General features: G+C 38.4%; 1 protein-coding gene and 2 long non-coding RNA genes across 5 annotated transcripts; 2 read left to right on the forward strand and 1 right to left on the reverse strand.

Annotated features, from left to right (window-relative positions):
• Positions 1–53,262: 53,262 nt before the first annotated feature.
• On the reverse strand, positions 53,263–99,018 carry LOC149209194 (uncharacterized). The gene is made up of 8 exons (XM_089398538.1): positions 98,466–99,018; positions 98,174–98,364; positions 73,584–73,693; positions 61,479–62,258; positions 60,825–61,414; positions 57,201–57,215; positions 53,825–55,471; positions 53,263–53,723 (listed from the first exon to the last, which is right to left on the reverse strand). Exons 1-8 carry the CDS (start codon positions 99,016–99,018, stop codon positions 53,263–53,265), a joined length of 4,347 nt encoding a protein of 1,448 aa, XP_089254664.1.
• LOC149209195 (uncharacterized) lies at positions 55,560–56,840 on the forward strand. The gene is made up of 3 exons (XR_016252834.1): positions 55,560–55,955; positions 56,041–56,102; positions 56,284–56,840. It is a non-coding gene; the product is annotated as an uncharacterized LOC149209195 (long non-coding RNA).
• A 1,137-nt stretch (positions 99,019–100,155) lies between the features above and the next one.
• On the forward strand, positions 100,156–104,073 carry LOC149209196 (uncharacterized). 3 transcript variants are annotated; one of them, XR_016252836.1, is made up of 5 exons: positions 100,156–100,595; positions 100,698–100,742; positions 100,924–101,060; positions 103,021–103,107; positions 103,822–104,073. It is a non-coding gene; the product is annotated as an uncharacterized LOC149209196 (long non-coding RNA). The 3 variants fall into 3 exon arrangements; XR_016252835.1 differs by having other exon boundaries at positions 100,175–100,595; positions 100,681–100,742; XR_016252837.1 differs by lacking the exon at positions 103,021–103,107 and having other exon boundaries at positions 100,179–100,595; positions 100,681–100,742.
• The last annotated feature ends 40,106 nt before the right edge of the window (positions 104,074–144,179 follow it).

Here is a 144,179-nt window from a genome sequence, read left to right on the forward strand (position 1 = left end):
GTTTTTGGACGCGATGGTTTTCGGTCCATGGTATTGGATGCTTCGGCATGTATAAATATGTATTATAACATTGAACGGAACATAATGAAAAATCAAGCTGGTAGTCTCAGTTTTGGGATCCAGGGGAAAATCTTTGTGTATATGTGTTTTATGTGTTATGCTCTCGCATTGTTTATTTTATGTGTTTTAGAATTCGTATGCAGGTAATTTTTGTACGGGGTTAAAACCTACAACTCGATGATGTTGCCACACAAAATAGGCCCGGTGGGGACCATGAAAACATGAGAAAATGATGGTTGCTCATGACGAAAATCAAAATGTGAGACAACAAGCACCAAGGGAAGGTGGTCCCCAAAGTACAAGTGTCAAATATGAACAAATTTGATTTTGAGAGGCGACGAAGTGACCCTTCTTGGAAAAATGGCTTCCGGGTGAAGTGTAAAATCATAAAAAATGAAGAGAGACCCATTATAGTGCTCGATGAGAGATTTCTAATGGTACTAATGGTTCATCGAACTGAGATACGGTTTGTTCATAATGGGAAACAAAAAAAAATATGGGATATTTTTAGAAAAGGGATTTTTCCCTCTAATTTAATTCATTTGCTAAGTAAGATGTGGTGAATTTGGAGAGGAGGAGAAGGCCCTAAATCATGTGAAGATCGTAGCCGACAAACCTGTTACCTTTGCTATGCAAATGGATTAAAAATAGATTCAAAAAGCTCTCAAAGGCTGCAAATATGCTTATAGTCATGCCCAAAATCCATGTTTGTTGTTCAAATCATCAAGACATGACAAAAGCTACCCACCGATCAAAGAGGTTGCAAGAGGGAAGCCCTTTGGAGGGCAGAATTACACTATCGGAAGGTGAAAATACCCAAAAAATCACATAAAAACCAAAGTTACAGGCTTAAGGGTCCGAAATCATATCAGCCGTTGGATCTGGCCGGTCAACGGTCCAGATCGCATCGGCATTTCGCTATCGGCGATTACGAGGGGCAGGCTTTAACATAAGTTATGCGCCGATGCAATGGGCTGGACCCGATGGCCCTTCAACACTCCATTTTATAAAATATCGGGTCCGCGGCAATATCGGCGATCGGCGGGTCGGCGGTATCGGCAATGGCATTGCGATTGCGGTCTAGCGATTTGATCAGGGCCGTTAATCGCGTGCACATATCAACGGCTCGCATCACGTCAGCATTTCGCTATCGGGGCTGCCAAAGAGTACAGGGCCTTCACATATGTTATGCGCCGAAGCGATGGGCCAGACCTGATGGCCCTTCAACACTCCATTTTATAAAATATCGGGTCCGCGGCAATATCGCTGATCGGCGGGTCGGCGGTATCGGCAGTGGCATTGCGATTGCGGTCTAGCGATTTGATCAGGGCCGTTAATCGCGTGCACAGATCAACGGCTCGCATCACGTCAGCATTTCACTATCGGGGCTGCCAAAGAGTACAGGGCCTTTCACATATGTTATGCGCCGATGCGATGGGCCGGACCCGATGACCCTTCAACACTCCATTTTATAAAATATCGGGTCCGCGGTGATCGCCGATATCGCATCGGCACTTTCAAAGGGGTGGGGCTTTAACACAAATGATGGTGCAGGCCGATGGGCCGGACCCGATATATGCACAACACTCCATTTCATATTTTTTAAAGTCCGCGCCCATATCGTTTTCAATGTATTTGGTGTATTTTCTTTGTATAAAGAAAATATAAAGGGAAGCCCTGGGCAGATGCCGATTATGATGGGTTTTGGATCCGATGGGATTCGAAAGTAAAATATATATATTCTTCAAATCCGCCAGAGCCATTTTTCATGATTTTGCAGCTGTTTTATGTATATTGTTCAAATATTAAAAAAACAAGGGACTGGTGCAGGGATTTCATAAGAACGGCAGCCACTCCATTGCAGGTTCAAGCGGCAAGCCATCCTTGAAGGAACCGTGCAGTTATGTTATATACTAGAAGAAGGATTCGGCGGAGGGACAGCAGCCGGCAAATAGAACCCAGAAAGGGAAGGGGAAGGGCCACTACACGCCTCAACCCAAATCAAATAAAATCATGGAGCATTAACGGCCCTGCCAGTGCAGCAGTCATCCTAACGAACTTAATGGGGCATCTTTGGCACGAGGGAGCTCCTATGCATCATAGCAGACCACCCAAAATATCTGAGTATGGTTATTTCTCTGTCAAAAGAGGAAAACCGCCGAGCCATGCCTACCTATTGAGGGAATCAATCAGTTAAACAAGACAGAAGGATAGATTAAGACACCTGAAGCCTCAAAAGGCTGAGGACCATTGTAAACAAGCTATAAATAGCTGAAAACAAGATGTAACAAGGGTTCAACTTTTGGAGATTATTCCTCCCCTGTTTTCTCAAGCTTCTCATATGTAGTCTTTAGTAATACAAGCTTCTTTTGCTGCTACATGTTTAATGTCCATTTCTCTTATGTTCTATGCTTGCACATGAACAGTTTGTTCAGGTTTTCTGTGTGTTCGAGGCCAGATAACTGTTATCTTATCTCTGCTTTGATATATTAGATTTTCAAGCTTCTTTGCTGCCTATGGCTAGCCATTTATATGTGTAATTATATACGCATCTGCCGGTATAGTCAGTAAGTTCATTTGCTGCCTGTAGCTAGCCATTCGTATAGGTCCATGTATGCAACCTGCTGGCATAGTCAGTGTTCTCCATCTATCCATTAAATCTACAAACTATTGAGCATTAGCAGTCTAAAGCCTTGTGTTATTGGGGGTGTTCATGCATGCCTTGAGTGTGAATAGAGCTGAAATGGTTATCCGACTTGATCCAAACCATCTTTCATTCCAATATTTCAGAGAACAATATTAAAATTTATATGTTACCAGGCATCTCTGATTTACAACCTCAGAGAGTTTCCTGGAGTGATAACATAATTGGCGCCGTTGCCGGGGAGAAGAGAATTGAAGCTCAGCTTCCCTGGGAGATGACACGGCTTCAAGCTTTGATGACAGACAACGTTTGAACATAGACGTTGGTTGTAATCATCTGTCTGGCGACTCCACTGGAGGAAGGCCATCCTTTGGCGACTCCACTTTGAAGTTCTGGCTCAGTTTGTGAGGCATACTAGAAGAAATCCGCAGAAGTCTCCAGCTGTCCCAGTGCCGGACCCTGAGAAGATTGTTAACCCGAAGAAAACATCACAGAAGGGAGCATCAAAATCAGGTAAGCCAAGTTCTTAGTTGAGGATACGCAGTTTGAAGATTTAAAGCCTAGTATTGCTAATGAAGAAGTACCTGCAGAGATTCATAAAGCTCCTTGTCCATTTAGTTCCCCTTTGAATCTCAGTCCAAAGAAAGCTTCCCATACTGTCCAAAACATCCCAATATCTCTGCCATCCATTACATTATTTCCTACTGCCCCATCTGCTAGTGTCCTTCCACAAATTCCAAACATGGCAGGACCACAAGCACCCACCAAAATGGAAAGAACCATAACCGCCAGGTATGGACCTTTAATACTGCCCACTCCCTTGAATGCTATGCCCACTGGAGAATATCAGAAGTATATGCCCAAGTTCACTGGGACTGAAGGTGTCACTGCTGAAGAACACCTTGAGTCATTTTATAGCTATGCTGATAATCTGGATATTAGTGAAGATGATGTGTGGATGAGAGTCTTTGTCCAAAGTCTAGATGGGGAGGCTAGGAAATGGTTTAGAGAACAAGCCCCAAGATCTATAGCAGATATCGAAGCTTTAGATGATACGTTCCTAAAACACTGGGGAGATAAAAAGGACTTGCTATACTATCATACGGAGTTTGGAAACCTAAAGAGGGAAAATGGGGAATCCTTGTCTGATTTTAATAAAAGATTCAACCGTATGTATAGTAAGATACCAGCTGAGGTAAAGCCTACCCCCACCTCTGCCAAACTTGCCTACACCAGTGCCTTTGACTCTGAGTTCTGTTTGCTGTTGAGAGAAAGAAGATGTGCCACCCTAGCTGAAATGCAGGATGCGGCACTAGAAGTCGAATCTAACATTATGGCTGCAGAAAAGCTCAAAAGTCACGCTGATAGAAGGAGGCCGAGAGGCGAGGCTTCTTCTGCTTCATCCTCAGATACCAAACTTGATAAAATGACTAGAATGATCGAGTCACTGTCTGCTAAAATTTCTAAGCTGGAGATTGAGCAGAACCCTGGGAAGACAAGGCTCCCAGGCACATTTGCACCAAGAAATCCGAATCCATTCAGAAGAGCCAACGAATAATCACAAACCATTCAGAGGGGTAAAGAAACTAACGAAGATCAAAAGGTTAAGGCTCCTTTCCAGAATGTGGTCATGGAGGAGGAACAGATTGAAGATGAGGATGAAATTCTCTGTATGGAAGATAAAGGCAGTGATGCCTTTTTGACATTGGCTGCATACGAAGAGTCTTTACTGCAGGAGCAAGACAGTCAAAGGTGGGACAGAGGGGCTGTTCTGCAAACGGGGGAGCAGAAAAGATATAATCTAAGGTCAAATGCAAATAATATCAAGGAGAATCCTGCCCAAAAAGCTGACATCCAAACAGAGACCCAGAATAGCATACAAAGAAGACCAGCAGCGGTTCTAGTCACCCTCAAAGCACCAGTTCAAGAGGTAAAAAGTCCTGACAAGCTACCTCTCTCTTTTAGCTTCGAATCAGAAGTTCAGAAGTTAAAAATAACCGTGCCTCTGACAGAACTGGTAAAGAGTGAGATGTTTAGAAAGCCTATCCTTGAGGCTCTCGAGCTGAAGATCACACGAACCTCCACTGACTTTGTCAATTTGCAAGACGATAGGCCTGCAGTTGTGCTAAGCCCAATGACTGAACCTGCCAAGGATAATTCCCCATATTTTTATGTCTCCTTGACCATTCATGACAAAATTCTCCACAACTGCCTCCTAGATACAGGTGCCAGTCACAATCTGATGCCTAAAACCGTCATGGAAGAGTTAGGCCTTGACATCACCAGACCATATCATGACCTATTCTCGTTTGATTCAAGGAAGGTGAAATGTCTGGGATTGATTAAAGATTTAGCCATTTCCCTAACCCATTTGCCCATGAAGAGCATGATAATGGATATTGTGGTGGCAGATGTCCCTCCTAAGTTTGGCATGTTGTTGTCCAGAGGGTGGATTAAGAGACTAGGTGGAACATTGCAGAACGATTTATCTTATGCAACTGTCCCAGTGTTCGGAGGAGAGAGCAGGAGGTTATATAGAGAAGCACAGCTGGCATATATCATTAGCGATGAGAAGAATCCTACAAACCATCCCATATATGCAGTGGACACTGATTTTGGAGCTTGTATTCTCCAAATAGAAGAATCTCATAAGGCTGCATTGCAGATCAGGAAACCAACAGCTCAGGCTGAGCATAATACAGGAGGTCAGATTTGGGAGATGTTCTTTGATGGAGCATGTACCAAGGAGACTGCAGGAGCAGGGGTGGTGCTAGTGTTTCCACAACAAGAAACAGTTCAATTGTCTCTAAAGCTGGTTTTTCAGGTGACAAACAACATAGTAGAATATGAAGCACTGCTGTTGGGCCTTCATGCCACCAAAGACAGAGGAATAAAGAAGCTGAAGGTATTCGGAGATGCTGATCTGATAATTCAGCAAGTGAACAAAACATTCCAAGCAAAGCACCCAAGGCTAAAAGCGTACAGAGATGAGGTATGGAGAACCAAAGAGTTCTTTGAATTTTTCTGCATTTCATATATTCCTAGAGCCCAAAATCAGCTTGCCGACTCCCTTGCTGTCTCAACTAGTTTGTTTATACCTCCATCACCTCCCAAACTAGTTTATGAGGTACAAATGAAGTATAGACCCTCCGTGCCTGATAATGTCCACCATTGGAGGGTTTTTGATGATGATGATGAGCTAAATAGGTTTCTTCAAGTCATTAATGAGTTTTCTGAAATGCAAATTGACCAAAATAATGATGCTTTGTTAGAAGATCCCAAGTCCAAGCTTAGAAATAAGATTGGCAAGAATAGCATAGTCCAACTCCCTAGCAACCATATTCCTAAGGGTCTAATTCCTCTTGAGAGATTGTTTGATCACAATGATGTGCCTTACAAAGCTGCCCAAAAAGAAGATCAAACTGCAGTTTGCAAACATGATATAGGAGGTCCAGGCCACCCCAAATTCATAAATCTGTCCACCAATCTATCTGCTGACCAGAGTGCTGAATACTGCAAATTAATGAGGCAATTTGCTAATGTGTTCGCTTGGGAGTACAGCGATCTGAAGACATATGATGAAAATATAATTCAGCATAAAATTTCGCTTGAGAAAGACACTATTCCTTTCAAACAGAAGCTGAGACCAATGAATCCTATGCTCCTTCCTCTGGTTGAGAAAGAAATTAAAAAGTTGCTGGCTGCTAAGATCATAGTGCCTCTCAGATATTCTAAATGGGTGGCCAATCTAGTTGTTGTGAGGAAGAAGAGTGGAGAAATCAGACTATGTGTTGATTTCAGGAATCTAAATAAATGTTCCAAAAAGGATAATTATCCTCTACCAAAAATGGAGCATTTGTTGCAGCAAGTCTCAGGTGCCAAAGTAATGTCTTTTATAGATGGTTTTTCAGGTTATAATTAGGTTGTTGTGCATCCGGATGATCAGGAGAAGACTGCATTCACCACTCCTTGGGGTACCTTTATGTATTCCAAGATGCCTTTTGGGTTGATGAATGCTGGAGCCACCTTTCAGAGAGCTATGGATATAGCATTTGTGGGAGAAAAGGATAAATTTGTCCTTATCTACCTGGATGATATAACAATATACTCCAGTAGCCATCAAGACCATGTGCAACATTTGAAGAAAGTGTTTTTGAAGTGCAGAAGGTTTGGGATTTCAGTAAATCCTAAGAAGTCACAGTTTGCGTTAGAAGAAGGCAAGTTGTTGGGACATATTGTTTCTGCTGCAGGTGTCCGAATTGACCCAGAAAGAGTAAAAGCGATACAGACCTTGTCTGTCCCGAGATCGAAGAAGGACATCCAGTCTTTTCTAGGCAAGATTAATTTTGTAAGGAGATTTATCCCAAATTTTGCAGAACTTGTGAAGCATATTACCTCTATGTTGAAGAAGGGGTCAGAGATCAAGTGGAATGGTGTAGCGAGAAAGTCATTTGAGTCCATTAAAAGGGCAATTATGGAGGCCCCCACTTTAATTAGTCCAGATTATAGCAAGGAGTTCCGCATATTTTCTTTTGCCTCTGACGACACCCTTGTAGCAGTCTTATTGCAAGCAGATGAAGAAGGCTCAGAGCATCCGGTGGCATTTTTCAGTAAAACCTTAAGGGATGCTGAGCTGAGGTATGATATTATTGAGAAACAAGCATACGCTCTTATCAAATCTTTGAAAGCTTTCAGAGTATACATCTTGCATTCCAAAATAGTTGCATATGTGCCTTCGGCTGCAATAAAGGATGTCTTAACGCAACCTGATGCTGATGGAAAAAGAGCGAAATGGATTGCAAAAATGATAGAATTCAACATAGAGCTGAAGCCTACCAAGCTGGTAAGAGGTCAGGGGCTTGCCAAACTGTTGGCTAAAGAAAATTGCAAATCTTTGGACGTCGATTTCTTGTTCAATGTAGAAGGAAATGGTCTAATGAAAGAGCATGAAACAGCTGAATCGCAGAGAGGGCAGTCGGTGGCCGAGAACCTAGCTTCATGTAATTGGTATGCTGCAATAATTAAATTCCTTTTAGAGTTAGAAGTTCCTTCAGAATTTTCTCAAAGTCAAGCAAGAACGTTAAAGCTCAAGGTGATGAAATATTGCATCAATGATAGCTCGCTTTATTGGAAGGATTCATCTAGAGTGCTTTTAAGATGTCTGGACAAAGAACAGTCAATAGAAGTTATGCAGCAGTTCCATAACAGCATGTGTGGAGGACATCATTATTGGAGAACTACAGCCCAAAAGATTCTCAGAGCTGGGTACTATTGGCCATCTTTATTTTCTGATGCATTTGCTTTTGTTAAATCTTGTGACAGGTGCCAAAGATTTGAAGGAAAGCAGCAGTTAAAATCCCTGCCCCTAAAGCCAATAATTGCAAAAGGACCTTTTTAGCAGTGGGGCTTGGATTTCATTGGTGAAATCAACCCGCACTCCAGTGGCCAGCACAGGTGGATATTAGTTGCCACTGATTATTTTACAAAATGGATTGAAGCAATCCCAACAAGGAAGGTTGATCATAATGTGGTAATGAAATTTTTATCAGAAAACATTTTCAGCAGATTTGGTTGCCCACATAAGCTTATAACAGATAATGCAGCAGCCTTCAAGGCAAAAGAGTTGGTGGAAATGTGTGATTCAATGGGCATTAAGCTTGTTCATTCCACCTCCTATTACCCCCAAGGGAATGGTCTAGCAGAATCCTCTAACAAAAGTCTGATCAGGATTATTAAGAAGTTGTTAGAAGATAATAAGAAGAATTGGGATGCAAAGCTCAAATATGCACTATGGGCAGACAGAGTGACCATCAAAAGATCTACAGGCTGCTCTCCTTTCAAGCTGGTATATGGTACTGATGCTATTTTTCCAATTCAGCTTACTCTTCCTGTGGCAAATTTGCTCCAAACAGCGCAGAATGAAGAAGATGTTATGGCCAATAGAATCACTGATTTAACAGAATTATATCATATCAGAGAGCAGCTGATTGAAAAAGCTACAGCACATCAGCAGAGGATCAAGGAAGTCTTTGACAAGAAGGCAAAGAGAGACAACTTGCAGGTTGGGGATTTGGTTATGAAATGGGATGCATTTAAAGAAAAGAAAGGCAATCATGGGAAATTTGATGCTCTCTGGACGGGCCCTTTCATCATTTCACAGATTCAAGGGAACAATACCTTCATACTAAAAAGTATGGAGGGAGAACCAGTTTTTGATGGCCCAATTAATGGGCGGTTTTTGAAAAGCTATGTGATTTAAGGTCTTTAGGCCTTAAAACTGTAAATATTTTATTTTTTCAGTTTTAGTATAAGCAAAGTAGACTCCATGCCCAATGGAACACTAGGAAATTTTGGCTAATTTGTTTTCTACAGGAAAGGCATTGATCTGCAGTTCTTGAGACCTCACAAGGAGGATCTCATCCCTAGAAGGAGCCAGTGTTAGCTTTGCTATGCAAATGGATTCAAAATAGATTCAAAAAGCTCTCAAAGGCTGCAAATATGCTTATAGTCATGCCCAAAATCCATGTTTGTTGTTCAAATCATCAAGACATGACAAAAGCTACCCACCGATCAAAGAGGTTGCAAGAGGGAAGCCCTTTGGAGGGCAGACTTACACTATCGGAAGGTGAAAATACCCAAAAAATCACATAAAAACCAAAGTTGCAAGCTTAAGGGTCCGAAATCATATCAGCCGTTGGATCTGGTCGGTCAACGATCCAGATCGCGTCGGCATTTCGCTATCGGTGATTACGAGGGGCAGGCTTTAACATAAGTTATGCGCCGATGCGATGGGCCGGACCCGATGGCCCTTCAACACTCCATTTTATAAAATATCGGGTCCGCGGCAATATCGGCGATCGACGGGTCGGCGGTATCGGCAGTGGCATTGCGATTGCGGTCTAGCGATTTGATCAGGGCCGTTAATCGCGTGCACAGATCAACGGCTCGCATCACGTCGGCATTTCGCTATCGGGGCTGCCAAAGAGTACAGGGCCTTCACATATGTTATGCGCCGATGCGATGGGCTGGACCCGATGGCCCTTCAACACTCCATTTTATAAAATATCGGGTCCGCGGCAATATCGGTGATCGGCGGGTCAGCGGTATCGGCAGTGGCATTGCGATTGCGGTCTAGCGATTTGATCAGGGCCGTTAATCGCGTGCACAGATCAACAGCTCGCATCACGTCGGCATTTCGCTATCGGGGCTGCCAAAGAGTACAGGGCCTTTCACATATGTTATGCGCCGATGCGATGGGCCGGACCCGATGACCCTTCAACACTCCATTTTATAAAATATCGGGTCCGCGGTGATCGTCGATATCGCATCGGCACTTTCAAAGGGGCGGGGCTTTAACACAAATGATGGTGCAGGCCGATGGGCTGGACCCGATATATGCACAACACTCCATTTCATATTTTTTAAAGTCCGCGCCCATATCGTTTTCAATGTATTTGGTGTATTTTCTTTGTATAAAGAAAATATAAAGGGAAGCCCTGGGCAAATGCTGATTATGATTGGTTTTGGATCCGATGGGATTCGAAAGTAAAATATATATATTCTTCAAATCCGCCAGAGCCATTTTTCATGATTTTGCAGCTGTTTTATGTATATTGTTCAAATATTAAAAAAACAAGGGACCGGTGCAGGGATTTCATAAGAACGGCAGCCACTCCATTGCAGGTTCAAGCGGCAAGCCATCCTTGAAGGAACCGTGCAGTTATGTTATATACCAGAAGAAGGATTCGGCGGAGGGACAGTGGCCGGCAAACAGAACCCAGAAAGGGAAGGGGAAGGGCCACTACACGCCTCAACCTAAATCAAATAAAATCATGGAGCATTAACGGCCCTGCCAATGCAGCAGTCATCCTAACGAACTTAATGGGGAATCTTTGGCACGAGGGAGCTCCTATGCATCACATCATGCCACCCAAAATATCTGAGTATGGTTATTTCTCTGTCAGAAGAGGAAAACCGCCGAGCCATGCCTACCTATTGAGGGAATCAATCAGTTAAACAAGACAGAAGGATAGATTACGACACCTGAAGCCTCAAAAGGCTGAGGACCATTGTAAACAAGCTATAAATAGCTGAAAACAAGATGTAACAAGGGTTCAACTTTTGGAGATTATTCCTCCCCTGTTTTCTCAAGCTTCTCATCTGTAGTCTTTAGTAATACAAGCTTCTTTTGCTACTACATGTTTAATGTCCATTTCTCTTCTGTTCTATGCTTGCACCTGAACAGTTTTTTCAGGTTTTTTGTGTGTTCGAGGCCAGATAACTGTCATCTTATCTATGCTTTGATATATTAGATTTGCAAGCTTCTTTGTTGCCTATGGCTAGCCATTTATATGGGTAATTATATACGCATCTGCCGGTATAGTCAGTAAGTTCATTTGCTGCCTGTAGCTAGCCATTCGTATAGGTCCATGTATGCAACCTGCTGGCATAGTCAGTGTTCTCCATCTATCCATTAAATCTACAAACTATTGAGCATTAGCAGTCTAAAGCCTTGTGTTATTGGGGGTGTTCATGCATGCCTTGAGTGTGAATAGAGCTGAAATGGTTACTCCGACTTGATCCAAACCATCTTTCATTCCAATATTTCAGAGAACAATATTAAAATTTATATGTTACCAGGCATCTCTGATTTACAACCTCGGAGAGTTTCCTGGAGTGATAACAAAACCGACTGTCAGAATCAGGATCTGTGACTTTTAAGTAGGTGGCCTTACTCATCTTTTCAATTTTAGTGGTTTACTTGTTGATTTTGGTGCCCCACAGCTCCCTAGGAGACCCTTATTGCTCCTCACAGCTAGCTAACACTTTTTTGGGCATGAAGTATGATTTGGCTCGCATGAATTGGTCAGAAACCTACAAGCTCACACTTTTCTAGCTGAAAGCTGCGAGCTAGACCTAAGATTAAGGGTGATATGTTGGTTTGGTGGGGGCTGTAGGTTGAACAGTCAAGACTAGTGTTTTCATCTTTGAACTAAAAATACATGTGGTGTTTGGCAATATGGTAGAGTTAAAAATCAACTAGCACAAACGAGATTTGGACACCCTTCGATCCAAGATTCATGGGGATCAAGTGGTTCGTGGGGCGCTAGCTCGCTACGGGGTTCTCAAATTGTTATAGAACCCATTGATGAGGGAAGGCTAGCCCTTTTTATTGAGGATCATGAGCTATTGGGATCCTAACCAGGAGGTCTTTATGGTGCAGGGTCATAGGATCGAGTTCACTTTCCAGGACATTTATTTCTTGACTGGACTCCCCACCTTAGGGGTGGTGGGGGATATACATCTAGTGTTGCCTCATGGGAGAAACATTACAGACTTTGTGGATCAACATTCTCCACGGGGTGTTCGTATGAAGGACACGACCATCCCGATCAGTCATCTACATAGGCTAGAGACATGGGTTGTCGCTGCAACAGTGCTACGGATTCTAGGCAGCCAAGCATTCCACCACATCATTGGTGGGAAGATGATGCTTGTTGAGAGTGTATTGGGAGGGACCTACTATAGGTGGGCCCAAATGATGTTGTCATCAATGAAATGATAGCTGAGTCTATGCAAGAGACAAGTGAACCATGACTATGCATTTGGTACTGTTAGTCAGATAAATCCCTCTTGCGGACAAGAGTGATCTCCCTAGATCCTAAAAGGAAACTAGAAACAAACAAACAATCAAGTTAATTCCTTCCCTGAATCTATCTTTTCTTGAATCATAAGCTAACAAGGTGAGAAATGGAAATTCATACCTTATTATGACATGCTTGATGAAGATCCCTCTTTGTGCTTCAGTGCAACTCCTCCATGCTTAAATCTAGTTATGCACATATGGAAACAACAAAGGATCAAAGGCATATGCAGCATAAATGATTCAATAATTCAAACTAGTGATCAAGGAGACTAGTAACAAACATCATTCCAATGGACAAATATAAATAACATAAACCATCCATGAAATTGATCAATTAATCCATTAAACAATGAAGTGAGAATAAATGCTTGTTTGTATTAATTTCATAAACATAAAGGAGCTACAAAACATGTGCCTTGATGTTGTGAAGCTCCTCCCATTGATCTCAATCCTCTCCAAGAATTATAAGCTCTCCAATTTGTTCCCCCCAACATAAACTTACTCTCAGCGACCTCTCTCAATTCCCCCACCTATGGCTTTATTAATAGGCCAAAAGGAAGTAGTTTGAGATCCTTAGTCCAAGGATGAAATCCACTAAAAGACGGATGAGGGCTCCTTGAAGAATGGGAATTAGTTCCATAAAAAATGAGGTTAGGCTTGTATAAAAATGAGTTCAAGGATTTCTGTTGGGAATGATTTTCCCAACAATGCTTCTATATCTCACTTTTTATTGATTGACTTACGCAGTTTTTGTTCAGAAACAGAGCGCAGTTCTGTGCAGTTTTACAGAGGAAGAAACTACACGTGCGGTTTTTGTTCAGAAAAACCACGCAGATGCTCAAAAGCATGGTTTTATACAAAGAGATCCATAAATTCCACTTTATTCAAGGTATATAAGTTTGTTGACTTGCAAGGGAGTGCTTCATGGCACTTGGATGGATGGTGAGAGATCCAATTTTGATGATTATTTTCCATGGAGACAAAATGAAGTGTAACAGATTGCCCCTTAAAGTGCGAAGTCAGAAAGGTTTTGAGGACTGAAGTACTTTATCATTTCAAGAATTGGATCAGAAATCATGGTTGGAAACCTGCAACAATAAATCAAGGATTACAATGCAATATAATAATCATCACTGAGGTAGAAATTCCCATACTCAAAACATAAAATTCTTATAGCACCGTATGTAAATACATCATGTCAAAGTAGATATAGGATGGATGCAGCCATCAAGCATAAAATGCTTTGTATAATCATTAATACAAAACTCCTCGCAACCTGGATGGATTAAACTAGATCCAGGGTCTTGATCTCCATCTCTCAATCCATCATACGAATCTAGCCATGCGAGTAAATGTCTTGAAGTCGAACATGGTAGAAACCACTTGATTATTGGTCAATGATGTGAAACGTTAACAAGTGCGAGAGAAACCACCAATAATGAAAATGGTTCTTAAGGTACAACCAATACAATCTATGAAGTGCGAATTGGTGATCTGAAGTCGAACACTCATAGAATCGTTCAATCAAAATCCAATGATGAGAACCTGTCGGCAAAAGCGATAAACCTACCATTAAGGCATGCAAGCCTCAAGGTATTGAATGTTTCTAGATCAACTTCCTAGATAATGAGTTGAAGTCGATAGGAAGCGACCCGTCGTAGGAAATCCTATGACATGAAACACAATGTCAAGTTTTGAAAATAGTTTGCAAGGGTTGACTCAGGGATGGCTGATGCGCTTGAAGGCTACAAATTGCAAGGTAATTTGAACTAAGGTTTATACTTCTCTTGAACATATTTGTGACACGAGAAAATGACTTGGAAGCATTTGAATCAACGATAATACCCAAAACCAACTGAATACTTTCAATAAGGTTCGATTGACAGTGAGACAAATGGACTCCCCAACCCGAACAGATATGTGATGGAGTATCATGTTCAAGAGCGACATACTAACTGAAATACAAGAAACAAAAATTTTTTCTTAATTTTCCCCCACCATTACTGCCAAGTACCTCTTTGGTTTTTACAACCTTGAGGAGGATAACATATGCTTGGATTGTAAGATCATCCTTCAGATGAGTCCATCGAAGTATTTTTAATGAACCCTAAGAAGGAATGGTTCGGTCACATTATGTTTAATGGGTCCTACAATGTTTAGTTTTTACAAGTCCAGTAAAGGAGTAACTTGATGTTGTTTTCTTTTAAGAGTTTGAAAAAGACACAAAAAGGAAACTCATTCAGTTCTTTTACCATAAAATTTTAACGAGCCTGAAGAAAGTAAAGCTCAGTGTTCTTCAATTTTAGAGAGTTAGAAGAAAAACATAAGTAGACTCCATTGCGTTATTTTTCGTAAGTTTTAATCTCTCAGGTCTGAAAAAGGATAAAATAATACAATAGAGAACTCTATTGACCATGTTTGATCAACGTATACCTTTTTCGTAAAATGTCTTGACTCAGTCCGTAAAAGGGGTAAACTTATACTAGGTGGACGGTCATTCATTTACTTTTACAAGATCGAAGAAGCAAGTACTCGATAATATTTTCATTTTGAAAGAGTCTGAAAAGGGCTTAAAAGAGGACCCCATGATTTCTCTTTTTTGTAAGTTTTAACGAGTTCGAAAAAGTGATAAAAATATACTCATTTTACCGATTTTCAATTTAATTAATGAGCAGGAAAAGAGAAAGAACTCGACATTTTCATGTACGTTTTACAAGCATGAAAATATAGCAAAAGGAGCTCGGGATTTTCATGAGTTTAATGAGTATTGAAAATAATAACCGAAATAGACTCAACATAAGTTTCATTTTTACACAAGCTTGAAACAAAGCAAAATTGTGCTTGAGGGTGGTTTCATTTTTACACAAGCTTGAAACAGAGAAAATTGTGCTTGAGATGATTTTTCATGCCCCCATCATAATGACTACAAGGGCACATGCCCCCCAAAATTCATTTCATTCACCTGAGTAGACTACAAGTTACTAATAGGAGGGTGAAACGAAGGCTTGTTTACGAGATCATAAAGACTCGACTTAACATTTATGAGATCTAGTTAAAGAATCAACTCAAATAGGGGAGGATTTGTTTCATTTTTTAACAAGCTTGAAACAAGAAAGAAACTATGCTCATGAGACCTATTTCATTTTTTAATAAGGTTTACATAGGAAAAGAACCAACCTCATGGAACTTGTTTCATTTTTTAACGAGGTTGACACAGTAAAAGAACTATCCTCATGAGACCTATTTCCTTTTTTAATGAGGTTGAAATAGGAAAAGAACAACCTCATGGAACCTGTTTCATTTTTTAACGAGGTTGACATAGTAAAAGAACTATCCGCGTGGAACTTGTTCATGGCTTCCATATGGAAGAAACACATGACAAGGGACACCCCTTGATCATGGCTTCCAAAAGGTCTTCATCAGATGGAAGAACAATACTATGGAAGGAACACATATGAAGGGGATCAATAGGGATAAGAAAATCATATTGAAATGCCCTCATTGATGTTTTGACCATGTCACCTGCCAGATCTGAGTCAAAAGAAGTCGAGCGGACAGTGAGAGGCTTGCTTGCATCGGTAACTGGAAACATGGGATAGGTTGCCACATAATTAACCATGCCTGGGTAGGTACCACTTCCATATAAGGAACATTCAGGGGTGTTGTATGACTAGTAGTCAAAGCAAGATCAACGTATGAAAGCTGATCCACCGTCACAATGTTTCCATTGTGAGGGAAGGACATCACACGAAAGAGTGTCAATACGACAACTTTCATGGCATAGACATAGTCTCGCCCAAGGAGAAAATTGAAATCTAAGGGACCTTGGACTACCATAAGATCAATACAAACAGTTTTACCTTCCAAGGTAATAGGTAACTTAGGAAGGATCCCTAAAGGTTCACTAACGGTTCTGTTAAAAGCTAACAGATTATGTGTAACATGCACAAGCTGAGGGGAACCCAAATCTTTCCAAGCAGTCGAGGATAAAATACTGACATAAGCATCTTCATCTACATTTGTGCGACGTGCATTTTTACCATAATTGTAACAGCCCTGGTGAAAATTCCATGTAAAAATATATAAATACCATGGATGATGGGACACATATTCCAAGCTGAATGGTGAGCAAGACATCCTAGGGGGTGTTCATTTGGTTGTTAATGGCTAAGGAAATTGGCAAAGGAAATGGCTAAGGCATTAAAAGGACGTTCTGGCACATTTATTTATTAAAATAATGGAAATTAGGAGAAAAGGAAGGTAAAAGGTCATAGGTTGCATGTTGGGAAAATGAAGGAAAATAATGGAAATTAGGAGAAAAAGGAGGTGAAAGGTCATAGGTTTCATGTGAGGAGGAAACTAATGGAAAATGAAGAAAATAGAGGCCTCATTAATAAAAAGGCTTCTGAGGATCAGTGGGCAAGACTTGGTCAGTTTAGTTTTGGAGCTCTCTCATTATTCTCTCTCTCTCTCTCTCATACTCTTGGTTACTTAGAGTTTTCTTGGAGCACTTTGGCATTGGAGCAAGAAAGGAAAAGAAGGCAAGAGGAAGCAAAGATCAAGTAGGGAAAGGCAGGATCAAGCAGCTACAACAGGCTTCATTGCAGGTATCAACTTGCATGTGTATTTTCCTTGCTAGATTTGGCATGCATGGGATTGCATGTGTTTATTTTTCTACCATGGCATGGGTTTTGTCAAGGGTGATAGTATTTCCAGCCTAGCCTTTCCATTTCCTACTAACTTTGATGAGATGGGTTCTCTCATGCGTTTTGTGGGGGATGGCCAGATTGGATTCGAAGTTGAGTGGGGTGGATCTCCGAATTGACAAACACATGGTGGTGGTGGTCCCTGAACTGAAATGAGGATGCATGAATCCATTGGCCTAGTAACCCTTGAACCGGAATGGGGGTTGCGGTAAAGCCAGATTGTGTGCCTCGGTGGGCCTAGGAATCCTTGTCGGTGAATGGCGGGATATATGGTAAAGCCAAGAGGTGGATTTTCTCTCCGTTGGGCCTAGTGATTCTGGGATGGAATGCACGGTAAAGCCTGGAGAGTATGTCTCAATGTAGGGCCTAGTGATCCCTGGATCAAACTGCGGATGCACGGTAAAGCCTAAGAGACTAGGAGGCACTCAAATTCCTCACGATGTAGGCAGAGAACTTCGGTGGCATCCACATTGATTGGTGTTTTTTTATGTGTTCTATGAGTCCCACATTTGTGCTTGGAATATGGCACAGGGGTGATTGGCTTAAGAGAGACTTGGCTCAGCCAATCTATGGTCAGGTGGAACGTGGTAGTCCCATCACCGGTTGGTTCATTGCATTTATTAATGAAAAAATCATTCCCTTGATTTTCATGTTAAAATGTAGTGATATATATATGGTTTTTGATGGCTAATATGTTTATTGTATTTATGTTCCTATTATGTTGTTTATATGCACATTTACCCCGAAGGTTGTTACAGAGTGGTATCAGAGCATGGTTCAAACACTTGGACTGGATGGGCTCTATCATAGGTAAAATGAAGAACAAAGGTTAAATTTTAGACCTTTATGTCATATCTGTTATAACTTTTCTTCTATGGAATATTAGAAGTCAAAAATTTGTCCATACTGAAGGTAAATCCCACTAATAATGTGGTAAAAATTTCAGATATTGGTTCACAATACTTTAGGAATTATGATCTAAGGAAGATGACCTTCCTGAATGCACCTTTAAACAGGTCACGTTGGCATTTATGCAATAACTTTTCTTTTGTAGGCTTTCAGAAGCTGAAAAATCGTGCACATTGAGGGGAAATACCAATGGTTATGTGGCAGAAATTTTAGATATTGGGTCGCAATAGTTTTGGATATATGAGCAGATGGAGTTGAGCCTTCTGAATGCTCCTAAAATCAAGCCTCAAACAGGTCACGCTGACATTTTTGTTATAACTTTTATTTTGGGCACTCTCAGAAGCTAAAAAATTTTCCACATGAGGGGAAATCCCATGATATTGTGATAAAAATTTTAGACATTTATTTGCTATATTTTAGGAGATATGACCAGTGTAAATTGAGCTTTCTGGATACTCCTAGAATTGTGCACCAAATAGGATTGTGTTGGTATTTTGTTATAACTTTTCATCTATGAAATCTCAAAAGTTGAAACTTGAACCATAGTCAGGAATAATTCCACTGATCATATGGTTCAGTTTCCATAACTTGTACTACTACAGTTTAGGATATATGCATTGAATCATTCACTATATTAGTTTGCATGCAAAGTGTTTGATGAAATGCTTAAATGGTTCAATGATTAATTGCATACAAACTGTTTGATAAAATGCCCCAATGAGTATGTTGTTTGTGGTTGGGGATAGTATTGATGTGTAATAGTATTTCTGTAGTTGATATATTCTTACTTGTATGCAAATAGTTTTCTATATTAGTTTGCATGTAAAGTGTTTGAATAAATGCTTACATGCAAATGTAATAGTATAGTAGTTGTTTGTGGAAAATGTAAAAGTATGGTAATTGTTTGAAGAAAATGTTATTTTTTCTTGGATGGGATAGTATTATAATATGATAATATGGATGTAGCTGATCTATGCCTATTTTCATGCAAAGAATTTGAAGAGTTGCATGTAAGGAATTTGAAAGGTTGCATGCAAGGAATTTGAAAAGTTGCATGTAAGGAAATGGAAAAGTGGCATGTTTTTAGTTATTATGTTACAAATGGAGTAAGTGCAATGTTTTGACTTAATATCATACAAAATGTATGAGAAATAAAAATAAATTTCTTTTCAAGTGTGGTCAAATTTAGTAGAGCTTTGGAGATCCCATTTCCATAATTGGACATTGGAGATCGAACCATTACAAGTAGCTTTCTCCGTCGACTTTAGTGTGGACCATAGATAGTAAGGGGGTATGCTTATAAGTTGTTAGTATTGGTGAATATTGATTTCAAATTAATAGACATGATGTCTTGATTTTTGGAACATGTGACTGACTGTGTATGGATTATATGTCGCTTACATGTTGATTTCATGATACCTGCTCACATCCTTTTATGTTAGGTTACATTTTTGAATATTTTGATTACATGTATTAGTCTTGTAGGTTGATTACAAGAATTGATCACTTATGTTCGACTACATGCATTTATGCGTAGGTGTATTTGATTTTACATTGCTTATGCATATTGTTGATTGCACGTGGCAATGTTTAAAATGGAGTAATGGTTGTTGTCATGCATGAGGTCATCATTTGTGTACTTGATATGGTCATGAATTGATGACTAGACTCTAGCTAAAATGATGTGTATATGGTTTTGTATTCATTTTTTATGAGTGTATATGCAGTTGTTATGCATGTATGGTCATGGCTATGATTATGAATGTATAGTCGGTCAAGCATACTTTGTGAAGTCATTGTATGCAATTTAGGTCATCATGATGCTATTGGTTGTTATGATGCTAATGTGTTGGCTGAGATAGAACAGGAGATGCATATCATCATAATGAGGTTGCAACATTGGACTTTGGGGTAAGAGCAGATTGTCATACATGTATTGTATGTTCGGCATGCAGGTATGTAAGTTAAGGATTTTTATATGCATTAGGTTTATATACATTAGGTTTGTGTACATGTCTTTTGATGTTATGGTTACATTCATGATAGATGTTGGTTGATTAGTGTAGTTATATGCACATGTATCAGATAGTCAAGAATGATAGTAACTTGTAGTTGTATGCATTTCTATTGTTGTTTTATATTAGATAACATAATGATTATGCTATATGTTGCTGATGAGTATGTTATAGGTTACCTTGTTGATTGTTATATGGCAATTAGCTTGATGATTCAGTTTTATGTTGTTGATGAGCATGATATATAGCTTATTGTTGTTATATGCTATTAACTTGATGATTAGGGTTATTTCATTGAGACATTGATGTTATAATTTGGATTGGTCATATGTGTGATGGTTATGTTCAATGCCTTGAATATCTTGATGTTATACGTGTTGTGTTAACCTGGTTTGACCTATGCAGATGGTTATGGTTGCGATACTCAGGTATGAGCTGACATATTTTTGATATGGTGTCGTACTAATCTAGACTGATCATACATATGTGATCATTATGAATGAATAACAAATGCTTATGAGCTTGTAATATGAACATGTTAGTTAGTTACTATTATGGATATCATGATTTATGTTAACATGTTGTAAATTTATATCTCGCTAACTAGATTGATTATGCAGACAAGATAGCCTCCCCTCAAGTACACTAAGGTATGAATTTGCTTATGTATTATACTTGGTTTTTCATAGTTGATTATGTTCTCTATTTGGTATTTGAGTGTTTGGTGCCTATTATGTCATCTAATTTATTTATATAACATGGTATGTTTGCAAGTGGTTGAATGATTGATGAATTGCTTAATATGAGTATGTGTTCAAATTATTTGTTTTAAGATTATTGTACTAACATATATGTCAAAGAGTCTGAAGGAGAGGACCAATACAAGATAATGGTTCTTTATCTTATTAGAAACAACATTTGATTCTTCATACCTAGGGTTTCTTGCTTTCTTTGAAGAGTCAGTTGTTTTCTTGATGGCCTGCATTACCTGTCATTCCTCTGATCATTGAAGATGTCCCTGGAGTGATTGTTTTCATCTTCAAGTGATGTGTCCCTGCACAATGGCCGAACTTATTACAACCAAGGCATCTGCCTTTCCTTCCACCCTTAGATCCAGACTTCCCATTGAACTGATCTTTTGGTAGGCCATCAGAAGCTTCCGCTGTGCCATTCTGATAATATTCTCTGCTTCGACTTCACCCTTGGTGAATTTGAAAAGGGATGAGGAATCCACTGATCCTATTGTCCTTTCCCAACTGTCTTCGGTGATTTCTCTTTCACTCTTGCTTGGGCTTTTTCTTCACCTCAACTCTAATACCATGTTAATTTTAGGTATGTTCTATGCTTAGAGCAATTTATTTCTATTTTCACAATTAGCTCAATATCTTTTCCAGATTAGCAATCACATCAGCATTAAAGTAAATTGTAGATAGAACATAAACGTAGATCGCAGAAGACAAGCCCAGACAAGACGACACAAGATGTGGTGCTTGCCAGGGACAAACCCCAATTTTGGGAAACCCTTGATCAATTCTTCTTATATGTTCTTCAATAGTTTAGCAAAGAGAGAGAGATAGTACATTTACAACAGAAGTCAACACTTTGACTTATCTAAATAAGAGCATAAATCATCTCTAAGTAGATGATACATGAGGTAGATGAACCCGGTTGAAGACATGTTGCTTCAGCTAATTCTCCCAGTTGACTCCATCACCATGTGGCACCTATCATTGTGTTGCTCCTCATCATCATGTTGCACCTCACTATGCTACACCATGTTGCACCCATCATTACTATGTTGCATCTCATCATGCTTTACCAATCATGACTGTACCCATCACTGTACTGCATCATCTACCATTGTTTTCCCAATGTTCTTGTCGCACCTTGTTTACCATAATGTTGTCCCAATGTGCTTACTGCACCATGCTTGCCATGTTGTCCCATTGTGTTTGCAGCATCGTGCTTGCTATTGTCCCATTGTAGCATTGTTGTACCATGTTGTTGTCCCAATGTATTTGCAGCACCATGTACTTGCTACACCAAGTACCATTGCTGCTATCATGTTTCCCATGCATCTTGTTGCACTATCACTATGTATATTTGTATGCATTCAAACTTCATGGGTCACCTTGCTGTCACATCTTATTATAGACTATATTGGTTCATAGTTTAGGATCTTTGTTTGCATTGTAGGATGGAAGATGGGACAACCTTCATCATAGGCCATCAAGACAGATCTAACATCCCTCATACATAGGCAGCAACATCCATGCTTGTCCTTGTTGACTATGTGGCCTTAATCTTCTCCAAGTTGCCCCAAACAAACTTGTGGGCTTACTGAAGGTGAACACCTCCCTTACTAGGTTGTTGCCTTAGGGCTTATGACAGCTAAACAACCCACGCTATTTCTTTTTTGTGGTGGTTTTGGCCTACGGCCTACCACACAGCCTTGTTGTAGCATACGGCCTCCTCCAAATGTGCCCAAACAGCCAGCATTTTACTCTTCTTCTACTCAGCCTAGAAGCCTATCCTTTCGGCCCTTGTTTCAGCCTTAAGACTCACCAAACTCGACCTCCTGTAGCAGCACTCTTCCACGCTATTCCTTGACCCATTCTGTTTGCAGTTAGGGCTTGTATTTGGCCTCCTCCTTGACTACATCTAGGGCATTTCTTGTGGCACTTGTTGGATTGTGCTAGGGCTTGTGGAGACCTTCTCTAGACAAAGTATAGGTTTTCCTTAGACAGCCTATAGAAGGCTTCTCCTAGTAGCATAGACAAACCCTCCCTCCAGCACTCGATCACTTGGAGCTGACCTCCAACTTCCTTCAAACCCTTGCTGGCCTGTCTTCCTTGTTCTGGCTAGGGCAGCCTCCTTTCCTCCAGCGTCTAGGGTTTCCTCTCCTAGATTTTTCTTCCACTAAAACCCAATGCGAGTGGAGAGAAATCCATAGAGAAGTGTGTATGAAATGACTCTCAAGTCATCTCCTTTTATACTAAAACGTTAAGCACATGTGGGGGTTATTTAGTTGTTGGCCAACCTTGACAAATTGTCTTATAACATAAATAAATTCATAACTTCATGAATACTTATCGGAATCGGATGATCTTTAGATCAATCCTACACCTCTTGATGAGAGGGATCCAAGAAAAATATCATCTTCCATAAGTAAGATGAACCACATGGAGTTTGGCCATAGTTGCCAATTTTAACAGGTTTACATAGCTTCATCCTAGAATGTGTTCACATACACTATGAGTGAATGGTCTCGCTCTTCTTAGGCAAACAACGTATGACAAAACTGTTATAACAAATAATAACAGTAAGAACATAACAATGAGAAGAGTGGAACTATGATGGATTGTAACAGCAATGTATTGAGCTATAACAACCCAATTACATGCAAATTCCTCAGTAGCAATGGAATTGTCAATAATAAAACCCAAATAGAGAATAAGAAATATCTCTTTCATTATCAATACGATTTTCAATATTAGGTTGTCAAGCAAATTGAATGGTCATTTCTAAGACAAAGCCTCTCTTAGAAACCAAGGATTACTCTTTCAATTTTATCCTCATTATGGTTGCCAAAATATGTATATTGATGGAGCCTATAGGCTTTATCATCAAACTCTCAAATCTCTTCGAGCACATGAGATAGTGAGACTAGGGGCTTGATTTTATGGCCTCATGTTGTGATTTTTTTTCTTTAGATTGATTTACAACATAAGAGAAAAGAAAAGAAAAATAAAATGTGTTGTATTAATAAGAAAAAGAAAATATACCACCATGTAAATTTACAAAAATGAAATAAAATCATGTAGAGGACAATAAGTATAATTGACATGAACAAAATAAAATAAAAAACTAAAAACTAAAGGAAAACCATTTTGTAAACATCCACCAAAATAGTGTTCCGTAAGCCACAACGCTATTCAAAAACATAATAATTTGTTGTGTATATTTTATAAAAATTCAAAGAAATTTTCACTCCATATTGTTGATGAAATAAAGTAAAATACGAGAAAGATATGCCAAATAATAGACAACTGAAAATGGTTGATTTTTAATTAATAATGAAGAGTACAATCTACTATCTAGCTAGTTCCTGAGAGAAATAATGGTCATAATTCAATGCATATTGTTTATGATGTTACGGAATCATACAAAAACACTCGAAGAACAAACTAAAGGAAAACAACAATCATAAATTTTTATGGGGCAACCTGATATGATTAATATAACAAAGTTTTTCTGATAAAAAAAAAAAAAACAAAAAAACAAAAAAACAAAAAACAAACAAACAAACAAACAAAAAAACAAAAAACAAACAAACAAACAAACAAAAAAAAACAAACAAACAAAAAAAAAACAAAAACAAAAAAACAAACAAACAAACAAAAAATCTCAGAAGGAGAAAATGAATTTTCTTTCAACCTTGCCACTCCTTTGAAGAAGTTTTCTACCACCAAATAGGTCATCCTTCTTGTACTCATAGAAATATGACATAAGAGGGAAAATTAATGACATCTTTAAACCTTGTGCATACCTCTCCTCCTAGGTTTTTCGGATCCCCTCTTTCATGGTCTCCTTCCCCTTTTATATCTACTTGGAATAGTTATGGACACTAACTGTTTTGGTAATTGGTTTTTCTTTATTTAATTTTCTTTCAAGCATACTTTATTAACACTCGAGAAGGAGAGTTCTAAAGGACTTTAATTCTTGAAAGTTGACTAATTATGATAGAAATGATTTTTTGGTAAGTGGGGCCCCTAATTAAAGGCTCCATGTTTGTGTCAAATGGTTGAACTCTTCTAAATTGGCATCCAAGTGAATAGAAAATCAAATACTTTTGTTTTGGTTCTGCCTCCAAGTGACATTCCCACATCCGCCTTATCCTCTTATATTATTATGAGGCCCCCTGCTATTAAAGCTCATAATGTAACTCTAACAAATTTGTATGCAACTAAGTAAAAAAAAATATTATGTACAAGTTCATGTTTATGTAGAAGTAGGTGTGCGTGAAAACATATTCAAGGGGAATATAATTTTATTATAACAAATGGATGGCTCAATGCATGAAAATACAATGAAATAACTTTAACTAAATGGTATGCCAACCGATGAAGACATTAAAACAAACGGATAATACATAATATGTAATTTTGTCTTTGTAACTCATGTTATTAAATTAGAGGAAATTTCAACTCAAAAATAGCCACCTAAGAAAAAATTAAGAAATTAATAAAATAATGTCATGTAGAAAGTTTTTTAATGTATCATTTTTATTATTTTACTTTTATCAAAATTACCCAAATAAATGTCACACATATCAAAATAATTGTGTATATATTTTAGATTTAAATTAATTTATTAGCACAAGATATAATAAAACTTAAATTAAAAAGGTAAATTTAAAATTTAAATTTAAATTACCTAGATTTAAATTAAAAAGTAAATTCAAAATTTAAATTAATTGTGCGTAATTAATTTAAATTTAGTTATTTATTTTTAATTACTTATGTCTCATTAAAAAATAATTTATTAACACAAGATTTAATAAAATTTAAATTACCCAAATAAATGCACTTTTATCAAAATAGTTGTAAATATATATTTTATATTTAAATTAATTTATTTACACGAGCTTTAATAAAATTTAAATTAGTTACGTGTAATTAAAAGCACACTCAACCCTTGATTTACCCCTATTTAAAATATTCTCGATATTATAACTTTTATAGAATAAGATATTAATTTTATTTTTAATATTTAATGTAGTTTTGGGTCACTTGGGCATTATTCACGCTCAAGATAGGTAAAATATATTTTCTTTTTAAACTGTCCGTGCCTAGTCACACATGTATCTCTTTTGAATTTTAAAGGATTTTGATTGGTTTACACATTATGACATAGAAATTCAATGTCAACCTTTTAAAATCAAATTTCCTCTAATAATTGTCTTTATAACTCAACGCAAATTTTGAGCCTGTAGGTGGTGTCACCACATTGCATTTGCTCATGAAAAGGGTCAATGTTAATTGATGATATGGACACCATGGAAAGAAATCCAATGTGTTGTTATGCATGACCAATAAAATGTTAGTTGAGGAGCAAGGCTATCCTTTGCAAAGATGAGAGGACTTCAAGTTTTATTGTATTTGTTAAAGAGAAAACTTGGTTTGTATATGCAGGAAGGGGAGTGTCAAATTGGAATGAGGAGGTGAAAAGTGATAAGTATGAAGAAAGTGGAGGTGGTATTTAAAAATTCATTTTCCCTTAAATGAAAACTCCCCAAAAACTTTACAAAGCTCAAGCCAGATGCTTACAAGACTGGGAGGGACTAAATGCTTTAATTTTGGGAATGTCTCATTGTCCCAATCACAACCAATCAATGGAGTAATATTTCTAGAGAGGTCTATAGAATAAAGAATGAAGGGCTAGGCATATGTATCCCCCCTTTTTTTAAACGACTACAGGGCCATTTAAAATAGCATGTTCTTAACATGAATTAAGAATGTAGCCAAAGGAAATAGGACTCATACAAATGCATAGGGTGAGATGGAAATATTTGAGTCAACATTTCATAATGAAAACACATAATGTATGTCGACATATGTAAAAAATAGAGTATTGAAAGAGTGGTGAATAGTAGTAAAGTTAGGTAAAATATGCTCATAAAAATATTAAGCAAATGAACAAGGGAACATTAGTGTTCTTTCTAAGACCTCTACATGATACATCATGAAGGATATACACCTCAAGCCGATTGCATTCAAGCCCTAGGGATTTTAAAATTTTACATCAATAGACAATGAGAGCAAAGTAAAAGCATGAATGAGATGACAACAAAGTAAAAGTATGAATGAGTGACTAGAGGTGGAACAAAAAACCATACATTGAAATGTCCATAATATTTTTTTATCCAACACATACTACAATATTAACAATTTGGGCTGCAAAGGGCAAGGTGCCACGGTACTTCCTTTTTATGTTGCAAATAATACAAGAAAGTAAGATTGAGGATATTATGAACCTAGGACTTATATGAAAGGGAGATTGTGCATACGAAAGATGATTCTCCGTGTGCACGGGTAATGAAGGATGCAAAAATTGGCTTATTGTTTTTCCTTTCCTAGGGAGAATTAGAAGTTTAATGTTCCGACGAAGAAAGGGCTATTAAAATTTCAGAAAACTTGCACTTGTCACAAAAACATAAGACCCATTTTAAATGAAACAAAAATATATGGTTAACTATATGCCATGCATGCATTTAAGAAGGTGGTCTTCGTTGAACAAATTGATAGAGTTTACTCATAATGACAGATCTAGGTAAAATTATTTATATGATTTGAATTTAAGAGGGGCCGATGTGAGATCAACTAACATATGGGAAATATAATAAAATACAAGTTGACACTAAAAATAAAAGTTGAATAGAGACCATCTTACTTAACATGCAGAGCCAAAACAATAACACAGGAAATAACACAGGAATATGGAACAAAAAGAAAAAAACAATGAAAGGGGTTAACCCCAATGCAACCATGATAAACAAAAATGAAACATGGCTATACTAGCTACAATAACACGATAATATGGAACAAAAAGAAAAAAGCAATGAAAGGGGTTAACCCCAATGCAACCACGATAAACAAAAATGAAACATGGCTATACTAGCTGAGTGGTGGTGCAGAACTTTTCATACCTTAAAATCAAAGCTTAAATCATCATGAGATATAGTTGCATAGTTACACCATCGAACCAGGGTTCTCCCACAAGAATAAGAAGCTTTCTCGGCAATTATTGGTGTGAAAATGAAACTAGAATTTCACCTTTTCCATTTTCTCATGGAGTGACTTGAGGCCCGGCCTGAAAGTCGGTAGCAATTCATGCATTTACTCCATGAACGATCAATTTATTTACCACAATACTAGCACTTGCCACATGTAACTGTATTCAAGCCCTATTGTGTTGGAGTTCTATCAACACTTAATGTGCATGCCAACTAGATCCATTAAATGGTTGTGCAGGGCTGATGTGGAGGTTATTGCCCTCCTAAGTCAAGATTCAAAACTGACGTGGAAGCCCACACTTGAGTGCCCATCATTCGAGAAGATTTGGATTAAATGTGGTTAATGAACTTGATTTGCATGTGTACATCCAGATCTAGTAAATCATAGGATTTTCACATCCCAATACTCTCGTCAATATTCCACCTACAACCAGTGAGTGGTAGGTTGGAAAAATAAAACCAAATCCTTTTGAATCATATGCCAAATATATTACAAATTGTGTGCATTGTGAATTAGTATGTTGTGTATTATATAGTGGTTGAGTTTAGTAACATGTATGTCAAATCGATATATAATAGTTGGGGTCATGCTCACAACTATTGTTATAACATACATTCCAAGGTTGGGGTGAGGGTATAGCCTCAAACCATTTTTTATTTATTTTGAAAAAAAAGCAACCCAAAACCCTTATATTTCATTGTGAGGTAACATATAGGATTTTTTTCTTTTAAGACCAATGCAGACTGTATGCATGAAACAACTAAACACCCAAATTTAGTAGAAACACTTCAAGTTTCTTATTGATCACATCATCAACATCGTTTATGATAGAATATAAGGAAAGCAATGATGTGAATATTGCAAAATATATATATATATATATATATATATATATATTAATGAATATGTGTCCTTACCCCTTAAACATTTTTTTTATTAAGTCATGCTTTTCAACTAAAGTAGTTGTATAATTTCCATGATGTACAAAATGGTCATAAAACTCTTGTATTACAATTTCCTCTGAACTATACAAATAGAGCGAAGATGGAGCTCATTTGGAGACACACACTTGATGATTTGTGATATTAAATATCGTAGAGAGGGAAAAGAAGAAGTGGAGGGGCGGAGTTTAAAAGGAAGAAGTTCTTCTTGAGCTAGGGTTTGTAGAAGATATGCCTTGGTACATTTCTTGTTGTTGGTCTCTTGCTAATGGATATATTGGAAGCAAAGGAGCTTGATTTGGCATATAGAGGTGGAAATTTTTTGTGGTCATGGGTTTTGAATATCTCATTTCATTTGATTCTGTGTTTGGTCAATTCAATGTCCTTGAATTGGCAATCATAAATTGTCAACCAGGGTGCGTAGACTGACAAAGTATAGGTGCACAATATGTGCTTAGAAGCTATCTTAGTATGTCGTTATGTATTTGTCACAGTCTAGTTCGAGGGTGGAGGTGATGTTGTTAGTTGAACTAATGTTGTCATTCTTAAGGATAAGTTTCCTAGGAATCAATCGTTGTTCAATCAGTTTTTGGATGATGTGAGGGTGGTTTTACTTATGTTAAGTTGTTTTGAGTTTGATCTTAAACTTCTTGCTGCAGCTCCTAATCTTCTAAGTGTAGAATAGAATCTTACTTTAGCATCTATGAAGGAATTACTTTTGATCTCAATCATTTTAGGAGAAGTCTTCTCACTTGTTCAATTTTTGTTCAAGCACTGTAATCCCAGCAACATTTCTGAATTGAACACACTCAATTATGTTGGATAATAAGCAAAGAAAATAATTGTGCAGTACCAGGTATAAAGCAAAGTAAATAGCAGTCTAATCTAGGTATAAAGCAAAGTAGAATTCTTATGTAGGTAATGATTTGAAATCATTATACAGCATATTCACACAAAACAGAGTAATTGAATAATTGAAAGAAATCAGATTGCATTCGATCAAAACCTGACACTGATTGCAGGGGCCCTCCACATAGCAGTTCAGAGCTTTAAACCAGTACAATACTTGCACACAGAAACCAAATTCATTCACACGGAAATCATAAATTGTTCAGAAAACATTTCATACGGCGCGCACCCAAATACCAGTGCGGCCATTGAATTTATAACATGTCTTTTGCATAACTGTATGAGAATTCTAAGCCTAATATCTCTTAACCCTATCTAATCTTATATCGTGAAACCATCGTTTTGCTATTTTGAAAGCAAAACGATAAGGTTTCAGCTTATCTCGGCTCTGTGCTGCGTTAATTTGATGGTTGACTCGGGGTTTGACCGCGATCTCCTGTGCCACCTTTGGAAAATGGTTTCGAGTGAATAGGAAGGTATTCATGAGGGAATCACCTTCTATCCATCCGCACCTTTCGTTACTGAACTAGAGCTCTGAAACCTCGCGAACAATGAAGGCAGCTACGGAATCCTGGACTAGCTGCGGAAACACGTCAATTCGGTAGCTAATTGCAACTTTAATTAAAACAATAGGGTATTCAGCTGAATATGAACAAGAAAACATACTAATGCATACCTTCATCAAAACCTTGGAGATATGGCTTTATTAAGTGGTGCATATATATGAAAAAGAGAGGATTATTGGGAAAAAAGGATGTCATGGTAGGGAAATCTTCAGACTCTACATTCCCCTAGACTGGAGATGTTGTATGTCCTCATACACTTCCTCTTTGTCTTCTGCTTGTGTCTCTTGTTTGTTATTTCCCTTTTTCACTGCTTTCTTCTTTCTGGCAGAGATTGGAATTCTGGGCTTCCTCATTAGGATTTTGTACTTTAAACTGATTATCTCTCTCTGCATAATTCTATTCTCCTTTTTCAGCTTCTTGTTTTTCTTATACCACAGGCTTAGATGTAAGATTAAATTATCACTCTTGGCGATTTGTATTTCACTTTGTGTCTTCAGGGCTTGATTTTTGTTTTTAAGATATCGATTCAATGTTTCCAGTTCAAAGATCCCTTGCTTCAAGATGTTTGAGGCCAATTGTTCATTTACCTGGTTGCTTCCTTCTGGGCTCTGTATCGTTTCCTTTGTTGATGTCGCCTTCCTTTCCAGTGATTCTATGTAGTCATATATTTCCTTATGTGCAGGGTCAATACTTGGACTACGTATCAGGCTCCCTAGAGGTGAGATGTAAGGCTATGGTGATGATCTTGGTGACCCTTTTGGAGAATCCCCAGGGCTTCCAATTGGCTCATCCTCTATTGGTTCAATCTCTGTCGGAGTGTTTTCTGTTGGCTCTTCTTCAGTCGGCTCATTTTCCTCCAGGTTGATGTATTATGTAATTTTTGGTGTGGTTTGTTGAGTTGTGCTCAACCTTGTGCTTCTTCTTAACCTTGGGGTTTGTGTTTTCTGCACTTTTCTCCTTTTATCCCCTAATTTTCCTTTTAGAGGAGAGCTTTCACTTCGTGAGAATTCTTCCTTGCCTGGGCTAGCTTTCTTTCTTCTAAGGTTTCCCTTCTTCATTCTCTGCAAAATCTTGACTATGGGCAGCACTTCTTCTGTTACCTCTGTCTGAGTTTGAGGTGCTTGTTCTTTTGTCATTTCTATGGTTCTTTTTCTCCCCCTGAGGGTCCTGTTGCTACTTGGTTTTTCTGGGGATCTTTCCTCGAAATGATTCCTTATCAAGAAACTTTCCCAGTCATCCCCTGTACTTTGGAGGTGAAATTCGACCAATATTTTCACCAGACCATGATGGTACATGGTGTTTTCTATGCATTGAACTTTCTTTTGAACATTTGTAGCCATTTTCCTGAGGCTATTCAAGAGAAAATAGGGAAGATTCATTTGATGATCCTCCAGGAAGTGCATCATCATTCTAATATGATAAAAGTACATCTGTCCAAACCTACCCTCACAAGTGATAAACTTCTGAAGCACAAGCAATAAGTTTCTCCATTTACCTTTAAGAGCAGAGCTTGGAATACCTTTCTTGTAGACCGTCATGTCCATGCTTGGATTCTTAAGAAAAACCCTCCAGTCTTCACTATCAATCCCTTTGTTTTTAAACCATTTTTCTCCATGCCTTGGCAACTCGGTGGCCTCAGCGATCATAGACTCCGTTACTGTGAGCTTGATATCCCCAATTTCGGCCTCCATTCCATCGAAGGAACATGCGAATGTCTTGGTTACCTCTTTGTGGAAACCGCTAAACTTCTCAATGAACTGCAGCCATTGTCTTCTTTGCAGCAGCTCCCTAGTTTGTGGGTACCCTTCTAGGAATTGCTTCCCTGCTGGCTCTGTTCGAACAATTACCCCCATGCTGAAGGATGCTTCACCTTGAAGATTGGTTACCTTGACAGGAAAATGGGACTGGTGGGGTTTGCTAACTGGCAGAAAGATGGAGTGATGGTGAACGAATAGAGGAGTGTAGGAATAGGGAAGAATGGATGGATTATCAAAAGGATTATGGAAATGGATTTGACCGTTGGGCGCATTCAAACTTATGATTTGGTAATTAAGTTGGCAGATTTGGCGCAAGGTCGTGATATGACTTCTAGAGTGGTGGCATATGATATTTTGTTAAATGGCCATTACCCTTAGGTTATAATGATTGCACTTTAGTACTGTATTTTCTTATTCATACATGCCATATATCTTTCCCTATTGTTAAATTAAAGCAACACGTACCTTTAATTTTTTGTTGCTAACCTCATTTGTTGTCCTTTGATCTTCTGCAGGTGCATCGTTGTCAACTGTCCTTTAATCCAGATCACCAAACATTCTTGTAGTCTTTAAAATTATTAGGCTACAGAAATTCGTTTGGCTGCAAAAACTTGTCCAAGCTACAGAAAGTTGGACGAGCTGCGGAAAGTTGTTGTTTTTGCAGCTTAAGAGAAAGAAACTTTAGTAGATGAGCTTTATTATATATATTTTTTTTGAAAAGAAAATTTGAAGTGCCAATAAATTGGTTTTCACTTTAAATTTTCTGTATAAACATGCCAACAACATGTTGGTTTTCATGTTTATACAATTTTTTATTTTTTTTTAAATGTGTATATATATATATATGTATATATATGTACACATATAATTTATTTAGTATATTTTGTTATATATATATTTTTTCTTTTTTTTTTAAAGAAAAACAAACTGAATGAAAATTTTCTTCTTCTTTTCCATCTTTAGTTCTAAATTATCCTGAAATATTTTGACAAATTTCTCTTTTGTTAATGGTTTCTGATAAAGCTTGAGTCCATGTCCATTTACTAATAGAGGAGTTCTTTCTTCATCAATAGTTCTGATTATAACTTCACCATTATCAAATATATTCTCAACCTCATAAGGTCCAAGCCAATGTGTTTGGAATTTCCCTTGAAAAGTTTTGAATTTTGAATCAAAGAGCAATGCCCAATCTCCCAGATGAAGCTTCCTTTCTTTAATATACTTATCATGCCATCTTGACCTTTATTGTTGCACTAAGCTGGTCCTCTGAAAGGCTTCTTGTCCGATCTCATCGAGCTCATTTAATTGCATCATCCTTTGCTTCTGGGCTTCTGACAAGTCAAGATCTAACTGGCTTGCTGTCTTATAGGTCTGGATCTGTGATAGGTCCCTATAATACTGGTGATTCCCCCATTACTATTGTCATTGTATCCCTTATTGTTATTTTTGTGCCCCTATTGTCCCCATATTGTTATTATTGTGCCCATAGAATCCCACTATTTTTATTTTTGTGCCTTTATATTATTATTGTTAGGTCGGCTTGGTTATATTGTGTCCCATTAGACTCCTATATATAGAAAGAAGGTTTTGTCATTTGAATCATCCAAGAATTGTTCATTTGTGTAATGTAAAGGAGGTTGCCCCCTCGAAGAGGCTAAATTTTAAGGCATTGATCTATCTTTTTTATCTTTTTGTGAGCTGGTTTCATAACATTTGGTATCAAAGCTTTGGATTCTAGGGTTTCGCTGCTCCAAATAGGCCATCGTGGCATTTTCGCTATAACTTTTTTTCTGCGACGTTTCAGAAGCGAAAAAAAAACCCATTTGAGATGAAATCATGCTAAACCTTGGGTCCAAATTTCAGAGCTTGTCTCGCTATATTTTCGGAGATATGATCTGAGGAAGTTAGGGTTTTTGCAAGCTCCAGAATTTAAGCTAAAACAGGTCATCGTGGGATTTTTGCTATAACTCTTTCTCTACGAAGTTTCAGAAGCTAAAAAAACTCATTTGAGAAGAAATCGATCAGAACCTCGGCTCTGAATTTCAGATCCTGTCTCGCTATAATTGCAGAGATATAGTCTGAGGAAGTTAGGGTTTTTGCAGACCCCCGAATTACATTCCAAACAGGTCACCATGGGAAAATCGTCATAATCGTCTCTCTGAGCATCAGATTGAAATTTCGTGAGAAGTTGCAGAAAGAGGACGGACTGTAGTTTCTTGTGTATATTTTTTAGATCCAAAGGTCAAAACAGTGACATGTGGCACTTCATACAAGTTCGCTCTTCTGAAAAGGTATATAATCAGGTCATCTTGGGAGATTGTGCATAAATCTTTCTTAGAGAATACAATTTCGATCAAACTGGTGGCATTGGAAAGAGGACACAGAGGGCTACGATAGATTGCGATTTCAGAACTAGAAGAGCTGAAATCACAGAAATACATCAAATTCAATATCAGGCTCCTACAATGTGAAAAAAAAGGTGTGTAGTTTTCTTTTTCAATTTTTGCATAAGCTTGGTTTGAAAAATTAGTTTGAAGGAATTCAAAGGGCATAGTGACGCATTATTATTAGTAATTGATGCCCCGAAGAAAGAAAATGGAAACACCTAGTAAGCAACCTGAAAGCTCTAGCATGACTCATGAAGAAGATGAAGAAATGCAACATGATATATCAAAATTACAAGACCAAGTACAATAAATGTCACTCGCACAAAAAATAACAGAAGCTAAGATGGATGATTTAAAGAAAGACGTAGAAGCTAAGATGGATGGTTTAAAGAAAGGCATGGAAGCTAAGATGGATGGTTTAAAGAAAGGCGTAGAAGCTAAGATGAATAGAGTGGAAGCTAAGATGGACGGCGTGAAAGCTAAGAAGGATGGTGCGGAAACCAAGATGGACGATTTGAAGACAGGCATGGAAGATTGAAGACAAATTTGACAAAGTTTCTACAAGAAATGCTTACTAATGGTGAAAGGGTAGCAAAGGAAACTCATGATGAGAACAAAATAAATTTTAATCATGATTTCATAGACTCTAACATTGGATCGAAGAACCACCATGTTCCAAATATCGATATGAGGAAGTTTGATGGCAAAGATCCCAGAACATGGATACTACAGATGGAGCAATTTTTCGATCTTCATAGTGTGCAAAACACACGAAAGGTACGCAGTGCAACTTTACATTTGGAACCAAATCAGTTTGTATGGTATCGATGGCTTTGCTCTCGTAAACAAATTGTCACTTGGGCTATTTTTACGGATGAAATGATAGCACATTATGAGGATACAAAAAGCAACACTTTTGTTAGCCAATTGATGAATCTCAAACAAAAGGGTTCAATGATAGAGCACATTGAGGACTTCCAAAAATTGAATATAAGGGTAAAAGATATTCTAGAGGAGCATAGGATTGATATGTTCATAGGGACATTAAAAGATAACATCCAACATGAGGTTCACCTTTGGGAACCAGATTCATTGGAGAAGGCATTTATGTTGGCAAGAAAAATGGAAAGAAAAATTATGGCAACAAGGAAGCCTACCACTCACAATCATAAAGATGGAAGTGTTGCTGCCCCTAGCCATCCACAACCTACAAAGTTGACACCACAACAATTGGAAGAAAAAATAGCAAAAGGGTTTTGTTACAGTTGTGATAGCAAATACACTAAAGGTTATAAGTGTGCCGAGAAAAATTTATTTTACATAGATTGTGAAGAAGAGGAAGAAAATGAACAAGAAACGTCAAAATAAAAGGATATACATCAGGAAAAAAACCCTAGAAAAAGAAAAAATGAATCCGACCATATCTTGTAATGCATTGGCTGAAATTACCACTCCTCAAACTATCAAGATAGAAGGGCATATCAAGAAAAAAAGGTAATAGAGTTGATTGATTCGGGAAGTACCCATAATTTTATTCATTATAAGATAGCCAAAGAATTGAATTGCTTCCTATATCCAGCACCAGAGTGTCAGGGGATGGTTGCAAGTGGAGGAACCATAAATTGTTCAGGAAAGTGCCATAATATCAAGCTATCCATGGGAGAATATGTATTGAATAGCCCAATGCTTTCCATTCCAATGGGTGGTGTTGATGTTGTACTAAGAGTCCAATAGCTACAATCCTTGGGTATAATAGCTTTTAATTTTCAAGAACTTTTCATGAAATTCTCTTCAGAAGGAAAGGAAATTGAACTAAGGGGTATCGCAGGGAAACCAGAAAATATAATCAGCTCTAATGGAATGACAAAGCTTCTAAAGAAAGAACAACAAGGCATAATTGCACAATTATGTTCACTAGAGGTTCCCACATCGAAATCATCCATTTCTCCAGATCTCCAAAAAGTCTTGGACAATCATTCCAAGGTATTTGAGACTCCCAAAGGCCTCCCACGTATTCGTGATCATGATCATGCTATCAATTTGATTCCATGAAGTGTTCCTCCAAACATCAGGCCTTACAGATATCCCTATGTCTAAAAGAGTGAAATTGAATGTATGGTTGCAGAAATGCTAGAGGCTGGTATAATTCAACCCAGTCAAAGTTCTTTCTCTGCTCCAGAAGTATTGGTTCACAAAAAGGATGGATCATGGCACATGTGTCCAGATTATAGGGAGCTCAACAAGCTCACTATTAAAGATAAATTTCTCATTCCTGTCATTAATGAATTATTGGATGAATTGCATGGATCAATTTACTTCACCAAGCTGGATATTCGTTCAAGATATCATCAAATCAGAATGAACACTGAAAATATTCCAAAAATTGAGAGGGGGGAGTGGGTGAATCAGTATTAGCAAATCAATAATTTTTTCATTTCATACTCTGATTCATATATGCTACTTCAGTTAATGGAACTCGCGTGTACACGCAACTGTGTTTAATGCAACTAGCGTATATCGAGTAAACTTGTGATTCAGTTAATTCATCATATGTTGATCTTTAATCAATGCATCAGAACTTCATTACCCATATAAATAGTAAACAGGTGCAGTAAAACAGAATAGATCATCACACATAAGAAACACACATGAACACCATGATATAAGGTGAAAACCGAATGCGGGACAAAAACCACCTGTTGCCGTCTTCCTTTAAAAAAAAAACATGTTTACAATCTTGTACTGGCGCAGACTCATACCAGTACGCAGGCACCCACCTGCAAAAGGCTACAACCTTCTCTCGTTCTCCAGCTACCACTGGAAGGGAGCTACAACCCCCTGGCTTTTGTACTAGCTGATATATTTACTAGTACGTAGGCGCCGGCCTACAGAAAGCTACAACCCTCTCTCGTTTTCCAGCGGCTACTGGAAGGGAGCTCCAACCCCTGGCTCTTGTACTGGCCGGTATATTTACCAGTACGTAGGCACCAGCCTACTGAAGGCTCCAACCTTTACTCTTCCTCCAAGGACCACGTTTCATAAATTTTCAGACTAGATACTCCTGGATCACAACACCATAATATGAAGGCCACATTTCATCCAATTTTCATACTGGACCCATCAACAACATTGAAGCTCAAATAAATCACCACTGCAATACAACCATTGCATCAACCAATCAATCTCTGAATCACCCACAACTGAATCACTGAAGACCAGTCATCAAAACACAGTTACCAGAACACAGAGCAGAACCCAGAACTCTGCAACAACCACCAGAACCATCTGCAAGTTCAGATATCATATTTCATAATGTATACGCTACTCTAATGAACCAAACCAGCGTGTATATGCGCTTTTACCAAAGCAAACCCGCATACAGATCTGCAAATATTAACTCATAACTTTGCAGCTATTCCAGACATCAATCATACCCAGATCATAACATTTATAGAATAAACATGCGTCAGTAATTCAGATCTAGTCTATCCATGATCAAACCACATAATGATAAAACATTCCAAGCCTTAAGATCTCGATCCATCATCATCCACATAGGTGCATCCTTGGTTTAGATCAAACAAAGCATCATGAACCCATAACCTGCATACTGGATCTCTCACTTTATCAGATATTCAATCCTTGCACACATTTGGCCTAATGATCTTCTCCTCCTTTTATAGTGTTAGGCATTTCTCAATACCATGATCCAAAACCACTTAAGACCAATACCTTGGACCAAATACCTGGGGTCAATACTTTGGACCAGATACCTTGGACCAATACCATGGACCAAATACCACGGACCAAAACTTAATTTTCCAACATGTATGCAACTTTCCTTCTGTGAAACTGCGTGTGTACGTTATACGCACCTTTTGGTCTGTTAACCCACGTGTATACGCTCCTTTGTCAAGGTGAACCTGCGTATACCTCTCTCTGATCATTAAATCTTTGCTATTGACCTGCTGCACTATGATCTGTCATCTGAGTGAGTTGCCATCAAGGACAACATTTGTATCACCTGTATCATAATATCAACACTATTCATGATCATGATCATGTTATCAATTTGATTCCAGGAAGTGTTCCTCCAAACATCAGGCCTTACAGATATCCCTATGTCCAAAAGAGTGAAATTGAACGTATGGTTGCAGAAATGCTAGAGGCTGGTATAATTCAACCTAGTCAAAGTTCTTTCTCTGCTCCAGAAGTATTGGTTCACAAGAAGGATGGATCATGGCGCATGTGTCCAGATTATAGAGAGCTCAACAAGCTCAGTATTAAAGATAAATTTCCCATTCCTGTCATTAATGAATTATTGGGTGAATTACATGGATCAATTTACTTCACTAAGTTGGATCTTCATTCAGGATATCATCAAATCAAAATGAAGACTGAAGATATTCCAAAAACAGCATTTAGAACTCATGAGGGTCATTATGAATTTTTGGTCATGCCTTTTGGCCTTACTAATGCACTTTCTACATTTCAAGGTTTGATGAATTCCATTTCCAAACTCTTCCTTAGAAAATTTGTGTTAGTATTTTTTGATGATATACTAATCTACAGCAAGTCTTGGAAGGATCATGTCCAACATGTTGACATGGTGCTCAAACTATTGGAGGAGAAACAATTATATGCAAAAATGTCCAAATGTTTCTTTGGAGTACAAGAAGTGAAATATCTGGGTCATATTGTATCTCATGAAGGTGTTAAGGTAGAGCCTAGCAAAATTAAAACCATTAATGAATGGAAAATCCCCACATCCATAAAGCATCTACGATGATTTCTCAAGTTTACGAGGTATTATCACAAATTTGCATTCTCATGGACTCCAGAAGCAATGAAGGCCTTTGAACATCTTAAAGAAGCAATGTGCCAAGCACCAGTCTTAGCTACACCGGACTTCACAAAAACCTTTATTGTGGAATGTGATGCCTCAGGAAATGGAATTGGTGTTGTTTTAATGCAAGAACAAAGACCCATTGCTTTCAAAAGTTGTCCAATCAAAGGAAAGTATTTACACAAAGCTATTTATGAGAAGGAAATGCTGGCAATACTACATGCACTTAAGAAATGGCAACCCTGCCTAATGGGAGGACACTTCAAGGTAAAAACAGATCATGATAGTCTTAAATACTTTTTGGAACAAAGATTATCTTCAGAAGAGCAGCGAAAATGGGTCACAAAGATGTTGGGCTACGACTTTAAAATCATCTAAAAAAAGGGAAGCAAAATGTTGTGGCAGATGCACTCTCAAGAAAGGATAAGGATGTGGAAGCATTTCTTTGCGCCATTTCTATTATCCAACCAGATTGGATAAACGAAGCAAGGGATGAATGGAAGAATGACGAGGAAGTGTAGGCACTCATTCAAAAGATACAACAAGATCCCAGTACATCTGATATATTTCGCTGGAAAAATGATTCGTTATGGTACAAAGATCGGTTATACCTATGTAAGAATTCCCAACTCAAACAAAAGATTCTTAGGGGATTGCACACCTCTCTTAAGACGGCACTCAGGATTTCTAAAAACCTACCGCAGGGTTAAGAAATATTTTTTTTGGGATGGCCCTCAATCGGATATTCAAAAGTTTGTGGCGGAATGTTTAGTTTTCCAACAAAATAAAGTTGAAACAATTAAGACCCCAGGACTATTACAACCTTTATCCATTCCAAGCCAACGTTGGGAGGAGGTTTCAATGGATTTTATCACAGGTTTACCTAAGTCCGAAGGAAAGAGTGTTATCGTGGTGGTAGTTGATATACTTACCAAGTATGCACACTTTTGTGCATTATCTCATCCATTTAAAGCGAATACAGTTTCTACTACATTTATGGAAACAATTCAAAAACTACATGGAAACCCAAAGATTATTGTAAGCGACAGAGATCCCATTTTCACTAGAAATTTTTGGACAGAATTATTTCTTGTCTTGAGACTCAATTAGCTCATAGCTCATCTTATCATCCTCAATCTGATGGGAAAACTGAGATAGTAAACAAATGTTTGGAAGAATATCTTCGTTGCTTTGTATCTGATAAACAGACACAATGGGTCAAATGGTTGCCTCTGGCTGAATGGTGGTATAACACTTCCTTCCATACTGCACTTTATGGATATCATCCACCATCCATCACATCATATTTAAGAGAAAATTCTAAGGTTCAAGTAGTGGAAGATCACATCAAGCATCAGCAACAAGTTCTCCAACTCTTAAAGGATAACCTTAACTTGACGCAAAATAGAATGAAACAACAGGCAAATCAACATCGCAACGAAAGAAGTTTTAATGTAGGTGATTGGGTATTCCTACAGCTACAATCATATAAACAAATGTCCCTCAAGCAAGCTAAGAAGGATAATAAATTATCACCAAAGTATTATGGTTCATACAAGGTGTTGCAAAAGATAGGTACTATGGCATACAAATTGGAACTTCCTGCAACTTCCCGAGTGCACCCAGTTTTCCATGTTTCATGCTTAAAGAAGGTTATAGGTGACAAGATTTCAGTTCAAACAATATTTCCAGAACTTGATGAGGAAAGAAAAATCATATTGAAACCTGAAGCAGTGAAAGAAACAAGAACTTGACAGCTACGAAATCGATCAATTTCAGAGTATCTCATCAAGTGGAAGAACTTACCCATTGAAGATTCCACATGGGAAGATGAGAATTTTATACAGAAGCACCCATAACTACTCAAGCGTTGAGGACAACACTTTTTTGAAGGAGAGGGGCATGTTAGGTCCCTATAATACTAGTGATTCCTCCATTACTATTGTCATTGTATCCCTTATTGTTATTGTTGTGCCCCTATTGTCCCCATATTGTTATTATTGTGCCCCATAGAATCCCACTTTTGTTATTTTTGTGTCTTTATATTATTATTGTTAAGTCGGCTTGGTTATATTGTGTCCCCTTAAACTCCTATATATGGAAATGAGATTTTTTCATTTGAATCATCCAAGAATTGTTTATTTGTGTAATGTAAAGGAGGTTTCCCCCTTGAAGAGGCTGAATTTTAAGGCGTTGATCTATCTTTTCTATCCTTTTGTGAGCTGGTTTCATAACAATCTAGAACTCTATTGGAAGTAAGACTTGCTTCCCATAAACAAATTCATAGGGAGTATATCATGTAGTGTTTCTCCATGTAGTCCTATAGGCCCATAAGGCTTCTGGAAATTTTTCCACCCAATCTTTCATGTGTAGATGTACAGTCTTTGTAAGGATAGCTTCAATCACTTTATTTGTGGACTCAACTTGTCCATTGGGTTGTGGATGATATGGAATTGACTTCTGATGTTTTATCTTGTATTGGTCCACAAGCTTTTGCACTAGTCTGGATGTGAACTGTGTCCCTTGATCTGTTACAATTTCTCTTGGCACACCAAAGCGAGTAAAAATATCCTCAAAAAGAAATGAAACTACAGTATTTTCAGTAGCAAAAGGAAGTGTTTTAGCTTCTACCCATTTAGTGACATAATCAGTACATACCAAAATATACTTATTTTTCTTTGAAGGTGGACTGATTGGTCCAACAAAATCTAGTGCCCATTTTTCAAATGGTTCGATAAGTACCTGTGGTTGCAATGGCATCTCATTTGAAAGAGTAGGTTTGCCCATTCTCTGACAACTGTCGCATCTCTTAACATATTCCTTGGTGTCCCTGAAAATTGAAGGCCAATAATATCCTAAAAGCAAGATTTTGTAAGTGGTTCTTCTGTCAGAAAAATGTCCTCCACATGGCTCATCATGACAAGCTTTTAGTATCTCTGGTATTTCGTCCTCCCGAACACATCTTCTGATGATGAGGTTTGGTCCTGTCTTATACAATTCTTCATTTATCCATGAGTAGGATGTGCTATTGTGGACTATTCTTCTTTTTTCTCTGGGGGTTAAATGAAATGGCATTTTTCTTATGGCCAAATAATTAGCAATATTTGCATACCAAGGTGATTTAGTAGATACTGCAAAAAGATATTCATCAGGAAATTTATCTTCTACGAGTTGATCATTGTTTTCATTTTGTATTCTAGATAGAAAATCGGCAATTGTGTTTTGTTTTCCTGGCCTATCTAGAATGGTTATGTTAAATTCTTGTAAAAGTAGGAGCCATCTGGTTATTCTTCCATTAGTGACCAGTTTATTCATTAAGTATCTAATGGCAGAATGGTCTGTGTGGACAAAAGTTTCATAGCCAGTTATATAATGTTTGAACTTATTAATGGCATGAATCACAGCTAAGAACTCCTTCTCGATTACAATGTAATTTAACTCGGCAGGGGTTAAATTTTTACTGGTATAATAAATGGCATAAGGAGTGAGATCTTTTTGTCCCAAAACAGCTCCTAAAACTGAAGTTGAAGCATCTGTTGAGATATGGAAAGGTAATCTCCAGTTAGGTCCTTTTAAGATGGGTGCTTCAGAAATTCTCTTTTTCAATGTTTCAAAGGCAATTTGACATTCGATATTCCAACTGAATTCACAGTCTTTCGTAAGTAGCTTAAAGAGTGGAGATGCAATCTTTGTGAAGTTTTCTATAAATCTTCTATAATATCTAGTAAAACCGAGAAAACTTCTAACGTCCTTTTGACAACTTGGCACTGATAACTTGGAAATGACTTCTACCTTAGATGAGTCTACCTTAATTCCATCTCCAGAAATATGGTGACCTAAAACAATTCCTTCGTTAAACATCATGAAACATTTTTCATGGCTTAATGAGAGGTTTGTTTCTTGACATATTATTAAAACTTTCTCCAGGTTCCCTAGTGCTTCGTTGAAAGAATCCCCATAGACTGTGAAATCATCCATGTATACCTCCACACAATCATGGATAAGGTCAGAGAAAATGCCAAGGACTGCCCTTTGGAATGTTGCAGGAGCATTACATAACCCAAAGGGAAGTACTCGGTAAGCATAAGTTCCCCATGGACAAGTGAATGTGGTTTTATCCTGATCTTCAGGGGCCACCTGAATCTAGTTGTATCCACTAAACCCATCCAGGAAGGAAAAATATATTTTTCCTGCTAGAGTGTCTAAGACCTAATCTATGAAAGGTAGGGGAAAGTGGTCTTTTAATGTTGCTTTATTCAATTCCCTGTAATCGATGCATACTCTCCATTTTCCATTTTTTTAGGGATGATTACCAGGGGTGAAACCCACTGACTATTAGATATTGGATAAATGAAATTTACATTCAATAATTTTTGCAATTCTTCTTTAACAATTTCTTTTAGATTTGGGTTCATTCTTCGCTGAGGTTGTCTAACTAGTCTTGCATTTTGTTCAATGTAGATATGATGTATGCAAGTTTTAGGATCAATCCCTCTCATGTTAGTATATTCCCATGCAAAAGCAGAAGAATGTTTCTGTAAAATTTCTATCAATTGTTTCTTTTGAATGTCTTCCAAGTTTTCATTGATATTTAAGGTTTTTCCTGGAAAGATTTCTATCGAGGAATTCCCAAATTTCTCCATGGAAAACAATGATACTTGTTTAGAGGAGAGATATTCATTTCGACTACGCTCATAATGTGAGGAAGATTCATTATTTTCTAACAAGTTTAAAAGTTTGTCTTCCTCTTTTACTTGTTCAGTGACAAAAATAGGTTGGATGTCTTCTCCATCTTCTATCCATTCTTCAGTTTCTGTATCTATTGTTGTTCTTGCAGGGGGGTATAATGTAAATTTCTTTGTAGAATTTCCATCTGAGATAAACATATCTCCTGACCTACAACCGATGAAAGCATCTGTTGTGGCTAACCAAGGTCTTCCTAGAATTAAGGGATGTCCTCCTAGATTGCTCTTGGGTGTTAAGACCATGAAATCAACAGGATATTCCCAAGAATATGCAAACATCCTCTAACACACCATCTGGTTTAATAACAGATCTATCTGCTAATTGCAACAAAGTTGGTGTGTATTGAAGATTAGGAAGCCTAAGTGTATCCATCACCTGTTTTCTCATTATGTTTATAGCCGCTCCTAGGTCAATCAGTGTGTTTGGTATTTCAGTTCCATTGATGTGAATTTTTACAATGGGGCTTCCTGGGTCTAGATACTTTTGGATTATCGTTTTTCCCATCATAATGTCTGCAATTTTTCCGACTAACTGAATTTTTTTTATATCTTTTATTTTTCTTCCTGATCGTTGTGTACTTAATTCCTTAATTGTTTTTGCAAAAATTGGTATTTCTTTTATGGCTTGCAATAAAGGAATCTTAATACAGACATTTCTCAATTCGTCCATCATATTATAATCAGGCAAGATAATTTGTTTCTCTACTCCTTCATCGATTTTTAATCTTTCTGGGAAAGGTGGCTTAACTGATATTGAAGGTTGTTCTATGATAGGAGTATTTATTGGAATTTCTTCTGTTTGTCTAGTTTCTTTTTGTGGAAGAGAGGTCTCTCCTTCTTCTGACTGATTCTTATATTTTTGAAGATCCGATTTTGTTTTCTGAATGACAACGGGAGGGTTTTTTGGTAATACCCTTCCAAACCTCAATTGAACATTGTTTAGGTCTAGTGGGGTTATTACATAAGTTTGAGGATTCTAACCCTCCATGTTGTATACTGGTTGTTGTGGTACTTTATTATTAGGATTTGGAAGTGGTTGAGCGGGTAGTTGATTTGATTTTTGTGGAAATGGTAGGGAAAGTTGCGGATTTTGACTCTATACTAGGACTTGTGGTAATTGATTAGTTTGAGGAATTTAATTGGACGGGGTTAAGAATTGTGGTGCAATGTAGGATGGAAAATATTGCTGATATTGAGCATAGGCTCCATAAGGATTTTTCCATCCTTGATTCGAAGATTGCGATTGTGGAAGAGCCCAAGACTGCCAAGCTGGATTCCAATTACTTTGTGAAGATTGGACAAATTGTTGTGGTCTAAATCCTTGTGGTTGATTTGGTTTGGGGTTTTGCCATGGTCTTTTAGCTAAAAAGTAGAGAGGGTCTACTGGTTCTGAGATTTCGTCGTTATTAAATATAGCCTTGAGACCTGGTAAGGATGGACATTCCTTTGTATCATGATTATCCGCACATATGACACAGGTTTCTATGACTTTTGAGTCTAAGGGACATTCTCTCAAAGCATGTTTCTTCCGACATTTGGGACAGAAGATAGATAATGCAACATTTTCGGAATTTTGCTTGTTCTGTATTTTAAGGGTGTCTATTTGTTCACTTAAGCTCCCTAAAATATCTATCTTAAAGGTATCAAGCAGGTTTCCTATTTCTACCCTACTAACTGTTCCAACTACAGACTTGTTTATTCTTGATAAGAGAGGGTCTCTAGGACTCTTTCCAACTCTTGCTTTGCCCCTTGAGATATGTACACACAAATCACAAATATCTGCAAATGGGAGTTGGGAGATATCTCCTTTCCCTGTCAGGTTAAGTAGATCGATCCATTCATCTTTAACAGCTCTGAGTAAAAGAGCTTTTAAGGTTTCTTCATCCAAATTATCCATTTTTGCTCTTTTAACATTATAAACAAATATTTCTACTAAGTCTTCAAGATTCTCATCTTCTTTCTGTGTCATCTTGAAGACTTCATCCTTAAGGTTACTAGGCATACAATAGTCTTTGTACTTGCCTAAGAAAGTCTCCTTCATCTGTGCCCATGTTGCTATAGAATGCATTCCCAAACTCATAAACCATTTTAATGCTAAGTCTTTTAATGTGGCAGGGAATAATTTCAACTTTTGAGCATCATGCAGATAGTCATATGATCTGCACAATACTTCAAATTCAAAGAGAAATGTCTCTGGATCCTCATTTCTTTTCCCATGGAAATTAGGAAGAATCAAGGGTGATATATTTTTCATTGTGAGGGTTGTATCCTCATCAAGGATATGGAATTCTGAAAGATCTTGATTCCCCTTACCTCTACCCCCTCCTCTACCTCTACCTGTTCCTCTTTCTCTGCCTCCAATCCTATCCTCTTCACCATGGACATTGTGTACTTCTCCTTCTTCTTCAGCCATGATAGATTCTTTGAAACTAAGCTAATCTTTCTGGTTCCTCTATCAATGGTTGTTCAGAATAAGTTTCCAATCCCTCCTCTTCACTGGGAATTTCTAAATCTTCTCTCTCGATTTGTTCACTAGTGGAAGACAGAAAAATTACTCTTGTGGTTGAGGATGTAGGGTTTTCTTCAATTACAGCCTCAGTAGAGGAAGTAGGCGAAGTTTTGGATTGAATTTCTGATTTTGAGACTTCAGGAAGTCTTTGTCGTCCCCTAAATCGAATTTGGGTTTGAGTAGGTGGTGTTGAACCTCAAAATCGTGGTGGAGTGAGTGGATTTGTGGGAATTAAATTTCTTTGTCGTCCTACAAATCTACCTCTAGAGTCTCTATCCCTACGCATGTCATGTTTTTTAAAATTAATGATAGTTTTGTTTGTTGTTTTTTTGTATGGCTTCTAATTATACTTCCCCGGCAACGACGCCACAAAATGTTTGGTCAATTCAATGTCCTTGAATTGGCAATCATAAATTGTCAACCAGGGTGCGTAGACTGACGAAGTATAAGTGCACAATATGTGCTTAAAAGCTATCTTAGTATGTCGTTATGTATTTGTAAGTCTAGTTCGAGGGTGGAGGTGATGTTGTTAGTTGAACTAATATTGTCATTCTTAAGGATAAGTTTCCTAGGAATCAATCGTTGTTCAATGAGTTTGTGGATGATGTGAGGGTGGTTTTACTTATGTTAGGTTGTTTGGAGTTTGTTCTTAAACCTCTTGCTATATCTCCTAATCTTCTAAGTGTAGAATAGAATCTTACTCTAGCATCTATGCTAAGAATTACTTTTGAACTCAACTGTTTTAGGAGAAGTCTTCTCACTTGTTCAATTTCTATTCAAGCACTGTAATCCCAGCAACATTTATGAATCGAACACACTCAATTATGTTGGATAATAAGCAAAGAAAATAAAACAAAGTACCAGGTATAAAGCAAAGTAAACAGCTGTCTAATCTAGGTATAAAGCAAAGTAGAATTCTTATGCAGGTAACGATTTGAAATCATTATATAGCATATTCACACAAAACAGAGTAATTGGATAATTGAAAGAAATCAGATTGCATTCGATCAAAACCTGACACTGATTGTGGGGGCCCTCCACATAGCAGTCCAGAGTTTTAAACCAGTACAATACTTGCACACAAAAACCAAATTCATTCACACAGTAATCATAAATTGTTCAGAAAACATTTCACACGGCGCGCACCCAAATACCAGTGCAGCCATTGAATTTATAACATGTCTTTTGCATAACTATATGAGAATTCTAAACCTACTATCTCTTAACCCTATCTAATCGTATATTGTGAAACCGTCATTTTGCTATTTTGAAAGCAAAACGATAAGGGTTTAGCTTATCTCGGCTCTGTGCTGCGTTAATTTGACGGTTGACTCGGGGTTTGACCGCAATCTCCTGTGCTACCTTTGGAAAATGGTTTCGAGTGAATAGGAAGGTATTCATGAGGGAATCACCTTCTATCCATCAGCACCTTTCGTCACTGAACTGGTAATCCGGACTTAAACAAGAACGCAATAAATTACAGAGATAACCATAAACACATATATGCAGCGGAAATAATGCTTCATTTCATTAATGCAAAACACTGAAATATGCTTACAAATAGAATTGGAAATAAACCAGCTAGGGCGATGGTAGCTTATCTCTGAGAAGAGATATGGTGGCTACATGCCTCTGAACTGTGTTACAATGAGGCTCTAAAGCCTATTTATTGTTGAGAAAAAATGGAAAACCCTTAACATTCCAAAACTTAACCCTAGAAGATGAAACGCCAAACTGTGGGCCCCGTTTTGGGTAAATTGGTGCATCAACTTCCCGGGGTCGTAACTTTGGCATACGATATCCGTTTGACACGTAAAATAGCTCGTTAGAAAGATCTATTCGAGCACTACCACTTTGGGATGGCAACATCGGTCCATGGACCCATGTTGCCTCGAATTTCCCAAAAAACGTCGTTTAGGGCCTCAAAACGACTCCGGAAGTTCAGGACCCGAAAAACTGCTAAAAATAGTAAGTTGTACTACAATTAAGGAACTGAAAATGCTGAGAGAAACAATGATGGGGGTCCAAATGGGATAGGTGGGTGGCCACCAACATCCACTTGGATCATTCCTCCCCCCTTAGGAAGCAATGGTCCCCATTGCGTTGAGTTTCTCCCTGAGATGAGGAAGTTTCTGCTGAGCTAGGTCTCTGGTGAGCTGTTCTGCAATCTCTGATGTGTCCAGTAATGGTGGGAAGCATGGTCGATGATGGTCCACATTGAACACTCGGTGCAAGTGAAGGAATGGAGGAATGTTGTGCTTCAAAGCATTTTTGCCCATAGCCTTAGTACTGGTGTAAGGACCATGTCGGAGTGGTCTGAGTTTCTGATGGGTTCTGGTAAGGCATTCTCTCTGCATATGTAACCAAACTTTGTCGCCCACCTGAAACTTGTGTGGTACCCTTGTGGGTGAGGAGAAGTTGTTCCTGTGTTCTGTCATGACCATATACCTTTGTTGTTGCTGCTACTTGGAGGAACCCTTTGCGGAGGTCATGGATGTAGCAACGATCTTCCCCTTACTTTGGGAGTGAACCAGACAGATGAATTTCCTAGTCTGTGATATGAGCTTGCTGCCTTTCTTAGCAGTGATCAAAGATGTGGCAGTAGGTGGAGCCACCTCCGGTATCCTGTATAATGAATTATTCAAAAAAATAATGACATCACGAAACCTTGACTCATACATAGCATGTCGCCTCCACAAGTATGGCTGGTGTAATAATACATCACAAACATCCAGAGGTGTAACATCACACAATACCTCGTCTGTGAAGGGCTTGATGTTGTAGGGAAGGCGGCATTGCTGGCGAACTTTGAGATCTCGTCCTTCGTGAAGCCACCCGATACTGTACGGCTGCGGGTGTGGTGTAGTCGGTAGGTCCAACCGCTTCACGACCTCTGCTGAAACGAGGTTCTTTTGGCTGCCACTATCGACAATGAATTGCAGCAGCGAACCCTTCACCCACATCTGTGAGTGGAAAAGACGCTCCCCTTCCTCTGGATTTTCGGGCTCATTTTTCTGGATCTTGGCGGTGGCAACTGTGGCACTGGGATCTACATCAATGATCTGCTTCCCTTTGCCATTCCCCTTGTCGGGTTCTAGCTCAGGGTCGGAATATGCATTTGATTCGGAAGCCTTCAACTCAACCACCAGCGACTGCTTGGTCCGACACTCACTTGTGTTATGAGTGGGACTCTTGTGGAACTCACACCACTTTCCTGTGTCCTTCTTCGGCTTTGTGGAGTTGTTCTTTTCTTGCGGTTTAGAGGGGTTGTCATGGGTCACCCCGCCTTGGCTTTGTCCTTTGGGCTTCGGATTTGCAGATCCAAAGTCTCGCTTCTTCTGTTTGAACTTTTGCTCGATTTTGACAGCGTATCGGTATGCTGTGCCGAGCGAGGAGATGTTCAAAAACTCCATCTCTTCCTGGATGTATCTGTGTAGGCAGTCGCGGTATTTGAATACCAGATGCCGCTCAGAATCTTTGATACCCAACTGTGTGCGAAGGGTATGAAAAATGTTTGTGAACTCTGGCACATCTTGGTCTCGTCCCTGCCGCAGTGTGGTCCATTTGATGTATTTGTCCTCATAGCTTTTGACAGGGTAGTACTGCTCCTTGATGGCATCCCGGAAGTCATTCCAAGTGGGTGCCGCTGAAAATAGTGAGCCAGTATTTTCATCCTTCTGCTCGCAGTAGGTTTCCCACCAGTCCTTGACATGGGGGGTTGCTTTGAGAAGAGCAAAAACAATCTTTTCCCGACTCGAAAATTCATGAACAGAAAAATAACCCTCTAACAAATTTAACCATTTATCTACGGCATTTGCGTCTATCTGACCCTCGAATATGGGGATTTCAAAATTAACTTGTACCTTAAAGGGTGTGGCATTTCCAGAGTAGTTGTTGGAAGCCGATGCGTCACCTCTGGGTAGCCGCTGAAGGATCTGCGCAAAGTTATCCATCATCGCGTTCCTTTGCCGCTCGAGCGCTTCTTCAAGCAAGATTTTGATAGGATCTCCTTCCCCCTCGTCTTTCTTCTCATCTGCCATGGGAGGCCGTCGGAATTTGCGAGGCTGGTCTTGCAAAGGTTCAACCAGTTCAAGCCCTAACTCCTTATATCCCGACCTCGTTGGGGACATGCAAAGAAAAACAGAGAAAAAGCAGGCCCACTCTGATACCACTAATCCGAACTTAAACAAGAACGCAATAAATTACAGAGATAACATATATGCAGCGGAAATAATGCTTCATTTCATTAATGCAAAATACTGAAATATGCTTACAAACAGAATTGGAAATAAACCAGCTAGGACGATGGTAGCTTATCTCTGAGAAGAGATGTGGTGGCTACATGCCTCTAAACTGTGTTACAATGAGGCTCGAAGGCCTATTTATTGTTGAGAAGCAATGGAAAACCCTTAACATTCCAAAACCTAACCCTAGAAGATGAAACGCCAAACTGTGGGCCCCGTTTTGGGTAAATTAGTGCATCAACTTCACGGGGTCGTAACTTTGGCATACAATCTCTGTTTAACACGTACAATAGCTCGTTAGAAAGATCTATCCGAGCACTACTACTTTGGGCTGGCAACATCAGTCCATGGACCCATGTTGCCTTGGATTTCCCAAAAAACATCGTTTAGGGCCTCAAAACGGCTCCAGAAGTTCAAGACCCGAAAAACTGCTAAAAATAGTAAGTTGTGCTACAATTAAGGAACTGAAAATGCTGAGAGAAACAATGATAGGGGTCCAAATGGGATAGGTGGGTGGCCACCAACATCCACCTTAATCAACTGGAGCTCTGAAACCTCGCGAACAATGAAGGCAGCTACGGAATCCTGGACTAGCTACGGAAACACCTCAATTCGGTAGTTAATTGCAACTTTAATTAAAACAATAGGGTATTCAACTAAATATGAACAAGAAAACATACTAATGCATTCCTTCATCAAAACCTTGGAGATATGGCTTTATTAAGTGGTGCATATATATGAAAAAAAGATGATTATTGGGCAAAAAGGATGTCATGGTAGGGCAATCTTTAGACTTTACGTTCTGTAAGAAGAGAATTTTTTGAGCTTTCCCCTTAAAAGGGTTTTGCCTTGGCTTGGAACTTATATCTTGTGTTCTTTTATTTTTTTATGATATTCATGTTTTTGTATTATGGTAATTTCTTTATGAAAGAAAGAAAACACAATGATAATAATGCCGACAACTTTCACAAATAATTATCATGAAGAAAAAACAAATTTGATTTATAGTTATCTTGATTTTCCAACATGGTATCGGAGCTAAGGCTGAAGGATAATGCTTTGAAGATCATTTCTATTGGCTTTTGGATCAAATGTTCTCTCTATGTTGGTGAACTAAAGTCAAAGTTTAGGAAATTTAATTCGGGGAAATTTTGTGACTGGCACTACAGTCTCCCACTCTGAAAGGCTTGCTTATAATCCCTGATGGCATGTAATTCTGAGACTCAAATTTATGTGGATCACATTCTCTGTTCATATTGAAGCTAGGACTCAAACGTTGAATCTTTGTGGTAACCCTAAAAATATGCATAAGATATTGTCTGGAAAACTTCAGAGGCTCGCATCCCTGGGCTTACATCTGGATCTTGCATTCTTGGGTTCATATATATACCATGACATCGCATCCGTGGATCAGTGATGATTGAAGGCTCACTTTTTATAAACTATGGCTAGCGTAGCTTTGCAACAATCTCACCATGGCAGAGATTCATTTTTGCATGGACACGCCATATATCTGTGATACATTGGATCTGTCTCAACTATGATGATGGCTCCTGTATCTCATTAATATCGTTTGAGTTTCAGTGAGCGTCAAGTATAGTGATTATATTGAGAGATATGGATCGATATCATCAACATTGCAATTATGTCTTGGCTCGCTATGCATTGTAACTCGTGACTGTGTCTTGAAGTACGTATAGAAACCATGAAAAGAAGTCGATCTACAAATGAAGTTTGAGAATTGCTATGTTCGTGTTGATAGTTTGTTGAGTCTCATGTGACACCGTTGACAATATGAATTAATATACAATGCATCCAAAAATATCACTCTTGGAGATTCGACAGTTCAATAAATTCACATATTTTACATACTTAGTGATTCATGGATTGCAACTAAATTGAAGACGGAATTGTATATGGCAGTAAGACAATGACATATAATACAATAACCCTCAATGTATGAGAATGGCTTGCGCTCATGAGAAAGGGGTTTGGATCTAAATCTTCATGGATTATGATCCTAGTGGCACATTGTATTAAATCCAAGGCTTGCATCATAAAAATATGGAGGAACTCTATGGCAGTTATAGTTATACTTCGATGAGTTCTGAAGATCGTACGATCTAAGGCTTGTGTGGCTCGTTGACTCATATGGGTTTACATAGCTTCGTTCTAGAATGTGTTTGCATACACTATGAGTGAATGGTCTCGCTCTTTTAAGGCAAACAACGTATGACAAAACTGTTATAACAAATAATAACAGTAGAACATACCAATGAGAAGAGCGGAACTACGATGGATAGTAGAGATCATTGTTGCCTTTGGTTTGTACTGCAATGATGGTGCAATAAATAGTTGATTTTTATCGTATAGCTCACTTCATGGATATGAATATTGGAATTACAAATGGATAACAAATAACAAAAAATGTAGATCTATAATCCCCATAATATACTGTTGTAAAAGCATTTAATTTTCATGTCAAGTATGATTACAAATACATAATACATGACACCAAAAAAATCTGATTTTTGCAGACCAATGATAAGATTGAAAGCTTTGGCTATTATGCTTTTCAGAAGCTATAATGTAGAAGAACTTTGGGAATTTGAGGCAAGTGCATCACTCCTTGTTCCAACTGCCTCGCTAAGTAAATTAGATATGCTTCGATTCAATCCCCCAGAAGCAAGTGAATTTGCCATGAAATCATTTCTAATATTCTCCAAGACCATGGCCACATCTCTCATGGTTGGTCTTTCTTCAGGTGAATCTTTTGAACAAATTAGACCAACATGTAGCAAAGAAAATAGACAGTTGTGCAGACTATTTTCTTCAAATTCATATCCATCTACCTCATCAAAAACATTGTTATCAATTACCTCCTTCAAACTATTTGGAAATGCTTGATCCACCCACTTGTGCAAAGTTGGGTCTCCAACAAACATGTCACTCGTTGGTCGTTTTCTAGTTAGCATTTCCAATAACATAATTCCATAGCTATAAACATCTCCTTTAGTGGAAATTGCCGCACCCAATCCATACTCTGCAACAACAACAACCATCACAAAAATTTACTCAACCACTCCATTTATACAAAATTGTTACTAAGAAAATACTAATGAATTAGTGCTTTAAAAGCCATACCTGGTGCAATGTCGCCCATAGATCCTTTCAAAGCAAGTGTTGATGTAAGTGAATCAGTGTATGTTGCACCAATTAGTCTTGCAATACCAAAATCTGTTACATGGCCTGACATGTCTTCATCCAAAAGCACATTGTTTGGTTTTATATCACAATGCACTACTTGCACAAAAGAATCATGGTGGAGATATTCCATGGCATGGGCTACATCTATGGCAATGTCTAATCGTGTTTTCAATCCCAATTCACACACATCTTGACCATTGTCATCTCTACCAGGATACAAATGTTTCTCTAAACTTCCTTTGGGCATAAACTCAAACACTAAACCTTTGAAATAGAAGTTGGAACATGAGGTTATGATTCTCACCAAATTTCGGTGTCGAACCATTTGCAAGACAACACATTCAGCTTTAAAACTATTTTCAACCTGGTCATTTTGCAACTGGAGCACCTTAACAACAACAAATAATCCATCCCTCAAAATTCCTTTATACATTAACCCATAACTCCCTTTCCCCAGCAAGTTGGCCTCAGCGAATCCATTAGTTGCCATGTGAAGCTCTTGATATGAAATCCTTTGGCGCACTAGCTTTTGGAAAATACGCTGTGAGAAATCAAAGTTTTGCATATGTATATTCCTTTTCCAAAGGAATCCCAAAAGTAAGAAACACAGCATAAAAATAATAGCTCCACTCACTAGCAATACTATTCTTTTCAGAAATGAAGAATGGCTTTTGGAAGTTGGACATGCAGATAAATTGAATATTTGTGGTCCACAAAGACTAGGGTTTCCAAATAAGGACAATGCAAATGTTTTATTTGAAAAGAAACCTCCTCTTGGAATTTCCCCTGTGAGGTTGTTGAAAGACAAATTCAAATATTGAAGCATTTTCAACTTCACAAGAGTAACTGGTATTGTACCAAATAAGGAATTGGTGGAGAGATCTAGGACCACAAGACTTTGTAATTTTTCAAGTGAATCTAGAATAGAGCCTTGGAAGAAATTTTGAGACAAATTCAGTGTTTGTAGTTCACTACAACTTCCAAGCGTAGGTGGTATGACCCCGGTCAATTGATTGGAAGAGACGTCTATAGCTTGAGCCATCGTAATTTTACTGATCTCCATAGGCAAGGAGATTTCTAATAAATTACATGACAAATTCAAATAGAAATATAGATTATAAAGTTCAGCGATTTCTGTTGGTATGCTACTAGTTAGCATATTATGAGACAAGTCAAGCAATTCCAAATTTATGCAGTTTCCTAAGCTGGCAGGTATGGCTCCAGACAATCGATTGTGATGGAGGACGACTCTTCTAAGTTGTTTAAGGGGTGCAAGGGAAACATGAATCTTTCCAGAGAGCATGTTTTCATTAATGTCTAAGAGATCAAGGTGTTGCAATTGCTCAAAGTCATCAGGGATGTTTCCTTCTAATTTATTGTTACTTAAGTACAATCTTTCTAATTTTTTAAGTTTTCCTAATGGTGGAATGTTGCCACTGAAAAGGTTTCTACTTAAATTAAGATAAGTTAGGCTAGTGGGGTTGGCAATTTGTGGAGGGATGTTTCCTTGTATTATATTGTCCAAAAACAACAAGAAAGAATAATTGGTAGAAAGCTTACCTATGGAAGGGGGCAAGACACCACCTAGTTAGGCCGATAGGCCTTCCTTTGAAAGGAGAGTTTCGTCGTCCCTTTGCTTGTCAGACTGACACTTGGCAGGGCATAGAGTCGGCATAAACCCTCTAACCACCCACACCTTCATCGCCTTCTTCTGCGCTGACAGACGGTGAATTTCTTCTGCACTTACTTCGAAAAGGCAATAATCAAGCAAACAATGGAGGCGGAGAAGGAGATTCTACCGATAAAAGGAGGAGGAAACAAGAAGCCATCGCCGGTTCTTCATCATCAGCCGATGAAGAGCCATGGCAGCTAAAGGATCCAGCAGTTGCAGAGCCTTAAACTGATTTGCTTTCCTGGTCTGCATTCCAGTGCAGGGCAGTGGGCAGAGACAACCTACCAATCCATCGTCTAAAAATGATCAGCCTACTCTATTAAGTGGAACCGATTATGTTCTCACTTATGAAGATAATGAAGGGGATCGTATGCTGGTTGGAGACGTACCTTGGGAGTGAGTATAATTAGATATGGAATTGTCTTGAAATACCAGTTCATATACCCAGCTGTTCTGATATCTAATCTTGGTGTTTTTGCAGCATGTTTGTGAGTACAGTGAAGAGGCTGCGTATCATGAAGAGCTCAGAAGCACGGGGATTAGGTACTAACATTTTCTGCCTTGTCTCAGTTAGAAGGCTTCTTTTGCCTATAGTTTGGGTTCATAGAGCTTCTTTCACTCAAAGATTGTCAAACTGTGGTATATACATTTTTATTTAACTGCGATGGTGTTTTGATACCTGCATATATCTTGATGCCAACCATTTTTCTGGTGTATTGAACAGCACCGAGGCATCCTCTGAAGCCACAGGGTCAAGTGACCCAGTGACTAAATGATTGAAAGCTCCAGTAAAGGGATCCGAAATGGAGGGGATCCCATTAGCAGCAGTGAAGGTTGGGGTGGTTTAAAGTGTGCGGGAAGGTAGGCAAGTTTTCATCGGGAATTGAAGAATTTTTTCTTGATGGTGGGGTGTAAAATACGATTTGAATATAATGTCAGTAAGAGTATCCAGAGAGGTATTCTCTTGCATGCATCATGACTTAATGGTTGTGTTGTATTATTTCGGCAGTTTTCTTCAAAGGCATACAAGAAATGCCTGTCTTCTCTCTTGGGATGTGCTGGAGGCATTGCCTTGTGACTCCAAGCACATTCCGGATATTGCGTGGCTTCTTTCTCTGAAACATGAACATAGACTAGGTTTTTTGCTTCCTTTTTCTCTTTTGTTAACTGACATGGGGAATGTTTCCCATCTCTGTACTTTGAGGAACTGACCTCATGTTGTTTGTATATTTATTTGTATGACCTATTAAAATATGGTTTGAAGTGCTTTCCAATTGCAAAGGTGATTTCACAATGTTTCTTTGTGAGAACAGCTCCAATGTGGGTTTTCTTTGTATGTGCTTTGGATGGGTCACGTGTGCTGATTGTGGCATTGCCATTGACATGTAGAGCTTCAGGATTGTGCTTGGAAGGGTTTGTCCAGCACATATTTCAGGTTGGATAGCTGGGGTCTCGGAGAATTAAAATGATTTGACTATTTTCTCTGCTTGGAAAATTCAAGTTGCCAACAGTTGTGTATAGCAAGTGCAGTCTTGTAAATCTGGTAGTAATGAGGTGCTGCTTGGCAGCTATGGACTTTCTGTACCTGTGGGTTACTTTTTCATTTATTTAACATTAGTTTCAGATCATGAATCTCCTTACTGTAGTGATCTGGGTCTAGTATACCTTTCTTTTTAGCAATTTACAAATCTTTTGTGAAAGCCTCTTTCTGTTTCTTTGAAAGGATAAGTGTTGCTGAATATGGTTGACTAGAAGTCTATTGGTATTTGCTAAACAATGAGAAATTATGATTGTGAATTGGAATAGCAGTGCCTATCTAATTGTGTACCAATGAGAAATTATGATTGTGAATTGGAATAGCTGTGCCTATCTAATTGTGGATGCTGAGTCTGACCCATGGTCCTCTGTCTCTCTCTAATCATGCTGTAAAAGATATTGTGGAGTATTTAACTATTGCCCCTATGTTTGCATGCATTATAATGCATCTATTAGCAGGTTTAATTTAAAGACATAATGTAGTGATTGTAACTACTGATTATAAATAACTAAATTATTTATATAATTACACAAAATATCTAGATAATGTCGGTTTATAAAAATATACTTGTGAAGAAATCAGATCCCTCTAGGCTCATGTTAGATCCTTATTTAAATTGATCTATGCTGGTTTTAAATAAAGTAGTCTAATAAACGTTTTTGTCTTTTTTGCTGGATTTAGTCGATATAATTTTTGGTAAAATTGTGAATTTTAGTTGTTTTAAATGTGTTTTTTAAGGCAGAAATAGATTGATTCAGCTCACTGGAAAATTCGTGGGGCAGATTATACAGTTGGAACTTATGATTCCAAGAAATCCTTATCAAATTTTGAACAAAATTGATAAGAAAAAATGCCTAGGAAAAAACAAAATGTCTAACAATTAGAAGGTATCATTTTTTAACAGGTAAATCAATGAGAACTGATATATTTTTAAGAAACTGTAATTCACAAAAATAATGTCATATGCACAGCCTATTGTCTCAAATTTGTAATGATTTGATCATTGAATTGGCCTTTGGGAATGATATTATTTTACAGCAACATAATGCCTATTGGTACAAAACTGTAGTGTGCTGATCATTGAATTGGCCATTGGGAATGGCAGGCTATAGAATGCATTGGAAATAGTATTTCTATTATACTAGCATAGATCTAGCTCTTCACATGCATGTTAGAGTGTCAAGTATTCTGAGTTGAGTTATTTTAGTTTCATATTGTCTACATATGGCTCTTGGGCCTTTACTCGGATTTTAAAAGTAATATCATTTTCATTTTGGAGGACAGGTTTTTTCAGTCGACATTCTTTACTGTAGATTACAGCTGCTGGATTATAATGTGGATAAGTTTAGGTCCTGTTCATCTTTCTGAAAGGTAAATGAAATGGTGTCATTGGTTGCCATCTGAAAGTTTTTGTTGCCTGGATATCAAATTTCCTCGTGGTTTACTTACATCAGCTGCTTATTTTAATAGATCAATGGAGACCGCATTCGTAAATGTTAATCTGTGCTTTTTGTTGGTTAAATGATCTGTGTTTTGCAATACGAGAAAGCAGGTTGGGCTCTAGAGCCCAAATGGCAAGATTCCTTCTACATTAAACAACAAAAACATGTCAGCATTTTATCCTTAAATCACATTCACAAACTTGAGTTTTATATCATTTGGATATTCAGCTTTCGAAGATGCTCCAGACACTCACAATGGGTTGCACACTGCTATTACTCTGTTTTCGAAAACTCTCAATTGCTTAGAAATTTGCAGATATGGACATAAATCCAATAACAATATCAATTTACCATGTCCAATAATCTCAAGATTACAAATGATAAGAAACCATCATTACAGCCACCATAATAAAGAAATAAACTACACCTTGAGTCACAGGAAACAATATTTTGCAAAGAGAATAACATAAAAATGCGCCCTGAACAATTATTCAGAAAACTGAGGAACTGTAAGTAACTGTAATTCTTATCCTTAAACTTTCATCTTTTTCTGTTATAAATGTGATGGTGGTTAAATGAATGTATAAGATTTTTAATATTTATGGCCTTTTCTTATAAATTTTGGTTAACAATTGTTGTACAGGAAAGCACGGTGGCGCTAATGGAGATGAGGAAGAAGAGCCACAACATTGGAAAGAAGATCCTTGTGGCAATTGAGATTAGCAGCAATGCCCTCCCTTGCGCAAAAAAAGATCCTTGTGGCAATTGAGATTAGCAGCAATGCCCTCCCTTGCGAAAAAAAGATCCTTGTGGCAATTGAGATTAGCAGCAATGCCCTCCCTTGCGAAAAACCTGAGGATTTCTCATTAGGTCCTTCTCTAGAGATATTCAATATTTGTCATGCTTGTATTAAGTAAGTTGGCCTCATGAGAGGTGCATAACACAAAAATGTGTACATTAGAAAAATTTCATTCAACTTGGAATATTGTTTGAAGTTCATTTTATAAGGATGAGGCATTGCTCACTACCAAAGAGTCTGAATTTGCATGATTGAAAAGCGTTGCTTGGATGATGCTACATGCACATGTTTACGGAAGAAAACTAGGTCTATGTGTTGCTTGTCTGTCAAACACGGATGTTTAGATCTGATATAACTGCTACCATTCATAATTTGACATATGACTTGCCTGCATGGTCTGTCAGCATATATCCCATTGCAAGAATGTGGCATTCAATACTGCAAAGGTGAGTTGGTTTTCCTTGGTTGCATGAAGGTTAATTGAATTGGCATTGAACTGTTACCCATCTGGCAGTGTTCCTACTCATCATTTTGTGTATTGCATAATCATCTATCATTTCTAAAAAGTTCTACTTTTGTCTGGGATAATTTTATTGGGCTATGAAGGTGGTTATTATTAGGGGTCTGATTAGTCAGGTGATAAGATTTAGAAAGCTCGTGTTTGTCTAGTGGTAGAGAAAATTAGGACACCAAGCAAAAGTTATCAAGCAACCACAAATATGGTGTTAATATTTAGAAAAAGCGTAGTTATCACACGAAGCAACAGTGTGTGCTTTTCTTAAATATTTGCAACCAAGTGATTAAGAAAGTTGAGGTAAACTCTCTTGCTGATTCATCATTGTATCACCTTTTATTGAGTACTTGCCACACTCCCTTTCCTGGTTTTTTTGTTTTGTCCAGTATATGTTGGTTGATTATTGTTCTGCTAATACTGTTGTCAATCTAGGAGTGTATCAGTAGTGAGTTTGTGCATTTCCAAACGTCTGCCTTGCAATTTTGAGATGCAGGACTGCAAATTCACATTTTTGGAGTTGATTGGGTTTATCTCTTATGTTTTTGTTATGTTTTTTTGTTGGGATTTTGGAATCAAATGAGTGGGCTTTTTGTCCATTATTTCGCTCTCTTTAAAAAGGCTTCTATGAACGCTTTCTCATCCAATTGCACAAACCTATTTTTTGGTTCATCTATATAAATGATACTAAATGAATTTTATGAAAATCAACTTACAATTAGTTAATGTTTTAGTTATAGTGTGAACCACCAATGTAAGTGATTTGTTTTAATATTTGCAAATCTAATTCCCCGCTTTTCAATTACCATGTAAAACACTGTAATTTACTTTTCCGCTGGTACACGCTGGTCATCGTGGTTAGTGCCTTCGTCACTACTGAGCTTTATATATGCTTGCCTATCTATATAGGTTTCCTTCTTTTACTAATCCTATCGGCCTCTCTTTGTACCTTTTGGGACAATTGCTAGTTTATTACCTCTCAACTTTAGTAGTTGTAAGTGGGAACCATTGGTAAGTACTACAAGAAAAGGCATGGATGTAGAGTTGCCATGGTTAAGATCATTATATTGCAACCGTAGCTCTTCTAGGAGGGATAACTTACCCAACTCTGTAGGAATACTCCCACTCAACTTATTTTCATCCAGATCAAGCATTTTGAGTTTAGAACAATTTCCAATAGAAATCGGTATGTTTCCACACGATTGATTTCTCCACAAATTGAGGTAACTCAAGTTGTGAAGCTTGGCAACAAATTCTGGTGAAATGACACCTGTGAGACTGTTTATCTCCATGGTCAATTCAATCAAAGATGAAAGGTTGCGCAAGGAAGAGGAAATGGTACCTGTGAGTTTGTTGCTTCCTAAGTAAAGGTACCGCAGATGTGTAAGGGAACCCATCTCCCGGGGGATGTTTCCGCTGAGACTGCTTAGGTCAATAGCCAATACAATCAGAACTGAAAGGTTGCCCAAAGAAGAGGGAATGGTACCTGTGAGTTTGTTACTTTCTAAGTAAAGGCTCTGCAGATGTGTAAGGGAACACAACTCCCGGGGGATGTTTCCACTGAGACTGTTTACCCCAATACCCAAAACAATCAAAGATGAAAGGTTGCCCAAGGAAGAGGAAATGGTACCTGTGAGTTTGTTGCTTCCTAAGTAAAGGTACTGCAGATGTGTAAGGGAACCCATCTCCCGGGGGGATGTTTCCGCTGAGACTGTTTAGGTCAATAGCCAATACAATCAGAGCTGAAAGGTTGCCCAAGGAAGAGGGGATAGTACCTGTGAGTTTGTTGCTTTCTAAGTAAAGGCTCTGCAGATGTGTAAGGGAACCGAACTCCCGGGGAATGTTTCCGCTGAGACTGTTTAGGTCAATTGTCAATTCAATCAAAGATGAAAGGTTGCCCAATGAAGAGGTAATCGTACCTGTGAGTTCGTTGCTTCCTAAGTAAAGATTCTGCAGACGTGTAAGGGAACCCAACTCTCGGGTGATGATTCCGGTGAGATTGTTGAAGGAGAGTGCCAGATAAACAAAATTTCTGCAACTGCGAAGCTGACCCGGCATAGTTCCTTCCAATTGATTGTGGCTCAACCGGAGAGTTCTCAGCCGAGAGAGGCGTCGCAATTGAGATGGGATATGACCATGGAGCATATTTCCTGAGAGATTGAGTGAGCGGAGAAATGACAAATTGGCGAGGGAAGGAGAAATGGGGCCCCACAGATCCATGGAGGTCAGGTTCAGGGCGAACACTCTGTTGGGATGACGACGGCTGCAGGTGACTGCAGTCCTGATGCACATGGGTACGGTGACATTCCAATCGGCCATGGACTGATGTGGATCGCTGGGGATGAGCTTTCTGAATGCCAGCAGAGATTGCTGATCATCTTGAAATGAGTGCGCAGAAAAGAAGAAAAAACTGCAGAGCAGAAACAGCGTAGGAAAAACAAAATAGAGAGACGGCATCATGGTTAAAGTCAGTTCTTGGGTGTGGGTGTTGTGTTGACCGAAAGAGAGTTTCCGTAGGGGCAGAGCAGGAACAAGAGGCGAAAATGCAAAGGAGAGTTGGAGATGAAAGGAGCTTCTTGAAACTATTTATAAAAGGAAAAGGAAGAGGCTGCGAAGTGATCGCTCGGCGGAGAGCTCAACAGTCAAGATACCAAACCTGATTTTCCACGTTGCCAGTGAAAACACCAAGAAAAAGCAGAGTGGAAAAGAAAATTGGAAGTAACAGTACCATCGTTTCCACTTAATTGTCCGACGTTCCCGCTTTCCTCAGCTGACTGCTGAAAACTGGAGCGCACCCATGTGACATCGCAACATATTTTCCACCTTCTCAAGAAGAAATGAAGAAAAGGCTTTCCTCAGCTGACCGCTGAAAACTGGAGCGCACCCATGTGACATCGCAACTTCTTTTCCACATTCTCAAGAAGAAATGAAGAAAAGGCTTTCCTCAGCTGACCGCTGAAAACTAGAGCGCACATGGACTAGAGCGCACCCATGTGACATCGCAACTTATTTTCCACCTTCTCAGGAAGAAATGAAGAAAAAGCTTTCCTCAGCTGACCGCTGAAAACTGGAGCGCACCCATGTGACATCGCAACTTATTTTCCACATTCTCAGGAAGAACTGAAGAAAAGGCGCGGAAATTTGTATAGAAAACATTAAAGGTCGCCGCAGTGTCGCAGAAGCAATTCATCCGAGATTCTAGTATGTTCCACTTCATTTCCTCCGGCATTCCCGCTTACCACGCCTTTGGATATTTCGATCGACAAGCGCCCTTTACTACGTTTTTATTTATTTTCCACTTCATTTCCTCGCACAATCCGCTTACTCCATTTTTAATCATTTTACCACTTAATTACTCCGACAAATCTGTTTATTACATATTTAATTATTTTCCACGTCCTGTTTTTTTTCCCACATTCATAATGCCATTCCGTTATTGCGGTTTAAATATTTTTCACTTCATTTGCCCGGCCAACCCCATTTATTGTATTTTTAATTATTTTCCACTTTATTTCTTTACATATTTGCCTTGTAATTATTTTCTCGTACATTTCTTTAAACATTCTCGCATTTTTAACCATTTTAATTTTATTTTTACTATTTTAAAATAATAATAAAAATTAATTTAATTTTTAAAAGGTTAGTAAATATTTACTTCGTAAAATATTTTTAATAACAATAACACATCAAAAGTTATATATCTTTTTTATTTTTTAATTGAATTGATTAATTAAAAAAGTTATATGAACATGTCTTAGGCATGTTGTATTAGTAAGCTCATGATATTAATCTATAGTATTGTAACAAAGCTTGTTTGTAAATTTGATTATAAATCTTCATAATAAAATGGGGTGAATTTTCATAATTAAAAACTTTGTTACATATTAGCTCAAAAGCAAGAGACAAGTTGAAAGCTCCTCACTATAGATTCACTTAAACGCAACAAAATTACTCTATTTCAAAGCATCAATATGACAATTTATGAGGCTTGAACCTCGGTGGGGATGATAACAACTATTCTACACAACCACCCAAGCTAAACTTAATTGAATGTGAAATATATATATAGAGAGAGAGAATCTTTTATAACTAGTGTTGTCAAACCAACATTATTTGTTAATGCAAGTTGACTCATCATCTTTATTCAAGGAAAACCATGCCACTAGAATTATCCACCAGTGGCTCTTAAGGGGACATGCTTTCACTCCTATCAAATACCTCTAGGGCTTGGGTTGTAAACCTATTTCCTTGCATCTAAGGAAAACTAGCTCTTATCTGAGCAAAACCAATTTTGGGGCATACTCCAAGCCCATTTTATCATGTATATGTTTAACTCATATTAATTCTTTTTATAATAATAATAAAATTATAAGTAGGTTAATTTTTGTATTTGGTTAACCCACAAAACTTTGGATTGACACTGAATGGATGTTATGTTAAGGCCCCCATAGATTATGTGTTATGTTAAAGCCCCCATAGATTATGTATTATGAAGTAAACATATTGATGCCTAACAATTTACCAAATATTTAATTTATATAATTGTGATTTCAATCCCTCATAAATATTTACCTACCAAAAAAAACTTATATTATGTATTATGAAATAAGCATTTTGATATCTATCAATTTACTAATCATTTAATTTATATAAATATATTTATTATTTTCTATTTCATTTCTTAAAACTGTTCTCCTCATTATCCTCATTATACTTGTAATATCCTCTTATTTCATTGTTACAATTTCATCTCTTTTAATTTAATATTTATTACTATTAATTTCATATAACAATATGACCATTGATTTCATTTAAAAATAAAAGACTACAACTTTATTTGATAATTACCATATATAGTTAAGTACCTCTTCATTTTCAATTTTAAACCTCATGTAAGATGAAAGTGTCTTATTGATTTTAGAAAATATATAATTAAAAAATATTTTTAAATTATTAAATTATTTTCATTACATATTCTGCTAGTTTTACTTTGAATTATTTGGAGTTGTCTTTAGTGCGATTTTTTGGAGTTTCCGGTGCCAGAATCCAGTGGAACAAATTGTGGTGAAATCTTGATTTGGGTTATTTAAACTAGTTTTTTGACTGTATATATGGATTGCGCACACTGGGAGCACTTCTATTGTGCAGGTTTACCCATCAAACTTGTGATTTCAATGAATTCCTACCGAATTTTAGAGAAATTAGACCGGAAAAATCCACCGAAAAAACTTACAAAAAATTACATTAAACACAACTTCGATTATTTTGCACTACATTTCCTTAAAACATTTTCACTTATAATCATTTTTCTCTTCATTTCCAATCCCACTTACTCGGCTTTTAGTATCCAGTTCATTCCAACTCCGAATTATTTTGCACTGCATTTCCTTAAAACATTCACTTATAATCATTTTTCTCTTGATTTCCAATCCCACTTATACTCCGCTTTTAGTATCCAGTTCATTCCATTACAAGCCCACCGAAGTTGTTTTAATGTCTATGATTATTAATTTCGCCTAGCAAAAATGGTACCGGTTCGTATCGCTGTATTTGATATAAAATAACGAAAAGTTATTTAAAAAAAAAAAAAAAATAGTAAGAAGATGAAATGTAATTTTTTTACTATTTAATACGGAGATGATTAAAAAAAAATATTTTTTATTAAAAAAATGTAATTTTTTTATTACTTTATATGGAAATAGTAAGAAATAGTATTATTATACTGTAGACACAGACAGTGTATATCAGTTTTGTATTGATTATTTATTAATTGTGTTTGACCAAAAAAAAATTGCAAATTCTTTATAGTTTAACATTAACAATTGAATTTTATTTATTTTTTCATAATATTTAGAAAATGATTGTTCAATTTTTATGCTTCTTATTTTGTCATCATTACTTGCATACATATGTAATTAATAGAAAAACAATAACTATTGTACTCTCCCTATCAAAATATCATTGAATTCATATGGGCGAAAGAGATTCACTAAGATCGCCTCCATAAACTTTTCTTTTTATAATATATTCGTAGTAAACCCACCACCCATAAGAGTAGGATTAAGAGTCGGAAAGACTTAGAAATGTCAGTGTCCTAATCTAGAATATAAGTGGATTCCACGAAGCAGGTTGCGAAGCACCCGACTCATTAACGTGGAGACAAAGAGTATATTCACCAACTTGTATTGGGATAGTAAGAAAGGCCTTGCTTACAATTCCCATTAAGGGCGTATTGACATATTAATTTTTTGGGATTAGTTTAATAGAAGTTAGATATTGGTTTATCAAAATATCATTCAATTTATATAGGCGAAAGAGATTCACTAAGATCTTTTCCAGACAACTTCAAAGCCTCCATAAACTTTCCTTTTTATAATATATTCAAGTAGTAAACCCACCACCCATAAGAGTAGGATTAAGAGTCGGAAAGACTTAGAAATTATTAACGTGGAGACAAGAGTATATTCACCAACTTGTATTGGGATAGTAAGAAAGGCCTTGCTTACAATTCCCATAAAGGGAGTATTGACGTATTAACTTTTTTGGGATTAGTTTAATCGAAGTTAGATATTGGTTTTTTGAGATTAATTTAATAAAAGTTTTATGGGAGAGTTTTAATCTTCTTGCACGCGCTAAATAAATGGTAGGCTCCTCCAATCCATCTAGAACCAAGTTTTATGAAGTTTTGTAAAATTACTAGAACAATTTATTTTTTGGAAAGATAAATTATTTTAAGATTAAATGAATTGTTATTATTATATACATCATCTCACAAATATAACAAAATCTACCCAATTAAACCAAATTTTAAATATGATTATTAAACAACAACAAAAAATGAATTTAAATAATATAGACCTATCACCATTAGTATAATAATATCTAAACAACTAACAGTGATTTTGAATTTTGAATTTTAAAAAAGCAATGTGAATGTAAATAATATGGACATATATTTATGATTTTGAATTTTGAATTTTAAAAAAGCAATGTGAATGTAAATAATATGGACATATATTTATTATAGTAAATACAAAATTATTTTATTTATTTATTTTTAATTATTTTCAATATACTATTTTTAATTTTATCTTATTTTCTAGTTTTAGTTTTGTTTTGGATATGCATTTATATAAGTTTCTATTTGACTAAATGTTCATAATTTTTTACTTTAATTTAGTTATATTTAAACTAAGTAACAAGTATTCGCTACTATGTAGCTTGTTGATATTACATGATGTGTAATTCATTTTACGTTTAGTTTACATGTGATATTAATAACAAAAAATATTTTACTTGCCAACTATAAGTAAAATTTAAAATATTTCAGTGTCCATATTAAATAACACAATTTTATACCTACTTTATATAGAGAAAAATAAAGTAATTTAAAAATAATAATAATAATTCTTTTATTTTTACTTTGAGTAAAAGATTTAAACATGAAACATATAGAGAGAAAGAGCGAAAAAATTCTTATTCTATTAATAGTTGCTTTCTAATTCAAAGGATGAGGGATATTTGTAATTCTTTCAATGCTTAATATGGATTTGGATATGTAATATTTTAGAAAAATATTAATAATAAAAATAATTAAATATATGCATACACAAAAGAAATATGAGGGGGCATGTTTTAACATTTTAAATGGGGGTGAATCTCCATGATTAAAAACCTTGTTACATGTTATCCCAAAGGCAAGAGACAAGTTGCCAGTACAACCCGTTATATAGATTCACTTAAAAGCCCACAAAGTTACTCTATTCCAAAGCATCAATATGTCAATTTATGAGACTTGAACCGCGGTGAGGAGGATAACAACCAGAGAGAGAGAGAGAGAGACTTTCATAACTAGTGTTGTCAAACCAACAATGGGGACAGTTGGGACAGCCATCACTGGTTATTATTTGCTAATGCAGACCGATACATCATCTTTATTCAAGGAAAACCACGCCACCTGGAATTTCCCACTGGTAGCTCTTAAGGGGGCATGCTTTCACTCCTGCCAAATACCTCTGTGGCTTGGGTCATAAACCTATTTCCTTGCATCCGACAAAAACTAGCTCTTATCTGAGCAAAACTAGTTTTGGGGCATAATCCAAGCCCATTTTATCATGTATATAAGTTTAACTCATATATTAATTCTTCTTATAATAATAATAAAATTATAAGTTAGTTAATTTTTATGTTATGTTAGCCCACAAAACTTTGGATTGACACTGAATGGATGTTATGTTAAGGCACTCCATGCAAAAATATCATTGGTTCAAATCCCCCATAGATGTTTATCCCACCAAAAAAAAGAGACGTGTGTTTGATGTGAAAAGAGAGAATATGTTTGGCGAGATAGTCAAATAACATTTGGGCCCAATTGAAAGGAAACTTGACAGTAGCTTTGTCGATAATAGGGACCCATTTTAATGGAAATTGAGAGACATTTTGATAAGCAAATAATATAAACAACATAGAGGCAACATAGTAGAAAGGAGGATTTAGAGTTTGTATAGAATATTTACGAGATGATTCCTCTTTATGCTTATTGGGGTCTCTCTCCATTCTCTAATTAAACTAGGGAACTTCTTTTCCATATTGTTACATTATTCCTTCATAAAACTATTAACAAACTAAGAATTGTACACAAGTTGTGGCTTGAGTTATTGATATTGTAACACCCTCCTCCCACATTTACCCAAGGTAATCGGTCCACCGAGGTAAACATGTGACGGGAGGCCACTATGATGTGATTCAACCTCCTAGGTCACCTTAAGGAAGTGGAATCAATGGAACACAACCAAATTGACTTTCTAAACATTCTACAGAACCTTCAGGAGCCAACCCAGCCTTCCAGGTGACTAACCCCTAAGGGAACTCAACATTTTTACCCACCTAGAGCCCCACTCGCTCCCTTGCCAAGGCATGCATGCGACTGAGAGCCCCAGTTTCTCCCATGAGCCTGCTTGAGTGCAACTATAGACAAATTTTGTCAATGTTATGCTAGCGACTGCGAGATTTAAGGTTTAGGGCTAGGATCCAGTCACTACCCAGAACTCCAGTAAACTTCCAAAAATGATAATCAACATTGAGACAAAGGTACTAATGCAAACATTTGATCAATGACGTGACTGAACCCCTACTAGCCATGACAGGCATTTCATCAAACATGTCACAAAGATGTAATCTATAGGCCATAATAACAGATCTAAGCATAGGGGTCTCATACTTATCTATGATTCGCTAAGAAGCATTGATGCCTTGTCACATTAGCTGCATTATCATCTATTAGGTCATATATTCATGATTCATTCATTTACAAATCAAAAAATGATGAGAGCCATACATCATCAATGTCATAAAACATACTCATAACCAACAAAATTGAAAAGGATAGAACAACCATATAAGCCACATAATAACAAGGACATTTACCCATCAATACAAGAGGAAAAGTGATCTAGGTGGATATTGGTGGCGACTTGCCTATTCCACCTAGACCTCCAGTTGGTTTCCTCTGTTTCCTTGTTTATTGCATCATTTACTATTTTTAGTAGTTTTTCGGGTCTTGGACTTCTGGAGCAATTTTGACCCCTAAACAACGTTTTTTGAGGAATGTAGCAAGCTCGTAGTTGTAGGAAGGGGCATGCCATAAATCTTGTAGTACTCAAAGAGATCTTTCCAACAAGGTATCGTACACGCAAAATAGAGATACTATGACCAAGTTACGACCCCGAGAAGTTGGCTGCCCAACTAACCCCAACGGGGCCCACAAACTCTTGGCGTTCCATCTCCTGGGGTTAGGATTTTGCTTGTTTAGGGTTTTCCCTTGTTGTTCAATAATAAATAGGCCCTTGAGCTTCATTGTAACATAGTTTAGATGCATGTAGCCACCACATCTCTTCTCAATGATAAGCTACCATCGCCCGAGCTAGTTTATGTTTATTTATGTTTGTAAGCATATTTCAGTTCTTTGATATTAATGAAATGAAGTTTTATTTATGTTGCATCTCTATGTATATGGGTATTTCTGTATTTTTTTGTGTTCCTGCATAAATCCGGATCAATGGTATCAGAGCAGTCTGCTCTTTCTCTGTTTTTTCTTTACATGTCCCCCACGAGGTCAAGGTATAAGGAGTTAGAGCTCAAATTGGTTGAACCTTTGCAAGGCCAGCCTCACAAAACCTGACGACCTCCCATGACAGAAGAAAATAAAGACGAGGGGGAAGGAGATCCTTTCAAAATATTGCTCGAGAAAGCCCTCAAGCGATAGAGGAATGCGATGATGGATAACTTTGCTCAGATCCTTCGATGACTACCCACAAGCGATGCATCTTCATCTAGCGGCCACTCTAGAGGCTCCACTCCTTTTAAGATACAAGTTAACCTTGATATTCCCATATTTGAGGGCCAGATAGATGCAGACGTTGTAGATAAATGGTTAAATCTATTGGAAGGATATTTTCAGTTCATGACTTTTCCAATCAGGAAAAGATTACTTTTGCACTTCTCAAAGCTGCCCCACATGTCAAGGACTGGTGGGAAACCTACTGTGAACAAAAGGACGAGAGGGAATCCTCACTGTTTTCAACCGCACCCACTTGGAATTCTTTCTGAGACACCATCAAGGAACAATATTACCCTGTCAAGAGCTATGAAGATAAATACATAAAGTGGACCACACTACGACAGGGAAGGGACCAAGATGTGCTAGATTTTACAAATGTTTTCCATACCCTTCGCATGAAGTTTGGTATCAAGGATTCTGAGCAGCATTTGGTACTCAAGTACCACGACTATCTACACAAGTACATCCAAGACGAGATGGAGTTCCTGGACATCTCCTCGCTCGGCACGGTGTACTGATACACTGTCAAGATTGAGCAGAAGTTTAAACAAAAGAAGCGAGACTTTGGATCTGCGAATCTGAAGCAAGGAAAAGGCACCTCCAAACCACAGAGCAAAGGACAAAGCCAAGGCGGGGCGACCCAGGACAACCCTCCAAAGCCACAAGAAAAGAACAACACCATGAAGAAAAAGGACACAGGAAAATAGTGTGAGTTCCACTAGAACTCCACTCACAACACAAGTGAGTGTCGGCCCAAGCAGTCACTAGTGGCTGAGCTGAAGGCTTCTGAATCAGACGCATGTTTCGACTCTGAGTCAGAACCCAATAAGGGGAATGAAAAAGGGAAGCAGATCATTGATGCGGAGCCTAGTGCCACCATGGCCACCACTAATATCCATAAGAATGAGCTTGAAGTTCCAAAGGAGGGGGAATGCCTCTTCCACTCACAGATGTGGGTGAAGGGTTCTCCGCTGCAATTCATTGTCGACAGCAAGAGCCAAAAGAACCTCATTTCAGAAGAGGTCGTGTAGGATTTGGGCCTACCGACTACAACACATCTGCAATTGTACAACATCATGTGGCTTCAACAAGGATGAGAACTTTGCGACAGCCAACAGTGTCGTCTTCCCTACAGTATCAAGCCCTTCACAGATGAGGTACTATTTGATTTTTCTCCTCTTGAAGTTTGTGATGTATTATTAGGACAACCATACTTGTGGAAGCGACATGTTGTATATGATTTTAGACCTCGCTCGATGATTATTACTTTGGGAAATAATTTGTGCAGGATATCGAAGGTAGCCTCGCCTAGCGCCATCTCTTTGATCACTGTAAAGCAATGCAGATTCCCAAACCAGGAAATTTATTTTCCTTATGGTTCACCCTCAGGGAAAGAAGAAGGTTGTGGCCACGGCTTCCAAACAAGGCTCCTTCGCACAACAATAGCATATGGACAAGGTTGTGGAGGAGTGCACGGAAATTTTTGCCTCACCTACAACCTCTGCACTACCAGGTCAAGCACTCCATTGACCTGAACCTGAGCGCGCCGCTACCCAATGAACCAATCTATCAATGCTCTGTTTTGGAGAAGGATGAGATCAAGAGGCACATTCAGTAACTTTCGCAGAAAGGGCACATTGTGAAAATTCCTAAACCAAAAATCCATATTGCAACAAACTGATGTTACGTCGCCTACTTGTTAATCCATACAAGTTATTTACTGTGTTCTATGGCAAATATTTAAGTAAATACAACTACAACATTCACTACTTAAAATAATATGCCAAAATAAGAAACTGAACAAGAAAATATACAACATAAGTGACACAGTTGTTTTTAGACAAATGTCCCCGGAAAAACCCAATGCGGAAAACCGTTGCAGCGGATCTGAGGGTTTTTATTATAAAGCAACAGTTATTTCTGAATATAAACTTTGGATGCCTTGTTAGCAATCTAGTACAAAGAATATCACTCGGCAGAAGAAATTAGTGAGATTACTTCACTCTACACTGCAAGTCCCGGTTGATCCGGTAGTTGAACCAACGAGTCCCCGGCTACCTCTGTGTTTCCCCTACACAGTCACTACATGGGCCTGTGTCACTTCCTTTGAGGCACTGTGTCACCTCCCTACTGGATCGATTAGCTCTCAGGAGCTTCGACTTCAGCCCTCCCGGCTCAGAACGTTAAACCCCCAGCAAAATCTTGGACCTCTAGGTGGAATGCACTACGATGCTCTACGTGAGCCCTTCCTGGCTATGCGTCGCCCTCACTGAGAATTTTGTTGCCTCCTATGCATCTTTATCTGCCTCTCTGCTACGTATTCTTGGCTCCAGAGAAGATTCTCCAACCAAAACTATCTCTACCCCTCTCTGCGTGATCACCGCAAAATCAATGCACTGCTCTTTGGCTCAACAATTTGATCTGACTGATCAACTCTCTATGTGTTCTCTAAGTGCCCATCAAGCCTTCTCTTATAATCCTGTCATTGATCATTCAATCGCCTAGATTAGATTCTAGTCAGTGGATAGGATCATATTTACTTGATCTCCTCCTTCTTCTAGAAGTTTCACCCACAGTTTAGATTAATACCCTTTAATTATTTTAATTTCCTAAGTTTAGACTTAGAGTCCCATTAAAAATAATTAATTATTTTAATAAAATTGTCTCCGGGTGGAATTTCCCAAAACGATTTCTGGGTATTTGAGAATACATGTATCTAAGTCTACCTGCAAAATTTGAGACTTAGAGCACATCTGATGCTACCAAAAATCAACACTCCCTCTTAGCAAGGAATGTGCTCTAGCAATGCAACATGTTGAAGCATCACTATGTTCTGTAACATCTCCTTCTGCGTTGCTAGTGTCTGACATCCTGTCTACCAAATACTGTGAAAATTCTGCATATGTATTGTTGTTGACCCTGCCACTGTCAACACTGCATCCGTACTGCAACTCCCTCTCAATTTTGCATCCATGTTGCTACTGGCACTGCCACTGCCAACTACATCTACACTGCAACCTTCTCCAATTGTTGCTGCTACTACATCAGCAACGGAAAAGCATCCCAAATTATTGAACTGGTGTTCAGTATGATGCATCTCGTTGTTGGAGTCTGACTATTGCTAGTCTCTACGCTGACCCTCTGAAGCCTCTGCATTGTTGCTGACCTCTGCTCTGTGCTATCTACACTGCTACCAACTCTTCTTTGTGTTGCTCAGTCTCTGGCGCTACTAGCCACTACAATTGTAACTCCTACACTCCTATGCATCAACTGACCTTGTCCATCTTGCTACCTCTATTTTGGGCTCCCGTAGCAAGGAATTGATCCGAGAGGTGGGCTCCTCAAGGATCTTGCCCATCTGTAGCTCTTTTGAACTATAGCTCAAAATTAGCCTACCTCCCTCCTGGAGGTATCTCGGTTGTCATGGAAAACTCATCTTCCTCGATCTTCACGGCTACAACTTTCAAATCATGTTTATCGTCTTTGTCCTTCTTCTTGAGAGGACACTGTGTTGTGTAATGAACAAGTTCACCACACCTGAAGCATTTGATCTTTGAAATGTCCTTCTTTTGCCTTTGTTACTCCTACTTCCCATTGGATGCGAGGGTTGCATTCTCTTCCTCCTCCTTGGGTTTCAACCCACTGTTGCTGCTTCAGTCAAGCTTACACTTGAGCAAGTCTCTCCTCAGCTCCTCTTACTTAAGAGTTGCCCACATTTCATCCCAATTTGGTAAAGTCGCCCTGCCCAGGATGCTCTAGGCAAAGACTTGCCACTCCTCTGAGACTGAGTTGAGGGCCAGTCTAATCATCTCATAACCTTGAGGTGTTGACCCCACAGCTACAAATTCATCTTAGGTCTCCTGAATCTTCATGAGGAACGGATCAATGTGTTCCCCCTTCTACATTTGTGTAGATCTCATCTTCTGCTCGAAGTACATCTTCTACTGCTCGGAAGATCCTTGATATAGCATCGACAATGCATCCCACATCTCTTTGGCAGTATTTTTGTTAGCTACGCGACATACTATATGATCGTTCACTCCGTTGAGGATCATTCTTTTTGTCTTCGCCATTTCCCCCTAATACTTCTTGAGCGGATCTGGATTTGCGGGCTCAACCACCACGTTGTCGACGTAGACTTTTAGAAAATGATCATCCAAAAGGCATGACATTAGATCACATAGTTGGATTCCCCATCCAACCTATCCTGATCTCTCAGTCCACTGGCTGCCATCTTTGCCAAATGAAAATTTTGAATAACCTCCTCTCTCCTCTGTGTTGCACTGGACTGGCCTACGCACTCCCTTATGGAGCTTGTAGATTTACCCCTCTCCGTTACTGCTTAGCTAGTAAGAATTCGGACTCCTTGGCTAGACGTCCTTCGAGGAAGAATTCCCTCGATCGTGTCTCTCTCTTCCCTCTAATGTCTTTCTGCTCAGCAATTGCCTGCGGAAAACTACGTCCCACCAGATAAACCCCTCTTTGTTAAAATTTATGTTGTGTTTCTCCCTCTATCACTGACATATTTCAATCTGGAAATTTTACCTCTCTGTCGACTCACTCAGAGAGATATTTACCATGAAAATCTAGCCCTCCTTGGCCTGAACTGCACAAACTCTCTTGGGATTCGAATTGTTGCCTCTGTAAAACAGGTGCAGTAAAACAGAATAGATCATCACACATAAGAAACACACATGAACACCATGATATAAGGTGAAAACCGAATGCGGGACAAAAACCACCTGTTGCCGTCTTCCTTTAAAAAAAAAACATGTTTACAATCTTGTACTGGCGCAGACTCATACCAGTACGCAGGCACCCACCTGCAAAAGGCTACAACCTTCTCTCGTTCTCCAGCTACCACTGGAAGGGAGCTACAACCCCCTGGCTTTTGTACTAGCTGATATATTTACTAGTACGTAGGCGCCGGCCTACAGAAAGCTACAACCCTCTCTCGTTTTCCAGCGGCTACTGAAAGGGAGCTCCAACCCCTGGCTCTTGTACTGGCCGGTATATTTACCAGTACGTAGGCACCAGCCTACTGAAGGCTCCAACTTTTACTCTTCCTCCAAGGACCACGTTTCATAAATTTTCAGACTAGATACTCCTGGATCACACCACCATAATATGAAGGCCACTTTTCATCTAATTTGCATACTGGACCCATCAACAACATTGAAGCTCAAATAGATCACCACTGCAATACAACCATTGCATCAACCAGTCAATCTCTGAATCACCCACAACTGAATCACTGAAGACCAGTCATCAAAACACAGTTACCATAACACAGAGCAGAACCCAGAACTTTGCAACAACCACCAGAACCATCTGCAAGTTCAGATATCATATTTCATAATGTATACGCTACTCTAATGAACCAAACCAGCGTGTATATGCGCTTTTACCAAAGCAAACCCGCATACAGATCTGCAAATATTAACTCATAACTTTGCAGCTATTCCAGACATCAATCATACCCAGATCATAACATTTATAGAATAAACATGCGTCAGTAATTCAGATCTAGTCTATCCATGATCAAACCACATAATGATAAAAAATTTCAAGCCTTAAGATCTCGATCCATCATCATCCACATAGGTGCATCCTTGGTTTAGATCAAACAAAGCATCATGAACCCATAACCTGCATACTGGATCTCTCACTTTATCAGATATTCAATCCTTGCACACATTTGGCCTAATGATCTTCTCCTCCTTTTATAGTGTTAGGCATTTCTCAATACCATGATCCAAAACCACTTAAGACCAATACCTTGGACCAAATACCTGGGGTCAATACTTTGGACCAGATACCTTGGACCAATACCATGGACCAAATACCACGGACCAAAACTTAATTTTCCAACATGTATGCAACTTTCCTTCTGTGAAACTGCGTGTGTACGTTATACGCACCTTTTGGTCTGTTAACCCACGTGTATACGCTCCTTTGTCAAGGTGAACCTGCGTATACCTCTCTCTGATCATTAAATCTTTGCTATTGACCTGCTGCACTATGATCTGTCATCTGAGTGAGTTGCCATCAAGGACAACATTTGTATCACCTGTATCATAATATCAACACTATTCATGATCATGATCATGTTATCAATTTGATTCCAGGAAGTGTTCCTCCAAACATCAGGCCTTACAGATATCCCTATGTCCAAAAGAGTGAAATTGAACGTATGGTTGCAGAAATGCTAGAGGCTGGTATAATTCAACCTAGTCAAAGTTCTTTCTCTGCTCCAGAAGTATTGGTTCACAAGAAGGATGGATCATGGCGCATGTGTCCAGATTATAGAGAGCTCAACAAGCTCAGTATTAAAGATAAATTTCCCATTCCTGTCATTAATGAATTATTGGGTGAATTACATGGATCAATTTACTTCACTAAGTTGGATCTTCATTCAGGATATCATCAAATCAAAATGAAGACTGAAGATATTCCAAAAACAGCATTTAGAACTCATGAGGGTCATTATGAATTTTTGGTCATGCCTTTTGGCCTTACTAATGCACTTTCTACATTTCAAGGTTTGATGAATTCCATTTCCAAACTCTTCCTTAGAAAATTTGTGTTAGTATTTTTTGATGATATACTAATCTACAGCAAGTCTTGGAAGGATCATGTCCAACATGTTGACATGGTGCTCAAACTATTGGAGGAGAAACAATTATATGCAAAAATGTCCAAATGTTTCTTTGGAGTACAAGAAGTGAAATATCTGGGTCATATTGTATCTCATGAAGGTGTTAAGGTAGAGCCTAGCAAAATTAAAACCATTAATGAATGGAAAATCCCCACATCCATAAAGCATCTACGATGATTTCTCAAGTTTACGAGGTATTATCACAAATTTGTTAAGAATTATGGGAGAATAGCAACACCGCTAACAACACTATTGAAGAAAGATGCATTCTCATGGACTCCAGAAGCAATGAAGGCCTTTGAACATCTTAAAGAAGCAATGTGCCAAGCACCAGTCTTAGCTACACCGGACTTCACAAAAACCTTTATTGTGGAATGTGATGCCTCAGGAAATGGAATTGGTGTTGTTTTAATGCAAGAACAAAGACCCATTGCTTTCAAAAGTTGTCCAATCAAAGGAAAGTATTTACACAAAGCTATTTATGAGAAGGAAATGCTGGCAATACTACATGCACTTAAGAAATGGCAACCCTGCCTAATGGGAGGACACTTCAAGGTAAAAACAGATCATGATAGTCTTAAATACTTTTTGGAACAAAGATTATCTTCAGAAGAGCAGCGAAAATGGGTCACAAAGATGTTGGGCTACGACTTTAAAATCATCTAAAAAAAGGGAAGCAAAATGTTGTGGCAGATGCACTCTCAAGAAAGGATAAGGATGTGGAAGCATTTCTTTGCGCCATTTCTATTATCCAACCAGATTGGATAAACGAAGCAAGGGATGAATGGAAGAATGACGAGGAAGTGTAGGCACTCATTCAAAAGATACAACAAGATCCCAGTACATCTGATATATTTCGCTGGAAAAATGATTCGTTATGGTACAAAGATCGGTTATACCTATGTAAGAATTCCCAACTCAAACAAAATATTCTTAGGGGATTGCACACCTCTCTTAAGACGGCACTCAGGATTTCTAAAAACCTACCGCAGGGTTAAGAAATATTTTTTTTGGGATGGCCCTCAATCGGATATTCAAAAGTTTGTGGCGGAATGTTTAGTTTTCCAACAAAATAAAGTTGAAACAATTAAGACCCCAGGACTATTACAACCTTTATCCATTCCAAGCCAACGTTGGGAGGAGGTTTCAATGGATTTTATCACAAGTTTACCTAAGTCCGAAGGAAAGAGTGTTATCGTGGTGGTAGTTGATAGACTTACCAAGTATGCACACTTTTGTGCATTATCTCATCCATTTAAAGCGAATACAGTTTCTACTACATTTATGGAAACAATTCAAAAACTACATGGAAACCCAAAGATTATTGTAAGCGACAGAGATCCCATTTTCACTAGAAATTTTTGGACAGAATTATTTCTTGTCTTGAGACTCAGTTAGCTCATAGCTCATCTTATCATCCTCAATCTGATGGGAAAACTGAGATAGTAAACAAATGTTTGGAAGAATATCTTCGTTGCTTTGTATCTGATAAACAGACACAATGGGTCAAATGGTTGCCTCTGGCTGAATGGTGGTATAACACTTCCTTCCATACTGCACTTTATGGATATCATCCACCATCCATCACATCATATTTAAGAGAAAATTCTAAGGTTCAAGTAGTGGAAGATCACATCAAGCATCAGCAACAAGTTCTCCAACTCTTAAAGGATAACCTTAACTTGACGCAAAATAGAATGAAACAACAGGCAAATCAACATCGCAACGAAAGAAGTTTTAATGTAGGTGATTGGGTATTCCTACAGCTACAATCATATAAACAAATGTCCCTCAAGCAAGCTAAGAAGGATAATAAATTATCACCAAAGTATTATGGTTCATACAAGGTGTTGCAAAAGATAGGTACTATGGCATACAAATTGGAACTTCCTGCAACTTCCCGAGTGCACCCAGTTTTCCATGTTTCATGCTTAAAGAAGGTTATAGGTGACAAGATTTCAGTTCAAACAATATTTCCAGAACTTGATGAGGAAAGAAAAATCATATTGAAACCTGAAGCAGTGAAAGAAACAAGAACTTGACAGCTACGAAATCGATCAATTTCAGAGTATCTCATCAAGTGGAAGAACTTACCCATTGAAGATTCCACATGGGAAGATGAGAATTTTATACAGAAGCACCCATAACTACTCAAGCGTTGAGGACAACACTTTTTTGAAGGAGAGGGGCATGTTAGGTCCCTATAATACTAGTGATTCCTCCATTACTATTGTCATTGTATCCCTTATTGTTATTGTTGTGCCCCTATTGTCCCCATATTGTTATTATTGTGCCCCATAGAATCCCACTTTTGTTATTTTGTGTCTTTATATTATTATTGTTAAGTCGGCTTGGTTATATTGTGTCCCCTTAAACTCCTATATATGGAAATGAGATTTTTTCATTTGAATCATCCAAGAATTGTTTATTTGTGTAATGTAAAGGAGGTTTCCCCCTTGAAGAGGCTGAATTTTAAGGCGTTGATCTATCTTTTCTATCCTTTTGTGAGCTGGTTTCATAACAATCTAGAACTCTATTGGAAGTAAGACTTGCTTCCCATAAACAAATTCATAGGGAGTATATCATGTAGTGTTTCTCCATGTAGTCCTATAGGCCCATAAGGCTTCTGGAAATTTTTCCACCCAATCTTTCATGTGTAGATGTACAGTCTTTGTAAGGATAGCTTCAATCACTTTATTTGTGGACTCAACTTGTCCATTGGCTTGTGGATGATATGGAGTTGACTTCCGATGTTTTATCTTGTATTGGTCCACAAGCTTTTGCACTAGTCTGGATGTGAACTGTGTCCCTTGATCTGTTACAATTTCTCTTGGCACACCAAAGCGAGTAAAAATATCCTCAAAAAGAAATGAAACTACAGTATTTTCAGTAGCAAAAAGAAGTGTTTTAGCTTCTACCCATTTAATGACATAATCAGTACATACCAAAATATACTTATTTTGCTTTGAAGGTGGACTGATTGGTCCAACAAAATCTAGTGCCCATTTTTCAAATGGTTCGATAAGTACCTGTGGTTGCAATGGCATCTCATTTGAAAGAGTAGGTTTGCCCATTCTCTGACAACTGTCGCATCTCTTAACATATTCCTTGGTGTCCCTGAAAATTGAAGGCCAATAATATCCTAAAAGCAAGATTTTGTAAGTGGTTCTTCTGTCAGAAAAATGTCCTCCACATGGCTCATCATGACAAGCTTTTAGTATCTCTGGTATTTCGTCCTCCCGAACACATCTTCTGATGATGAGGTTTGGTCCTGTCTTATACAATTCTTCATTTATCCATGAGTAAGATGTGTTATTGTGGACTATTCTTCTTTTTTATATGGGGGTTAAATGAAATGGCATTTTTCTTATGGCCAAACAGTTAGCAATATATGCATACCAAGGGGATTTAGTAGATACTGCAAAAAGATATTCATCAGGAAATTTATCTTCTACGGGTTGATCATTGTTTTCATTTTGTATTCTAGATAGAAAATCGGCAATTGTGTTTTGTTTTCCTGGCCTATCTAGAATGGTTATGTTAAATTCTTGTAAAAGTAGGAGCCATCTGGTTATTCTTCCATTAGTGACCAGTTTATTCATTAAGTATCTAATGGCAGAATGGTCTGTGTGGACAAAAGTTTCATAGCCAGTTATATAATGTTTGAACTTATTAATGGCATGAATCACAGCTAAGAACTCCTTCTCGATTACAATATAATTTAACTCTGCAGGGGTTAAATTTTTACTGGTATAATAAATGGCATAAGGAGTGAGATCTTTTTGTCCCAAAACAGCTCCTAAAACTGAAGTTGAAGCATCTGTTGAGATATGGAAAGGTAATCTCCAGTTAGGTCCTTTTAAGATGGGTGCTTCAGAAATTCTCTTTTTCAATGTTTCAAAGGCAATTTGACATTCGATATTCCAACTGAATTCACAGTCTTTCGTAAGTAGCTTAAAGAGTGGAGATGCAATCTTTGTAAAGTTTTCTATAAATATTCTATAATATCTAGTAAAACCGAAAAAACTTCTAACGTCCTTTTGACAACTTGTCACTGATAACTTGGAAATGGCTTCTATCTTAGATGAGTCTACCTTAAATCCATCTCCAGAAATATGATAACCTAAAACAATTCCTTCGTTAAACATCATGAAACATTTTTCATGGCTTAATGAGAGGTTTGTTTCTTGACATATTAATAAAACTTTCTCCAGGTTCCCTAGTGCTTCGTTGAAAGAATCCTCATAGACTGTGAAATCATCCATGTATACCTCCACACAATCATGGATAAGGTCCGAGAAAATGCCAAGGACTGCCCTTTGGAATGTTGCAGGAGCATTACATAACCCAAAGGAAAATACTCGGTAAGCATAAGTTCCCCATGGACAAGTGAATGTGGTTTTATCCTGATCTTCATGGGCCACCTGAATCTAATTGTATCCACTAAACTCATCCAGAAAGGAAAAATATATTTTTCCTGCTAGAGTGTCTAAGATCTAATCTATGAAAGGTAGGGGAAAGTGGTCTTTTAATGTTGCTTTATTCAATTCCCTGTAATCGATGCATACTCTCCATTTTCCATTTTTTTAGGGATGATTACCAAGGGTGAAACCCATTGACTACTAGATATTGGATAAATGAAATTTACATTCAATAATTTTTGCAATTCTTCTTTAACAATTTCTTTTAGATTTGGGTTCATTCGTCGCTGAGGTTGTCTAACTAGTCTTGCATTTTGTTCAATGTAGATATGATGTATGCAAGTCTTAGGATCAATCCCTCTCATGTTAATATATTCTCATGCAAACGCAGAAGAATGTTTCTGTAAAATTTCTATCAATTGTTTCTTTTGAATGTCTTCCAAGTTTTCATTGATATTTAAAGTTTTTCCTGGAAAGATTTCTATCGAAAAATTCCCAAATTTCTCCATGGAAAACAATGATACTTATTTAGAGGAGAGATATTCATTTCGAATACGCTCATAATGTGAGGAAGATTCATTATTTTCTAACAAGTTTAAAAGTTTGTCTTCCTCTTTTACTTGTTCAGTGACAAAAATAGGTTGGATGTCTTCTCCATCTTCTATCCATTTTTTAGTTTCTGTATCTATTGTTGTTCTTGCAGGGGGGTATAATGTAAATTTCTTTGTAGAATTTCCATCTGAGATAAACATATCTCCTGACCTACAACCGATGAAAGCATCTGTTGTGGCTAACCAAGGTCTTCCTAGAATTAAGGGATGTCCTCCTAGATTGCTCTTGGATGTTAAGACCATGAAATCAACAGGATATTCCCAAGAATATGCAAACATCTTCTAACACACCATCTGGTTTAATAACAGATATATCTGCTAATTGCAACAAAGTTGGTGTGTATTGAAAATTAGGAAGCCTAAGTGTATCCATCACCTGTTTTCTCATTATGTTTATAGCCGCTCCTAGGTCAATCAGTGTGTTTGGTATTTCAGTTCCATTGATGTGAATTTTTACAATGGGGCTTCCTGGGTCTAGATACTTTTGGATTATTGTTTTTCCCATCATAATGTCTACAATTTTTCCGACTAGCTGAATTTTTTTAATATCTTTTATTTTTCTTCCTGATCGTTGTGTACTTAATTCCTTAATTGTTTTTGCAAAAATTGGTATTTCTTTTATGACTTGCAATAAAGGAATCTTAATACAGACATTTCTCAATTCGTCCATCATATTATAATCAGGCAAGATAATTTGTTTCTCTACTCCTTCATCGATTTTTAATCTTTCTGGGAAAGGTGGCTTAACTGATATTGAAGGTTGTTCTATGATAGGAGTATTTATTGGAATATTTTATGTTTGTCTAGTTTCTTTTTGTGGAAGAGAGGTCTCTCCTTCTTCTGATTGATTCTTATATTTTTGAAGATCCGATTTTGTTTTCTGAATGACAACGGGAGGGTTTTTTGGTAATACCCTTCCAAACCTCAATTAAACATTGTTTAAGTCTAGTGGGGTTATTCCATAAGTTTGAGGATTCTAACCCTCCATGTTGTATACTGGTTGTTGTGGTACTTTATTATTAGAATTTGGAAGTGGTTGAGCGTGTAGTTTATTTGATTTTTGTGGAAATGGTAGGGAAAGTTGCGAATTTTGACTCTATACTAGGACTTGTGGTAATTGATCAGTTTGAGGAATTTAATTGGACGGGGTTAAGAATTGTGGTGCAATGTAGGATGGAAAATATTGCTGATATTGAGCATAGGCTCCATAAGGATTTTTCCATCCTTGATTCGAAGATTGCGATTGTGGAAGAGCCCAAGACTGCCAAGCTGGATTCCAAATACTTTGTGAAGATTGGACAAATTGTTGTGGCCTAAATCCTTGTGGTTGATTTGGTTTGGGGTTTTGCCATGGTCTTTTAGCTAAAAAGTAGAGAGGGTCTACTGGTTCTGAGATTTCGTCGTTATTAAATATAGCCTTGAGACCTGGTAAGGATGGACATTCCTTTGTATCATGATTATCCGCACATATGACACAGGTTTCTATGACTTTTGAGTCTAAGGGACATTCTCTCAAAGCATGTTTCTTCCGACATTTGGGACAGAAGATAGATAATGCAACATTTTCGGAATTTTGCTTGTTCTGTATTTTAAGGGTGTCTATTTGTTCACTTAAGCTCCCTAAAATATCTATCTTAAAGGTATCAAGCAGGTTTCCTATTTCTACCCTACTAACTGTTCCAACTACAGACTTGTTTATTCTTGATAAGAGAGGGTCTCTAGGACTCTTTCCAACTCTTGCTTTGCCCCTTGAGATATGTACACACAAATCACAAATATCTGCAAATGGGAGTTGGGAGATATCTCCTTTCCCTGTCAGGTTAAGTAGATCGATCCATTCATCTTTAACAGCTCTGAGTAAAAGAGCTTTTAAGGTTTCTTCATCCAAATTATCCATTTTTGCTCTTTTAACATTATAAACAAATATTTCTACTAAGTCTTCAAGATTCTCATCTTCTTTCTGTGTCATCTTGAAGACTTCATCCTTAAGGTTACTAGGCATACAATAGTCTTTGTACTTGCCTAAGAAAGTCGCCTTCATCTGTGCCCATGTTGCTATAGAATGCATTCCCAAACTCATAAACCATTTTAATGCTAAGTCTTTTAATGTGGCTGGGAATAATTTCAACTTTTGAGCATCATGAAGATGTCATATGATCTGCACAATACTTCAAATTCAAAGAGAAATGTCTCTGGATCCTCATTTCTCTTCCCATGGAAATTAGGAAGAATCAAGGGTGATATATTTTTCATTGTGAGGGTTGTATCCTCATCAAAGATAAGGAATTCTGAAAGATCTTGATTCCCCTTACCTCTACCCCCTCCTCTACCTCTACCTGTTCCTCTTTCTCTGCCTCCAATCCTATCCTCTTCACCATGGACATTGTGTACTTCTCCTTCTTCTTCAGCCATGATAGATTCTTTGAAACTAAGCTAATCTTTCTGGTTCCTCTATCAATGGTTGTTCAGAATAAGTTTCCAATCCCTCCTCTTCACTGGGAATTTCTAAATCTTCTCTCTCGATTTGTTCACTAGTGGAAGACAGAAAAATTACTCTTGTGGTTGAGGATGTAGGGTTTTCTTCAATTACAGCCTCAGTAGAGGAAGTAGGCGAAGTTTTGGATTGAATTTCTGATTTTGAGACTTCAGGAAGTCTTTGTCGTCCCCTAAATCGAATTTGGGTTTGAGTAGGTGGTGTTGAACCTCAAAATCGTGGTGGAGTGAGTGGATTTGTGGGAATTAAATTTCTTTGTCGTCCTACAAATCTACCTCTAGAGTCTCTATCCCTACGCATGTCATGTTTTTTAAAATTAATGATAGTTTTGTTTGTTGTTTTTTTGTATGGCTTCTAATTATACTTCCCCGGCAACGACGCCACAAAATGTTTGGTCAATTCAATGTCCTTGAATTGGCAATCATAAATTGTCAACCAGGGTGCGTAGACTGACGAAGTATAAGTGCACAATATGTGCTTAAAAGCTATCTTAGTATGTCGTTATGTATTTGTAAGTCTAGTTCGAGGGTGGAGGTGATGTTGTTAGTTGAACTAATATTGTCATTCTTAAGGATAAGTTTCCTAGGAATCAATCGTTGTTCAATGAGTTTGTGGATGATGTGAGGGTGGTTTTACTTATGTTAGGTTGTTTGGAGTTTGTTCTTAAACCTCTTGCTATATCTCCTAATCTTCTAAGTGTAGAATAGAATCTTACTCTAGCATCTATGCTAAGAATTACTTTTGAACTCAACTGTTTTAGGAGAAGTCTTCTCACTTGTTCAATTTCTATTCAAGCACTGTAATCCCAGCAACATTTATGAATCGAACACACTCAATTATGTTGGATAATAAGCAAAGAAAATAAAACAAAGTACCAGGTATAAAGCAAAGTAAACAGCTGTCTAATCTAGGTATAAAGCAAAGTAGAATTCTTATGCAGGTAACGATTTGAAATCATTATATAGCATATTCACACAAAACAGAGTAATTGGATAATTGAAAGAAATCAGATTGCATTCGATCAAAACCTGACACTGATTGTGGGGGCCCTCCACATAGCAGTCCAGAGTTTTAAACCAGTACAATACTTGCACACAAAAACCAAATTCATTCACACAGTAATCATAAATTGTTCAGAAAACATTTCACACGGCGCGCACCCAAATACCAGTGCAGCCATTGAATTTATAACATGTCTTTTGCATAACTATATGAGAATTCTAAACCTACTATCTCTTAACCCTATCTAATCGTATATTGTGAAACCGTCATTTTGCTATTTTGAAAGCAAAACGATAAGGTTTTAGCTTATCTCGGCTCTGTGCTGCGTTAATTTGACGGTTGACTCGGGGTTTGACCGCAATGTCCTGTGCTACCTTTGGAAAATGGTTTCGAGTGAATAGGAAGGTATTCATGAGGGAATCACCTTCTATCCATCAGCACCTTTCGTCACTGAACTGGTAATCCGGACTTAAACAAGAACGCAATAAATTACAGAGATAACCATAAACACATATATGCAGCGGAAATAATGCTTCATTTCATTAATGCAAAACACTGAAATATGCTTACAAATAGAATTGGAAATAAACCAGCTAGGGCGATGGTAGCTTATCTCTGAGAAGAGATATGGTGGCTACATGCCTCTGAACTGTGTTACAATGAGGCTCTAAAGCCTATTTATTGTTGAGAAAAAATGGAAAACCCTTAACATTCCAAAACTTAACCCTAGAAGATGAAACGCCAAACTGTGGGCCCCGTTTTGGGTAAATTGGTGCATCAACTTCCCGGGGTCGTAACTTTGGCATACGATATCCGTTTGACACGTAAAATAGCTCGTTAGAAAGATCTATTCGAGCACTACCACTTTGGGATGGCAACATCGGTCCATGGACCCATGTTGCCTCGAATTTCCCAAAAAACGTCGTTTAGGGCCTCAAAACGACTCCGGAAGTTCAGGACCCGAAAAACTGCTAAAAATAGTAAGTTGTACTACAATTAAGGAACTGAAAATGCTGAGAGAAACAATGATGGGGGTCCAAATGGGATAGGTGGGTGGCCACCAACATCCACTTGGATCATTCCTCCCCCCTTAGGAAGCAATGGTCCCCATTGCGTTGAGTTTCTCCCTGAGATGAGGAAGTTTCTGCTGAGCTAGGTCTCTGGTGAGCTGTTCTGCAATCTCTGATGTGTCCAGTAATGGTGGGAAGCATGGTCGATGATGGTCCACATTGAACACTCGGTGCAAGTGAAGGAATGGAGGAATGTTGTGCTTCAAAGCATTTTTGCCCATAGCCTTAGTACTGGTGTAAGGACCATGTCGGAGTGGTCTGAGTTTCTGATGGGTTCTGGTAAGGCATTCTCTCTGCATATGTAACCAAACTTTGTCGCCCACCTGAAACTTGTGTGGTACCCTTGTGGGTGAGGAGAAGTTGTTCCTGTGTTCTGTCATGACCATATACCTTTGTTGTTGCTGCTACTTGGAGGAACCCTTTGCGGAGGTCATGGATGTAGCAACGATCTTCCCCTTACTTTGGGAGTGAACCAGACAGATGAATTTCCTAGTCTGTGATATGAGCTTGCTGCCTTTCTTAGCAGTGATCAAAGATGTGGCAGTAGGTGGAGCCACCTCCGGTATCCTGTATAATGAATTATTCAAAAAAATAATGACATCACGAAACCTTGACTCATACATAGCATGTCGCCTCCACAAGTATGGCTGGTGTAATAATACATCACAAACATCCAGAGGTGTAACATCACACAATACCTCGTCTGTGAAGGGCTTGATGTTGTAGGGAAGGCGGCATTGCTGGCGAACTTTGAGATCTCGTCCTTCGTGAAGCCACCCGATACTGTACGGCTGCGGGTGTGGTGTAGTCGGTAGGTCCAACCGCTTCACGACCTCTGCTGAAACGAGGTTCTTTTGGCTGCCACTATCGACAATGAATTGCAGCAGCGAACCCTTCACCCACATCTGTGAGTGGAAAAGACGCTCCCCTTCCTCTGGATTTTCGGGCTCATTTTTCTGGATCTTGGCGGTGGCAACTGTGGCACTGGGATCTACATCAATGATCTGCTTCCCTTTGCCATTCCCCTTGTCGGGTTCTAGCTCAGGGTCGGAATATGCATTTGATTCGGAAGCCTTCAACTCAACCACCAGCGACTGCTTGGTCCGACACTCACTTGTGTTATGAGTGGGACTCTTGTGGAACTCACACCACTTTCCTGTGTCCTTCTTCGGCTTTGTGGAGTTGTTCTTTTCTTGCGGTTTAGAGGGGTTGTCATGGGTCACCCCGCCTTGGCTTTGTCCTTTGGGCTTCGGATTTGCAGATCCAAAGTCTCGCTTCTTCTGTTTGAACTTTTGCTCGATTTTGACAGCGTATCGGTATGCTGTGCCGAGCGAGGAGATGTTCAAAAACTCCATCTCTTCCTGGATGTATCTGTGTAGGCAGTCGCGGTATTTGAATACCAGATGCCGCTCAGAATCTTTGATACCCAACTGTGTGCGAAGGGTATGAAAAATGTTTGTGAACTCTGGCACATCTTGGTCTCGTCCCTGCCGCAGTGTGGTCCATTTGATGTATTTGTCCTCATAGCTTTTGACAGGGTAGTATAGCTCCTTGATGGCATCCCGGAAGTCATTCCAAGTGGGTGCCGCTGAAAATAGTGAGCCAGTATTTTCATCCTTCTGCTCGCAGTAGGTTTCCCACCAGTCCTTGACATGGGGGGTTGCTTTGAGAAGAGCAAAAACAATCTTTTCCCGACTCGAAAATTCATGAACAGAAAAATAACCCTCTAACAAATTTAACCATTTATCTACGGCATTTGCGTCTATCTGACCCTCGAATATGGGGATTTCAAAATTAACTTGTACCTTAAAGGGTGTGGCATTTCCAGAGTAGTTGTTGGAAGCCGATGCGTCACCTCTGGGTAGCCGCTGAAGGATCTGCGCAAAGTTATCCATCATCGCGTTCCTTTGCCGCTCGAGCGCTTCTTCAAGCAAGATTTTGATAGGATCTCCTTCCCCCTCGTCTTTCTTCTCATCTGCCATGGGAGGCCGTCGGAATTTGCGAGGCTGGTCTTGCAAAGGTTCAACCAGTTCAAGCCCTAACTCCTTATATCCCGACCTCGTTGGGGACATGCAAAGAAAAACAGAGAAAAAGCAGGCCCACTCTGATACCACTAATCCGAACTTAAACAAGAACGCAATAAATTACAGAGATAACATATATGCAGCGGAAATAATGCTTCATTTCATTAATGCAAAATACTGAAATATGCTTACAAACAGAATTGGAAATAAACCAGCTAGGACGATGGTAGCTTATCTCTGAGAAGAGATGTGGTGGCTACATGCCTCTAAACTGTGTTACAATGAGGCTCGAAGGCCTATTTATTGTTGAGAAGCAATGGAAAACCCTTAACATTCCAAAACCTAACCCTAGAAGATGAAACGCCAAACTGTGGGCCCCGTTTTGGGTAAATTAGTGCATCAACTTCACGGGGTCGTAACTTTGGCATACAATCTCTGTTTAACACGTACAATAGCTCGTTAGAAAGATCTATCCGAGCACTACTACTTTGGGCTGGCAACATCAGTCCATGGACCCATGTTGCCTTGGATTTCCCAAAAAACATCGTTTAGGGCCTCAAAACGGCTCCAGAAGTTCAAGACCCGAAAAACTGCTAAAAATAGTAAGTTGTGCTACAATTAAGGAACTGAAAATGCTGAGAGAAACAATGATAGGGGTCCAAATGGGATAGGTGGGTGGCCACCAACATCCACCTTAATCAACTGGAGCTCTGAAACCTCGCGAACAATGAAGGCAGCTACGGAATCCTGGACTAGCTACGGAAACACCTCAATTCGGTAGTTAATTGCAACTTTAATTAAAACAATAGGGTATTCAACTAAATATGAACAAGAAAACATACTAATGCATTCCTTCATCAAAACCTTGGAGATATGGCTTTATTAAGTGGTGCATATATATGAAAAAAAGATGATTATTGGGCAAAAAGGATGTCATGGTAGGGCAATCTTTAGACTTTACGTTCTGTAAGAAGAGAATTTTTTGAGCTTTCCCCTTAAAAGGGTTTTGCCTTGGCTTGGAACTTATATCTTGTGTTCTTTTATTTTTTTATGATATTCATGTTTTTGTATTATGGTAATTTCTTTATGAAAGAAAGAAAACACAATGATAATAATGCCGACAACTTTCACAAATAATTATCATGAAGAAAAAACAAATTTGATTTATAGTTATCTTGATTTTCCAACATGGTATCGGAGCTAAGGCTGAAGGATAATGCTTTGAAGATCATTTCTATTGGCTTTTGGATCAAATGTTCTCTCTATGTTGGTGAACTAAAGTCAAAGTTTAGGAAATTTAATTCGGGGAAATTTTGTGACTGGCACTACAGTCTCCCACTCTGAAAGGCTTGCTTATAATCCCTGATGGCATGTAATTCTGAGACTCAAATTTATGTGGATCACATTCTCTGTTCATATTGAAGCTAGGACTCAAACGTTGAATCTTTGTGGTAACCCTAAAAATATGCATAAGATATTGTCTGGAAAACTTCAGAGGCTCGCATCCCTGGGCTTACATCTGGATCTTGCATTCTTGGGTTCATATATATACCATGACATCGCATCCGTGGATCAGTGATGATTGAAGGCTCACTTTTTATAAACTATGGCTAGCGTAGCTTTGCAACAATCTCACCATGGCAGAGATTCATTTTTGCATGGACACGCCATATATCTGTGATACATTGGATCTGTCTCAACTATGATGATGGCTCCTGTATCTCATTAATATCGTTTGAGTTTCAGTGAGCGTCAAGTATAGTGATTATATTGAGAGATATGGATCGATATCATCAACATTGCAATTATGTCTTGGCTCGCTATGCATTGTAACTCGTGACTGTGTCTTGAAGCCCCTTGAGATATGTACACACAAATCACAAATATCTGCAAATGGGAGTTGGGAGATATCTCCTTTCCCTGTCAGGTTAAGTAGATCGATCCATTCATCTTTAACAGCTCTGAGTAAAAGAGCTTTTAAGGTTTCTTCATCCAAATTATCCATTTTTGCTCTTTTAACATTATAAACAAATCTTTCTACTAAGTCTTCAAGATTCTCATCTTCTTTCTGTGTCATCTTGAAGACTTCATCCTTAAGGTTGCTAGGCATACAATAGTCTTTGTACTTGCCCAAGAAAGCCTCCTTCATCTGTGCCCATGTTGCTATAGAATGCACTCCCAAACTCATAAACCATTTTAATGCTGAGTCTTTTAATGTGGCAGGGAATAATTTCAACTTTTGAGCATCATGCAGATAGTCATATGATCTGCACAATACTTCAAATTCAAAGAGAAATGTCTCTGGATCCTCATTTCTTTTCCCATGGAAATTAGGAAGAATCGAAGGTGATATATTTTTCATTGTGAGGGTTGTATCCTCATCAAGGATAGGGAATCCTGAAAGATCTTGATTCCCCTTGCCTCTACCCCCTCCTCTACCTCTACCTCTTCCTCTTCCTCTGCCTCCAATCCTATCCTCTTCACCATGGACATTATGTACTTCTCCTTCTTCTTCAGCCATGATAGATTCTTTGAAACTAAGCTAATCTTTCTGGTTCCTCTATCAATGGGTTGTTCAGAATAAGTTTCCAATCCCTCCTCTTCACTGGGAATTTCTAAATCTTCTCTCTCGATTTGTTCACTAGTGGAAGACAGAAAAATTACTCTTGTGGTTGAGGATGTAGGGTTTTCTTCAATTACAGCCTCAGTAGAGGAGTAGGCGAAGTTTTGGATTGAATTTCTGATTTTGAGACTTCAGGAAGTCTTTGTCGTCCCCTAAATCGAATTTGGGTTTGAGTAGGTGGTGTTGAACCTCAAAATCGTGGTGGAGTGAGTGGATTTGTGGGAATTAAATTTCTTTGTCGTCCTACAAATCTACCTCTAGAGTCTCTATCCCTACGCATGTCATGTTTTTTAAAATTAATGATAGTTTTGTTTGTTGTTTTTTTGTATGGCTTCTAATTATACTTCCCGGCAACGACGCCACAAAATGTTTGGTCAATTCAATGTCCTTGAATTGGCAATCATAAATTGTCAACCAGGGTGCGTAGACTGACGAAGTATAAGTGCACAATATGTGCTTAAAAGCTATCTTAGTATGTCGTTATGTATTTGTAAGTCTAGTTCGAGGGTGGAGGTGATGTTGTTAGTTGAACTAATATTGTCATTCTTAAGGATAAGTTTCCTAGGAATCAATCGTTGTTCAATGAGTTTGTGGATGATGTGAGGGTGTTTTTTTACTTATGTTAGGTTGTTTGGAGTTTGTTCTTAAACCTCTTGCTATATCTCCTAATCTTCTAAGTGTAGAATAGAATCTTACTCTAGCATCTATGCTAAGAATTACTTTTGAACTCAACTGTTTTAGGAGAAGTCTTCTCACTTGTTCAATTTCTATTCAAGCACTGTAATCCCAGCAACATTTATGAATCGAACACACTCAATTATGTTGGATAATAAGCAAAGAAAATAAAACAAAGTACCAGGTATAAAGCAAAGTAAACAGCTGTCTAATCTAGGTATAAAGCAAAGTAGAATTCTTATGCAGGTAACGATTTGAAATCATTATATAGCATATTCACACAAAACAGAGTAATTGAATAATTGAAAGAAATCAGATTGCATTCGATCAAAACCTGACACTGATTGTGGGGGCCCTCCACATAGCAGTCCAGAGTTTTAAACCAGTACAATACTTGCACACAAAAACCAAATTCATTCACACAGTAATCATAAATTGTTCAGAAAACATTTCACACGGCGCGCACCCAAATACCAGTGCAGCCATTGAATTTAAACATGTCTTTTGCATAACTATATGAGAATTCTAAACCTACTATCTCTTAACCCTATCTAATCGTATATTGTGAAACCGTCATTTTGCTATTTTGAAAGCAAAACGATAAGGTTTAGCTTATCTCGGCTCTGTGCTGCGTTAATTTGACGGTTGACTCGGGTTTGACCGCAATCTCCTGTGCTACCTTTTGAAAATGGTTTCGAGTGAATAGAAGGTATTCATGAGGGAATCACCTTCTATCCATCAGCACCTTTCGTCACTGAACTGGTAATCCGGACTTAAACAAGAACGCAATAAATTACAGAGATAACCATAAACACATATATGCAGCGGAAATAATGCTTCATTTCATTAATGCAAAACACTGAAATATGCTTACAAATAGAATTGGAAATAAACCAGCTAGGGCGATGGTAGCTTATCTCTGAGAAGAGATATGGTGGCTACATGCCTCTGAACTGTGTTACAATGAGGCTCTAAAGCCTATTTATTGTTGAGAAAAAATGGAAAACCTTAACATTCCAAAACTTAACCCTAGAAGATGAAACGCCAAACTGTGGGCCCCGTTTTGGGTAAATTGGTGCATCAACTTCCCGGGTCGTAACTTTGGCATACGATATCCGTTTGACACGTAAAATAGCTCGTTAGAAAGATCTATTCGAGCACTACCACTTTGGGATGGCAACATCGGTCCATGGACCCATGTTGCCTCGAATTTCCCAAAAAACGTCGTTTAGGGCCTCAAAACGACTCCGGAAGTTCAGGACCCGAAAAACTGCTAAAAATAGTAAGTTGTACTACAATTAAGGAACTGAAAATGCTGAGAGAAACAATGATGGGGGTCCAAATGGGATAGGTGGGTGGCCACCAACATCCACTTGGATCATTCCTCCCCCCTTAGGAAGCAATGGTCCCCATTGCGTTGAGTTTCTCCCTGAGATGAGGAAGTTTCTGCTGAGCTAGGTCTCTGGTGAGCTGTTCTGCAATCTCTGATGTGTCCAGTAATGGTGGGAAGCATGGTCGATGATGGTCCACATTGAACACTCGGTGCAAGTGAAGGAATGGAGGAATGTTGTGCTTCAAAGCATTTTTGCCCATAGCCTTAGTACTGGTGTAAGGACCATGTCGGAGTGGTCTGAGTTTCTGATGGGTTCTGGTAAGGCATTCTCTCTGCATATGTAACCAAACTTTGTCGCCCACCTGAAACTTGTGTGGTACCCTGTGGGTGAGGAGAAGTTGTTCCTGTGTTCTGTCATGACCATATACCTTTGTTGTTGCTGCTACTTGGAGGAACCCTTTGCGGAGGTCATGGATGTAGCAACGATCTTCCCCTTACTTTGGGAGTGAACCAGACAGATGAATTTCCTAGTCTGTGATATGAGCTTGCTGCCTTTCTTAGCAGTGATCAAAGATGTGGCAGTAGGTGGAGCCACCTCCGGTATCCTGTATAATGAATTATTCAAAAAAATAATGACATCACGAAACCTTGACTCATACATAGCATGTCGCCTCCACAAGTATGGCTGGTGTAATAATACATCACAAACATCCAGAGGTGTAACATCACACAATACCTCGTCTGTGAAGGGCTTGATGTTGTAGGGAAGGCGGCATTGCTGGCGAACTTTGAGATCTCGTCCTTCGTGAAGCCACCCGATACTGTACGGCTGCGGGTGTGGTGTAGTCGGTAGGTCCAACCGCTTCACGACCTCTGCTGAAACGAGGTTCTTTTGGCTGCCACTATCGACAATGAATTGCAGCAGCGAACCCTTCACCCACATCTGTGAGTGGAAAAGACGCTCCCTTCCTCTGGATTTTCGGGCTCATTTTTCTGGATCTTGGCGGTGGCAACTGTGGCACTGGGATCTACATCAATGATCTGCTTCCCTTTGCCATTCCCCTTGTCGGGTTCTAGCTCAGGGTCGGAATATGCATTTGATTCGGAAGCCTTCAACTCAACCACCAGCGACTGCTTGGTCCGACACTCACTTGTGTTATGAGTGGGACTCTTGTGGAACTCACACCACTTTCCTGTGTCCTTCTTCGGCTTTGTGGAGTTGTTCTTTTCTTGCGGTTTAGAGGGGTTGTCATGGGTCACCCCGCCTTGGCTTTGTCCTTTGGGCTTCGGATTTGCAGATCCAAAGTCTCGCTTCTTCTGTTTGAACTTTTGCTCGATTTTGACAGCGTATCGGTATGCTGTGCCGAGCGAGGAGATGTTCAAAAACTCCATCTCTTCCTGGATGTATCTGTGTAGGCAGTCGCGGTATTTGAATACCAGATGCCGCTCAGAATCTTTGATACCCAACTGTGTGCGAAGGGTATGAAAAATGTTTGTGAACTCTGGCACATCTTGGTCTCGTCCCTGCCGCAGTGTGGTCCATTTGATGTATTTGTCCTCATAGCTTTTGACAGGGTAGTACTGCTCCTTGATGGCATCCCGGAAGTCATTCCAAGTGGGTGCCGCTGAAAATAGTGAGCCAGTATTTTCATCCTTCTGCTCGCAGTAGGTTTCCCACCAGTCCTTGACATGGGGGGTTGCTTTGAGAAGAGCAAAAACAATCTTTTCCCGACTCGAAAATTCATGAACAGAAAAATAACCCTCTAACAAATTTAACCATTTATCTACGGCATTTGCGTCTATCTGACCCTCGAATATGGGGATTTCAAAATTAACTTGTACCTTAAAGGGTGTGGCATTTCCAGAGTAGTTGTTGGAAGCCGATGCGTCACCTCTGGGTAGCCGCTGAAGGATCTGCGCAAAGTTATCCATCATCGCGTTCCTTTGCCGCTCGAGCGCTTCTTCAAGCAAGATTTTGATAGGATCTCCTTCCCCCTCGTCTTTCTTCTCATCTGCCATGGGAGGCCGTCGGAATTTGCGAGGCTGGTCTTGCAAAGGTTCAACCAGTTCAAGCCCTAACTCCTTATATCCCGACCTCGTTGGGGACATGCAAAGAAAAACAGAGAAAAAGCAGGCCCACTCTGATACCACTAATCCGAACTTAAACAAGAACGCAATAAATTACAGAGATAACATATATGCAGCGGAAATAATGCTTCATTTCATTAATGCAAAATACTGAAATATGCTTACAAACAGAATTGGAAATAAACCAGCTAGGACGATGGTAGCTTATCTCTGAGAAGAGATGTGGTGGCTACATGCCTCTAAACTGTGTTACAATGAGGCTCGAAGGCCTATTTATTGTTGAGAAGCAATGGAAAACCCTTAACATTCCAAAACCTAACCCTAGAAGATGAAACGCCAAACTGTGGGCCCCGTTTTGGGTAAATTAGTGCATCAACTTCACGGGGTCGTAACTTTGGCATACAATCTCTGTTTAACACGTACAATAGCTCGTTAGAAAGATCTATCCGAGCACTACTACTTTGGGCTGGCAACATCAGTCCATGGACCCATGTTGCCTTGGATTTCCCAAAAAACATCGTTTAAGGCCTCAAAACGGCTCCAGAAGTTCAAGACCCGAAAAACTGCTAAAAATAGTAAGTTGTGCTACAATTAAGGAACTGAAAATGCTGAGAGAAACAATGATAGGGGTCCAAATGGGATAGGTGGGTGGCCACCAACATCCACCTTAATCAACTGGAGCTCTGAAACCTCGCGAACAATGAAGGCAGCTACGGAATCCTGGACTAGCTACGGAAACACCTCAATTCGGTAGTTAATTGCAACTTTAATTAAAACAATAGGGTATTCAACTAAATATGAACAAGAAAACATACTAATGCATTCCTTCATCAAAACCTTGGAGATATGGCTTTATTAAGTGGTGCATATATATGAAAAAAAGATGATTATTGGGCAAAAAGGATGTCATGGTAGGGCAATCTTTAGACTTTACGTTCTGTAAGAAGAGAATTTTTTGAGCTTTCCCCTTAAAAGGGTTTTGCCTTGGCTTGGAACTTATATCTTGTGTTCTTTTATTTTTTTATGATATTCATGTTTTTGTATTATGGTAATTTCTTTATGAAAGAAAGAAAACACAATGATAATAATGCCGACAACTTTCACAAATAATTATCATGAAGAAAAAACAAATTTGATTTATAGTTATCTTGATTTTCCAACATGGTATCGGAGCTAAGGCTGAAGGATAATGCTTTGAAGATCATTTCTATTGGCTTTTGGATCAAATGTTCTCTCTATGTTGGTGAACTAAAGTCAAAGTTTAGGAAATTTAATTCGGGGAAATTTTGTGACTGGCACTACAGTCTCCCACTCTGAAAGGCTTGCTTATAATCCCTGATGGCATGTAATTCTGAGACTCAAATTTATGTGGATCACATTCTCTGTTCATATTGAAGCTAGGACTCAAACGTTGAATCTTTGTGGTAACCCTAAAAATATGCATAAGATATTGTCTGGAAAACTTCAGAGGCTCGCATCCCTGGGCTTACATCTGGATCTTGCATTCTTGGGTTCATATATATACCATGACATCGCATCCGTGGATCAGTGATGATTGAAGGCTCACTTTTTATAAACTATGGCTAGCGTAGCTTTGCAACAATCTCACCATGGCAGAGATTCATTTTTGCATGGACACGCCATATATCTGTGATACATTGGATCTGTCTCAACTATGATGATGGCTCCTGTATCTCATTAATATCGTTTGAGTTTCAGTGAGCGTCAAGTATAGTGATTATATTGAGAGATATGGATCGATATCATCAACATTGCAATTATGTCTTGGCTCGCTATGCATTGTAACTCGTGACTGTGTCTTGAAGTACGTATAGAAACCATGAAAAGAAGTCGATCTACAAATGAAGTTTGAGAATTGCTATGTTCGTGTTGATAGTTTGTTGAGTCTCATGTGACACCGTTGACAATATGAATTAATATACAATGCATCCAAAAATATCACTCTTGGAGATTCGACAGTTCAATAAATTCACATATTTTACATACTTAGTGATTCATGGATTGCAACTAAATTGAAGACGGAATTGTATATGGCAGTAAGACAATGACATATAATACAATAACCCTCAATGTATGAGAATGGCTTGCGCTCATGAGAAAGGGGTTTGGATCTAAATCTTCATGGATTATGATCCTAGTGGCACATTGTATTAAATCCAAGGCTTGCATCATAAAAATATGGAGGAACTCTATGGCAGTTATAGTTATACTTCGATGAGTTCTGAAGATCGTACGATCTAAGGCTTGTGTGGCTCGTTGACTCATATGGGTTTACATAGCTTCGTTCTAGAATGTGTTTGCATACACTATGAGTGAATGGTCTCGCTCTTTTAAGGCAAACAACGTATGACAAAACTGTTATAACAAATAATAACAGTAGAACATACCAATGAGAAGAGCGGAACTACGATGGATAGTAGAGATCATTGTTGCCTTTGGTTTGTACTGCAATGATGGTGCAATAAATAGTTGATTTTTATCGTATAGCTCACTTCATGGATATGAATATTGGAATTACAAATGGATAACAAATAACAAAAAATGTAGATCTATAATCCCCATAATATACTGTTGTAAAAGCATTTAATTTTCATGTCAAGTATGATTACAAATACATAATACATGACACCAAAAAAATCTGATTTTTGCAGACCAATGATAAGATTGAAAGCTTTGGCTATTATGCTTTTCAGAAGCTATAATGTAGAAGAACTTTGGGAATTTGAGGCAAGTGCATCACTCCTTGTTCCAACTGCCTCGCTAAGTAAATTAGATATGCTTCGATTCAATCCCCCAGAAGCAAGTGAATTTGCCATGAAATCATTTCTAATATTCTCCAAGACCATGGCCACATCTCTCATGGTTGGTCTTTCTTCAGGTGAATCTTTTGAACAAATTAGACCAACATGTAGCAAAGAAAATAGACAGTTGTGCAGACTATTTTCTTCAAATTCATATCCATCTACCTCATCAAAAACATTGTTATCAATTACCTCCTTCAAACTATTTGGAAATGCTTGATCCACCCACTTGTGCAATGTTAGGTCTCCAACAAATATGTCACTTGTTGGTCTCTTTCTAGTAAGCATTTCCAATAACATAATGCCATAGCTATAAACATCTCCTTTGATGGAAATTGTCCCACCCAATCCATACTCTGCAACAACAACAACCATCACAAAAATTTACTCAACCACTCCATTTATACAAAATTGTTACTAAGAAAATACTAATGAATTAGTGCTTTAAAAGCCATACCTGGTGCAATGTAGCCCATAGATCCTTTCAAAGCAAGTGTTGAAGTAAGTGAATCAGTAGAGGTTGCACCAATTAGTCTTGCAATACCAAAATCTGTTACATGGCCTGACATGTCTTCATCCAAAAGCACATTGTTTGGTTTTATATCACAATGCACTACTTGCACAAAAGAATCATGATGAAGATATTCCATGGCATGGGCCACATCTATGGCAATGTCTAATCGTGTTTTCAATCCCAATTCACACACATCTTGACCATTGTCATCTCTACCAGGATACAAATGTTTCTCTAAGCTTCCATTGGGCATAAACTCAAACACTAAACCTTTGAAATGGAGGTTGGAACATGAGGTTATGATTCTCACCAAATTTCGGTGTCGAACCATTTGCAAGACAATACATTCAGCTTTAAAACTCTTTTCAACCTGGTCATTTTGCAACTGGAGCACCTTAACAACAACAAATAATCCATCCCTCAAAATTCCTTTATACATTAACCCATAACTCCCTTTCCCCAGCAAGTTGGCCTCAGCGAATCCATTAGTTGCCATGTGAAGCTCTTGATATGAAATCCTTTGGCGCACTAGCTTTTGGAAAATACGCTGTGAGAAATCAAAGTTTTGCATATGTATATTCCTTTTCCAAAGGAATCCCAAAAGTAAGAAACACAGCATAAAAATAATAGCTCCACTCACTAGCAATACTATTCTTTTCAGAAATGAAGAATGGCTTTTGGAAGTTGGACATGCAGATAAATTGAATATTTGTGGTCCACAAAGACTAGGGTTTCCAAATAAGGACAATGCAAATGTTTTATTTGAAAAGAAACCTCCTCTTGGAATTTCCCCTGTGAGGTTGTTGAAAGACAAATTCAAATATTGAAGCATTTTCAACTTCACAAGAGTAACTGGTATTGTACCAAATAAGGAATTGGTGGAGAGATCTAGGACCACAAGACTTTGTAATTTTTCAAGTGAATCTAGAATAGAGCCTTGGAAGAAATTTTGAGACAAATTCAGTGTTTGTAGTTCACTACAACTTCCAAGCGTAGGTGGTATGACCCGGTCAATTGATTGGAAGAGACGTCTATAGCTTGAGCCATCGTAATTTTACTGATCTCCATAGGCAAGGAGATTTCTAATAAATTACATGACAAATTCAAATAGAAATATAGATTATAAAGTTCAGCGATTTCTGTTGGTATGCTACTAGTTAGCATATTATGAGACAAGTCAAGCAATTCCAAATTTATGCAGTTTCCTAAGCTGGCAGGTATGGCTCCAGACAATCGATTGTGATGGAGGACGACTCTTCTAAGTTGTTTAAGGGGTGCAAGGGAAACATGAATCTTTCCAGAGAGCATGTTTTCATTAATGTCTAAGAGATCAAGGTGTTGCAATTGCTCAAAGTCATCAGGGATGTTTCCTTCTAATTTATTGTTACTTAAGTACAATCTTTCTAATTTTTTAAGTTTTCCTAATGGTGGAATGTTGCCACTGAAAAGGTTTCTACTTAAATTAAGATAAGTTAGGCTAGTGGGGTTGGCAATTTGTGGAGGGATGTTTCCTTGTATTATATTGTCCAAAAACAACAAGAAAGAATAATTGGTAGAAAGCTTACCTATGGAAGGGGGCAAGACACCACCTAGTTAGGCCGATAGGCCTTCCTTTGAAAGGAGAGTTTCGTCGTCCCTTTGCTTGTCAGACTGACACTTGGCAGGGCATAGAGTCGGCATAAACCCTCTAACCACCCACACCTTCATCGCCTTCTTCTGCGCTGACAGACGGTGAATTTCTTCTGCACTTACTTCGAAAAGGCAATAATCAAGCAAACAATGGAGGCGGAGAAGGAGATTCTACCGATAAAAGGAGGAGGAAACAAGAAGCCATCGCCGGTTCTTCATCATCAGCCGATGAAGAGCCATGGCAGCTAAAGGATCCAGCAGTTGCAGAGCCTTAAACTGATTTGCTTTCCTGGTCTGCATTCCAGTGCAGGGCAGTGGGCAGAGACAACCTACCAATCCATCGTCTAAAAATGATCAGCCTACTCTATTAAGTGGAACCGATTATGTTCTCACTTATGAAGATAATGAAGGGGATCGTATGCTGGTTGGAGACGTACCTTGGGAGTGAGTATAATTAGATATGGAATTGTCTTGAAATACCAGTTCATATACCCAGCTGTTCTGATATCTAATCTTGGTGTTTTTGCAGCATGTTTGTGAGTACAGTGAAGAGGCTGCGTATCATGAAGAGCTCAGAAGCACGGGGATTAGGTACTAACATTTTCTGCCTTGTCTCAGTTAGAAGGCTTCTTTTGCCTATAGTTTGGGTTCATAGAGCTTCTTTCACTCAAAGATTGTCAAACTGTGGTATATACATTTTTATTTAACTGCGATGGTGTTTTGATACCTGCATATATCTTGATGCCAACCATTTTTCTGGTGTATTGAACAGCACCGAGGCATCCTCTGAAGCCACAGGGTCAAGTGACCCAGTGACTAAATGATTGAAAGCTCCAGTAAAGGGATCCGAAATGGAGGGGATCCCATTAGCAGCAGTGAAGGTTGGGGTGGTTTAAAGTGTGCGGGAAGGTAGGCAAGTTTTCATCGGGAATTGAAGAATTTTTTCTTGATGGTGGGGTGTAAAATACGATTTGAATATAATGTCAGTAAGAGTATCCAGAGAGGTATTCTCTTGCATGCATCATGACTTAATGGTTGTGTTGTATTATTTCGGCAGTTTTCTTCAAAGGCATACAAGAAATGCCTGTCTTCTCTCTTGGGATGTGCTGGAGGCATTGCCTTGTGACTCCAAGCACATTCCGGATATTGCGTGGCTTCTTTCTCTGAAACATGAACATAGACTAGGTTTTTTGCTTCCTTTTTCTCTTTTGTTAACTGACATGGGGAATGTTTCCCATCTCTGTACTTTGAGGAACTGACCTCATGTTGTTTGTATATTTATTTGTATGACCTATTAAAATATGGTTTGAAGTGCTTTCCAATTGCAAAGGTGATTTCACAATGTTTCTTTGTGAGAACAGCTCCAATGTGGGTTTTCTTTGTATGTGCTTTGGATGGGTCACGTGTGCTGATTGTGGCATTGCCATTGACATGTAGAGCTTCAGGATTGTGCTTGGAAGGGTTTGTCCAGCACATATTTCAGGTTGGATAGCTGGGGTCTCGGAGAATTAAAATGATTTGACTATTTTCTCTGCTTGGAAAATTCAAGTTGCCAACAGTTGTGTATAGCAAGTGCAGTCTTGTAAATCTGGTAGTAATGAGGTGCTGCTTGGCAGCTATGGACTTTCTGTACCTGTGGGTTACTTTTTCATTTATTTAACATTAGTTTCAGATCATGAATCTCCTTACTGTAGTGATCTGGGTCTAGTATACCTTTCTTTTTAGCAATTTACAAATCTTTTGTGAAAGCCTCTTTCTGTTTCTTTGAAAGGATAAGTGTTGCTGAATATGGTTGACTAGAAGTCTATTGGTATTTGCTAAACAATGAGAAATTATGATTGTGAATTGGAATAGCAGTGCCTATCTAATTGTGTACCAATGAGAAATTATGATTGTGAATTGGAATAGCTGTGCCTATCTAATTGTGGATGCTGAGTCTGACCCATGGTCCTCTGTCTCTCTCTAATCATGCTGTAAAAGATATTGTGGAGTATTTAACTATTGCCCCTATGTTTGCATGCATTATAATGCATCTATTAGCAGGTTTAATTTAAAGACATAATGTAGTGATTGTAACTACTGATTATAAATAACTAAATTATTTATATAATTACACAAAATATCTAGATAATGTCGGTTTATAAAAATATACTTGTGAAGAAATCAGATCCCTCTAGGCTCATGTTAGATCCTTATTTAAATTGATCTATGCTGGTTTTAAATAAAGTAGTCTAATAAACGTTTTTGTCTTTTTTGCTGGATTTAGTCGATATAATTTTTGGTAAAATTGTGAATTTTAGTTGTTTTAAATGTGTTTTTTAAGGCAGAAATAGATTGATTCAGCTCACTGGAAAATTCGTGGGGCAGATTATACAGTTGGAACTTATGATTCCAAGAAATCCTTATCAAATTTTGAACAAAATTGATAAGAAAAAATGCCTAGGAAAAAACAAAATGTCTAACAATTAGAAGGTATCATTTTTTAACAGGTAAATCAATGAGAACTGATATATTTTTAAGAAACTGTAATTCACAAAAATAATGTCATATGCACAGCCTATTGTCTCAAATTTGTAATGATTTGATCATTGAATTGGCCTTTGGGAATGATATTATTTTACAGCAACATAATGCCTATTGGTACAAAACTGTAGTGTGCTGATCATTGAATTGGCCATTGGGAATGGCAGGCTATAGAATGCATTGGAAATAGTATTTCTATTATACTAGCATAGATCTAGCTCTTCACATGCATGTTAGAGTGTCAAGTATTCTGAGTTGAGTTATTTTAGTTTCATATTGTCTACATATGGCTCTTGGGCCTTTACTCGGATTTTAAAAGTAATATCATTTTCATTTTGGAGGACAGGTTTTTTCAGTCGACATTCTTTACTGTAGATTACAGCTGCTGGATTATAATGTGGATAAGTTTAGGTCCTGTTCATCTTTCTGAAAGGTAAATGAAATGGTGTCATTGGTTGCCATCTGAAAGTTTTTGTTGCCTGGATATCAAATTTCCTCGTGGTTTACTTACATCAGCTGCTTATTTTAATAGATCAATGGAGACCGCATTCGTAAATGTTAATCTGTGCTTTTTGTTGGTTAAATGATCTGTGTTTTGCAATACGAGAAAGCAGGTTGGGCTCTAGAGCCCAAATGGCAAGATTCCTTCTACATTAAACAACAAAAACATGTCAGCATTTTATCCTTAAATCACATTCACAAACTTGAGTTTTATATCATTTGGATATTCAGCTTTCGAAGATGCTCCAGACACTCACAATGGGTTGCACACTGCTATTACTCTGTTTTCGAAAACTCTCAATTGCTTAGAAATTTGCAGATATGGACATAAATCCAATAACAATATCAATTTACCATGTCCAATAATCTCAAGATTACAAATGATAAGAAACCATCATTACAGCCACCATAATAAAGAAATAAACTACACCTTGAGTCACAGGAAACAATATTTTGCAAAGAGAATAACATAAAAATGCGCCCTGAACAATTATTCAGAAAACTGAGGAACTGTAAGTAACTGTAATTCTTATCCTTAAACTTTCATCTTTTTCTGTTATAAATGTGATGGTGGTTAAATGAATGTATAAGATTTTTAATATTTATGGCCTTTTCTTATAAATTTTGGTTAACAATTGTTGTACAGGAAAGCACGGTGGCGCTAATGGAGATGAGGAAGAAGAGCCACAACATTGGAAAGAAGATCCTTGTGGCAATTGAGATTAGCAGCAATGCCCTCCCTTGCGAAAAAAAGATCCTTGTGGCAATTGAGATTAGCAAGATCCTTGTGGCAATTGAGATTAGCAGCAATGCCCTCCCTTGCGAAAAAAAGATCCTTGTGGCAATTGAGATTAGCAGCAATGCCCTCCCTTGCGAAAAACCTGAGGATTTCTCATTAGGTCCTTCTCTAGAGATATTCAATATTTGTCATGCTTGTATTAAGTAAGTTGGCCTCATGAGAGGTGCATAACACAAAAATGTGTACATTAGAAAAATTTCATTCAACTTGGAATATTGTTTGAAGTTCATTTTATAAGGATGAGGCATTGCTCACTACCAAAGAGTCTGAATTTGCATGATTGAAAAGCGTTGCTTGGATGATGCTACATGCACATGTTTACGGAAGAAAACTAGGTCTATGTGTTGCTTGTCTGTCAAACACGGATGTTTAGATCTGATATAACTGCTACCATTCATAATTTGACATATGACTTGCCTGCATGGTCTGTCAGCATATATCCCATTGCAAGAATGTGGCATTCAATACTGCAAAGGTGAGTTGGTTTTCCTTGGTTGCATGAAGGTTAATTGAATTGGCATTGAACTGTTACCCATCTGGCAGTGTTCCTACTCATCATTTTGTGTATTGCATAATCATCTATCATTTCTAAAAAGTTCTACTTTTGTCTGGGATAATTTTATTGGGCTATGAAGGTGGTTATTATTAGGGGTCTGATTAGTCAGGTGATAAGATTTAGAAAGCTCGTGTTTGTCTAGTGGTAGAGAAAATTAGGACACCAAGCAAAAGTTATCAAGCAACCACAAATATGGTGTTAATATTTAGAAAAAGCGTAGTTATCACACGAAGCAACAGTGTGTGCTTTTCTTAAATATTTGCAACCAAGTGATTAAGAAAGTTGAGGTAAACTCTCTTGCTGATTCATCATTGTATCACCTTTTATTGAGTACTTGCCACACTCCCTTTCCTGGTTTTTTTGTTTTGTCCAGTATATGTTGGTTGATTATTGTTCTGCTAATACTGTTGTCAATCTAGGAGTGTATCAGTAGTGAGTTTGTGCATTTCCAAACGTCTGCCTTGCAATTTTGAGATGCAGGACTGCAAATTCACATTTTTGGAGTTGATTGGGTTTATCTCTTATGTTTTTGTTATGTTTTTTTGTTGGGATTTTGGAATCAAATGAGTGGGCTTTTTGTCCATTATTTCGCTCTCTTTAAAAAGGCTTCTATGAACGCTTTCTCATCCAATTGCACAAACCTATTTTTTGGTTCATCTATATAAATGATACTAAATGAATTTTATGAAAATCAACTTACAATTAGTTAATGTTTTAGTTATAGTGTGAACCACCAATGTAAGTGATTTGTTTTAATATTTGCAAATCTAATTCCCCGCTTTTCAATTACCATGTAAAACACTGTAATTTACTTTTCCGCTGGTACACGCTGGTCATCGTGGTTAGTGCCTTCGTCACTACTGAGCTTTATATATGCTTGCCTATCTATATAGGTTTCCTTCTTTTACTAATCCTATCGGCCTCTCTTTGTACCTTTTGGGACAATTGCTAGTTTATTACCTCTCAACTTTAGTAGTTGTAAGTGGGAACCATTGGTAAGTACTACAAGAAAAGGCATGGATGTAGAGTTGCCATGGTTAAGATCATTATATTGCAACCGTAGCTCTTCTAGGAGGGATAACTTACCCAACTCTGTAGGAATACTCCCACTCAACTTATTTTCATCCAGATCAAGCATTTTGAGTTTAGAACAATTTCCAATAGAAATCGGTATGTTTCCACACGATTGATTTCTCCACAAATTGAGGTAACTCAAGTTGTGAAGCTTGGCAACAAATTCTGGTGAAATGACACCTGTGAGACTGTTTATCTCCATGGTCAATTCAATCAAAGATGAAAGGTTGCGCAAGGAAGAGGAAATGGTACCTGTGAGTTTGTTGCTTCCTAAGTAAAGGTACCGCAGATGTGTAAGGGAACCCATCTCCCGGGGGATGTTTCCGCTGAGACTGCTTAGGTCAATAGCCAATACAATCAGAACTGAAAGGTTGCCCAAAGAAGAGGGAATGGTACCTGTGAGTTTGTTACTTTCTAAGTAAAGGCTCTGCAGATGTGTAAGGGAACACAACTCCCGGGGGATGTTTCCACTGAGACTGTTTACCCCAATACCCAAAACAATCAAAGATGAAAGGTTGCCCAAGGAAGAGGAAATGGTACCTGTGAGTTTGTTGCTTCCTAAGTAAAGGTACTGCAGATGTGTAAGGGAACCCATCTCCCGGGGGGATGTTTCCGCTGAGACTGTTTAGGTCAATAGCCAATACAATCAGAGCTGAAAGGTTGCCCAAGGAAGAGGGGATAGTACCTGTGAGTTTGTTGCTTTCTAAGTAAAGGCTCTGCAGATGTGTAAGGGAACCGAACTCCCGGGGAATGTTTCCGCTGAGACTGTTTAGGTCAATTGTCAATTCAATCAAAGATGAAAGGTTGCCCAATGAAGAGGTAATCGTACCTGTGAGTTCGTTGCTTCCTAAGTAAAGATTCTGCAGACGTGTAAGGGAACCCAACTCTCGGGTGATGATTCCGGTGAGATTGTTGAAGGAGAGTGCCAGATAAACAAAATTTCTGCAACTGCGAAGCTGACCCGGCATAGTTCCTTCCAATTGATTGTGGCTCAACCGGAGAGTTCTCAGCCGAGAGAGGCGTCGCAATTGAGATGGGATATGACCATGGAGCATATTTCCTGAGAGATTGAGTGAGCGGAGAAATGACAAATTGGCGAGGGAAGGAGAAATGGGGCCCCACAGATCCATGGAGGTCAGGTTCAGGGCGAACACTCTGTTGGGATGACGACGGCTGCAGGTGACTGCAGTCCTGATGCACATGGGTACGGTGACATTCCAATCGGCCATGGACTGATGTGGATCGCTGGGGATGAGCTTTCTGAATGCCAGCAGAGATTGCTGATCATCTTGAAATGAGTGCGCAGAAAAGAAGAAAAAACTGCAGAGCAGAAACAGCGTAGGAAAAACAAAATAGAGAGACGGCATCATGGTTAAAGTCAGTTCTTGGGTGTGGGTGTTGTGTTGACCGAAAGAGAGTTTCCGTAGGGGCAGAGCAGGAACAAGAGGCGAAAATGCAAAGGAGAGTTGGAGATGAAAGGAGCTTCTTGAAACTATTTATAAAAGGAAAAGGAAGAGGCTGCGAAGTGATCGCTCGGCGGAGAGCTCAACAGTCAAGATACCAAACCTGATTTTCCACGTTGCCAGTGAAAACACCAAGAAAAAGCAGAGTGGAAAAGAAAATTGGAAGTAACAGTACCATCGTTTCCACTTAATTGTCCGACGTTCCCGCTTTCCTCAGCTGACTGCTGAAAACTGGAGCGCACCCATGTGACATCGCAACATATTTTCCACCTTCTCAAGAAGAAATGAAGAAAAGGCTTTCCTCAGCTGACCGCTGAAAACTGGAGCGCACCCATGTGACATCGCAACTTCTTTTCCACATTCTCAAGAAGAAATGAAGAAAAGGCTTTCCTCAGCTGACCGCTGAAAACTAGAGCGCACATGGACTAGAGCGCACCCATGTGACATCGCAACTTATTTTCCACCTTCTCAGGAAGAAATGAAGAAAAAGCTTTCCTCAGCTGACCGCTGAAAACTGGAGCGCACCCATGTGACATCGCAACTTATTTTCCACATTCTCAGGAAGAACTGAAGAAAAGGCGCGGAAATTTGTATAGAAAACATTAAAGGTCGCCGCAGTGTCGCAGAAGCAATTCATCCGAGATTCTAGTATGTTCCACTTCATTTCCTCCGGCATTCCCGCTTACCACGCCTTTGGATATTTCGATCGACAAGCGCCCTTTACTACGTTTTTAATTATTTTCCACTTCATTTCCTCGCACAATCCGCTTACTCCATTTTTAATCATTTTACCACTTAATTACTCCGACAAATCTGTTTATTACATATTTAATTATTTTCCACGTCCTGTTTTTTTTCCCACATTCATAATGCCATTCCGTTATTGCGGTTTAAATATTTTTCACTTCATTTGCCCGGCCAACCCCATTTATTGTATTTTTAATTATTTTCCACTTTATTTCTTTACATATTTGCCTTGTAATTATTTTCTCGTACATTTCTTTAAACATTCTCGCATTTTTAACCATTTTAATTTTATTTTTACTATTTTAAAATAATAATAAAAATTAATTTAATTTTTAAAAGGTTAGTAAATATTTACTTCGTAAAATATTTTTAATAACAATAACACATCAAAAGTTATATATCTTTTTTATTTTTTAATTGAATTGATTAATTAAAAAAGTTATATGAACATGTCTTAGGCATGTTGTATTAGTAAGCTCATGACATGTTGTATTAGTAAGCTCATGATATTAATCTATAGTATTGTAACAAAGCTTGTTTGTAAATTTGATTATAAATCTTCATAATAAAATGGGGTGAATTTTCATAATTAAAAACTTTGTTACATATTAGCTCAAAAGCAAGAGACAAGTTGAAAGCTCCTCACTATAGATTCACTTAAACGCAACAAAATTACTCTATTTCAAAGCATCAATATGACAATTTATGAGGCTTGAACCTCGGTGGGGATGATAACAACTATTCTACACAACCACCCAAGCTAAACTTAATTGAATGTGAAATATATATATAGAGAGAGAGAATCTTTTATAACTAGTGTTGTCAAACCAACATTATTTGTTAATGCAAGTTGACTCATCATCTTTATTCAAGGAAAACCATGCCACTAGAATTATCCACCAGTGGCTCTTAAGGGGACATGCTTTCACTCCTATCAAATACCTCTAGGGCTTGGGTTGTAAACCTATTTCCTTGCATCTAAGGAAAACTAGCTCTTATCTGAGCAAAACCAATTTTGGGGCATACTCCAAGCCCATTTTATCATGTATATGTTTAACTCATATTAATTCTTTTTATAATAATAATAAAATTATAAGTAGGTTAATTTTTGTATTTGGTTAACCCACAAAACTTTGGATTGACACTGAATGGATGTTATGTTAAGGCCCCCATAGATTATGTGTTATGTTAAAGCCCCCATAGATTATGTATTATGAAGTAAACATATTGATGCCTAACAATTTACCAAATATTTAATTTATATAATTGTGATTTCAATCCCTCATAAATATTTACCTACCAAAAAAAACTTATATTATGTATTATGAAATAAGCATTTTGATATCTATCAATTTACTAATCATTTAATTTATATAAATATATTTATTATTTTCTATTTCATTTCTTAAAACTGTTCTCCTCATTATCCTCATTATACTTGTAATATCCTCTTATTTCATTGTTACAATTTCATCTCTTTTAATTTAATATTTATTACTATTAATTTCATATAACAATATGACCATTGATTTCATTTAAAAATAAAAGACTACAACTTTATTTGATAATTACCATATATAGTTAAGTACCTCTTCATTTTCAATTTTAAACCTCATGTAAGATGAAAGTGTCTTATTGATTTTAGAAAATATATAATTAAAAAATATTTTTAAATTATTAAATTATTTTCATTACATATTCTGCTAGTTTTACTTTGAATTATTTGGAGTTGTCTTTAGTGCGATTTTTTGGAGTTTCCGGTGCCAGAATCCAGTGGAACAAATTGTGGTGAAATCTTGATTTGGGTTATTTAAACTAGTTTTTTGACTGTATATATGGATTGCGCACACTGGGAGCACTTCTATTGTGCAGGTTTACCCATCAAACTTGTGATTTCAATGAATTCCTACCGAATTTTAGAGAAATTAGACCGGAAAAATCCACCGAAAAAACTTACAAAAAATTACATTAAACACAACTTCGATTATTTTGCACTACATTTCCTTAAAACATTTTCACTTATAATCATTTTTCTCTTCATTTCCAATCCCACTTACTCGGCTTTTAGTATCCAGTTCATTCCAACTCCGAATTATTTTGCACTGCATTTCCTTAAAACATTCACTTATAATCATTTTTCTCTTGATTTCCAATCCCACTTATACTCCGCTTTTAGTATCCAGTTCATTCCATTACAAGCCCACCGAAGTTGTTTTAATGTCTATGATTATTAATTTCGCCTAGCAAAAATGGTACCGGTTCGTATCGCTGTATTTGATATAAAATAACGAAAAGTTATTTAAAAAAAAAAAAAAAATAGTAAGAAGATGAAATGTAATTTTTTTACTATTTAATACGGAGATGATTAAAAAAAAATATTTTTTATTAAAAAAATGTAATTTTTTTATTACTTTATATGGAAATAGTAAGAAATAGTATTATTATACTGTAGACACAGACAGTGTATATCAGTTTTGTATTGATTATTTATTAATTGTGTTTGACCAAAAAAAAATTGCAAATTCTTTATAGTTTAACATTAACAATTGAATTTTATTTATTTTTTCATAATATTTAGAAAATGATTGTTCAATTTTTATGCTTCTTATTTTGTCATCATTACTTGCATACATATGTAATTAATAGAAAAACAATAACTATTGTACTCTCCCTATCAAAATATCATTGAATTCATATGGGCGAAAGAGATTCACTAAGATCGCCTCCATAAACTTTTCTTTTTATAATATATTCGTAGTAAACCCACCACCCATAAGAGTAGGATTAAGAGTCGGAAAGACTTAGAAATGTCAGTGTCCTAATCTAGAATATAAGTGGATTCCACGAAGCAGGTTGCGAAGCACCCGACTCATTAACGTGGAGACAAAGAGTATATTCACCAACTTGTATTGGGATAGTAAGAAAGGCCTTGCTTACAATTCCCATTAAGGGCGTATTGACATATTAATTTTTTGGGATTAGTTTAATAGAAGTTAGATATTGGTTTATCAAAATATCATTCAATTTATATAGGCGAAAGAGATTCACTAAGATCTTTTCCAGACAACTTCAAAGCCTCCATAAACTTTCCTTTTTATAATATATTCAAGTAGTAAACCCACCACCCATAAGAGTAGGATTAAGAGTCGGAAAGACTTAGAAATTATTAACGTGGAGACAAGAGTATATTCACCAACTTGTATTGGGATAGTAAGAAAGGCCTTGCTTACAATTCCCATAAAGGGAGTATTGACGTATTAACTTTTTTGGGATTAGTTTAATCGAAGTTAGATATTGGTTTTTTGAGATTAATTTAATAAAAGTTTTATGGGAGAGTTTTAATCTTCTTGCACGCGCTAAATAAATGGTAGGCTCCTCCAATCCATCTAGAACCAAGTTTTATGAAGTTTTGTAAAATTACTAGAACAATTTATTTTTTGGAAAGATAAATTATTTTAAGATTAAATGAATTGTTATTATTATATACATCATCTCACAAATATAACAAAATCTACCCAATTAAACCAAATTTTAAATATGATTATTAAACAACAACAAAAAATGAATTTAAATAATATAGACCTATCACCATTAGTATAATAATATCTAAACAACTAACAGTGATTTTGAATTTTGAATTTTAAAAAAGCAATGTGAATGTAAATAATATGGACATATATTTATGATTTTGAATTTTGAATTTTAAAAAAGCAATGTGAATGTAAATAATATGGACATATATTTATTATAGTAAATACAAAATTATTTTATTTATTTATTTTTAATTATTTTCAATATACTATTTTTAATTTTATCTTATTTTCTAGTTTTAGTTTTGTTTTGGATATGCATTTATATAAGTTTCTATTTGACTAAATGTTCATAATTTTTTACTTTAATTTAGTTATATTTAAACTAAGTAACAAGTATTCGCTACTATGTAGCTTGTTGATATTACATGATGTGTAATTCATTTTACGTTTAGTTTACATGTGATATTAATAACAAAAAATATTTTACTTGCCAACTATAAGTAAAATTTAAAATATTTCAGTGTCCATATTAAATAACACAATTTTATACCTACTTTATATAGAGAAAAATAAAGTAATTTAAAAATAATAATAATAATTCTTTTATTTTTACTTTGAGTAAAAGATTTAAACATGAAACATATAGAGAGAAAGAGCGAAAAAATTCTTATTCTATTAATAGTTGCTTTCTAATTCAAAGGATGAGGGATATTTGTAATTCTTTCAATGCTTAATATGGATTTGGATATGTAATATTTTAGAAAAATATTAATAATAAAAATAATTAAATATATGCATACACAAAAGAAATATGAGGGGGCATGTTTTAACATTTTAAATGGGGGTGAATCTCCATGATTAAAAACCTTGTTACATGTTATCCCAAAGGCAAGAGACAAGTTGCCAGTACAACCCGTTATATAGATTCACTTAAAAGCCCACAAAGTTACTCTATTCCAAAGCATCAATATGTCAATTTATGAGACTTGAACCGCGGTGAGGAGGATAACAACCAGAGAGAGAGAGAGAGAGACTTTCATAACTAGTGTTGTCAAACCAACAATGGGGACAGTTGGGACAGCCATCACTGGTTATTATTTGCTAATGCAGACCGATACATCATCTTTATTCAAGGAAAACCACGCCACCTGGAATTTCCCACTGGTAGCTCTTAAGGGGGCATGCTTTCACTCCTGCCAAATACCTCTGTGGCTTGGGTCATAAACCTATTTCCTTGCATCCGACAAAAACTAGCTCTTATCTGAGCAAAACTAGTTTTGGGGCATAATCCAAGCCCATTTTATCATGTATATAAGTTTAACTCATATATTAATTCTTCTTATAATAATAATAAAATTATAAGTTAGTTAATTTTTATGTTATGTTAGCCCACAAAACTTTGGATTGACACTGAATGGATGTTATGTTAAGGCACTCCATGCAAAAATATCATTGGTTCAAATCCCCCATAGATGTTTATCCCACCAAAAAAAAGAGACGTGTGTTTGATGTGAAAAGAGAGAATATGTTTGGCGAGATAGTCAAATAACATTTGGGCCCAATTGAAAGGAAACTTGACAGTAGCTTTGTCGATAATAGGGACCCATTTTAATGGAAATTGAGAGACATTTTGATAAGCAAATAATATACACAACATAGAGGCAACATAGTAGAAAGGAGGATTTAGAGTTTGTATAGAATATTTACGAGATGATTCCTCTTTATGCTTATTGGGGTCTCTCTCCATTCTCTAATTAAACTAGGGAACTTCTTTTCCATATTGTTACATTATTCCTTCATAAAACTATTAACAAACTAAGAATTGTACACAAGTTGTGGCTTGAGTTATTGATATTGTAACACCCTCCTCCCACATTTACCCAAGGTAATCGGTCCACCGAGGTAAACATGTGACGGGAGGCCACTATGATGTGATTCAACCTCCTAGGTCACCTTAAGGAAGTGGAATCAATGGAACACAACCAAATTGACTTTCTAAACATTCTACAGAACCTTCAGGAGCCAACCCAGCCTTCCAGGTGACTAACCCCTAAGGGAACTCAACATTTTTACCCACCTAGAGCCCCACTCGCTCCCTTGCCAAGGCATGCATGCGACTGAGAGCCCCAGTTTCTCCCATGAGCCTGCTTGAGTGCAACTATAGACAAATTTTGTCAATGTTATGCTAGCGACTGCGAGATTTAAGGTTTAGGGCTAGGATCCAGTCACTACCCAGAACTCCAGTAAACTTCCAAAAATGATAATCAACATTGAGACAAAGGTACTAATGCAAACATTTGATCAATGACGTGACTGAACCCCTACTAGCCATGACAGGCATTTCATCAAACATGTCACAAAGATGTAATCTATAGGCCATAATAACAGATCTAAGCATAGGGGTCTCATACTTATCTATGATTCGCTAAGAAGCATTGATGCCTTGTCACATTAGCTGCATTATCATCTATTAGGTCATATATTCATGATTCATTCATTTACAAATCAAAAAATGATGAGAGCCATACATCATCAATGTCATAAAACATACTCATAACCAACAAAATTGAAAAGGATAGAACAACCATATAAGCCACATAATAACAAGGACATTTACCCATCAATACAAGAGGAAAAGTGATCTAGGTGGATATTGGTGGCGACTTGCCTATTCCACCTAGACCTCCAGTTGGTTTCCTCTGTTTCCTTGTTTATTGCATCATTTACTATTTTTAGTAGTTTTTCGGGTCTTGGACTTCTGGAGCAATTTTGACCCCTAAACAACGTTTTTTGAGGAATGTAGCAAGCTCGTAGTTGTAGGAAGGGGCATGCCATAAATCTTGTAGTACTCAAAGAGATCTTTCCAACAAGGTATCGTACACGCAAAATAGAGATACTATGACCAAGTTACGACCCCGAGAAGTTGGCTGCCCAACTAACCCCAACGGGGCCCACAAACTCTTGGCGTTCCATCTCCTGGGGTTAGGATTTTGCTTGTTTAGGGTTTTCCCTTGTTGTTCAATAATAAATAGGCCCTTGAGCTTCATTGTAACATAGTTTAGATGCATGTAGCCACCACATCTCTTCTCAATGATAAGCTACCATCGCCCGAGCTAGTTTATGTTTATTTATGTTTGTAAGCATATTTCAGTTCTTTGATATTAATGAAATGAAGTTTTATTTATGTTGCATCTCTATGTATATGGGTATTTCTGTATTTTTTTGTGTTCCTGCATAAATCCGGATCAATGGTATCAGAGCAGTCTGCTCTTTCTCTGTTTTTTCTTTACATGTCCCCCACGAGGTCAAGGTATAAGGAGTTAGAGCTCAAATTGGTTGAACCTTTGCAAGGCCAGCCTCACAAAACCTGACGACCTCCCATGACAGAAGAAAATAAAGACGAGGGGGAAGGAGATCCTTTCAAAATATTGCTCGAGAAAGCCCTCAAGCGATAGAGGAATGCGATGATGGATAACTTTGCTCAGATCCTTCGATGACTACCCACAAGCGATGCATCTTCATCTAGCGGCCACTCTAGAGGCTCCACTCCTTTTAAGATACAAGTTAACCTTGATATTCCCATATTTGAGGGCCAGATAGATGCAGACGTTGTAGATAAATGGTTAAATCTATTGGAAGGATATTTTCAGTTCATGACTTTTCCAATCAGGAAAAGATTACTTTTGCACTTCTCAAAGCTGCCCCACATGTCAAGGACTGGTGGGAAACCTACTGTGAACAAAAGGACGAGAGGGAATCCTCACTGTTTTCAACCGCACCCACTTGGAATTCTTTCTGAGACACCATCAAGGAAAAATATTACCCTGTCAAGAGCTATGAAGATAAATACATAAAGTGGACCACACTACGACAGGGAAGGGACCAAGATGTGCTAGAATTTACAAATGTTTTTCATACCCTTCGCACGAAGTTTGGTATCAAGGATTCTGAGCAGCATTTGGTACTCAAGTACCACGACTATCTACACAAGTACATCCAAGACGAGATGGAGTTCCTGGACATCTCCTCACTCGGCACGGTGTACTGATACACTGTCAAGATTGAGCAGAAGTTTAAACAAAAGAAGCGAGACTTTGGATCTGCGAATCTGAAGCAAGGAAAAGGCACTTCCAAAGCATAGAGCAAAGGACAAAGCCAAGGCGGGGCGACCCAGGACAACCCTCCAAAGCCACAAGAAAAGAACAACACCATGAAGAAAAAGGACACAGGAAAATAGTGTGAGTTCCACTAGAACTCCACTCACAACACAAGTGAGTGTCGGCCCAAGCAGTCACTAGTGGCTGAGCTGAAGGCTTCTGAATCAGACGCATGTTTCGACTCTGAGTCAGAACCCGATAAGGGGAATGAAAAAGGGAAGCAGATCATTGATGCGGAGCCTAGTGCCACCATGGCCACCACTAATATCCATAAGAATGAGCTTGAAGTTCCAAAGGAGGGGGAATGCCTCTTCCACTCACAGATGTGGGTGAAGGGTTCTCCGCTGCAATTCATTGTCGACAGCAGGAGCCAAAAGAACCTCATTTCAGAAGAGGTCGTGTAGGATTTGGGCCTACCGACTACAACACATCTGCAATTGTACAACATCATGTGGCTTCAACAAGGATGAGAACTTTGCGACAGCCAACAGTGTCGTCTTCCCTACAGTATCAAGCCCTTCACAGATGAGGTACTATTTGATTTTTCTCCTCTTGAAGTTTGTGATGTATTATTAGGACAACCATACTTGTGGAAGCGACATGTTGTATATGATTTTAGACCTCGCTCGATGATTATTACTTTGGGAAATAATTTGTGCAGGATATCGAAGGTAGCCTCGCCTAGCGCCATCTCTTTGATCACTGTAAAGCAATGCAGATTCCCAAACCAGGAAATTTATTTTCCTTATGGTTCACCCTCAGGGAAAGAAGAAGGTTGTGGCCACGGCTTCCAAACAAGGCTCCTTCGCACAACAATAGCATATGGACAAGGTTGTGGAGGAGTGCACGGAAATTTTTGCCTCACCTACAACCTCTGCACTACCAGGTCAAGCACTCCATTGACCTGAACCTGAGCGCGCCGCTACCCAATGAACCAATCTATCAATGCTCTGTTTTGGAGAAGGATGAGATCAAGAGGCACATTCAGTAGCTTTCGCAGAAAGGGCACATTGTGAAAATTCCTAAACCAAAAATCCATATTGCAACAAACTGATGTTACGTCGCCTACTTGTTAATCCATACAAGTTATTTACTGTGTTCTATGGCAAATATTTAAGTAAATACAACTACAACATTCACTACTTAAAATAATATGCCAAAATAAGAAACTGAACAAGAAAATATACAACATAAGTGACACAGTTGTTTTTAGACAAATGTCCCCGGAAAAACCCAATGCGGAAAACCGTTGCAGCGGATCTGAGGGTTTTTATTATAAAGCAACAGTTATTTCTGAATATAAACTTTGGATGCCTTGTTAGCAATCTAGTACAAAGAATATCACTCGACAGAAGAAATTAGTGAGATTACTTCACTCTACACTGCAAGTCCCGGTTGATCCGGTAGTTGAACCAACGAGTCCCCGGCTACCTCTGCGTTTCCCCTACACAGTCACTACATGGGCCTGTGTCACTTCCTTTGAGGCACTGTGTCACCTCCCTACTGGATCGATTAGCTCTCAGGAGCTTCGACTTCAGCCCTCCCGGCTCAGAACGTTAAACCCCCAGCAAAATCTTGGACCTCTAGGTGGAATGCACTACGATGCTCTACGTGAGCCCTTCCTGGCTATGCGTCGCCCTCACTGAGAATTTTGTTGCCTCCTATGCATCTTTATCTGCCTCTCTGCTACGTATTCTTGGCTCCAGAGAAGATTCTCCAACCAAAACTATCTCTACCCCTCTCTGCGTGATCACCGCAAAATCAATGCACTGCTCTTTGGCTCAACAATTTGATCTGACTGATCAACTCTCTATGTGTTCTCTAAGTGCCCATCAAGCCTTCTCTTATAATCCTGTCATTGATCATTCAATCGCCTAGATTAGATTCTAGTCAGTGGATAGGATCATATTTACTTGATCTCCTCCTTCTTCTAGAAGTTTCACCCACAGTTTAGATTAATACCCTTTAATTATTTTAATTTCCTAAGTTTAGACTTAGAGTCCCATTAAAAATAATTAATTATTTTAATAAAATTGTCTCCGGGTGGAATTTCCCAAAACGATTTCTGGGTATTTGAGAATACATGTATCTAAGTCTACCTGCAAAATTTGAGACTTAGACCATATCTGATGCTACCAAAAATCAACACTCCCTCTTAGCAAGGAATGTGCTCTAGCAATGCAACATGTTGAATCATCACTATGTTCTGTAACATCTCCTTCTGCGTTGCTAGTGTCTGACATCCTGTCTACCAAATACTGTGAAAATTCTGCATATGTATTGTTGTTGACCCTGCCACCGTCAACAATGCATCCGTACTGCAACTCCCTCTCAATTTTGCATCCATGTTGCTACTGGCACTGCCACTGCCAACTACATAAACACTGCAACCTTCTCCAATTGTTGCTGCTACTACATCAGCAAAGGAAAAGCATCCCAAATTATTGAACTGGTGTTCAGTATGATGCATCTCGTTGTTGGAGTCTGACTATTGCTAGTCTCTACGCTGACCCTCTGAAGCCTCTGCATTGTTGCTGACCTCTGCTCTGTGCTATCTACACTGCTACCAACTCTTCTTTGTGTTGCTCAGTCTCTGGCGCTACTAGCCACTACAATTGTAACTCCTACACTCCTATGCATCAACTGACCTTGTCCATCTTGCTACCTCTATTTTGGGCTCCCGTAGCAAGGAATTGATCCGAGAGGTGGGCTCCTCAAGGATCTTGCCCATCTGTAGCTCTTTTGAACTATAGCTCAAAATTAGCCTACCTCCCTCCTGGAGGTATCTCGGTTGTCATGGAAAACTCATCTTCCTCGATCTTCACGGCTACAACTTTCAAATCATGTTTATCGTCTTTGTCCTTCTTCTTGAGAGGACACTATGTTGTGTAATGAACAAGTTCACCACACCTGAAGCATTTGATCTTTGAAATGTCCTTCTTTTGCCTTTGTTACTCCTACTTCCCATTGGATGCGAGGGTTGCATTCTCTTCCTCCTCCTTGGGTTTCAACCCACTGTTGCTGCTTCAGTCAAGCTTACACTTGAGCAAGTCTCTCCTCAGCTCCTCTTACTTAAGAGTTGCCCACATTTCATCCCAATTTGGTAAAGTCGCCCTGCCCAGGATGCTCTAGGCAAAGACTTGCCACTCCTCTGAGACTGAGTTGAGGGCCAGTCTAATCATCTCATAACCTTGAGGTGTTGACCCCACAGCTACAAATTCATCTTAGGTCTCCTGAATCTTCATGAGGAACGGATCAATGTGTTCCCCCTTCTACATTTGTGTAGATCTCATCTTCTGCTCGAAGTACATCTTCTACTGCTCGGAAGATCCTTGATATAGCATCGACAATGCATCCCACATCTCTTTGGCAGTATTTTTGTTAGCTACGCGACATACTATATGATCGTTCACTCCGTTGAGGATCATTCTTTTTGTCTTCGCCATTTCCCCCTAATACTTCTTGAGCGGATCTGGATTTGCGGGCTCAACCACCACGTTGTCGACGTAGACTTTTAGAAAATGATCATCCAAAAGGCATGACATTAGATCACATAGTTGGATTCCCCATCCAACCTATCCTGATCTCTCAGTCCACTGGCTGCCATCTTTGCCAAATGAAAATTTTGAATAACCTCCTCTCTCCTCTGTGTTGCACTGGACTGGCCTACGCACTCCCTTATGGAGCTTGTAGATTTACCCCTCTCCGTTACTGCTTAGCTAGTAAGAATTCGGACTCCTTGGCTAGACGTCCTTCGAGGAAGAATTCCCTCGATCGTGTCTCTCTCTTCCCTCTAATGTCTTTCTGCTCAGCAATTGCCTGCGGAAAACTACGTCCCACCAGATAAACCCCTCTTTGTTAAAATTTATGTTGTGTTGCTCCCTCTATCACTGACATATTTCAATCTGGAAATTTTACCTCTCTGTCGACTCACTCAGAGAGATATTTACCATGAAAATCTAGCCCTCCTTGGCCTGAACTGCACAAACTCTCTTGGGATTCGAATTGTTGCCTCTGTAGGAATTTCAAATTCCCTTCTTCCTTCAACACTAGGTCTTCTGGCTCTGTTCTTCTTGCTTCACCTGCAGCTCTGATACCATGTGAGAATTCCTAAACCTTAAATCCCTATTGTAGCAAACTGATGTTACTTTTCCTACTTGTTAATCCATACAAGTTATTTATTGTGTTCTACAAAAAATATCGAAGTAAATACAGCTGCAACATTCATATTTAAAATAATATGCAGAAACAAGAAATTGAACAAGAAAAAGATACAGCACAAGTGACATAGTTGTTTTTGGACAAATGTCCCCGGAAAAACCTAATGTGGGAAAACCATTGCAGCAAATCTGAGGGTTTTTATTACTAAGCAATAGTTATTTCTGAATACAAAATCTGGATGCCTTGCTGGGAATCCAGTATAGATAATATCACTCGGCAAGAGAAATTAGTGAGATTACCTCACTCTACACTGCAAGTCCCGGCTGATCTAGCAACCAAACCAATGAGTCCCCGGCTACCTCTGTGTTGCCCCTACGCAGTCACTACGTGGGCCCACATCACTGCCTTTGAGGCACTGTGTCACCCCTCTACTAGATCGATTAGCTCTAAGGAGCTTTGACTTCATCCCTCCTGGCTCAGAACGTCAAAGCCCCAGCAAAATCTTGGACCTCTGCGTGGAAGGCACTGCGCTGCTCTATGTGAGCCCTTCCTAGCTCTGCATCACTCTCACTAGGCATTGTGTTGCCTCCTCTGCATCTTTCTTTGTCTCTCTACTATGTATTCTTGGCTCCGAAGAAGATTCTCCAACCAAAACTATCTCTGCCCCTCTCTACGTGATCACCATGAAATCACTACGCTACTCTCTGGCTCAGCAATTCGATCTGACTAATCAACTCTTTGTGTGTTCTCCAAGTAACCATCAAGCCTTCTCCTATAATCCTCTCATCGATTAATCAACGACCCATATTAGATTCTAATCAATGGCTAGGATCATATTGGCTTGATCTCCGCCTTCTTCTAGAATTTTAGTAAAACTGTCTTCGGCTGGAATTTCCCAAAACTATTTCTGGGTATTAGAGAATGCATGTGTCTAAGTTTCCCTACAAAATTTGAGAGTTAGAGCACATCCGGTGCTACAATAAATCAACACAGATCATGCCAAGTTGATCACCATGTGGGAGCCTAATTGTATTAGTACAGAAGAAGGACATGGCCTGGAGACTCTGTATTGACTATCGAGTGTTGAACAAGATCACTGTCTAGAATAGGTACCCAATCCCATTGATTAATGACCTTTTGTACCAGCTCAAGGTGGCCAAATATTTAAACAAGGTTGAATAGAAGTCCAATTATCACCAAGTGCCTATCGAACCCTCCAATGTGTGGAAGACTACCTTTAAATACAAGGAGGGCCTTTTCAAATGGTTGGTCATGCCTTTCGAGTTGACGAATGCCCTCGTAACCTTCATAACCTTCACCAATGCATTTGTGGTGGTGTATTTAGATGGCATCTTGATCTTCAACCAGAGTTGGGAAGAGCACCTCCACCATATTCAACAGGTCCTTCAAACCCTGCGACAACACAAGTTGTGTGCTAGTTTGGAGAAATGCACTTTTGGCATGACCATTCAATATATGGGGTACATCATTGATGAGCAGGGTGTGCATGTGGACCCAACCAAGATATAAGTCATTCGGGATTGGTCAGCCCCAACCACTCTAACAGAGCTACGTAGTTTTCTGGGTCTTGTCAATTTCTATCGCAGGTTCGTGTTCAGGTTCTCTCATATCACTTAGCCTTTAAGTCAAGTCACCAAGGGCAAAGCGAAAGAAAATTGTTTTTGGTTTGAAACCCAACTGAATGTGTTTGTCGAGTTGAAGCATTGCCTTTGCTCTGCACCAGTGCTCACATTACCAGACCTGCAACAACCATTTTGGATTGAGACAGATGCCTTCGACTATGTTATTGGTGCAATTCTTACTCAGCAGGGTCATCCAGTGGCTTACCACAGTGAGACACTTTTAGACACAGTCTGAAAGTATCCCACTTATGAAAAAGAAATGTATTCCATTGTGCAAGCATGTCGTCAATGGAAGCATTAAATTATGGGGAAGGAAACAGTAATCCACATAGACCACCAAACCCTGCAGTTCGTACAGACACAAGGGAAGTTGCAGAATGATCATCATCATAAATGGTCCACATACCTACAACAATTCCATTTAAACATTAAGTACAAGAAGGGAAACACCAATAATGTTGTAAACTGCCTCAGCCGGCCACCATTCATTGCGCTAATCATTGTGCTCAACTCATGTGGGCACAAGACTTCAGGGTGGTCGCATCTTTACAAGAGCGATCCAAAATTCTGCAGCACATACCAGACACTCCTAGAAGGTAAGCAAGTTCTAAATTTTCACCTCCAGCATGCATTGTTATGCCACTTGGGACACATATTTGTTCCTTTAAGCGAGCGTGCCAAGATGATTTGGGAGGCGCACTATAGTCATGTCACTGGACATTTCAGAGTAGAAAAATAGTGGTAATGTAGAAGAATTTTTATTGGCTGAGCCTTCGTCAGGATGTTGGGAAGTGCGTTATATCCTCCATTGCCTACATCATTGCCAAATTAGCCATCAAGAAGCAAGGCCTATATACTCCCCTCCCTACTTCTAGTTGACCTTGGGAATCCATCTCCATGGATTACATGTCGAGCCTTCCTTCAACTAAGCACAGCAACGACTACGTTTTTGTGGTTGTCGACAGATTCTCTAAGATGGCCATTATGGCAGTCTGCAAGAAGAGTATCACAACACAGGCCACTGATAAGCTCTTCTTTGAGCAAGTGTGGGTACACTTTGGAGTTCCATAGTCCATTATCTCAGACCGGGACAATATATTCCTAAGTGCATTTTGGTCAAGTCTCTAATTGATGTTGGATACCAAACTTACTAATTCCATGACTTTCTACCCCCAAACGAATGGCCAAACAAAGGTCGTCAACAGGATGATTGTACACATTCTTCGCATGTACAACTCAAACCATCCATGCACATGGGATGAAAGCCTCCCCTATGTCTAGGCGTAGTAACAACAAAGCTCTCCACATCTCAACGGGCCACAACACCTTTCAGGTAGGGTTGGGATTTCAGCCACTATGTCCCATTGATGTGGCCATACCATTTGTAGCTACTCAGAAAGATTCTGATCACATCCAGTCCAAAGCCGACAAGACTAACAACTTCATTAAGTAGAAAAATAGTGGTAATGTAGAAGAATTTTTATTGGCTGAGCCTTCGTCAGGATGTTGGGAAGTGCGTTATATCCTCCATTGCCTACATCATTGCCAAATTAGCCATCAAGAAGCAAGGCCTATATACTCCCCTCCCTACTTCTAGTTGACCTTGGGAATCCATCTCCATGGATTACATGTCGAGCCTTCCTTCAACTAAGCACAGCAACGACTACGTTTTTGTGGTTGTCGACAGATTCTCTAAGATGGCCATTATGGCAGTCTGCAAGAAGAGTATCACAACACAGGCCACTGATAAGCTCTTCTTTGAGCAAGTGTGGGTACACTTTGGAGTTCCATAGTCCATTATCTCAGACCGGGACAATATATTCCTAAGTGCATTTTGGTCAAGTCTCTAATTGATGTTGGATACCAAACTTACTAATTCCATGACTTTCTACCCCCAAACGAATGGCCAAACAAAGGTCGTCAACAGGATGATTGTACACATTCTTCGCATGTACAACTCAAACCATCCATGCACATGGGATGAAAGCCTCCCCTATGTCTAGGCGTAGTAACAACAAAGCTCTCCACATCTCAACGGGCCACAACACCTTTCAGGTAGGGTTGGGATTTCAGCCACTATGTCCCATTGATGTGGCCATACCATTTGTAGCTACTCAGAAAGATTCTGATCACATCCAGTCCAAAGCCGACAAGACTAACAACTTCATTAAGTGCATTCAACACATCCACTAGTACGTCCATGATATATTGGAAAGTGCCAATGCTAAGAAAAAGTAACGCCATAATCAACATCGAGTGTCGCACAAGTTCCAGGTGGGCAACAAATTTTAGCTACATTTGCAGAAGGAGCACCTCGTTGGACCCCACCACAAGCTTCGCCCACTCCGATATGGGCCATACACCATCACCAAGGTTGTAGGGGACAATGCCTTCGAGCTCAACATCCCATCGTTCCTTGGTTTGCACCTAGTGTTCAATGTAGACCACCTTCGGCCATACTTTCCACCATTGTTGGACACATCCGACATTGCAGAACAACTCACACCAACAGAGTTGAACCTGAGTAGCATGGAACAGACCACAACTAATCAAATCATCGACACGTAGATTAAAAACACTCGCCAATAGAGGATCCATCTATATCGAGTTGTCAAAATAGGCCAACTCCTTCACCAGGGAAAGTGATTCACCAGGGACCAAGTTCAACAGAAATTTCCTCACCTCATGGAGGCTCTGCACGAAATGGGGACCATTTCTTCCTAAGGAGGGAGGAATGATCCAGGTGGATATTGGTGGCTACCTACCTATTCCACCTAGATCTCCATTTGGTTTCATCTGTTTCCTTGTTTATTGCAACATTTACTATTTTTAGCAATTTTTCGAGTCTTGGACTTCTGGAGCAGTTTTGACCCCATAAATGGCATTTTTTGAGGTCCACAATAGGCCCATAGCCATAGGTAAGGGCATGTCGTAAATCTTGTAGTACTTGGAGATATCTTTCCAACAAGGTATGATACACGCCAAACAGAGATAATATGACCAAGTTACGACCCCGGGGAGTTGATTGCTTAACTAACCCCAACGGGGCCCACAAATTCTTGGCGTTCCATCTCCTGGGGTTAGGTTTTTGGTTGTTTACAGTTTTCCCTTGTTGTTCAATAATAAATAGTCCCTTGAGCCTCATTGTAACACAGTTGAGAGGCATGTAGCCACCACATCTCTTCTTGGAGATAAGCTACCATCACTTGAGCTAGTTTATGTTTATTTTTGTATGTAAGCATATTACAATTCTTTGATATTAATGAAATGAAGCTTTATTTCTGTTGCATCTCTATGTATATGGGTATTTATGTATTTTGTTGCATTTGTGCATAATTTGGATCAAAAATAGTTCTTATTGACATATGAAAATTGCAACCACCTATGGGACTTCCACATACCACCCGACCATAGGCTAGGCTGAACCAAATCTCTCTTTCAACCAATCACCCTCGTGCCATATTCCAAGCACGAATGTGGGATCTCATGTAACAATCCAAACAAAACCAAACCAGGGATTCAAGAGGCCAAACCAATTCAACCCTCAACCAGTGATTCCACCTCACGATCAAACATGACTAACCATCACCAGATTGGTCTCTACACAAATTGTCCACGGCTCCAGAGCATTTGTTCCAACCAGGGCTTCCAGGACTAGTAACTCGACCCACAATTGTTGTCGGGCTTCCAGAACATTTCCCAACCAGGGCTTCCAAGACTAGTAACTCAACCCACTAAGGGCTTTTGGATCATTTTTCCAACCAAGGCATTTAGGACTAGTAACTCAACCCAAGTTATTACAGGGCTTCCAGAGCATTTGTCCAACCAAGGCTTCTAGGAACTAGTAACTCAACCCATAGCCAAAGGAACATGAGAACCAACCAGAAAACAAAAGGAAAGGAACCCACAAAACCATGGCTATCTAGGAAATGGCAAGGCTAGGCAATTCCTACTCTCAATCCAGGAAATACTCCATGCCAATGACATATCATAACCAAGAAACCGCATGCATGTGCAATGCATGCCAAAACTAGTGAGGAAAACATACATGCAACTTGATACCTACAAGCAAAATCTGACGTAGTTGTTGATCCCGACGTCCTCTTGCACTTTCTTGTTCTTCATTTTCCTTCTTGCTCCAAATCCCAAGTATTCCACACTCCTCCAAGAGCGCTCCAAGAAAACTCTAAGTGTCCAAGAGTATGAGAGAGAAAGTAGAAAGTGAGAACTCAAAAATTGAACTGATAAAAAGCTCCAAATTGATCCTCAAAATCTTTTTTATCAATGAGGCCTCTATTTTCTTCATTTTCCTCCTCACATGCAACCAGTGACCTTTCAACTCCCTTTTCCCTTATTTTCCAATATTTTCATAAATAAAATGCCAATAAATTCCTCAAGCCTTTCCAAAGCCTTTTCCATTTCCTTTTCCAATTTCCTTAGTCATTAATTAATCACAAGTGATCCCCTCACTATGTTTTCCCCAACATTCATCTTGGAATACATGTCTCATGACCTTGGTTATTTTTTTTTCTCCTTTATTAACTTCATTACATGGATTTTTTACCAGGGTTGTTACAAATACATACCCTAGAGGTGTTTTGGCTTGAACGAGCCAATAATTATGCCCTGTGAAGTGACAAATTTCCTTTCTGTAATATCCACATTCCCCACCACCCAACGAATCATATTAGTATATGGCAGAAGTCTAGGATGAGCATCAATCTTGTGCAGGCAAGATTTTGCAGCATCTTGAAGCGTTGCTTCCGAAGTTTTATTTCCTCCTTTTTTAGAAATTGCTAATGTTGGCTTGGAGTAATCTTCCTCTAGTAATGCTTCCTCACGGACTCTATACATTGTGTTATAGGACAAAATTATAGAGTCCATTGTACACATAGTATCAGAAAATAGGAAAGAATCAGGAAACTTCTCGTTAATTACTTCCAGGAATGGCCTTATTGGTGGCTAGACTGATGTTTTCTTTTTGGATTTCACCATCTTAACAGTTTTAAGAGAGCTTGTTGAAGCATTGTGTTGTTTTAATGAAAATCAAAGTTAGTGTTAGGTCCCTATAATACTAGTGATTCCCCCATTAATATTGTCATTTTAGCCCTTATTGTTATTATTGTGCCCCTATTGTCCCCATATTGTTATTATTCTGCCCCGTGTTAGCGCTTGAGATTTCACCCTAGGCTGAGGAAGGTAAACCTTCAAGGCAACATCAAACCATTTCACCTCGTAGCTAGCCCTACGGGGTATGAGAAGGCTCTCTCTGGTCAAACTCGGTGGATTTTTCAATAGGATGAGTTGACCAATCAAAGGTAACACTGATATTAGGCTAGTAAACTGATAAGGAGAGTTGATTTAAAGTTTTTGGGGTTTTTTGGTGGCAAATTGAGGATCTGCAATTTTAGGGTGCGGGGATTTTGACACAGTTTCTGCAGGTGGGTCTTTGGGGCAAGGTAGGAGTTTGTGCTGATGCCTTTAGCTGAGATGGATGATCAAGGAAGAAAAAAGAGAAGCTAAAGAGGGCAAACAATGACTTTGAATCCTCTCTAGACAGTGGAAAACATAAACATTAAACAAATTTGAAAGCTGAGCATGGCAAGCATGAATTCAAACTTTATCACTTCATTTGTTTAATAAGTTGCAGTAAAGAAAGAGATGGAACACATAAACACACTTACAATTACAATAAGAGAACACACCATCAACACAAGAGTCCACAAGAATCCCAATGATGTCTGCAAAACCCTGGTCTTCCTTTGCCTCAAATTGCAGAGATACAAGTGAAATATACAATAGAGCTTCTCCCTCAAGAGTCCAACCTCTCCAACCATGAAAATGATTGAGAAAATACATAATATAGGCAAGCCAACCTCTTTCCCTACCTCTAGGGGTCGAGCTCAGTTTCCTAAGAGCTGTTTCAACTAATTCTAAACTGAGCACTAGATAATAGGCAGTCAAAACAACTTGCCTCTAAAACTTAGGTAACCCATCCATGCATTTAATATTCACTATTTACATCAAGGAAAATTCTAGAAGTGTTAAAGGAGAGTAAATGTATCCATGTGCCATGAAAATTACCCAACAATCCATCATTTACATGCATTAAGAGTCAACCAAAGTAAAAACAGTGTTTTGCAGGCCGAAATAGTCAAAATGGTGAAATTTCCCTAAGTGGTCGCGCCCCTCCCTTGGAGTGGTCACGCACATTGGCAGCTGTGTGTGAGGGCCTTCCTGGTGTCCAAATCAGGTGCAAGATAGCTTGTTGGAAAGGTCTATGAGTCTACTTTCCAACCCCACTGGAATTTCTGAATTTGGAGTTGATTTGACCCCTCAAAAGTCATTTCTCCCAAGGCAGCTTTCTGCAACTCAAAAAAGGGGCAGAAAGTCAAAATTTGCATGTATTTTGAGCTTTTGGAAGTCCAAATCTCCATAAAATTTGAAGTCCATCCATAGGCAAGTGTATTTTTGCATGAAAATTCCGAAAATGTAGAGTTTTCCCCGTTCTGAGCTGTCCCCACGAGTGGTCGCGCGCGGGGTGAGACCACTCCAACGGCCAAAACCTGTAAAATTCTCAAAAATGCCCAAAATGCCTCAAAACTCTCAAAATTTCTTGAGTTTGCTGCTAGGAGGAGGCTAATGAGTATCATGGTGAGTGAGAGAAGCCTCGGCCAAGATACAGAGTGGATTGGCCTTCTTCTTCTTCCCGAGAGCTTCGGTCAACCTTCTTTGGAATATTTTCATCTTTGCCTTGCAAACATGCATCCTTCCTCTCTTTTATGATGACCACCTTTGCCTCCCCTACGAGGCCTCCGTTGTACCTCAACCTCTGTGGAAGAAGACCGGTCATCACCTTGCTCATAGGTTTCAGTGGTTGACATGGTTCTTTTGAGCAAAGTGGAGAAAATAGATAAAGTAAACTGCTGCCCTTGCCTGCAAAAATACTGAGTTGTATGTTGTTTTCAAGGGGAAAAAATCATAAGGGAAATGTTAGGGGAGGGATTTTTAATAAGGAATGGGAAAATATGTAAAAACAGGGATTTTTAAAGGATAATTCACAAAATGTCAAACATATCATCTCATCTTCCATCATTAGGAAATCATTTGCAAAGAAATATCTTTATTAGGGAAGACATGTAATAGGGTCACCAAGGGAAAGGACAATACATTTTTCAATAGGGGGTAAGGGATAGCATGTAATACAGGAGATGGGACAGCACTGATTACTAGCATCAACAGATAGCTCTTAGATTTTGTCCTTTGATTGTACATTATTAGGCATACTCTGCTTTTCCAAGGGATTGATGTACTTTTGATGCTAAGGGGAAATAAGGAATTAATTTACTTTTGCAAACAGTATTTCAGAGCAGCATGTCCTTTAATAAATATGTACAGCTGTATTTGCTTTGTTTTTGCTTTGAATAACACAGCCTTCTTTTCACTGTATTTGTGAGGACTATGCACAGCAATAAGTTTCTTTTGTTCTTGCAATGGCTTGGCTATACATAGTAATCTTTTCCTCTATTTTTTGTCTTTTTTGTTTTATTATTTTTACCATTGCAATTGCTCTTTCCTTTTACACATCACTATTTTGATTCTTGCTGTGTTTTTATATATTTTTTTTTATAATATTGCTGTGGGGAAGGAATTAGGGTTTTGGGACAGATTTACATAGAGGAATTAGGGTTTAAGGGATGCATATGAGAGGGATTAGGGTTTTAGGTATAGGGAATGGGGAATTGATATTCATTGCAAATGTGATGAGATAGAGACACATTATGACAATTGTAAATCTAATAGGAGTAATGGAGGGAATAAAGAGGAATTAAAAACCTTGAAAGCAAACACCAACCTTAGCAAAATTGCCTACATGAACAAACAATCACTAAACCTATTTCTCTTCATATTTTTGATGGTAAAAATGCATGAACACAAGCTCATCATCCATGTTTCAAACATTCAATACATTAGAGAGGCCTACCTCGAGCAATTAGCAAACCAAAACGCGATTTGAGTGGATTTAGGAAGGTTCTGTGAGTGGGAGCCCGAGTGGTTACGCGCAGGCTCCGAGTGGTCGCGCACACCCCGAGTGGTCGCGCGCGTTAGAAATTTGAACTGTGGAGGAGGCGTCGAGTGGTCGCGCACCGCCCAGGTGGTCGCGCACACTGCCCGAGTGGTCGCGCACCAGAAATCTCCTTAATTTTTCTGCAATTCGCCCTCTTTCTCTCTTTCCGCCCTCTTGCTCTTCTTTGCTAGCTCATAGAGGCATAATGAAGATGTTTAGAGGGAAATTTACCTCTTGTAGGTTCAATTTGAAAAAATTGATTTACAAAACCCACTCTCTAATGTTCTATTTTGACATTCACTTTTAACACTGCTTTTTGAGTTGCTTTGTCCTGAATTTAGCTTTTGAGGCGCTTTAACTTCATTCTTTTTGCAGGTTGACCATCTGATGGACTCTGGCGAGGAGACTAGGGTTATTGCCGGCATTTTGAAGACTTTTGAAATTTTCCTTATTTTTTACAAATATTACATGACCTTGGGTTTAAAAACAGGGTTTTTAAATCCAAGGTATAAATGATCTGTACCTGATGAAAAATATCAATGGAACATATGTACATACCTCCTTCTGGCTTGCTGGGCACTCATGGACCTTTGACTCATGACCTTGCAGTGATTTTTGACCAAAACCCTAGACCTAAAACTTGGGATTTCAAGACAAAAATAAAACAAGTGTAACACAAGCTCATTAAATGATATGACCTGATCCAGCAAAGCCAAGAAGGGAACAAGGACCAGCTCCTCCATCAGTTTTATGGCATGCCTAACGGGATGCAAAACTGATACTGATGAGACACCTACCTATGCACATGCAAAGAGCTTTTGATCACCGATGGAGGGCTCGGTCGCTCAAGACCGACACTAACACCCCATAGAAGCCCACTATTGTTATTGTTGTGCCCTTATATTATTATTGTTATGTCAGATTTGATTATATCGTGACCCCTTAGACTCCTATATATAGAAAGGAGGTTTTTTCATTTGTATCATCCAAGAATTGTTCATTTGTGTAATGTAAAGGAAGCTTCCCCCTCAAACAAGCTGATTTCCAAGGCGTTGATCTTCCTTTTCTATCTTTTTGTGAGCTGGTTTCATAACATTTGGTATCAGAGCTTTGGATTCTAGGGTTTCGCTGTTCCAAACAGATCATCATGGAATTTTCGTTATAACGTTTTTTCTTTGATGTTTCAGAATCTAAAAAAAGAAACCCATTTGAGCCGAAAACTTTCTGAACCTCGAGTCCAAATTTCATATCTTGTCTCGCTACATTTTCGGAGATATGATCTGAGTAAGTTAGGGTTTTTGTAGACCCCCGAATTACATTCCAAACAAGTGACCTTTGGAAAATCATCACAACTTTCTCTATGAGTATCAGATTGAAATTTCGTAAGAAGTTACAAAAATCGGACGGACTGTAGTTTTCTGTGTATCTTTTTCAAATCCTAAAGTCGAAATAATGACACATGGCAGGTCGTACAAGTTCACTCTACTGAAAAATTATATAATCAGGTCAACTTGGGAGATTGGGCATAACTCTTTCTTAGAGAACCAATTTTGATCAGACTGGCGACATTGGAAAGAGGACTCATAGGGCTACCGTAGGAAGAAATTTCAGACCTTGAAGATCCACAATTACATATATAAAATAGATTCAATATCGAGCTTCTACAAAGAGAAAAAAGGTGTGTAGTCTTTTTAAAATTTTGCATAAGTTTGGGTTGAAAAATTAGTTTGAAGTTCAAAGGGCATAGTGAAGCATAATTATCATTAATTGATTCCCCGAAGAAAGAAAATGGAAACACCTAGTAAGCAACTTGAAATCTCTAGCATGACTCATGAAGAAGAGGAAGAAATGCAACATGATATATCAAAATTACGAGACCAAGTGCAACAAATTTCACTCTCACAAAAGGTAACAGAAGCTAAGATTGATGGTTTAAAGAAAGGCGTGGAAGCTAAGATGAATGGCATGGAAGCTAATATGAATGGCGTGCAAGTTAAGATGGATGGCATGGAAGCTAAGATGGATGGCATGGAAGCTAAGATGAATGGCATGGACGCTAAGATGGATGGTATAGAAGAAAAACTGAAAGGCGACATGGAAGATTTGAAGATAGATTTGACTAAGTTGCTACAAGAAATGCTTACTAATGGTGAAAGGGTAGTAAAGGAAACTCATGATGAGAACAAAAGAAATGTTAATCATGATTTCATAGACTCTAACATTGGATTGAAGACCCACAATGTTCCAAAGATCGATACGATGAAGTTTGATGGCAAGGATCTCGTAACATGGATACAAAAAATGGAGCAATATTTCGATCTCCATAATGTGAAAAACACACAAAAGGTACGCATTGAAACTTTATATTTGGAACCAAATCAGTTTGTATGGTATTGATGGCTTTGCTATCATAAACAAATTATCACTTGGGCAATTTTTATGGAAGAAATGATGGAGCACATTGAGGACTTCCAAAAATTGAATATAAGGGTAAACTATATTCCAGAGGAGCATAAGATTGATGTGTTCATAGGGATTTTAAATGATAACATCCAACATGAGGTTCGCCTTTGGGAACCTGACTCATTGGAGAAGGCATTCAGGTTGGAAAGAAAAATGGAAAGCAAAATTATGGCAACAAGGAAGCCTAACACTCACAACTATAAGGATGGAAGTGTTGTTTCCCCTAGCCTTCCACAATCTACAAGGTTGACACCGCAACAATTGGAAGAAAAAAATAGAAAAAGGGCTTTGTTACAGTTGCGATAGCAAATACACTAAAGTTCATAGGTGTGCTGAGAAGAAATTATTTTACATAGATTGTGAAGAGGGGGAAGAAAAGGAACAAGAAACATCAAAAGAAAAGGATATACACCAGGAACAAACCCTAGAGAAAGAAGAAATGAATCTGACCATATCTTTTAATGCATTGGCTGGAATTACCACTTCTCAAACTATCAAGATAGAAGGACATATCAAGAAGAAAAAGGTAATAGTGTTGATTGATTCGGGCAGTACCCATAATTTATTCATTGTAAGATAGCCAAGGAATTTAATTGCTTCCTATATCTAGCACTAGAGTGTCAAGTGATGGTTGCAAGTGGAGGAAACATAAATTTCTCTAGAAAGTGCCATAATATTGAATAGCCCAATGCTTTCCATTCCAATTGGTGGTGTTGATGTTGTACTAGGAGCCCAATGGCTACAATCCTTGGGTACAATAGCTTTTAATTTTCAAGAAATTTTCATGAAATTTTCTTCGGAAGGAAAGGAAGTTTAATTAAGAGGTATCGCGGGGAAACTAGGAAAGGTAATAAGCTCTAATGGAATGACAAAGCTTCTAAATAAAGAACAACGAGGCGTAATTTCACAATTATGTTCGCTAGAGGTTCCCACATCGAAATCATCTATTTCTCCAGATCTCCAAAAAATCTTGGACAATCACTCCAAGGTATTTGAGACTCCCAAAGGTTTCCCACCAATTCGTGATCATGATCATGCTATTCATTTGATTCCAGGAAGTGTTCCTCCAAACATCGGGCCTTACAGATATCCCTATGGCCAAAAGAGTGAAATTGAACGTATGGTTGCAGAAATGCTAGAGCCTGGTATATTCAACCCAGTCAAAGTTCTTTCTCTACTCCAGTAGTATTGGTGCACAAGAAGGATGGATCATGGCGCATGTGTCTGGATTATAGGGAGCTCAACAAGCTCATTATTAAAGATAAATTTCCCATCCATTTCATTGATGAACTATTGGATCAATTGCATGGATCAATTTACTTCACCAAGTTGGATCTTCATTCGGGATATCATCAAATCAGAATGAAGACTGAAGACATTCCGAAAACGACATTTAGAACTCATGAGGGTCATTATGAATTTTTGGTCATGCCTTTTGGCCTTACCAATGCACCTTCTACATTTCAAGGTTTGATGAATTCCATTTTCAAACCCTTAGAAAAATTGTGTTAGTATTTCTTGACGATATACTAATCTATAGCAAGTCTTGGAAAGATCATGTTCAACATGTTGACAAGGTGCTCAAACTATTGGAGGAGAAACAATTATATGAAAAAGGCTCCAAATGTTTCTTTGGAGTACAAGAGGTGGAATATCTGGGTCATATTGTATCTCATGAAGGTGTTAAGGTAGATCCTAGAAAAATTAAAGCCATTAAGGAATGGAAAATACCCACATCCATAAAGCATCTGCGAGGAGTTCTTGGGTTGACAGGGTATTATCGCAAGTTTGTTAAGAATTATGGGAGAATAACAGCACCTCTAACAACATTATTGAAGAAAGATGCATCTTTATGGACTCCAGAAGCAACAAAGGCCTTTGAACATCTTAAAGAGGCAATGTGTCAAGCACCAGTCTTAGCTACATCAGACTTCACAAAAACCCTTATTGTGGAATGTGATTTCGAAAGTCATTCAATCAAAGGAAAGTATTTACACGAAGCTATTTATGAGAAGGAAATGTTGGCAATACTACATGCACTTAATAAATGGTTACTAATGGGAAGACACTTCAAGGTAAAAATGGATCATGATAGTCTTAAATACCTTTTAGAACAAAGATTATCTTCAGAAGAGCAGCAAAAATGGGTCAAAAAGATGTTGGGATATGACTTTGAAATCATATACAAAAAAGGGAAGCAAAATGTTGTGGCAGATGCACTCTCAAGAAAGGATGAGGATGTGGAAGCATTGTTTTGTGCCATTTCTATTATCCAACCCAATTGGATAAATGAAGCAAGGGATGAATGGAAGAATGACGAAGAAGTGTGGGAACTATTAGCTCTGCTACAGGTTACCTATGTTCGAGGAGCAGAATGTAAGCTCGGTCCTTGGTTCTACTCAAAGAAGGCCTACACCAGATATCCTCGCCCTTCTCCATTCCTCGCCCATTCCCCTCTGTTTCTCCTTTGCTTCCATTTAAAATCACATAAATTCATTTTCTTAAGCCTCTAGGCATTGAAACCCTCAGACCCACATAATCGCACGCCTTCGCAAAAAAGCGCTATAAGCCCTTTTCCCTCAATCACTATCGCAAATCGCCCATTTCTCCTTCCCTCATTCTCCCTTCATCAACCATTCTCTTAAAAACAGTTAATTCCTTTATCGGGTCCGCAGGTTTAATCGCAATCAGCAGATCGCATGTGTATAAGGCCCAAAGAATTATCAAAGGAAATTGTCGATCCGATGACTCCGGCCCACGCCCCGCAAACCAATCTCCATCATTCGATCATCCTCCAAGCAATCTAACGGCATTCGCTTCGCCCGCTGCTATAACTTAACCGCGTGTTAACTCGCGATAAAGCGGTTTCTCCCCTGTCCCATCCGCCACACATCATGCGATAAGTGTGATCACAAGCCCGTGTACGATTACCGCCCTCCTCCCCAAAGCGGTGCGATACATACCACTTACCGCTCAAGCCCGATTCCCCACTCATTATCGCCCGTGCTACTCTTCCGCCCGATAGCTGTCGGATCTGTCCGCCCGCGATCCGATGGCTCTCGTTTGTTTGTTCCCGTTTCCACCAAATATCCCCTGCAAAACGATCTCTGCCATTCATCTACTAGATCCAATGACTGGTATTTGCCTCCCTCCTTAACTGCTCTGTGCACCCAAAGGACGAGCATAACCAGTTCCCGGTACCGTTCGTAGCAGATCCTCAACCACCTCATTCAAAGGACAGTATGGCCGAGAAAGAAAGGACAAGCCTCGAGCAGTTAAATGCATTTATCAGTTATGGAATTTCATCCATATGACACTCCACCTGTTCGAGAAGGACAGCAGAGCATCCGAAAAGATCAAATTCGTTCACTGAAGTAGGTTAATTGTACCAAAGACTCCGTCAGATAGTTAAAGCGGTTGGTGGTCAATTATGACCCCTCCACGCCTAGAATAGCAAAATATCATTGTAATGAAACTCTATATATACCCAGAAACAAGATGTAATCGAGGTTGATGGTTGTTGTTTTGATGTAAGGTTCAACTTCTGGAGATTGTAACTACTTTGATACTTGCAGCATCTAGTCTTGATTTTCAGCTAATACAAGCTTCTTTTGTTGTTAATTGCTCACTTTCCACTTCTTCTTTGTTCTAGGTTGTGCCTGTTATGCATTTTTCATGTGCTCTTGATATTTAGCATTTGAGGGGCTGTCATCCCACCTCTGTGTTAGAATCTAGTATGTATCATTGAATGTGTTATGCAGGTTTCTGTTATTTTAGTGCCAGAGAGCTGTCATCCTATCTGTGCATTAGGAAATAGATTTGCAGACCTTTTTACTGGTTGCAGCCGGCCATCACATGGTCTTGTGCATCTGCTGGTGTGGTCAGTATTCTCCATCTTCACCTATTCCTTAAACTGTGAGTGATTGGTGGTCTAAAGCCTTGTAGTCTGGGGGTGTTCACCCATGTCTGGAGTTAAGCATAGTAGAAGTGGTTATCTGGCTTGGACAAGCATCATTCCTTCCATTCATCCATTTCCAACTTTTTGTTGAGTTTTGTAATGTTCCCGAGCATCTCCGAGATACAACCTAGGAGAGTTTCTTGGGGTGATAACAGGAACTCATTCAAAAGTTACAACAAGATCCCAATACATTTGATACATTTAGCAGGAAAAATGATTTGTTATGGTACAAAAATCGCTTATACCTATATCAAAATTCGCAACTAAAACAAAATATTTGTATGGAATTGCATGCCTCTCCCTTAGGAGGGAACTCGGGATTTTTAAAAACTTACCACATGGTTAAGAAGGATTTTTTTGGGATGGTATTAAATATGATATTCAAAAGTTTGTGGTGGAATTTTTGGTTTTCCAACAAAATAAAGTTGAAACAATTAAGACCTCGGGTCTATTACAAACTTTATCCATTCCAAGTCAATGTTGGGAGGAGGTTTCAATGGATTTTATCACAGGTTTACCCAAGTCCGAAGGAAAGAGTGTCATCATGGTGGTAATTGATAGAATTTCCAAGTATGCACACTTTTGTGCATTATCTCATCCATTTAAAGCCAATACAGTTTCTACTGCATTTATGGAAACAATTCAAAATCTACATGAAAACGCAAAGATTATTGTAAGCGACAGAGATCCCAATTTCACTAGAAATTTTTGGACATAATTATTTTCTTGTCTTGGTACTCAGTTAGATCATAGCTCATCCTATCATCCTCAATCTAATGGGCAAACTGAGATAGTAAACAAATGTTTGGAAGGATATCTTTGTTGCTTTGTATCTGATAAACAAACACAATGGGTCAGATGGTTAACTTTGGTTGAATGGTGGTATAACAGTTCCTTCCATACTGCAACAAAAATGGCCCCATTTATGGCACTTTATGCATATCTTCCACCCTCCATCACATCATATTTAATAGAAAAATCTAAGTTTCAAGCAGTGGAAGATCACATCGAGCATCAACAACAAGTTCTCCAACTCTTAAAGGATAACCTCACTTTGGTGTAGAATAGAATGGAACAACAGATAGATCAACATCGCAGCAAAAGAAGTTTTGATGTAGGTGACTGGGTATTTCTACGGCTACAACCATATAAAAAAATGTCCCTCAAGCAAGCTAATAAGGATAATAAATTATCACCAAAGTATTATGGTCCATACAAGGTGTTGCAAAAGATTGGTACCATGGCATACAAATTGGAGCTTCTTGTAGCTTCTCGAGTGCACCCAGTTTTCCATTTTTCATGCTTAAAGAAGGTTATAGGTGACAAGCCCCTAGTTCAAACAATATTTCCAGAACTTGACGAGGAAGGAAAAATCATATTGGAACTTGAATCAGTGACAGAAACAAGAACTCGACAACTTCGAAATTGATCAATTTCAGAGTATCTCACCAAGTGGAAGAACTTACCCACTAAAGATTCCACATGGGAGGATGAGAATTTTATAAAGAAACATCCAGAACTACTCAAGCATTGAAGACAACACTTTTTTTGAAGGAGAGGTGCATGTTAGGTCCCTATAATATTAGTGATTCCCCCATTACTACAATCATTTTATCCCTTATTGTTATTGTTGTGCCCCTATTGTCCCCATATTGTTATTATTGTGCCCCATAGAAGCCCACTATAGTTATTTTGTGCCCTTATATTATTATTATTGTTATGTCAACTTGATTATATTGTGACCCCTTAAACTCCTATATATAGAAAGGAGGTTTTTTCATTTGTATCATCCAAGAATTGTTCATTCGTGTAATGTAAAGGAGGTTGCCCCCTAGAAGAGGCTAATTTTGGAGTCGTTGATCTATATTTTCTTCTACTTTGTGAGCTGGTTGCATAACATATTGTTTTGTCACTCAAAAAATTTCTTCATGCTACTGGGGGAAAAGGTGTTTGATAAAATTCTTCCAACACATGGGTTTCACGCAACGTGAGCCAACATGACCTCATACTATTTTCATGCAATACAACTCCACAAATCAATTGTGTATGTTGTGTCAGGGTGTTTTGAAATCATAATATAACCTTACTATAGAATTTGTGACATGTATAAATGTGTTATGAGTGACATAACTATTTTTTGGGAGCCCATAATCCCATAGCAAATTCGATAGTGATTTGGACATTTCGCCTTTCAGTTTGTTGAACACCCATTTTTGTCTTCCGCCAACTGTATTTGTAAAGGGATTGAAATCATCCCCCAATACAGGAAATCTATGTCTTTGTGCAACCTGGAATGCGCTAACTTTGGACAATGCCTTCTCTTTACGTCAACCTTACCCGTTCAGATCCATGGCTTTTAATTAGAGAAGGTTTAGAGCTTTCCCTTTTATCGCTGCACTGTTGGAATTGTTGCACCAGTTGAGAACCATGATTGACAAGATGACAAATGCTCTTTTTCGATGTATCACTTAAAGAAGGATGACTTTGATGAAAAAAATTGGGCTTGATTTTGTGGCTTTCCCCATCGATAGAATTGGAAATGTAAGTCGCCTCTCTCCTGAAGGATCTCCCAGTGTTGCATAGTCGTTGAAGAGGATGGGTTGCATTCGTTATTAGCTTCCTCATGCATGATTTTGCGACCCAACGACTTGGGAGAATTCACATAGTCGCGTTGAGAGAAAGTTTGCACCTGTTATGAACTTTCTCGGGCACAATTTTGTGACCCAATGACTTGGGAGAGGTCGCATACTCGCGTTGAGGGCAAGTCACACCTTCTGGCTGCAATTTGGGATGCGACTCCACAAATTTAGTGGATGTTCGACTCACCAGGGGTCGCATGGTCGCATACATCAAGGTAACATCTTTTCGGCACTTATCTGAGGCTCCAAAATGCGACCCTGCGACTTGGAGAGGTCGTAGGTTGCATTTTCCGAGTGTAAGTTGAGTTGTCCATATGACTCTGCGACTGTAGTTTGTTTGAGGCAGATCAAAGTTCGGATGATGAAAAACATAAGATCTAAGGGCGAGGCTGGAAGGCCTCTGAGCTCTGCCTCAAGTCATGGGATGATCTTCATAGTTATGGTATGTTCTCTTGAAGGAGAAAAATATGCCATGGTCGCAGAGGTAAATGATGCATGCTCAGAACTTGAGGTTCCCAAATCCGGAAAGGCTTCCAAAGGTAAGGAAGTCAATGTGCCATATCAAACATGTGTTTACTGAGAGAGCACTTGAGGATCCTAAGCCTTATGAGATGATCAAAAAAAGTTAGGATTTGACGCTGAGTTCATGTATACAAAGCAGACTATTGTGCACCTTGCCATTCGAGCGATGTTCAGTAGTCTCAAATTTTGTCGGAGGCTCTCTCATCTTACCCATATCGTAAGAAGACGGATGGGAAGTCACAATTTTGTGATGCGTGAGAACAACTGCACACTAGAAATGTGACTTAGGGAGCGTGAATGCGACCTTAGGAGCGATGATCGCATTCTTGTGCAGATAGGATCCTTCTAGTAACTTTGGAAATGTCAATTCCTGACTAAGAGCGTTGAAACGTTTTCTTCTTGCTCCCTTAAAGATCTTAGGTGCAGTGTGTTTTCTGAGTGCTTCCACGTGGTTGAAGTCTTTACATCTCTTGATCTTTGACATGATACAACTTCAACCAATGTCATGTATTATATGAATGGATTTTCCATCAGAGTTTTGATGTCTTTTACCAAACATAATCCTCATTATCATTTGAATCTGGGTAGCGCTATTAACACCTAGTACCCATCATGTTTCCTACACATCTGCGCTTCAAAACCCTCTCATGAGAATGTAAATCCAGCCTCAACGTGGGCATGTATATAATGCCTAGGTGCCATGCATCCTTTTGGTGTGAGGGCAATGGTAGTGTGTGTTGGTCACATGCAATCATGAGCTTTCAATGCCAAACTCATTGTCACGTGGGTGGAAATTTCGAATTTGTTGGCATATGGTCTGCATTCCATGGACACTCTCATGACCACTGATGGTGCCATTGCATTAGCTTTCCACACTGGTATGCCATGTATGTCGACTGACACAATATTTATTCCTTTTGAATTGGTTGTCCCCTCTTTATGGTTGAAAGAAAAACCTTAGCAAATCCTGTGAGGAGTATGCCATCATTCATGTGTGTTATAAAACATATTGCACCCACTTTTAATGTGAGTTGGGTTTTGTGGCATGACGTTGCCTCTTTAGTGTTGCCTTACGCTACCTCCTTTGGTTTTCTTTTGCTTTAGTAGGCCAACATATCCAAGAGCGCTTGACTCATGAACGATAGTTCAAATAATGGCAGCATGACAAAATCATAATCTACGATGGTGAAATATAGGGTTTTATGAAGGTTGGCGTGAGTGAAAACCAACATCATATTCATCGTGCATATAATTTTAATAATATGGTGAATGGATCATGACCGAATATTGCACATTCCTGGCTACCTAGGTTTCTTACATCATATCATATGTTTCGAGCAACCACTCTGTTAATCATCTCTTTAGCTCCAAAAAATGTTTTTGTTTCATGGTAGAGTATTCAATGCCACAATCCCACTATAATCTTTCTCATTAACCCATTATCCGGTTCATATGGTACATTAAAGCCATCATCTTTATACAATCTTAGTGGTGTCGCATTAAGGGATCATTTAATGTCATTGTTGCATTGATTAATGTGTATGGCATCTTCAACTAATTTCCTAAAAAGATGTTGGAATTAAAACAAGTTAGCTTACAATATTCACATTTTCATCTAAGAGCATGAAAACCAACTATTTTCATGTGATAGCGTAAAAGAAAACAAATAATAATAATAAAGTATGGGGGATTTACGCAGTGCTCCTGGGAAGTCCTGGTTACCGGGTGCAAGCCCCGGAAGTGATGATTGATGCTATGTGATTCGTTCTCCACATTTCACTAGTTTCAATCCCACTTCTTCACCCCTGTGAACATCACCCGATGCAATGAGTGCTAAGTGAACTATTCAAAAATCATGAGAAATTAGTCAGTTACGACTACCTCTCATGGAAATGGTCATACGTTTGAATGACTTACTTAACGCAGTTGAATCCCAAAAAAATGATATCTAAAATAATAAAGTAATTTATTCAAGGAGCATGAACCATAAATAATCCAAATTAAGGTGTTATGGGTTGTATGGGTTGAGCAAGTCATGCTCTAATTTTATTTGAGACAAATTTTAAAGTAGGAACTTAAAGGAACTGCCAATCGCCAATGACTTTAATATTCATGTTTCACGTGGGGATGATGTACTTATGAAGAAAGTGCCTCGAAACACTGGTGAACATGCATTATGAAGGGTGAGAATATTTAGTCATGTCAATCTAGGGTTTCAAGGGTGCAAGGGAAAGACAACATTGTTGCGACCCTAATGCACATGCTAAGATGGGGGGAACCATGAACCTATGGGGACATGATACACAATGATTCTTCCCATGATGCTAAACAATGCAGGTGAGAATGTGCCCTCTCTTTTGACAATTTAGGGTTTCTCCCAAACCCTAATATGGGCAACATAATGAAATCCAACTTGAATTCTTGTATGTCCACACACAGTGCCTCCACTAATTGACAATGTACATTATAGGAGGATAGGTTTTGAAGTCATGGGGCTCTCAATGCTCCTTGAAGAAACACACCCCCAAACCTTGATGCAATCATAAGGTTTATAACTGAGATAAAGCATGATGCGTGGTTGTGGTGTGTCAAGCGTGAATGGATACATCATCATGGTTTAATAGGAAGGGTTGCAGGGAGAGTAACCAGTTGAAGGCCTTATCGAAACCCTAATAGTATGGGGCGAGGAGTGGGGGACCCAAAATTTTGGATATGGCCAAAAATTTTGGGTGTTTTTGTAGCAACTACAACAATTGGTGAACCACTAGTAGAATCCAACATCTCTGCCAACATCCCTATAATAGTTTAAGTTTGGATAATGATGCAAGGGAATATTGAATAGTCACTATGGGTACCTCTTGTATTACCTTGACCTTTACAAATATGCCTTTCCTAATTGTCTCAGCTAGGTCCTGCTAGTTAGTAAACACCCAATTAGAAGTTCACGCATGTCAGTCATTGATGATGACACAGAGAACAAGGTAGAGGGCTTATTGTATACAGAATTTTAAAATAAGTTTTTGGTGTTGCTCTACTACCAGCAGACCTGGACAATACCTCAATGGAGTCACTTCAAGAAATCACAAACATTGCTCCGCTGCTAGCGAGCCTGGTCAGTACCCTGACGGAGTCGTTGCATTACCTCTCTAGGCAAGAAGCCTTTCTTGATCCTTTACCTTTTATTTACTATCATTTTATTTCATGTGCACACTAGCACTTATTATTGGGCATTCATTGTGCCAGGGCGGATGAGGGATCCCGACTTATTTTGTGGGTAAGAGAGGTTGTTTCTTGTTTGACAGAAACCAAAAGATATTTGGTTTAGGTTTTCCCTCATGCCAAGATCCCACATCTCATCTACAAATAACAAGTGAACAATGAAAACAAGTCGTCGAAATATTCAAGGCCATGTTGAGCACAAGGTTCAAGTTATGGGTATAGGTCATTCGAACTGATTAGGGTTCCCCACAAGCAACATGTTCGTATTTTCCCTACTAATGAGTTAGACTCGTAGGAAATATGCCCATGATGTAACTTTGATGACTGGTTCTAAGAGAAGATACCTCTTGGAATAATCATCGCAACTACACACAATCATTAGGGTTAGGGTTTCAATATTAGGGCAAGGTGACGAGGGTAACTCTTCTAGGGTTTCAACATGCTCGAAGAGGTCAAAGCAATCCCTTTAAGGTTTGAGCATGCGAAAAAAAGTGTGAGAAATCTAGTCATAGCATCAAAGGATCAAAGGCTCCAGGTTCGTGAAGGCCCATGCAATGGCATGTAACATAGAGGAAAATACAAGGCTAGGTCAATGACTAGTGTGTGTTATGCTAGAAGACAAATGCACAATGTAATGTAGCAGGTAGGGCTTATGATGCAATTAAATGTTGTGTTATGTAAATGTGTGGAAGAGATCATCTAATTGTAGATAAAAGAACCATGCAAAGATGTTATGCACGCTATGCAACAATGAGCAGTGCAAGAATCCAAGTGAAAGCTAGTGGAAAATCAAAATGCAGGAAACTAAACTACCTACAGTAAGGAAAACAAAAAATAACAAATTTAAACCATAAAGCAAATGCTAAGGAGCAAACCTTAATCAACAAATTAATAATCAAAACCTAAAACCTAACTAGTTTAAACCCTAAACCCTAATTTAACCAAAGAGGAGCTCGGATAATGGGAAATCAAACTTCCAATGCAGCCACCATAGTGCTTCCCGACTAGCCAAAACAAAGATGGCAGTAATTAGAATATGTAAAAAGAATTGTGCAAAAGCCAAAATGCTCACCTGTGAAACATGCACAATAGCAAGAAAGTCACGTCTACTTACGGGGAAACGTACTATAAAAGACAATTCAAGGCAAATTGCAATCTAGTCTTGGTAAACAAAATCAGAAACTTGAAATTTATAATCATATAGCCATGACATACATTCATTCATGCTTAACCCTAAATCCAATGTAAGTGAGGCAAGATGTTGCCTGCTAGCAGAGAAATCCACCAAATAAGATCCTTCAATCCAATCAACAACCCTATCATGATATGGAGGATGATTAACTTGATGACTCTAAAAAGAGGGGTTTCTGTTTGGTGTAACTGAGATACCTGAGGGTTCAAGCGCAAAACCCCTAATTTGGAAACCCTAGTTTGAGGTTGTCCATGGATTTCATCGAGTGCATGAGGACCTAACATAACCATCAATGGAAACTTAAGTCCCTCACCGTTCTAACAAATATCTTAAACTTCAAAAAACAAACCATCAAATATCAGTAGTTTCGCAAGATTGACAAGTGAATGCATATGGTCATCATTAGCTGTGACAGGACAACTATCAGTGAAAATATTGTTGATTGGATCATATGTTTGAATATTGATAGATTGGCAGTTCAACAGATTAGATTCTTTAGATTCCCAAGAATGAATTGAATCAACCGGAAGAGTCTCAAGAGGAGAGGTTAGGTGATTAGCACCTTCCCATATAGGGGATTGTAAGACATCATCTGATTGTATACGTTCACAAACTATATTGGCTGGGAAACAATAAAAAAGATTTGAGACAATGGTCAGTGCAGTGTGCACTCCCTTCAACAAACAAATTAAGGTATAAAGGTTGATGCATATCAGCTGATAGGGGGTGGAAATATGTGTTCAGAGAAACCTCACCTAAATCAAAGGCTTTCCAAGATGTGCTTGAATTTGTCAAGATGGTGTTGAGAGG

The sequence above is a fragment of the Pinus tabuliformis genome, chromosome 1_2 (genome assembly GCF_031772625.1).
Source record: "Pinus tabuliformis cultivar Carrire ecotype Pingquan chromosome 1_2, CPIR1, whole genome shotgun sequence".
Taxonomy (NCBI): domain Eukaryota; kingdom Viridiplantae; phylum Streptophyta; class Pinopsida; order Pinales; family Pinaceae; genus Pinus; species Pinus tabuliformis.

Coding starts and splice junctions, on each gene's coding strand:
- LOC149209194 (XM_089398538.1), bottom strand. CDS start 99,018: ATGGCAACTAATGGATTCGCTGAGGCCAACTTGCTGGGGAAAGGGAGT. Junction 98,365..98,465: donor TATGGGCTACATTGCACCAG/GTATGGCTTTTA, acceptor TTGTTGTTGCAG/AGTATGGATTGGGTGGGACA. Junction 61,415..61,478: donor AGGAAGCAACAAACTCACAG/GTACCATTTCCT, acceptor TGGGGTAAACAG/TCTCAGTGGAAACATCCCCC.